General features: G+C 44.4%; 6 protein-coding genes across 8 annotated transcripts; all 6 read right to left on the reverse strand.

Moving 5' to 3' along the window:
- Window positions 1–481: 481 nt before the first annotated feature.
- Window positions 482–14030, reverse strand: cers2b (ceramide synthase 2b). Of its 2 annotated transcripts, none has more exons than XM_084026675.1 (11): window positions 13598–14030; window positions 6783–6956; window positions 5978–6095; window positions 5768–5886; window positions 3805–3862; window positions 3596–3646; window positions 2668–2760; window positions 2069–2197; window positions 1614–1720; window positions 1376–1529; window positions 482–1050 (listed from the first exon to the last, which is right to left on the reverse strand). In XM_084026675.1, exons 2-11 carry the CDS (start codon window positions 6953–6955, stop codon window positions 901–903), a joined length of 1152 nt encoding a protein of 383 aa, XP_083882801.1. In that variant the 5' UTR covers window position 6956; window positions 13598–14030; the 3' UTR covers window positions 482–900. The 2 variants fall into 2 exon arrangements, with proteins under 2 accessions (XP_083882801.1, XP_083882802.1); XM_084026676.1 differs by lacking the exon at window positions 13598–14030 and adding an exon at window positions 8327–8345.
- Window positions 14031–16264: 2234 nt separating this feature from the next.
- On the reverse strand, window positions 16265–40552 carry celf3b (cugbp, Elav-like family member 3b). The gene is made up of 16 exons (XM_084026174.1): window positions 40388–40552; window positions 40111–40139; window positions 39314–39556; window positions 37833–37915; window positions 23296–23344; window positions 22839–22967; window positions 22678–22757; window positions 22173–22328; window positions 21591–21735; window positions 21147–21290; window positions 20510–20572; window positions 19695–19799; window positions 19425–19568; window positions 19087–19252; window positions 18651–18749; window positions 16265–16732 (listed from the first exon to the last, which is right to left on the reverse strand). Exons 3-14 carry the CDS (start codon window positions 39456–39458, stop codon window positions 19125–19127), a joined length of 1371 nt encoding a protein of 456 aa, XP_083882300.1. The 5' UTR covers window positions 39459–39556; window positions 40111–40139; window positions 40388–40552; the 3' UTR covers window positions 16265–16732; window positions 18651–18749; window positions 19087–19124.
- Window positions 40553–42864: 2312 nt separating this feature from the next.
- adamtsl4 (ADAMTS-like 4) lies at window positions 42865–75572 on the reverse strand. Its single transcript, XM_084026023.1, has 17 exons — window positions 75211–75572; window positions 73673–73736; window positions 70125–70708; window positions 68793–69453; window positions 57955–58054; window positions 51545–51684; window positions 50936–51140; window positions 50336–50520; window positions 48803–48944; window positions 48017–48274; window positions 47697–47826; window positions 47003–47207; window positions 46258–46431; window positions 45992–46171; window positions 45430–45609; window positions 45169–45316; window positions 42865–45091 (listed from the first exon to the last, which is right to left on the reverse strand). The coding sequence occupies exons 1-17, from the start codon at window positions 75231–75233 to the stop codon at window positions 44961–44963; spliced, it is 3510 nt and encodes a 1169-aa protein (XP_083882149.1). The 5' UTR covers window positions 75234–75572; the 3' UTR covers window positions 42865–44960.
- A 19943-nt stretch (window positions 75573–95515) lies between these two features.
- On the reverse strand, window positions 95516–112419 carry tars2 (threonyl-tRNA synthetase 2, mitochondrial). 2 transcript variants are annotated; one of them, XM_084026170.1, is made up of 18 exons: window positions 112225–112419; window positions 106458–106633; window positions 106257–106371; window positions 105470–105591; window positions 105006–105114; window positions 104219–104283; window positions 104038–104116; window positions 103255–103401; window positions 103052–103150; window positions 101335–101504; window positions 100879–101041; window positions 100228–100365; window positions 99681–99758; window positions 98738–98838; window positions 96324–96425; window positions 96155–96227; window positions 95898–96012; window positions 95516–95785 (listed from the first exon to the last, which is right to left on the reverse strand). In XM_084026170.1, exons 1-18 carry the CDS (start codon window positions 112285–112287, stop codon window positions 95643–95645), a joined length of 2058 nt encoding a protein of 685 aa, XP_083882296.1. In that variant the 5' UTR covers window positions 112288–112419; the 3' UTR covers window positions 95516–95642. The 2 variants fall into 2 exon arrangements, with proteins under 2 accessions (XP_083882296.1, XP_083882295.1); XM_084026169.1 differs by lacking the exon at window positions 112225–112419 and adding an exon at window positions 107391–107742.
- rprd2b (regulation of nuclear pre-mRNA domain containing 2b) lies at window positions 109638–123368 on the reverse strand. Its single transcript, XM_084026168.1, has 10 exons — window positions 123159–123368; window positions 117291–117420; window positions 116928–117184; window positions 116772–116824; window positions 116553–116679; window positions 116033–116208; window positions 115373–115658; window positions 114998–115246; window positions 114453–114620; window positions 109638–114312 (listed from the first exon to the last, which is right to left on the reverse strand). Exons 1-10 carry the CDS (start codon window positions 123352–123354, stop codon window positions 112304–112306), a joined length of 3651 nt encoding a protein of 1216 aa, XP_083882294.1. The 5' UTR covers window positions 123355–123368; the 3' UTR covers window positions 109638–112303.
- A 167-nt stretch (window positions 123369–123535) lies between these two features.
- prpf3 (PRP3 pre-mRNA processing factor 3 homolog (yeast)) lies at window positions 123536–130105 on the reverse strand. The gene is made up of 17 exons (XM_084027649.1): window positions 130023–130105; window positions 129374–129527; window positions 128527–128657; window positions 128086–128253; window positions 127912–127998; window positions 127542–127798; window positions 127297–127415; window positions 127020–127207; window positions 126723–126889; window positions 126481–126563; window positions 126006–126149; window positions 125820–125919; window positions 125590–125703; window positions 125383–125501; window positions 124536–124613; window positions 124396–124451; window positions 123536–124297 (listed from the first exon to the last, which is right to left on the reverse strand). Exons 2-17 carry the CDS (start codon window positions 129516–129518, stop codon window positions 124148–124150), a joined length of 2106 nt encoding a protein of 701 aa, XP_083883775.1. The 5' UTR covers window positions 129519–129527; window positions 130023–130105; the 3' UTR covers window positions 123536–124147.
- Window positions 130106–133471: the final 3366 nt, after the last annotated feature.

Genomic DNA, 133471 nt, shown 5'->3' on the forward strand with positions numbered 1-133471 from the left:
GCACTTGTTTACGGGTGTTTCTAACAGCTCTAACGAAGGCTTGAGAATGATAAATGTCGCAGGTCGAACATCTCTTTTGGAAGAAGGAATTGTACATTACGAGCTATGCTGGGTTTAGAATAGAAGAGAAATGAAAACAAGAGTTTCCTATGATCTACAGAACTGATGCCACATGTACTCCTTAAACCGTAGAAGGCAAACTCATTTATCAATGGCGCAGGCCGCACTGGAGAGCGGAGACACGCAGTCCTCCCGCCAGCTAGTACAGTATATAAGAGACACTGTATGTTTGTGCAAAGACATTGCAATAGCTGAACACTTACGTAATTGCATAGACAGTTTAAATCAATCAATCAAATCAGGGAATAAAATGCCCTATTGAATCACTTTCACTCTCTCTTGTTCTTCTATGAGAAAACAAAAAAGGTGCAATGAAATAAAGCAACACAAGATCAAAGCAGAAAGCTTTTTTAAAAAATGGCATTTTAACAGCCATCCGCTGGCTCTAAGGCACATAGAACAAGGAAAGCTAAAGTAGAAGCAGCATCACTCCCCCCCCCCGTCCATTTTCTCCCCTGTCTCTTTGAAATCTTGGGACCGACATCACATACTGACAATGATACATGTTCTTTAATGGCAGAGCAAAACAAGCCAAGCCACTAAATATGGTGTAAATCATCGGCTGGATGCCCCTTTAAGTATGAATGATCGTGTGTGAGTGTGTTTTTGTGTTGTGCAAAAGTAAAAGTGTCAAATTTCCTCGGGATGCCTGCTGTTCTTGTTTTTAAGAATCCCCCACAATCCCTTCTTCTTTCTCTCTCTTCTCATCCCTCCCTCCTGCTCCCCTACTGAGGAATATGAGTCCTTCTCACATCCGTTCGTCCCGACACTTGTTTGCTTTCACTCTGTCTTGCTGTGATTGTTGTTGTGGACCGCGTGACCGTTCTGCACCGGTCCATTTGTCTTCATGGCCTGTTCCTCCTCCTCCTGCTCGTCCTCTTCTGATTCATCCGTCTCATCTTTGTCGCTCCTTTCGTCGTCCACTTTTTCCTGAAAAAAAAGAAAAGAAGAAACATGAAACACTTCATTAGTCAATGTTCTAACTGTACTGCAGCTCTGGCCGGTGTCCGTATGAGCTTAAACTACCCGGTTGCATGCTTGAAAATATGTGCGTGCGTGTGCACGTGCATTGCATCTGGTTGTGCACAAGAGATCCATAAAATGACATTGATTTAATATTCCTATGTTTTTATTCTTATGTTGCATGTATTTAGAGTTTTTAATAGCATGTAATCTGTTAAAATTCAATCACTTAAAAAACAGACTAAATTGATGAATAAACAGAATATTGCATTCAATTTCTACGTTCCCTTACATTGTGGGTGAGGAAGCGGATTGCTATGCGTACGATAAGGACAGCCCAGAAGATATGTAGACACTGCAGAGTCATCAAAAGTCCGTTGAAAAAGTAGTAGCCAAAGAAAGGCTCATAGATGGTCACTGGGTAAACCCAGGTACAGTAAATAATCCTGCAACAGAGGTGATAGAAAGACAAGGTCACTTCAATGACACGCAGGTGCATATTACAACAACACACGAAACAATGTGTGTACCAGAAGGGGAAGATGAACAGCCGAGTGATGATGAAGATTGCAGCAAATACGATGAAGATGTAGTTGCAGGCATTTCGCCACCCAGCATAGTTGAACATCTTTGCAGACTGTCAGGGGAGGAAGAGAGAAAAGGTGATTGATAGGAAAGTTGGAGATAAATGGAAAGTGTATTTGTTTGAATAATTCAAATGAAAGTCGGTTTGCCTCTATTCAACTCGAGATGACCAAAATGTGTTGTTGTTTCCTCCACATGGTGGCAGTGTGTTATTAGTCTGTCCGTTAGTCTTAGTTTGTTGCACTCAGGTATGAACAAAACTGCAGCATGTTGCAGCTTTTTTTCTTTGTGTAGGGATAACGGACATCAACGTAAAATACGATGCGATGATAAATATTTATACTGGCCCTGTTCGCTTTTGTGCTACTCAAAACACTGTGAATTTATGAATGAAATTTACCTCGAGGAAGTAATCGGAGGAGTCGTGGACCAGCATGATGAGAGTTCCAGCACGGATGTAGTTAACACACCATGAGAAGCTGATGAGGAGGATGGTCGCCACATGGTGAACGATTTGCTCCTTGAAGTCCTAAAGAGAAGGCAGAAGGAGACACGGGTGTTACGTTGAGAAAAGGGAAATGTTGGGAATATATATCTGTGTGTCTGATTTAAGTGTGTGTGTGTGTGTGTGTGTGTGAATAGGTAAACCCAGCTTATGAGGCATCTAAGTTAAAATAATATGGAACATTTTCCCTCTTTTGCAAGATTTACCCCCACTGCACTCAGCTGAGCAAAGTCCAAACACTCACACACACACACACGTGTAACAACAGTCGAATGTCTAGCCACAGTCCATGCCAGGTGTCAAGCTCATCTGATAGTAAGAACAGACTTTGTCTTCCTGTTGCGTTGAGTAAATCATGAGGTAATAACATATACAAGTGGAACACTACTGTTTTGCATATTGTTACAGTTATTTGTGTGTACATTTTCTTTCCGTCCCAATGAAAGTCGTGTTTTATACCAGCTGAACTGAGGAGTAGAGAAACATTGACTCACTTTGCGTTTGACATCAGAAGCCACGCTGAAGAGCAGAGAGCTGTAGAAACCCAGCTCGATCATGTAGTACCAATACTGAGACGGCAGGAGAGTCTGAGGGAGAACAACCAGAGCTTCACTTCCAACATCCACACGCCAATGTGGGCAAATTATCATCACAATTACTGATTCATTTTATGTTCATTATTGTCCTGTTCAATCGATTCATTGTTTGGTTGAGAGAAAAAAAAAGAGAAAAATTCCTGTTACAAGGTCTTTGAGCTCAGGTTTGTATTGTACGAGAGTCCAAAAGTAAAATATACGTTTGTTACCACCTGTTTTTGACATTTTTTACTAAAAAAAAAATTAGATGATGAATCAATTAACAAAACAAGTTAACTTGTAATTTAAGCTGTATTTAGAACTCTGCAATAGGAGGGTGTCTTGTGATCTGGGTGCCAGGGTTTCATCAAAACGAATGCATGTATGAAAATGACACGGTTATACCAGTTGAAGAATAGAGTGGTGCAAGGATGAGTCTTTAATACCAGAAATGAGTTTGCAGTTTTGCATTTCTGTTCGCCCATTTCAAAATCAATGGTGTTTTTTTTCAAGTAGGTTTTTGGTTGGCTGTCGAAATAACGTGCGTTAATAACACGAACTGAAGAGTCTCGTCAGGCCAACTTGTTCACATGTGTATGCTCGCACTCATGTGACCGCCATTTATCGTCATGAGCTTTTTATTTCTGCCGACTGCAATCATGCTTCAAAAATCATAAAACTGTGTGTTCATTGTTTTTTTAACCAACAACTACATAAAAACAAGTTTGGTAAGCAAGAGTAAACATTCATCCAAGAAGACTTTTTGTGAGTGAACTGAATTCATTGCTTTTCAAGTCTGCACATGCTCTTGCACATGCACTGTAAATAGTCAGTCCTGGAGACCTACCAGTACAGGGAACCCTTGCCACATTTCCTTCAGGTCATACAGCCAGGGTTTCTGGAAGGAGAGATGCGATGGTGAAGAGGTGAGGTTATCACAGTCAAAGAGACAGAATACTGTGACAACTGTCATGTTACAATGGCAGGGCAGGTGACGAAAGAGAGCGTGTGAACATAAAGAGAAGGGGGGGGGGGAGTTAACATGGCGGTACTCACATCAATGAGGGCGGCCAGGCCAGCAATGAAAGCAAGAAGGTAAAAGGTAAATCTCCAACTGCAAGAGAACACACACACACATACAAACACACTTTCTACTCAGTCAATGGGGAAAAGACAATAGACATATTTTCTACCAGCAGACACATAAACACATCACAAACAAACACACACACACACACACACACACACACACACACACACACACACACACACACACACACACACACACACACACACACTCTCCCACAGTCACAGACACACAAGAGTGTGAGTCGGAAAGAAATGCCAGGCTGAATGGACAGCCTGGAAAAATCTGGTGAACTGCACTGAGAATGTCAAATCAGGACACACACGGTCAAACACGTGCCGACACACAATGAGCGCTGTCAGACAGCTTCCTCCCTATGAATCCTGTCACAGAGACGGTGAGGGCTCATTCCCACTACAGCCTCTAGTACCAATGTCAATACGGGATCTCACACAGCAGCGGTGACAAACAGACAGAGAAACACAAGAACGGAGAAGGGAAGACGCCGAGTGTGAGAGGTAAACCCGTGGGGCAAAGTGAGGGTAACAGAGAGCCTGTTGTGTGTGCACAAACAACAGATTGATTCAGAGGTGAAACGTCGTAACACGCACGGCAGAAGATACACATCGCCGGGGAGCGACAAGCAGTCACATGCATGTGTGCACATATCCACATGGGCATCATTCACAGAACATCCATCTGCTTAAATAACACACACATATATAAACCACAGAGACAGAGACATACACACACCAGTCTGATTCATCTTCTTGCAGATTAAAGAGTCACTTCACCAAAATAACAAAAAACAAAGCTTTGATTTGAGTCATACAGGGTTTGAGTTTTTTTCTCTAAGATTTTTGGCTCCACTACAAAGTGAAAGCAAGTTGAATTTCATTGGTTGCACTCATTTTGCTTAAAATTTATTTTTACACAATTCCTCAACGACAGCGTCCCCATTGATGTGGACAACACAGAACACTGTCGACACTTTGTATAGGCTGACAAAAACCATCTCAGCTGAGGGATGCCTGCTTGTTGTGGAAGTGTCCATGTTGGGGCTGTTATAGAGAAATGTATGTACTTGTGACACATGTTAAAGGAATCGGATACATTCATATTTCTCAAAGCCTGTGAGTCATATGAACTCAGAAACATCACTGCAGATACCTTTTAATGTCCAGTATGAACAGGAGACATTATTACAGCAAGCTCATGGCCCTTAATGGGCACCTGATTATTGTTTAAAGATTTGGAAAAATGCAAATGCATCTAGAACACGTTTTACTGGGACTACTTCTTTAATGCCAGTGGAAACTGCTCACAATGAGGTCTATGTCTTTTGTTATTTGGGCAAAGTGACCCTTTAAGTTGTGTGAAAATAGATTTTCAGGGTCTTTCGACATACATGAGCAATGACCATGACAATGAGTCTAATAGTAACGACAGTCACATCACTACAGAGAAGTTATACATTGAACACAACACATAAAGTGGAATAATGCATCAACAGATTGTATATGAAAGTCAACATGCATATCACTGAACATGTGCCTGTTAGTCAGTCAGTCCTACTGATGCTGATGTATGAAGCTATCTGCTGCTATCGAGCCTTGTTTTATCAGGTGATCATTCTGCTGTTTAACTCAATTAATGTTCACACATAAACCAACGGTGGTGATGGACCTCTGTTGCCAAGGCCCGGTGCCAATGTGTATGGTTGTGTTCGTGTGTGGTATGGGAGCAGCAGAGTGGCATTGTAATGTGTGCATGTTAAAAATAGAGGGCTACTTTTGCCCTCAGAAATGCCTTCATATAGCCAGAGGATCGCTGGAGGATTGGCAGCTGTTTCAACCTGCTCCAGAGCTCCATAGACATATGTGCGTATATATATATATGTTTAAAAAAGAGAGAGAGTGTGTGTAAGTTCACCTGGCCTCTCGAAACTTTTTGAGCAAACTTGGTCTGTCCCGGTTCCTTCGCCTCCTGAACCATCGCTGCACTTGTCTTTCTGAATAGTCAGACTGCTTGCAGAGACTTGCTATTGAGGTCTGAGAACAGTACAAAGAGGTCAGACATGAGGGTTTCATTTCACACACACAGCGCTGCTATTGATGGTTGCGGCTGTGTAGGAACATGTACCTGTGTGGGGTTTTTAGTAATGTTACAGTAGTAGGACTCCAGTGTGGGGTTGTGGGAGACTTTGAGCCGCACGGTCTCTTTCACCCCGAGCAGAGAAGCCAGGGGTGTAGCCACCGTCCTGCAACCGCAAAAAGGATGTCGAGGTTAAAAAAAGATGACATTTAAGTTCAGGACAGTACACGGTGCAATCATGGAAACACTTTTAATCTGTCATTTTAATCATTAGAGGTGAGGATGAGGAAAAGTGATTAATACTAAAACTACATTGCACAACAGAGGCCTCAATGCAATGTGTCACGTGATAACCCAAAGAGCAACAAATACAATTTATGTTTATATATATATATGTTTGTTTGTCTTCTCACATTTATTAAGTTCTCAGTTAGCCCACTTTATAAACGACCACTGTGTGATTGGTGGGAGTTCAGAATACTGAGGAAGAGAGCTTCTTGGCATTAGCGATTAAACACAGGTTGATGTTGTAATGATTGTTTACTGGAAACAGCAACATTGTACTTGATTGACGTACAACATGAGTCACTTGAGAGAACGATGGTTTACTTATTATAAAGAAGAAGCATTAAATAATCACTGAGCTGAAATCTATCTTCCCGGAGTAAAATGTAGTTAGAGGTCAGAGGATGAGATAACTGATGGGCAGATGAAAGGAGAAAGAACAGGAAGAGAAGCAATCAAGGGAAAAAGCCAAGAGACTAGACAGATGAAGAGGGGGAAAATGTTTGAATTAATAATAACCAAAGACTTCGACAGATATCCGGCAAGACAGTGTGAAAAATGAACTGACCTTTCAAAGATTTGACGGATAATGAGGAATAGAAGCGCAATGGGCAGCGCCACCCACAGATCTTGGGCTTTAGCGTATACTCGTCCATCGCGGTCCTCCAGGTCAGCCCAGCCCAGACCCTCTGGAAACCACAGCCGCTCCTGCCAGAACCACTCGCTCAGCCCCGACAGCATCCTGCAACACACACAACATCTATGGGCTTATTCGGCTGTAAAGTTCCAAGACCCAAGATATACATGTTCTCGAGGCAGAATCCACACCCTGATAAATATGGTTCCACCTAACAAGCAGTCTAAAGGGACTTGCTTGAGGGGCGTTAAAGGCAGAGGCTACACATGCCTGGCTGTGTAAAGGGGGAGCCAACTGTGATTGGTAAAGTTTGCTACCATGTAATAAAGAGAAATAGATGATGACACCAAAGTTTCCCTCTCAGTGGAAGCTTGCCTGTAGGTTTTTCCTAATGCATATAACAGGACACAAGCAGCACGCTGGGAGCTCGGCTCAGGAGGCCCACGCCAGGGAAGAGAAATCAGACCAACAACTGGGCTTCGTGCTTTCAACACCAGAGCTTTCCTGATCAGTTGACGGCAGCTGCCAGAGTTATTTTTTAATTCAGTACAGAGATTCTGCTGCTCAGTTCAGGGAGTGGCAGAGAAAGAGAGTAAAAGGGGCGGCGATGAGGGAGAACCAACGGCTGAGAGATGTGAGTCATGATTTATCCATATGTGCATAGCGATGGAGGCGCCCCCACATGCTCCATCTCTGGAGTCCCCTTGTAGATATACAGTATCTCCCCTTCCACCCACTGCAGCTGTAAATGCCAGAGCCTGTAACCGCTTCACTTCCACTCCCATCCCCACCCTGTTGCTCCCTGCCAGTAATCAAGAAGGATTCCCTCTTTGGCCCGGAGAGCCATGTGTAATGGTCTCCCCCTCTCCCTTGACTGTCTTTAAAATATGCAGCTGAAATTAGCCTTGGATGTAAAGGTCTAGTATGGTTTGGCGTAAGAGAAGCAGTGTGATTTAATAACTTTGACGAGGACTTTTAAACTAAGTACCAGTGTGCTTCATGCATAAAGATTCACACAAATTATTAACTTTACTTTGAGCGATAAAGACAAAATCCTTTGTCCTTTTAACTAAAGTTAAGGGCTGCAACATTGCACTTCATAATCATATAATCTACTGATTATTTCCTTGATTAAGTGTCAAAAGATAGCAAAGTTGCCCATAAAAATGTCCTGGGTGCAAAGTATTCAGTTTACTATCACAGAAGATGTAAACACCTACGTTTTCACCTAATAATGTTGAGCTTTACAGAAGCTGCAAAATGTTAAAGGTATCTTAACACTGCAGACACATAAGAACTTAGCTTAAATGCACAAGTTTAAAATTGGCAACGTTTTCATTGAAATCTGACCAAAGAATAAGTCAGATCAGATTCAGAAATCTGATCAGATATTGCATGCCACCTTTTGGTTTTCGGACACATTTTGGATAGTACCAAAAAAGTATTGAAGCCCCATTTTTTGTCAATGTTCTTACCTTTGTTTGTCCCAGATACGTTATTTAATACAACCTATTCAAACCTGCTCCTGGAGTTTTACACTGATACGCTACCCTTTATTAAGTTAATGCTACACATTTCTTCTCGGACACTGTCCATAAGACAGCACCATGCTCAAATTTCTTGGTTATTTTCCACATCATCTCATGTTAGTCATGGCCCGTTTCCTGTTGCAACAGCACGGCTGGCCTCTCTCTCTCTCTCTCTCTCTCCCCCCTTCGTACAGGCGGTGGTGGGTTGGGAAGGATGACATATTTTTCCCAGTTATTTTGCCAACTCTTCCACTTTAGTAGCACTGGAGTGTTCTGACAGAATGTACGAGCTCTGCTGAACAGCATTATTGTGTGTGTGTGTTTGTGTGTGCACGCGCACATCTGGCTCCATAAGAGGCAGCGTAATCTAACAAACAACAGATAGCTAAATGAGCTGCGAAGCCAAGTACAAATGGTTCAAAGGACAAAAGTGCTGAGGAGTGCAGACAATTAGACTGGGTTGAATTTACTGTGTATGAATTAAATGACCTCCCTTAAAAACAACCAACCATAAAATGTTAATAATTGTAATCATGCTCAACACACAAGCATGCAGACATCCAAAAACAAACAATCAAGAAGGTAATACAAGGACAAGTCCTGTACATTTCGCACCGCTGCCGTGTGGAGGCGATTTAGGATTTGAGAGGATATTTTTAGGGTTTCCAGTGAATTCAACATGTTAAAGCTCTTTCCCCCTCAGTTTTCCTTACAACACATTCCATTGGCCCACAGGATCATATGACCAGACTCTGACCATTTCAAAGGTCCAATAAAAATAAAGGATGCCTCTGGCAGGGGAGGGAGAACGGAAGTTGTCTCACTGTCTCATCTCTCTTGCTCACTATGAATCTACATTACGAGGATGTGGTGATTGTAAACACTGATCCAGCTCCAGGCTGGCAGAGCACAGCTCCAGATGTTAAACATGTGTTTCCTCTCGGCTCCACCTGAAACCCCGGTTCACAAACTCATAATGCAGATTCTCGAAGAATGGATGAAATAAAAGGAGAAAGACCCTAAACAGAGCAGACGGGAACCAGGTACGGAGTCCAGAAAGGTTTCCATCATGTAAACACACTGCCACTACGAGAGAGCGCTCCAGCTTTCACGCTCCACAGAGGGGTCCAATCCAGAACTTTGTTTATCTGAATGAGGGGCGAATGAGTCGGCAAGAGGAACATAAGTCATGAGACATTAGCAATGACTCACTCTTAACAAGCCATCTATGTGTGCATAACTACCCATTTACTGATATCCATCCATTCTTAAGCTGCTCACTGACAGCTGACTAATGCAAACCACAACTTTTAAAACTGACTAGGAGACAGGCAGCGTGGGCAGCGTACACATGAGCAGCTCATACTAGGTTTTAAATACTCTAGGGACAGAATGTCGAGTTCTGACTGAAATATGTCTGTAGCCCCAGATAACATCTGTCAGGTGCTGAGAGTTGGCATTAAAAGCTTGTTCAGAATCTTGTTTACTTATTTATTTTATTAGATATTTCCTAAATATAATTATTGGTTTGCGTCTTATTGAGGTAAAGTTCTTGAATGTTATTTTTAAGGGAAGTTAAACACCAAGTTTAGCCTATTTTGGTAAGTAGTATTTTTTTTGTTGGGCTAAAAACATTTTATTGTCCCAAACAGTGAGGTAATGAAAAAAAGTACAATTTGGTATCAGTGCCAAAACTATGGTATATTAACACCAGTATAGTAAGATTTGAAATGATACCCAGCTTTACATCAAACATGTTGGGCTGATAGTGGTTTCATCTGTAGTAATTATCCGTCGTCCATTGCTGATTAGTGCAGGATTTTACTGCAATAGCCACAATAAAACAGGCTGTAAACCGGTGATAGCACATTTCACTGATAACTCAAGATTCTTTTGTAATTTGACTCAAATATTGTTGTAGAAATAATGTAATGGGTCACCTTTACTAACAGAGCTAATCACCTTTAAAGCATTTAATTTAAATAATATTTAGTGTTGCCTTGCAGCTAAAAGGATTAATCAATTAAACAATTGACAAATATTCAGCAACTATTTTGACATTTAACGTATTTTTTCAATGTTTTAAAGCAAATATTCCCTTTTTCCACCTTCTCAAATGTGAATATATAAGGGAACTTTTGTTTGTTGGATTTCTTAATGCACATTTTTAAGTTCTCCCTGACATTTTAAGGACTAAATGTGAAAATGCTTTTATCAATTACTAATGACAGTAATTGTTAGTTGCAGCATGTCTTCAAGTATTTAACGTTAAAGGGATAGTTTGGAATTTTAGACATAAGACCTATTTTCCAACTCAGCCGGTGTGTTCGAGATGTCTGGAGACGTTTTCAAGAAATGTAATTCAGTTCTTCTAGTTGCCGAGTTCGCTTGTGCTATGGCTAGCGCAAGTCAATCGTTCTAGTTAGCATGGCATTAAAAACACTCATACCGACTCCACAGTGCACCCGAGGCAAATCAATTATAACACTAGACTGTCGATGTACATATCCATGTTGATAGAATAATATTTTTTTTTTAAAACTAACCTTGCATCGCATGAATCATCCATTTTTTGAGGGACTAGTTTCTCAGCAGCAGCGGAATTTTACTTTGCTCCGTCGGACTCAAAACTCTAAGACGCGCTGCTCGGAATCCAGCCGGTAAATACACACAACCTCTGCTCCGTCCGGTTCTCCGGACGGAGCAGAGGTTCGGGTTCGCGGTGCGTAATCGTGGGTTTTCAGGGCCGTGGGCTGCCCGGTGTTTGAGTGAGCTCCGAGGGCTTTTCAGACAGCCTTGGGGGCTTAAGGGCCGACAAATCGGCGGTGTTCAGGTGTGTATTTACCGGCTGGATTCCGAGCAGCGTGTCTTAGAGTTTTGAGTCCGACGGAGCAAAGTAAAATTCCGCTGCTGCTGAGAAACTAGTCCCTCAAAAAATTGATGATTCATGCGATGCAAGGTTAGTTTTGTTTCAAATATTATTCTATCAACACACATATTATGTACATCGACAGTCTAGTGTTTTAATTGATTTGCCTCGGGTGCACTGCGGAGTCAGTATGAGTGTTTTTAATGCCATGCTAACTAGAACGATTGACTTGCGCTAGCCATAGCACAAGCGAACTCGGCCACTAAGAAGAACTGAATGAAATTTCTTGAAAACGTCTCCAGACGTCTCGAACACACCGGCTGAGTTGGAAAATAGGTCTTATGTCCAAAATTCCGAACTATCCCTTTAAAAAAGTTCAGCCCTGATGAGAGTAAAATGTTTGATGGAAAACACTGGATATATCATGTAATTGACTGGTATAGCTGAGGCTATGATCAACACATTAATATCAAACTGTAGATTATAGGAAGGTATTTGTATTAAAGTATGTCAACCTTCTATGCAGACAGCCTTCATTTTGCAGATGACAGTAATAACGATGACATCCTGTCAGTTCAGGAGGCTGGCATGCTCTCTGTATTTGGTTCATCAGCAGTAACCCAAGTCATGCCTTGGAGATTTTGAAGGTTCTGAGAGTGAGTCGGATACATCCTTCACATTTTAGACATTCCTCTGGATCTTGGTCTGAAAACAGTCCAGTAAAATTTGTAAAACTTAAAAAAAAAAAAAAGATACAGTGGTTATAAGAACACAGAGATGGCAGGAAATGATACCGTAATTGTGGTGATCCATTTCATCACTGTTACTCAATCTTCCATATTACAGATCACAAGTCGTTTTCAATACATTTGACACTGATCATGAATTATTCATGGAGAGATTCAATCAGTCGGCAGACTGATTTGTGAATAGGTCTGTCCAGGGGGGTGTGAGGGTAATATTGTCATGTTGATTCTCTGAGATCCTGACGGGATTCAGGCCCATTAGCCCTTTGTGTGAGTACAGTTACCTTGTTTAGAAGGCCCCTGGGTATGTGTGAGGCTATTCTTTCTGTTGGCTCGGGACTCCAAATGGTCAAGTTTCCTGTTAACCGAATTATTGATTGGTCTGTGAACGGAGTCGAAGAAGTCGAAGTTGTAATCATTGACAGGTGACTGTTAAACCAAACACTAAAGCATATCAAAGGGGTTTTTAACCTCCTCACTAGACCGTCAGGGTTTTGTGGGGCTAACATAATATTTGACCTGGATTCTGATCTTTTGTCAATAAGAGGGTTTCTCTAATCGGACATTGGTAACAGATAGTAAGTAGTAGTCTGGGGAACAATCACTTTCATTGTTGTGTCTGTGACATTTTGACCATAACATAAAAATGTGCAATTTGCATCCTGTAACAGACAGCAGCAAATACTCACATCAGAACAGTAGTAACAATCAAATGATCAATTGCTTAATGGATAACTGCAGTGGTCAATCAATGATTTAAAATATTTATGAACACATTTTGTCTGAATCGACTTGATTAACTGACCATATGCTTCAGCACTACTGTGAGGCGTTCATGGACTTCTTCAACCAATGATTAACATGATGTTTGACCTGGATGCAAAGCTCATTCACACGTATTTGGCTATTGTCATGTCTCCGATTTGCATTCATTTAAGTATGAATGACAAACTCCTGGTGGCATAAGCAAATCCAATCTGGATGAAGACAATACAGGGGCCGAGTTTAAAGCGACATGGATGCTTGGCCTCGTGTTATTTTAAAAGCTCGGGTTTTTCTCTCACTGTGTTCACACTAGCATACATGTGGCTATCACACCTTAGTGGGAAAGCTAAGTGAAGACCACAATGGTGGCAGCAGGAGGAGGGAGGGGGGTCCCAAAATAAAACGCTGTAATTAAAAGATAGATATAATAAGTGCTATCATCCAAACATGTATCTGTAGTGGTGTCCTCGGCTCGTAGCTGTGCAGCGTTAGTTACGGTGATAATGTGACATGATCCGCTGCTAGTTAGCAAACTTTAGAAACCGACCCAGCACGGGCCGGGCGCCAGGCTGCCCCGGGTCTTCACGGTATACAACGGAAGGTAAACGGTTATTACTCTGCTTCCAAATACAAACACCAACACGCAGACATTGGTGTGTTTTGTCGTGACCCCCGTAAAGCGCGTTTCTTCTATTTAATCCCCCAACGAATGCGTAATGACGTATTTGAGCGAAGCGAGGATGGGGACGGAGCGTGAGCCCACCGTTAACCGTCTCTCACGCGCACACACACGAATAACGTCTACGCTCTGTGACATGGAAGTGAAGCGGTACTTACTTTGGCGTTTTCCCCCGTAGTTGCAGCTTGGAAGACGCCTCGCAGTTGGAAAATACTTCTTTATGTATCCTCACAAAGTCGCCCCGGGTCACCGCCTAGCTAGTTCGCTAAATAACACACCTAACGGTCCTGTTGAGTAAGGAGTCCGCTGCTAGAGCTCGGAAGGGCGCAGTGTCCAAGTTTACTACCCGCGCTGGTTTTTACATCTTTCCATGGCGTACAAAGTTAGTTTCCCCCTTAAAAGAACAGCGCGGATGGGGGTACACACAGAAAAGCCTCCACTGATGGGAGAATGTCTGATGTGCTGCAACGTGACCTGCAATTTGTCTCCCAACAATGTTTTCCTTCCGTCGTGTCCCAGCTCTCTTTTTTTGCCCCCAACTCGTACGTGTTCGCGGGAGTCGCCGGGGTCTGTGTGGGTGTCTGGCCGGGAGAGGCGGAGGACGGGCCGGCACGAGAGCGGAGAGAAAGAAGCAGACGGAGGGGGAGGAGGAGTGAGGGGATAACGGCGAGGGAGGGACGCAGATGACGTCCGAGCACACGAGAGCGTTTGGCTGATACATACATCCATGTCTCACACACCCACACGCACACACACGCGAGCACACACACATCCGCATTTTGTTTCTGCTTGGACAAGTTTGTACCCCTCTCTTTGGTATAATTGAGAACTGGATTAATGTGTAGTATAGTCCCTGTAGTATGATTAGAGAGGTTCATTTTCTCTAATTATATATTTTCATAGCTGATAAAAAAAATACTTTTTCTCAGGTCTGGCCTTGTTGCCCCGGTTTTATGGTAGCTGACCTTTAACCTCCCTTTTTTCTTTAGGTATTACCTACATTTGTGATGATGACATGACCTCAGATTATCTCCTGGCTGGAGAACAGCGTTGGTGAGTAAATAAACAGGTCATTCAGTGGCATGAATCAAACCTTAAAAAAACAAGCAAGGTTTGAACTTTTTGAATAAACAAACAAAAGCAATGCCAAATGATCGCCTTACAGGGAAGTGGGTTCATTGCAGTTGCCCTTCTTTCAGTTGCAGCAGTAATCCTTATGACCCACCATGAACGCAAAAAAAAAGATGCATGTTTGGCGTTACCTGCTGATTGTACAGCATGACTTTGGTCTGACTTAAATCTCCCCCGGAAACGATCCTAAAGATAGTGGCCAAAAGTCAGTGACGGCTCAAGAATTAAGAACATATTAACCAACAGTTGTCTGTTATGAACAGTTTGTCGTTAAACTAGGTTTCCTTGCAAACTGCCCCATAACTGCCTCATAAAACACCTTCATCAAGGTAAAGAAAAAGGTTCTGGATCTTTAAAATATGAAGATGCTTCACACTGATGGCCAAGTGATGAACATGAACATGAACATGAACAACAGGACTATGTGATTTAATTCTTTAACTGGGTTCCTTAGGGCTGAAATATGGTAGGATGTGGTCATCAGGCTCATTTGTATATTAGTTGCACTTGCATATGTTCTTTCTCTTTTTGTATATCTAACTGAGATCTGCTCATCAAGTGAAAACAAATGTGTTAAATTTACATTTACATTTAGGGCATTTAGCAAACGTCTTGTCCAAAGCAACTAAATAAGTAACATATCCGATAAAGTAAGAGCGAAAAAATAGAAACAAGTCTTAGATCCTCCTCTAGAAGCAGCTGTTCAGCAAGGAAAACCCTCATCCCAGAGGGAGGAGAGTGTACTGAAGGCATGTTCTCAAAGATAAAAAATAATCCAGCATTTAATTCTGCTGATAAATAAGTCGCCCCCTCCCATAAACATATAGAGGAGATAACTAAACGAATAGAGGAGATAACAAACTTGGCACATCAGTTTATTGTGGGTGAAAACACTGTCTCTCATCCTCTGCTCACATGCTCTCTACTGACGCCACCTTCTGGTGAGAAGATGTATGTGCGTGCTCATTTATTGTTTGCGTTGAATCATTCAATTCAAGATTCTTGCGAAAATAATCATTCAAAAAATTCTCTTTCACACATGTCATCACATACACACGTAACAAATCACATTAGGACATCTAGTATGATACTTTTTATTTTAACTTAAAAAGAGAGTGGATCAAAAACAGGATTCAATAAATTAGAAATAAATATAATTGCTGTAATAATTAATACATACATTATAATTACTCGATTGCAAGAGTCTGACAGAAACAGGCCCTCAAAAGGTTTTTCTCTAGAAAATTCTAAAATCAAAATATTGCAACCCACTCAAACCCCTTCTCCCAATAAACAAAATAATTGATAAATTAGTAAATAAATAAAAAATAGCTCAGATATTAAAACCTCCCGAATAAAAGTGCAATCCCCCCTCCCCCAAGTTTCACCTAAAATCTAAGTAGAAATTTAAAATAGGTTAGTGATTTCCCATTTTACAATTTGGAATGTAATATCCCTTTATGAGGATGATGATGTTACTAGTGGTAATAATAATAATAATAATAATAATAACAATGATAATAATAATAATAATAATGTCGCTGTGTCCTGTTCAGTGTTATATCTAAAGTAGTATTATTTTTGCATTTTTTCTTGTTTTTTAAATGCTGCTCTTTGTAAACTAAATTATTTACAGGTCATTAGGATTTTCTCCAAAGTCTCTCTAACTTACTCATTTAGTCATCTTTTTTGTATTTTCTTTCTTTTTTTTTTATTATGAAACATCAGCCCCTCTATAGTTGTCATGGAATAGACATAGTATAGACATGTTAAAGTCTATTGAAGTGATATATCAGCGTTTTCATCAGTATCTTCCATACATGCTCGGTCTGAGTTGTCTTAACTGTACTAAACACCCTGTTGGCAAACTCCACAGACCGTGGTCAAACCCAAGTCTTGGCTGTATGGGTAAGATTACTGACTCGTGAGAACTGTGTGTATTTTATTGTGAGTGTCTGCAGGTGTGTGTGTGTGTGTGTGTGTTTGTGCACGTTATGTACATTTGTATATCAGCCTTGTACCATCCGAGATTCAGTGTTGAGAGCGCATGTGTATTCGTGTGAGTGTGTGTGGCTGCACTCCCCGGACGCTCAAAGGTAGCAGACGGTCTGAAAGCACTATGAACCCTGGGATTCCACCTCGGCTGGACTCTGAAAGGTCACCTGTGAGGGGAGGGAGAGTCGGGGGGTAGAGGTGTATAAACAAGGAGGGAGGGACAGAGAAGGAGGGATGATATGTTAGAGAGCAAAGTTATAAATACACTGGAGCTCCATGTTTCTGTCTGATCTGTACATCTTGTCAAACATGCTCCTCCCGTCAAACAAAAAGCTCGGCACGACTTGAACTGCTTTCGTACGTATGTCTGGCAGGGAACTGCACCCTAGGATGCTCCTAGCTTGTCATGGTTTCAGTTTCATCTCAGTGTGTTAAAACAAGAAGGCATCATTCACAGTTGTAAAGCTCTGTCTTTCAACAGCTATAAATCATGGTGCTTTAACACATACACACACAGTGTCTGGGTCATGCAACTCAATACAGTGAGAAACCGTTATTCGTGGCCTTGTGTGGTTGGAAGTGTGTGTGTGTATGTGTGTGAGCGTGTTTTTGTAAACCTCCATGTGTTTATGTGTGTGACCTTATGAGCGTGTGCTGCACTCATGTGCCTCGATCATTGGCAAGCAAACACTACTACCGACATGCATCACTCTCTGGCATTTGCAGTATAGAAATTCTGGGTGATCATTTTTATCTGACGGCTGTAGGAAACATAGTGCAAGGTATCCACATGGATTTGTTATGTAAAAGTTTGTCTAGAAATAGAAACTGAATCCTTTATTTATAACGTGTGCTGCCATGTGACAGTGCGTCCACACGCAGCAGCTACACATTCTCTCCTCTTTGGTAAAGGTTGGGGTTTGTGAAAAGATTAAATTTACCTGAAATCTACAGATATTCTCTGTTCACTCTTTGTTATATTTCTCCCAGAATTCCTATAGTTGAAGGCTGTTCTCCAATAAGCAAGAGGCACTTGTTTTTCCACCATAACGACCACATACCCTTTACCTCAAAACACGAGCTAGAGGGATAGAAAAAAGGAGGTTGGGAAGAGGAGAAGCGAATAAAGAATTTGACAGGGGGGGGGGACAAGTAGGAGGGGGAAACTGGACCGGATGAGGAGGAGAGGGAGTGGTGAAGAGGAGAGGGAGCAAACACCACAGAGGCAGTGATATAAGATGTAAAAGAGACCAAGAAAGAGAAACAAAGGAGCAAAAGACTGAAGTGCCACATCAAACAGTGTAACAAATCAGAATCCAGGAAGATAAACGCAGCCTATCAGAGTACAGTTCAACAAAATGCATGCTTGCCCAAAATTGTGTGATATTGTCATCAACTCAGATTGCGGTTATTTTCCAGCCTAACCTGTATGGCGCATGGGGGCCAATTTGTAGCCATATTTAAACTGCTGTGTACTGTGCTGCTGCCATTCTTGTATGTTGCATAAGATCATACTAGCATGTTCGTTTTTTTCCTCCCCATCAAAATAATTTCAAAATGTGCAGTACATGTCTAGTGCTGTTCTACATTTCTCCACCAGTCCACTATGGAAACCTCTGGAAAACCTCTTTACAGACACCAGTACAACAAGGATGATTCACTCCTGCATTACACACTAACAGTGTAACACAGACACATTAGCCAAACAATTTGTTCAAATAATAATGACACCAAACAGAACACTACAGAAACTGATCAAAAACAAAGCTGCAAAAAAAATAACAAGCATTGCTGTAGAATTTATCAAATGACTAATCAATGATTAAGTGTATCAAATATCCAATTAAATCAATTGATTCTGAGTACAGTCCTGGCTATTGACAGTTATTGATCAGTATGTGCACAGGTCAATACAAAATAAAGTCACAATGCACCAAACACAGTCTGTGGTCACTACAGCAACAGGACATGCAGGTCAACGCATGGCTGGTTGCTCGAGGTGACAGAACAAAAATTGCCAAGGGCAACCAACACAGGCAATCAATCGCCACAGCAACCCAAACACAGGCCAACCAATCAACTTACAACAATGCGAGAGGAAGGGGGGGTCAGGGCTTTATCGGTCACTAGGCAACCTTTGCCATAGCGATGGGGTCCTCATGAATTATGATTGGACGGAAGAATCTTGGGTGAGGTAAGTTGCCGTTTCAGGAAAAGATCAAAACAGCAGGAAAGAAAATAAATAAGATTGTGAAAGAAAATAAAAAGGAAAACAATATTTTAGTATTTTCACTTTTCCTGAGTTGTTGTCATAAGAGTAACCCAACGTATATTCACTAATACTCATGTTAAGCATTTTCTTTTTTTAACTATCAATTAGCATTGCAGTGTCATAGCTAACACTACTGTCACCACTTTTTCCTTTCTCTCTAACCTAACTTCATCATCCTGCTCCCCCAACACACAACACCTCCCTTCTCTTCATGTCTTGTCACTCACCACTTCCTCACCACCACCTCACCTCTCTTTATTTTCTTCTTCCTCCTCTCAGTTGTTGTTTCAGTACGGGCGGTTGGCATCTTTGGGCCTTTTCAGTTGCACTTTCAGTCTTTTCATGCCGATCTGGAAGCCGTTCATGGCCTGGATGGCGGCCTGAGCACTGGCTGGGTTGTCAAAACTCACAAATCCTGGAAGAGAGATAAAAAGAGAAGTTGTTATTTTAATGGATCTCTTCTACATCGTGCCTTTGTCTCAACCTCATATCTTGCGCACCACAAAGTCACCCCGTCTTTTTCACTTGTCCTTTCCTCTCCCTGCTCTCCCCTGTCCCTCCCTCTTTCTCCCCCATCAATGTCTCACCGAAGCATTTGCTCTGGTTGGTGGCCCGGTCAACAAACACCTTAGCTGAGATGACATTGCCAAAGGGCAGGAACATCTGCAGCATCTCAGAGTCACTGAACTCCTGAGGCAAGTGGTAAATGAAGATGTTACAGCCCTCCGGACCTGAAACACACAAACAAGCAGAGGGTGATAAATGATCTCAGGCTGTAACAACAGTGTGATAAACAACTTTAAATAACATCCTTGGAGAGAGGGGTGTGGCCCCAGACAGACAGGAAGTCACATCACCTTCTCTCTGCTGCTGTTGCTGGGGCTGCTGGTGTTGCTGGGCAACCAGTGTTGGCTGCTGGGGGAACGGCTGCCCAACCAATCCGTAGGCAGCAGGATACGCCGCTATTGGGAGAGACAGTAACAAAATCTGATTGGGTAAAAACAACAGGTGGCAACATGGCAGTGTCCAATAGGATCATTTTGTTTGAGCTGAAACGTCTCCCGCTGAAGGTGAAAACTATTAAATGTAACACTTGAATGGAGCAAGACACAACAACAGTGACATTGTTGGTCTGTGTCTGGTACGCACACATTACAGTCCCCATTTACCATGTATGTAAGTATGAATCATGTATTCGGATGGTGTAAAGGTATCATTAGCTGTATTACCAGCCATTAATGTATGTCTCGTGTGACACTGAAATCAGATAAATCATAAAAAAATTAATTCAACCAATCGCCCTTGAAACACTTCCATCCTTGAGACGATGGCGGTCAAACTGAAAGCAGACACCTGGCCTTCCTTGTTCCCTATTTACATGCATCCTGATTTAATCTACTGCATGAGCTGCCTGCCGAGCTGCACATGAGGATTTATTTCCCATTACACAATTGAACGTGGATTATGTATGTAAGGTTAATGCGTAATTAATTAACATCCCCAAATATATCTCATTATTGAACCAGAAGTGATGTTTAAAGCAATATAGGTGCATTTACATTGGGAAATGTCGTACATTTTCCTTCTCTCGATATACCATCCTGATCCACAGAGAGAGAGAATCACTCAACAAGCTTTATTTATTTTCACCTGTCGGTACACTTACACCAACCTGTGTAGTGCTGCATGCCTGCATACGCCTGTTGTAGTGGGTCAAGGGCTGCTGGACTCTGAGCTGGAGAGACAGAAAAATAGACAAATAAGTGAGAATGAAAAAAATTGCAAGCAAAGCGAAAATAAATCTCAGATTTCCTTTATTTTAATGAGTCAATAGTCTATACATCTACATACTTCTCCGATTGTATTAAATTACCTTCATATTTTGTGTTATATTATAATATATTTGGTGTTTCATACAAATAAAACACCAAATAAACTCAACACACATACTGACTTCAAAACGTTTGAACAGCCCATGACAATGCATGTCATTACATTTACTACTCTGTTGGCTGTTTTGCTTAAAGCCAGAAAGATTAAGATTCTCAATAAAAGGATCCCTTCAAGCCTTTCACAGGACCTGGGACCCCCTTCTGGACTGTCTTCACAGCCCCACTGTCACTCCAACAGTGTTGCCTGAGTAAAACATGTTGGAGAGAATTCTTTACTCGTGTGTTGTTTATTTATTTATATGTTTATGTATTTTTTTTCTTTCAGTGACCTTGATCAACTGATTTAGATTGTTGAATTGTACTGCACTGCCTGCTGGAAACCCAATATAAGGACTAAAAAAAGAATCATTTAAAAACCTTGATATGCGTGAACGCCATTGGTGTACAGTGCTTCTGTTGCTTGTCCATTGGTGGCTGTCAGACTGCTGTAACCATTCACTCCTAGTGGTGGAGGGAGAGCTGACACAGGCGTTGCTGCGATGGTTGGTGGAGTGTTTGTACCTACAGATGCAGATCACAATCCAGATAATGAGTTTCCTATATGATTACACCTTCAAAATCCCTTAGTTATGAAATCATCTTAAATAGGCAGAACACTATCACATTAATTACCAAGTGCTATAAACTTCTATTTTTAATGTTGAAGCAATGAATCTGAGGGAAAGGACTCCTCACCCTTGTGCAACAATATAAAGCTGATAACTACATCTCCAACCCACTATATGATACGCAGTACAGCTCCTGTGCATGTGTCTGCTCAGATACAAGTTGAGTATGCATGGCATGTGGGTGTGAGCCTACCCGAGGACGGCGTGAGGGGTGTAATGGGTGTGGCAATGATTCCGTTGGCATTGAGCGCCGCCATCTGCTGCATCTGTACGGCGGCAACTGTTGCCACAGGAGACAAGTACGCTGACTGGGCAACCAGGGCCTGCTGTTGGACAAGCTGTAGACAGGGAAGGAAACAGAGAGAGAGGAAGGCGATGGAGAGAAAGAGGGGAGGGAGGGAGAAAGAAGGAAAGAAGCGAGGGAGAGAAAAAACAAAGGGACAGTTAAATGGATATGGGGAAAAGAGAGGGAGAAACAAAGAGAGGGGAAAAGGCAGAGGAAGGGGCAGGGAGAGGGAGTGATGGAGGAACAGATGAATAGAGATCTAATTACAAGGCCATTATGTCCCGAGTCAGTGGGTTAATGGTTGTGTGTTGCGGGAAAGCTAATGCCAGATGACGTATGTTCTGTTGTCTGGCTAATAACATTAGCTCCAATTAGACCACTGATAGCCTCTTCAAACTTATTACATCCTTTCATAAGCACAGCACTCCCCTTACAAACTTAGCGTGTGTGTGCGAGTGCAGTGAGTGTGTGTGTCCGTGCGCAGCTTGCCTGTGCATTGACGGCCTGTGTGTAGGCATTGTAGGCGGGGAAGTTGAGGGTCATGGGGCTGAAGATGCCGAGCTGGGAGGCCACCTGCTGCATCCTCCTCAGCCCCCGCTCCTTCTCTGTGTCGGCAAACTTCACCACCAGACTAGACGACGCTCCCTGTGCAGCGGAAGACGATGGAGACAGAGTACATTTCAGCTGCAATTCCAAGTAATGTTACATGTTATGTACTTTATGTGTTAATGGGACTGGCCTCCATGTTTATTAATTCATTCATTTTCTCTATCCACTTAATCCTTTTATGATTCACATGGGGCTCAGGCCTATTCCAGCATGCTGATGATGCCCAGGACAGCGCCAAAGAAGACGGATGATTACATTACTTACATTATTACCTACGGAAAATTTAAACGGCCCCTTGTGACTCACACACATGTCTTTGGAAGGCCGTGTGTGATCGCTTTCTGTGTGTATGTTGTATTTGTGTGTTTTCAATCATGCAACTTACAGGCATTGTGCGGCTTCCATGCAAGCTGTTGATGGCAGCCTGGGCTTCAGCGTGTCCTTGGAATTTTACAAAAGCGCACCCTGAAACAAAACAAAGTCAATTACAGCACACAGACTGTATGTAATTGCATTAGATAAGCATACGTCCTGTATGTGTTTTACCTTTGCTGGTGCCGTCTGGTCCTCTCAACACAGTACACTCATCTATGCTGCCAAAGGGATCAAAAAGTCGTCTGACGTCCTCATCACTCTGTTGCTTTCCCAGCATGCCCACGAACAACTTCCTGTCCTCTGAGAGACCAATAATGTGGAAAAAAGCAAAGGAAGAGATAAGGACTCAACTTTATTTCCCCATAACTATTCACACCTACGTTGATCTGACGACAGAAGGAGAGTTGATAGAAATGGAAGCTACAGTTTCTGTCCACCAGGGAGCAGTGTTGACTACAGCGATGGGTAACGAGAGGGGAGTGGAAATAATCTGATTTGAATGTGTGTCTGTGTGTATATGTGAGTGTATCTGGCACCCTGTTGACTACTTTCTATCTGATCCAACGTACCGTCTCTCTGTCACACTGAAATGTGTGTGTGTGTAACTATGAATAGGCGCTTGTCTCACCTCCTCTGCCCTCGCTGTCAGCGGGTTTCACCTGGATTGGCCGATTCATCTGCAGGACAAACAAGACGGGTCAACACAGATGGTCAACATAAACAAGTCACTCTCCATTTGTCTTATCGCAGGACAAGTCTTCAGGACTGAGACCACTTAGCAGTCTCGTGACACTTAATGGTTATTTCATTATATATTTCAGGTATTTATTCTGAAATCCAACAAAGAGGCAAGTGAAGTGAGTAACTAGTAGATGACATTAACACCACACAGTTCACTGGTACCACTGGTACAGTAAATAAAAAATGTATACAATCTGAATTACTCACCTGCAATAAATAGATTTTAAAACAATAAAGAAATAGTGAAATTTGGCACAATTATCAATTATGTTGACTAATTTTGTTCAGAGGCTTTTGAACAAAATGTTAAACATTTTATTACAGCACTGATGATGGTAATGACGGTGTGTGTGTGTGTGTGTGTGTGTGTGTGTGTGTGTTTAGTCACAACAACTGGTGACAGGTGTGTGAACTCCGTAGCTGCTCTGTTTCTGCGTCAAAACACAACATTACCATCTATGATTTCGCTCTCTCTCTCTCTCTCGCTCACACACACACACACACACAGAAACACATACAAACACACACAGAACGGAGGGGGGATTGAGAAGTGACGAGATTAAGAATGCAGGCCAGCTGATCTGGATTACAGAAGAACTACGGATTAGATGAGGGACAAGAGTAGATTGAGATAGAGAGAAGAGGGTGGGGTGGATGGGGAGGGGGGGGGGGGGGTGAGAAGTGTGTGAAGTGAACAGGCGCAGTTAGCTAAAAATAAAAGGATGGGGATCGAGATTCAGGCCTGGGGGACCCCGACTGACTTCGACCGGCTGAAAGGGCAGGTGGAGGCCAAGAGGAGGCCAGGGAGTGAATGGAAAACCTGGGGAAAAAAGCATTACATGAGGAGTGACGTGGGGAGATGGAGAGTGAGTGGGAGGATAAAAGCAAAGCTGCCCCTGAGAGGATGATTCAAAAAGAATAGAAAGAGAAAGAAGGGGAGGAGGGGAGGAGTAGGGTGTGATTCAGTCGTGACTCGCTCCGTCTAAAGGTTGTCACGACTAGATCCATCGCCTTGAGTGCTAATGCAACGCGTGCGAGCATACACATGCTCTGAATGGCATTTCCATGCATATTCTAACGACAAACTCACGGGCTCACACACAGAAATGCACACGCACACACACACGCGCACACACACGCACACACACACACGCACACACACACAGTGCTTAGTCATAGCACTGAGGCAATGAGACAGAGTGTTAATGCCAGAGGGATGTGGTGGGGGAGGAGAAGGGCTGCAGAATGATGGCGTTGAAAAGAGGAAAGAAGCACAAGGAAGGTAGAAAGGAAGAAAAACGGAAGGATCAAGAGGAAGAGAGGTTGGAAGAAGGGAGTGACACTGATACTCACAGCAAAGCCAAAAAGAAAGGAGAAAAAACGAAAGCTTGTGCGGTAGATGCTCCTATTTTCCAATCAGAGCTTTGAAATGCTGCAAAGCCAAATCAACACAACCATCTTACTTTTTTGAATACACATCCTTATCAGACAGGCTCGGATTTAAAGTTCCTCAGTCAGCTGTAGCAAAGTGTAAAATGTACTGATTAATGCCTTGTCTCATTGCCAGTCAAAAAGTGATTTGTAGCAACAGTGGTTGAATTAGATGCATTCTGCATGGATGACAGGGAGGATTAAAACTCAGAGGGAAGAACAGAGGATGAGATGAGGGGACGGGTAGGGACAGAGGAGGAGGAGGAGGAGGGTGGAGGGGAGGGGATGAGGAGGAAGACTGGAGAGAGGTCCCAGTGGGGTGTTAAGGCAATGTAATGAAGCTGGTAATTGAGGAGAGGGCAGAGCAGAGGGAGACAGATCCATACATTTGATTAATCAGCTCTTAGCTGTCACCACAATGCTATTGATCTAAGGCAAGACCATCACACACAGTCAGACACACAAACCCACACAGATGCAAACACATCTGGACTCAGGTTCACATAAACACTCAGTGACCTTGGATTCAAACCAGTCATCTGTCCATCTATCCACCCATCCATCCATCCATCCATCCATCCATCCATCCATCCATCTGTCCATCTATCCATCAATCCATCCTTCCATCCACCCATCCATCCATCCATCCATCCATCCATCCATCCATCCATCCATCCATCCATCAATCCATCAATCCATCCATCCATCCATCCATCCATCCATCCATCCATCCATCCATCCATCCATCCATCCATCAATCCATCAATCCATCCATCCATCCATCCATCCATCCATCCATCCATCCATCCATCCATCAATCCATCCATCCATCCATCCATCCATCCATCCATCCATCCATCAATCCATCCATCCATCCATCCATCCATCCATCCATCCATCATCCATCCATCCATCCATCAATCCATCCATCCATCCATCCATCCATCCATCCATCCATCCATCCATCAATCCATCCATCCACCCATCCATCCATCCATCCATCCATCCATCCATCCATCCATCCATCCATCCATTTATCCATCCATCCATCCATCCATCCATCCATCCATTTATCCATCCATCTGTCCATCCGTCCGTCCATCCATCCATCCATCCATCTATCCGTCCATCCATCCATCCATCCATCTATCCATCCATCCATCAATCCATCCATCCATCCATCCATCCATCCATCCATCCATGCATCCATCCATCCATCCGTCCATCCATCCGACCATAAATCCTTCCACCCATCATATCCGAGTCCTGGTGCTATTACTATCCATCCACACTGCAATCCATCTTGTACTATCAACTCATCGATCAGTCCCGTCTTGTTCATTGATTTCGGCCTGTGTTGTAGAGCAGGCTGATTGTGGCAAGATTTGTGTCCACTAACCCTTTCTCTGTCCTTCTATCCATCCATCACCTCTTCCATTACTTCCTTCATTAGCCCTATTCAAGCTCATCCTTGTGACTGTAGAAAAAACGAGAACCAACTAACAGCTTATCAATCAAGGCTTATCAACCTGCTCCTGAGCATGTGTGTGTGTTTGACCTTTTGATGAATCAAAGCAACCACGTAATGGAGGATGAGAGGGAGAACCAACGGAGATGGAGAAAAAGCCAGATAAACTGAAAACCAGACAGCAGGTGAGAAAGGTGAACGCTGCTGCTACAAACACAACACAATGGCATCGGAAAATTGGCATGGCAACCAGCTCGTTGTCATGGCAATCATATGACGGCACACTGGGTAGGTAAACAAGGATGCTGGTTGCCAAGGGCGACTGCTGTGCTCTTCAGGTAAACAAAGAATGTGTGCTGAAGAGTGCTTTGCTGGCTTCATACTATCCTCAACATCTGTTCCAACCCATATTATGGCTCTTTGAGTTAATGTAACCAGGGAGTCACCATTGAGTAAAACTGTATTAGAGAGAGAAAATGCACAGGACAGAGGATTTATGAGAATAATGTAGAGCAGGATCCAGAGGGAAGACATGAGTGTGATTTGGCTCTGAGCAAGAGAAGGGGAGGGAAGAGGTGAGAGAACTGAATCTATATTGTAGTAGAGCAATTAAAATTCCCTTAAGCCTGAGAGAAAAATGCAAATAAAGTACAGTTCCTGCTAGTCAGTCACACTGTACTCCAGTCTTCCTTTAATCCAACACACACGGACAGCCACACGTTCCTTTCAAGTAAAATCACCCCCTAATTACTCACGTTCCAATTAGGACCTAATTCACAGTAACCATCTGCAAGCACGCCAACGCACAAGGAGCTCGCCCCGTACTGTAGCGAGGTTTAGATCTGTCCTGCTGAATACAAAGCACTGTATCTCCGAGGAAAGGAAATTTGTATGTGAGCGGCGGCGGCGCGGCGATGCATGGGGGCGAGATGTGTGATATATGATTGTGTGTGAGCTTGCATGACCAGTCCCACTCAGTGGAGGCACGTCCGCCGCCACACGCATGACCGAGCCTGCATGCAAACACGGCTCTATTTGCATGCTGTGGTGCCACAACAAATACACACACAGTACATATTCACATATGCACACACACACACACGCTGTATACACTACGCTTTTCCCCACACCCAGAGCACCCGCCCTTTAGTGCACACAGAAACAAACATCCTACAAACATACAGTTAATCTTACTCCCCGCAGTAACGCAGAGAGGATTGTGCCAGGATTAGGGGATATTAAATCCTTGGATTATCCAATCAAATCGTATTCTACCCCCCTCCCCCACGTACGCAAAATCAGTGGAACAAACCATCGTGCCACATCATGAGGGTAGCATGCGCATGTAAATGTGTGTGTGTGTGTGTGTGTGTATGCATTGTTTGGAACATGGATTAAAGCAGTGTTGAATCAATGTTATTATTTCAGCAATTCTCCACAAATGTCCCTGCAAACAGAAACATAATACTGATTACAGTACACCACATGACAGTGTGTGTGTGTGTGTGTGTGTGTGTGTGTGTGTGTGTGTGTCTGTGTGTGTGTGTGTGTGGAGACACACAAACACTCTCCATATCTGTCATCCTCACGCGCACACACACACACACACACACACACACACTCACACACCCTTCCCCCTTCACTCTCCCCCTGGAACACTCCATCCACACAATTTCAGATGTCCATTCTCCAGAGTGCACAAGAAAGGAAAACTATTTTTATCCCTTCTCCACGATCTAGCATTATTTCCTCCCTCTTCCTCTTCCCCCATCCTCAATTCCCCTCTTTCCACTTTCAACTCAATAATCCCTCCATACCCTGCCTGATGACATGGGCATCACTGCTTTTCTCTCTCTCTCTCTCTCTCTCTCTCTCTCTCTCTCTCTCTCTCTCTCTCGCCTACTCATGTCATTCACTTCCTCCTTTCGTGTCACTCCTCTCTCTCTTATTTCTTCCTCATGATTGCTGTAACATGCCTTGCAGGCCTGCAAACTCGTTATCATGAGTATAGTGAACTCTTATATTGATTTGGCAAAATTAATATTGAGCTAAATAGCAGTACTGTTCAGCCCATATTTGTCACTCTTAAAAAATATTATTAAAACTACATTAATGTTTGACATAATTCTGCTTTGATTTTGAACTACACAAAACAGCTGCTTGGATTCCTTAAAAGCCTGCATGTTGATCTGAGCAAAATCATGTAGAACAGATATGAGAAGTTATTGTTTCTGCTCCATCTACAAAATAAAATATCAACGTTTCTGATAAAATAACTTGATGATGATAACTGCTGGTGTTTTCACATGTTTGACGAACAATAATCTTAAGTATGGTACGGATGGTTTATGCCAGCAGGGTCATTTCTTTTCCCTTCATTCAGCTGGAATGCTCTGGTAAGTTCTACAATTTTAACATCGTCATCTAATCTAAATCAACTATTCTGACAATCAATTCATCATTGAAGATGTAATTTTAAGCAGAACTGGACCTGGGCTCTCAGTGGGACAAACCAAATTGGGTTCTGGGAACTTAAATCAAGCAATTAAAAATCCCGATAACAAAAATCACTGCAGCCCTATCTCAAAGTTGTATACTGTAACCCAGTAAAAGACAGAGCGATATCTATAATGATATAGAGCAGAACCATCAGGGATTTATCTACATATCAGCTCTATTGCATGTCTCATCTGTGTGCTGCAGTGTGTTTATATTCCAGTAGAGCTGGCGGGGTATCGCAGCGTGCACCGGACTCCCCGATGACAGCGAGTTCACGGCTCTCATTCACAGCTGGGTGGAAACACTGAGATGCAAGAAACGGAGCGAGTGAGCGGGAAGGCGGAGCGGTCCAGCTCCACTCCACCTCTCTCTTTTGCACCACGTCAGGCTTTGCATCCCCCAGGTTACCAAGCAACCTGGCATCTCGCTCAGCGCCGTTGCCTAGCAACATGGGGGTGGGGGGGGGGTGCAACCATAATACAGGCTCCTGAGCGGCCCATCCCCCCTGCTCTCATCCCTCCTTCCTCTGTCTCTCTCATTCCATTCTTCACACCTGAGAAATCTGTCCTCCTTCTCTTCCACTCAATACTTCATCTGACTGTTAACCCTTCATCCACCTCTCTACATGGATTACCAACATATTCACCTCTCTGTCTGCCTTTATCACTCTCCATAGTAATGGTATCAAACCGTGCATAACGCAGAACTAACTACCCTGTTGATCCCTATAATTTTATGCTGTTTTTTTCGTCAAACCTCAATGAGAACATTCTGCATGCATGCAGTGGAGCACTCACTGAAATTTGATCCTTTGGATTTAGTCCAGCATAATCCAACAGCACTATAGCGGATAACTGTTAGACCTATGCACTTGGACCTTCTTTCTATTTTGGGGAATGTAAGTCCTTTGGGAAATGAGCCGGTGAATTAAAAAGGCTGCTCAAAGCCATACAAATTCATGATTGCAAAAATCTCATATTCGCTGAGATTTAATTCAACACAGCGCCAGTGACACATTTCTGGATGCTCGGATAGTTACAGCGTTAGGCGGGCTCCCGTAAAATGTAGACAAGCCAAATATGCAAAGTACTTGTATGTTCTTATGAAGGCTTAACCAAAAGGAAAAATATGAATAATGTTTCCTACTTGTTTCTATTTAATTAGGGAACAACTCATCAGGCAAACTCAACATTTAAAACTCCGGTTAGATGACAGATATTTGGCTGATCAGCTCCAAGACAGTCTTAAGAGAAATGTTTAACTTGCCCCTTCTGCTGTTTTCTATTAACTCCATATGATTTGACGTTTTTGTGATATTTTCTATCAAGATATTTTTGGAGCATTCAGATTGAATGAATGCACTCAATACACAGGCCTGAGTGTGAATATACCTAAATGTCTGGCTTACCAATTGGAAGTTCTAAATCCACATCTTATTTAATTGTTATAAACCTCACCTAGAAACCTTGAAATACAATAAACCAATACGCAGAAAATCAAAGCAGCATCCACAATACTGAGGCATTCAATATCTCAAAGTGTTCATGAGTATACAAACCTTAAAAGCAAATCCTTTGTGTGCAGCTTAAATTGCTCATTAACAGACAAAAGGTGACAGCGCCACACAAGCCCTGTTATCCCATTCTCCTATCTGCTGTTGTCGGAGGGAGCATTGTGAAGCGCGGTGATTCTACAATAGTGTATTTGGTCTATATAATGTTTCAGCTCTGGTCTGTGGTCAGTGTGAGAAGGCTATTATAGAGACAGCAGGATGGAGTGTGGTTAGAGAGCAGACCTCAGAGCCGAGGTCACACCCCAGGTGCAACTACAACTAACACACATACACACACACACACACACACACACACACACACACACACACACACACACACACACACACACACACACATACACACACACACACACATGCAGACAAACAGCAGTGGCCCCCTCTGACAGATGTCTCTGTTTAAACTGACAGAAGTGCGCCCTGACTCCCTCCCACTCCTCCACCACCAGAGCAGCCCTTTTCTTCCACACACCACCCGCCTGCCCCTTCCTCCACACTCATTATGGCAAACTTTTGTCTTGTTTCCTCCTTCTCTCTAACCCGACCTCCTCTGCTCCTCCCCTGTCTCACCCTACCCCCTCCCTGTCTATACACCCCTATTCATGCCAGACCTCTTCGTGGCACCTCCTCCACTGCTCTTAACCCCCCCTTTCCATTTACACAAATTCACACACTCGTTCACCCCCATTGTATTGGCCCTGCGCCATACGTCCAGCTTAGTACAGATATATAAATATTGCATGCTGAGACAACGAGGCAGGCAAAATCATCCTTGACTTTTTGTATATGTATATTTCAGAGGATTTTTTTACGCAATGATCTGTGCTTGGAACAGGAAATGGAAAGGGTGAATGTTACAGAAACTGATGTAAAGAGTTGCTATATGGTCTGGCACTGGAAGTCAGTGACGTTACTCAATGATCAAAGCCCGACCCAAGATCTGGGCATCTGTTAAGCTTGCTACATTTAAGTGATTTTTTGGCAGACTCTGCTTTCTGGAACTTGGTTTCCATCCCTGATAATCCTTTAAAAAACCCAAATACATAAAGGAAAGACATATCCTTGTGTGCTTACAATAACAAGTCAAATTATTTTACTACTGGACATGCTTTAATGCCTATATTTATCACCTTAAATGTGCATCTTACGGTAAACCATGTGTGAATCCAGGGTTTAAGCGGGCACACAGCTGCCACGTGCTGTGCTTCACTCCGGGTTGGAAGCCAGCTTTAAGTTGCAGGAACAAAGCAGCACATACAGCAGCAGATGCAATAATGATGACAGATAATTGCATCTAAACAGTTCTTTTCAATCTGTGGCTGTGGAAAGTAGGCCCTGCAGATTTTTGTAGCTGGCTGGATTTCCAAAACAGATGGTGTGTGATATGGACTCAACTCAACTTTGGGCTACTTTAGGGCTCAGCATCTGAGAGACACTTGGCAGTGAACAGTCACGTAACCTGGTAATCATGTGTCCACACAAACATAATCAAACTGGCCAGGATACAAATGTTCCTGTGTGTGTGTGTGTGTGTGTGTGTGTGTGTGTGTGTGTGTGTGTGTGTGTGTGTGTGTGTGTGTGTGTGTGTGTGTGGCCTTAGAGAGGCAGGCACTCTCCAGGGTCAGGCTTTTATGAGGCTATGATTAGATTCCCTCTCAATTTTGTGGTGAAATATGAGGCAGGCGCTCTTTCTCTGTCCATGTTACATGCATAAATGCACACACCCATAAAAGTGCACACATACATCACAAGTCCGTAAAGACTTTTGTTTTAAACAAATAAGCTATATCCCCCTTGGTTTAAGCGGTACACTGGCCCATACAAACCCCCCACTGCTCTGCATACTCCCTCTGTTCAATCTCTTGGGCTCCTCCTCTTTCTCACTTCTTACAAACACACACAGACACACACACACACACACACACACACACACACACACACACACACACACACACACACACACACACACACACACACACACACACACACACACACACAGACACGTTTTTTCTACACCTGTCCCTCTACTCCCTTCCCATCCCACACACAGTGAGGATAAAAATAGAGAAACAGCATGGGGGAGGGGGAGCGATACACATCACAAACCCCATCAGGCGGGGAGAGATAGAGGTAGAGGGATGGCAGAGAGGGAAGAGACGGAGAGGAAATGAAAGAGAAAGAGCGAGAGCGAGAGAGAGGGAGAGAGAGAGGGAGCTGGGGTCTGTTCTGAATTGAAAGTGCAGCAGTAAGCAGTGAAGGGGAATAGTAAACAGTGCTGCTGACCACATAAATATGCTAAATTAGCCTACAAAGTCGCCCTAGTGGATAATTGCTCATCATAGCTTTGCCCCATAGGGTGGCTGCCTGCCAGGCATCTTATATTCCACATGGAAACACACTCAGAACACACAAACATGCACATAATACATGTACTGAGTGGATCTGGTAAACATCAAGTACAAGGGCCGGACCATGGACTCCTGAAAAGAGTTCCCTTTCATTCTATTAACACTCTGCACGTACAAAAGGGTTCAAGCTCATTTGAATTTGCGAGCCGAATTTTCATTTTTCGACCTATTGGGCTTTTCTTTAAGAATGAAACAATGCACCGCTAACTGTAAAGCAGCAGCGCCGACATCACTACTGAGCTGCTGCACCTTGAAAGTACCCAGCTGAGTCCATACTGTGCACATAAATGAATATATTTTGAGCCCCGGGGAAATAAATAACAGATTTACTGTCTCTCTCCCTTCAGGCCGGGCTCAATAAAATACAAACAGCTCAAGTCATGTATGCATGATCCAGCAGTAACCCTGGAACTATTCCAATTTATCGACTGAGGAACGCTGTCATACCATATGCATTTAATCAATATCACTACTACAAACTTTTATTATATTTTTCATGTGTGTATCGATTTTCTGCTGTATCAGTCGTTAACTACTTATTCTGGGGCGCTTCTTCTGCCTTTTAAATAATTCATTAGGCATCAAGTGTGTCATAGGAAGTACAATTTGTGTGTGTGTGTGAGTGTGTGTGTGTGTGTGTGTGTGTGTGTGTGTGTGTGTGTGTGTGTGTGTGTGAGAGAGGCTTTGGTTTGACTCTAATCAAAGAAGCGGGAGCAGAGTGCTGCCTGGAGAGCAGTGAAGCATGACAACACACACCTGGTAAGCTGCTTATCACACTTTAATTTCACCTACACTGAGATCTGTGGATGCCAGCGTGACCAAACAGATGTGTGCGAGCGTGTGCATGTGTGTGTATGTAGGAACACTTGTGTTTGAAGTAGAACAAAGATAAAGTCAGTGATAAACGTGCAGAGAGAAGAGAGTGCAGATTAAATGGAGAGAGAGATATCAACGACAGAGAACAAAAGGAAAAGATAAGGGAGGAAATACAGCGGCAGTTGGCTTGGGAGAGATAGAGAGACAGATAGAGAGGGGGAGGAGACGTGAGGTTAAAATCTAAACAGGCCGGCAGTGAAGTGTGGCCGTAGAGAGAGGGAGGAAGGATGGAGGATGAAGCAAGAATGGTTTGGTATCAACAATTACTGTAAATGTTATCAGGAGTTCAAAATATAGTGGTTCCCTTTTTCTAAATTATAGACAAATGGTCAACGATGTACAAACTTGAAATCATTTTTAAGTGGCCGACATATTTTACTACTGCTGTTAAGTTATTAAAAAAACAGCATGTCAAACTAGTTATGATGTAATAATGAGTAATCCAAAGGCGTGATAAATACCCAAGACAAGTCAAAATGTAGATTCTTTAACGAAGTTTCACTTCATCATCCCCTTATCACAGTTCTTTATTTGTTTGTTTTTTTCAGCTCTGAGACCAGCCACCCTACATTTGTTGAGGACAGGCTGTGCCCTGACCTCTGACCTTGGACACACGCTGCTGGCCTACTGCCACCAACCCTCTGTACTAAAAAGACAAAAGTGTATTCCTACGTCTCGGATGTAAATCAACATGGACACAACTGCTTAATGTCTGTTGATGATGATTTATATTGTTTACTTGCCTATTTTTCCTGTTCCCTCACTTAGCAATATTAGTCATGTTCAAGCATCCACGAGGTGAAACCAAAGATTACATTTATAAGAGTATATCTTTACCTCGCTGAATATTTTCCTCATTATTTTCCATGTGGTGCAACCGCAGCATGCAAATGCGAACGGGAAATTCAATTTTCAAGTGCAAATGAGCACTGATAAGTGACAGCTAAACATGAGCTTTTTTGCGTGGATGCATCCCAGGGGGAATCTCTGTACCACATCTCATACACCAGCACATCTGTGTGTTGCAGTGGGACTTGCGAGTGGTTCCACTGTTACATTTCTGCCACTGTGACTAATATAATGTAACTCCCTCCCTCGTCTCGTGCTCCCTCTGTGCTTCTCGTTCCCGCTCTGTGTCCAAATTAAACACAAGGCGCAGGACACTCTGATAAGGCCATCTGTTCATCTCTCTCTCTCTCTCTCTCTTTCTCTCACGCTCACAATCCCTCTATCTTTTCCCTCATTTTCCAATCTTACAGTCGACTGCCTCTGCCGAAGCTAGTGGGGGACATGTGAGGTATAGTTTCTCTCGCTGTTTGTCTCCTTCCTTTCATTCCTCTACTGGCTGGTTGGAACCGTTAAATCAGCGTTAAATCCCATCAGTGAGTGACAGACAGAAGCAGCAAGAGCACTCGGTAGCGTTGGACTTGTCACAAAACCATTAATTGCTTGGCCACGGTGTGAGAAAAAACACATCTGTTGGAGTGTGTGTGATTCTACCGCTCTATTAAAGTTGCATGAGGTGCCTGACGTTCCACCGGCATCCGCAATTAAGAGCAATCCAAAGATTCATGACTACCATGTACGCGCACAGGCACACACGCACACACGCCTCGCACCCACCCCACCCCCCACGGTGAGCCCACGATCCGACTACGAAAATGAGTTTGTGAGAAACTAATCATGCAGCTTAACAAGTGGAGCCGGGGAAGATGGGGAGAAGGGGGAGGAGACGGGTGTGAAACGGTCAAAAGGGTCAACTAATCAAGAGGAGGGGAAATGAGACGAGGGGTAGAGGAACTGGGGGGGGGGGGGGGGGGGGTGCTGGAGAGAGAGAGAGAGAGAGAGAGAGAGAGAAAGAGAGAGAGGGAGGGATTGACGTGGAGAGGAGGACTTAGAAGCAGGGTTACCATAAATGACTATGAAATGAGAATCCGAGGAGGAAGCGTGAGCGTGCAGTGAGGGGGAAAAAACGAGTAAAAGACAGCAGGAAGGGAAATGCAGGGATGAAAGAGGGATACCATGGAGAGATTTTAGAGAGGGAAAGGAGCGGGCGATGAAAGGGTTGGGGGTGGTGAAGAGAACGTTCTGTAACATTCTACTATTCTACTGGTGCAAAGAAACTGGGGGGCGTGAGGGGAGGAGTTGAACAGAGGACAGAGGGGATTTGAGGGGGGGGGGAGATTAAATGAAAAGGGAAAATAAAAAGAGGAATAAGGACGAGATGAAAAAGCAATTCTTTGGGAGAGAAAAAAAAAGGACAACAGCAGGATGTGTGAAAGTGAGAGAGAAATCGTCTGAAGTAATTTCTAAATCCTGTCAAAGAAGGCAATAGACAGGCAGGGAGGCGGATAGAGAAAGGGTTATAGACAGGTAGCGGAAAGTGATAGCAGAGCTAAACCTTTAGAGGGTGTACGGGAGGCCTTCCAGCTAAAAAACAGCCACCAAAATAATGCTTTGCAATTGTAGAAACTAGATTTTCATTTATCCTTCAAAAAAACAAGCAGTAGTCAACATAGCAGAGGAGATGTTGGAATGAGTAGAAAGAAAAACTGTGTACATACATCTTCTATTTACTGTCTTTCATCAACCAATTCACTGAACTCAGATAAATATGGCCTCCATCAATTCATTCCTCATATTCTACACAGGACGTTACTCTGAAGACAGAACATCTGTTTCATATACATCTCAATCGAGGAAAAGTCACATGCGGAAATATCCATCGACAGCCCAAACTTATTGAAGCACGCGACAGCCACACCCTTGATTCAGCACGTCTTCCTCAGTGTTGTGGTGTTTCTGATGTGTTTCGTGCTGGCTCTTCAGTAAATCTGCACCGCTAATGAGTATCCTCCCTGCAAATGTTTCCTGTGTATCCAGAATATTCATCATAACTCTCAAGTCTGGGGGATTTCATCGCAACTATCCGCTCCTCTGTGACAAGCTGGTTATTAATGTCATAAACGGGGAAAGGATAAAGTAAAACCCAGCGGAGGGAGTTAGAGGGATGAGTCAAAGGACAAAGGGCAGCACGAGAGGGAGGAACCAGACACGGCAGACAGTGGAGAGGTGATTTTCGCTGAGAGGTCAGGCTCCTTAGCGGGCCCTAATTGGATTAATGTCATTATTAACATGCTGTGTTTGTACGTGTGAGGAGACTTTCCTCGCGGCATGGAAAAGCATACACGATTAGTATGTATGAATGTATGTATGTGGAGAGTATGTGTCAGAACAGTTCCCCTCCCCCACAGCCTTCTCTTCAGGCTCTCCTCCAACCGTTTTCTCAAAGAGATCTTATCAGCACCCCGGCTTGAAGGAAGGTGGAGGAACTGAAACTCCGATTAGTGGCAGGCTGACAATAATAAGACGGCTCAGAGATGGCGATGGTACATTCACTATTCTGCTATGACTGCTGTGAATCAGAGTTTTAGATAGGAAAATGTCATCTCTACAAAATGTCCTACTTTAACAGCAGTCTCTCTTGGCCGGGTAGCAGCGTACACTACATTCGGTCGAAAGAATAGGACGAAAGAATTTGCGAAATGTTCCAAAACAGTCGCCGTAAAATCGGTTTCAACTGCAGCGGAAACCAGGTCAGAGAGGGAAAAAAAGAGAGAGGGAGTGACGGAGAGGTACAGCCTACGAGACAGACACAGATCTCGCACAGCGGCCCATCCATAATGAACAGTGTCCTACCCCTCCACAGCCGCAGCACACGATCCCTCAACAAGAGAGACCGAGGGAGACTGGGACGAGACAAAGGGGAATGGCCACATTAATTACACACACTCTCTAGGCAGGAGCTATCACCGGAGGCCAACGGAGAGGCCGACACAGAGATGGAGAGACAGGGAGAGATAGAGAAATGGAGATGATTATGCTAACGGGGTACCCTACGTGTCTCCGGTGAGAGGGAGTATTTGTCCTTCACAGCAAGACGCCTGCTGGCTGAGTTATGTCACAGTGTTACTAATGGGAGCTGAACCTCCGACAGCATGCGCACACACTGATCTGATGCCACGCGCGTGTGTGTGTGTATATGTCTGTGCATGTAGGTGGGGGGAGGGGGCTCTTGCGATATGAGTGTATGTGAATGCTTGTGTGTATTGTTGCATAAGTGTGTACTGTTTGGGGATGTGTGTGTGTGTGTGTTTGGGATGTGCACTTACCCCTGGTAGCGTTTTCTGCTCGTGTAGAGCGCTCTGCGCTTTCAGCGCCGACTCTCTCGCACAGTACGTCAGAAACGCACATCCTGTCAGAAAGAGAGGGAGGGTCGGGGGGGAAGAAGGGGAAGGAGTAAAGGTAGAAAGAGTCAGTGAGTAGCTCTAATATTTGTCGTCCTCTATCTCTGTGTCTCACCCCCTAAGAAAACACACACAGCGACATCATCTAAATCATTTAAAAGTCACCTTTTCTGATGCCTTCTCTGAGTACTTGTCCCCTGTTCTGATTGATCACTAGACTCACTGCGAGACAATTAAATAAATATATATATATACATATATATATATTCATGCACTGTTACTAAACTGGACAACACCATGATGATGCACTCTAGTGCAGAGAAGGACACTCCACGGCACGGCACGGCACGAGTCAGCACACATGACAGCACCACCAGACTTGTGTGTGGGGCTAACGGGGCCTTACAGGCTGGGCACAGTCAGGTTCCTGCCCTAAACCAACCACTATGCATGCCTCACGATCACTCCAAATACACTCCCTCTGTTCTCCTATGTGCTGTACCTGTGTCTGTGTGTGTGAGGGAGGGGTAGGTAGCAGAGCTGGCTGGCCAGAGCTGTTTACTACACCTGTCACCAGCACTAAGACAACAAGATTAGCAGCAGGTTAGCATTCTGGCGACATGTCAGACACACTAATGGAGATTCAGAGTAAAGGAGAGAAGAGTTGATGATTAGGATGGGAAAACATTCACACAGCATGTACACACACAGACATACATCTGGAGAATTGAGAATGACTCAACATAATAACGCACACACGCACACACACACACACACACACACACACACACACACACACACACACACACACACACATCTTATGGTCCATCTCATTGCTTTTAAGAGGGGCTTACTGTGGCCGTGGGGATTCTCAAAACAACAGATTCTTTCCCCTGTGTCACCCAGGCTTACGGGCCCATTACACTGATTGGAGCATACAGACTAATCTGGTTCATAACGCACAGAACCCCAAGTCATTGTGTGTGTGTGTGTGTGTGTGTGTGTGTGTGTGTGTGTTTGCTACCATTTATAACCAATCTATTGTGAGAGGGGGCCTTTATTTAAAGCCCTCCAATCATTAACATAATTAGGAGTCTCCCAACTCTATATGCCATATATTATATGACACCTTAATATAGTATTCTTGTAGTGCGTGTCTTTGATTTACAGCGTATGTGTAGTAACCGACTTGGCGTCCCGGTCTTCATGAGCTCACGCTGCAGCGTTAACAGGAGATGGAGACGAGAGGAGGTGTGACAGTTTCCATGGCGACATGTGACTCAGCGCAGGAAGATCCACCCATATATCTGCCTTTCTGTCACACGTCTCACATCTATCTGTCTATCGGTCTATCTATCTGGTTTATTCGATCTATGTTAAGGCTGTGTTTTAATAGCAAGACATACCTTTGTGCATGCCAGTGTATTTGTCCTTAATCACAGTTAGCTCATAGATCTTGCCAAACTGCTCGAAGATAGGCTTGAGGTCCTTTTCTTCCAGATTCCGGGGAATCTGCCCCACGAACAGCTTGATGGCGTCAGCCTCCTTCATCAGGACAGTGGAGACGAGGACCGGGTACTGCAGGGGCTGAGGGGCAAACAGATCAGGAGCAGGTATCCCTGGAGCGGAGCAACCGATGCTGGATGAGTCCTTGGGTCACAGCCGGAGAAATGGACAGGAATACAAAAATTGTCACAATAATAATCCAAAAAATATTTTTCATTGCATATTAATTTGTGAATTAAGGTATGTCTGTTGTATAAAATAATGAATCCATAATGAATGCACTTTATAGACTTTAAAACTCGGATATCACAATTTGTAATATTCCCTCTGGGGCTTATGTTTATATGTAATTTATTACATTTGTTTATAGTGTTATTTGTATTGAGATTTAAAAAAGAAAAAATACAAAAAAATATCATCATAAATTCTTAATGGAATGTCTTTTTTTCAGTATGCTTTTAGGCTATCAAATGCGTGCCCCAATCATATAAATAAATGTAAAAATTATTTGCATGATAAAATGTGAGTATTTATTGCCCAGCCTGATGACAAAGGGCTCCAGTAGCTTCTGGTAAAACAATTATGCAAATGTTAATTAGCCAATCAAAAAAGAATAATGGGAATTTCCCCCTCCCAATTGTATATCATTATAATTGTATATATATATATATATATATATGTCTGTAAGTTTTATTACCTTTTGGTGTAAAACAGCGTTCAGGTTGCCTACAAATAAAAACAGAGAGGAAACAGCGTGATGGGGGTAAATCATTGCAATAGAGCGGTTTCTTTGTTTAGCCAGCTGTAGGTTACAGCGTACACAAGGATGTCATGGGGCTCCCTGGCTCTTTGTCCGATCCCCCTCAATGTACACATACACGCACGCATACGCTCGCGCGCGCGCACGCACGCACATACATCAGAACAAAAACAACACGGGGAAATATACAGGCTACATCCGTCAAGGCTCCTACCGTGTTCAGGTGATGCTTGTGGGCAGATCAGGAATGAATGAGGGATGCTCTCGGTTCGGGTCCCCGTTGTTGTCCTCAGCGCTCTCTCGGTCCCGTCCTCCTTCCTCCCCTCTCTCTCTGGGTACTCTCCGCTCTTTGTGCCTGCCCTACTCTCCTCTCCTCCTCCTCCTTCCTCCTCCTCCTCCTCCTCCTCCTCCTCGGCGAACAGATACTAGAGGCTCGGTCGCTTTTTCACAAAACCCCCGGTGTTCCCGGTCTGGAGTTGGCAGAGTAACGTCGGCGTCCTCGCAGGTGGGTCCAAAAAAACAGACTTGTCACCGACCCCACTGAAATGTCACAGACTGTAAAAGTGGACGCAGCTAGCGAGTTAGTACCACTTTAGCCCACTCTTGATTCCTATTTAATTGCAAATTGATACGAGGCTAACCTGCCGTTAGATTCGGGTAAACATCCAACACTTTACACTTGCTGTGTCTCTCGGGTGTCTCTCAGCCTCGCCGTCCACTAACCGAGGTTTTTACTACTTATTACTCTCGCTGGCTTCTGTGTTTCTTGTTGCGTCTCTCCCGTCCGACGGCTGGATGGCTTTTCACGTCCAATGCCGGTGTCTCCTCTCCTCTCGTTCTCTCCCTCCCCCCTCCTAGCATCAGAGCGGTTGCTAGCGTGTGACGTTGGTACCAGGGACCGTCGACAAGTATGAACGCTCACTCACACGAAAAATAAACCCTAAGAAAGAAAGGTGCCCCCTTACACTCACTTATCGTTACATCGCCGCTTGTTGAAGTTCACATTATACGCCCTGTTTTTATTATATATGTATAAAGGTATTTTAAGTGAGTTTAACAAAAAATCCCGGACCGAAGTTTTGCGCGTGAACTTTTTCTCCACGGTGCCCAGGCGATGCCGTGCGCGGGGCCGCCTATTGTTCTCGCCGCGAGCTCTGGCCTTGGTGCTGAAACGATGCCTCTTGACGTGAAGCCGAAGCGCGCCGCCGACGACGACGAGCACGTAGTCACGACTACTACAGCTGTTCACGCCCGAGACCGAAACGCTCACACCCACTCGCATTAAAAAGAAAAAGTGTGACGGGAGAGAAGGAGAGATAGCTCGGGGTCGGAATTGGCCCACTTTCCAGGCTGCACGCTGGGAAACTGGGCTATTTCACTGAAATGAGCGGCCTAAACGTCCAATGTTAATGCTAAACAAACAGCCAAAAGACAGTTTATCTTGTGGTAAACTATATTTGATGTGTGCGCGAGCGCAGGGTCTGGGAAAGGGGAGATATTGAGTGAAAAGAGAGAGTCATAGGGTTCATGGTAATTTACTCCAAAAGGTCACCATCTGCCTGCCTTGCCTCGTGCCCTCTGTGAGCCAGCATCCCCCGCCACATTCATCCAGCATTTAGGCTACACCCCTCCCACACATACACGCACACACGCGCACTCACACGTATATCTTCACATTAGGGGGGTTTCTTTACAGGAACAGCGCCGACAGAGGAGGCACGGCGGCCCGAGGATGTAAACGGTGTGCGGGCTGCACGTTCAGCCTCCCTGCTCGACGGCACAAACAGCGAAGGCAGGCAGCTGTGAAAAGCAACGAGGCTGAGGAAGCCTAAACTTCACTATACTACACATGGCGGCTACAGATATTTACTGCTCTATGGAACTCCAAAAAAGATCATTTATGGCAATAGCACTGGTCTGGGTCTATGAAAAGCTAAATTCCAAAATTCAACAGCAAAAAAAAAAAGAAAATAATAGAAACACCTTAGATATTTATACAAATAAGGACACGGTTGTTGTTGTTGTTGTTTTTTTTATCCTAGCTGGAGTTCAAATTAACAATTTAATGGTAAGTGTACAGGAGGATTTCAGTATTCTGATCCAAATGTAATAACTTTTAGAGGTGAAGTAATATATTCTTAAAAGTGTTGATGATGCTGTGAAACAGCATTAAGACCCAGATGTTGCAAAATGACACTGACTTGGACTCATGACCTGAGTACCTCTCCTGGAAACGGGGCCGTCACTTGGTACTGCAGCATCCAAACACAGCACTCATATACTGTAACCGCACACTCCTGTTATATATAAGCAAAACTCTAGTGTTAACTTCAGGCATCAAGACATAATCCGACCTTTATGAATTTGGAAAAGAAGGCCTTTTGGTCTGATCCACCATGGGCTTTGAATAATCTGCATAATGAACTTGATTTGGAAGTGCTGCCTTTGTATCAGACATTGAATTGTGTTGTTTGTGAATGCGTTTTCTCCGGGTTCTCCTGCTTCCACCCACTGTCCAAAGCAGGTTAGGTTCACTGATAAAAAGAGACAGTTTCTCTGGAGGTCACTTGGTTCACAAGAAACTAGGCCTGTTCATTTATGTACGAGACTCAACAGCGCCATCGTTTGGAGGAAACTGGCCATATCGCCCTTTATCCCCGGGCAAAAGCAAACATGACACACTACTTCATTTCTATGTTGTTTTATTTAAAATGAAGCTTTGACATAATACTCTTTCCACACTTTCTTTTCTTTTTGTTTTGTTTTTGCTTGATTAAAAAAACGAGTCTGTGTATCAACAATAACAACCTTATAAACTCTGGTGGTAACAAAGAAAATTTGCTACAGCTTCTCAACACAAGAAAATAAATTACATGTTCTTTAGATAATAGATAAATTACTATCCTTTTTTGTTTTTATATAAAAAGTAATTTTTACTACGAGGGATTAGAGACAAGAATGACACATTCAAATTCACAATCACGAAACACATAACCGTAATCACACACACACACACACACACACACACACACACACACACACACACACACACACACACACACACACACACACACACACACACACATCCCAAACTAATGAGTACAATAAAGTCGTTCATTCTCTTGTCAAAATACAAACTAGTTATATGACAGTTAGATGTGAATAAATGCGGTCTACAACAACACTTCTGATGCCTCTACTCAGGTATAAAACACAAGCGCTTACTATGTTCCAAGAAATTATAGACATTAAAACATATCTGACAAATATACAGACTCCTCCCCTTTGAGTGGGCAGGTTGTGATGTGTGTGTGTGTGTGTGTCTTCTTGGGGATGTCGGAGGAGGAAAAAGGAGTAGAAACAGTCGATATGAGAGGAAGAGAGCAGGAAGAGTAGTTACACACACATACAGAGATTGCCACCTCAGAATGCACAAATATTTACTTCCAGGTCAACGCAGCATGATTGCATTTGATCCGTATCATAAACAACAACGTATTAAAAGACTATTGCAAGAAAGCAGCTTTCTCCATCCACATGAGGTTTCCTCATCACGGCTTCGCCTACTCTCACAGGACAGATTCATCTCCTCCCAGAAGGTGACGAACACAGAGACGACAGTGAGGTGAGCAAACAGGGAGGAAATAAAAGATGTAAAAGATCTCTCACTTTTACACGGTTTTCTGAGCAGCACCGGGTATTTATGTTGTGGATGTGCGTGCTTTAGTGAGCACAAAGATGTTTAATACCTTCACACCATCATCATGCTGCCGTGATCATGAAATGCCAAATGAGGTCAGCGAGGAGTGAACCGATTCACATCTCCAGAATTGTGCGTCATCCAGTTCATGGTTTGAGGCGATATTCTATGCTTTTTCTTATTGTGAATAAATCCCTATGACAGAGAGTCCAACTGTTGGTTTTTAGTGTTTATGTAACAAGTAAATGTAACAGACATGTTTATGTGGAAGGACTGTACAGAACCTATGCTGCTTGTTAATTATCCTTCTTGTTTGGGAAGAATAATTTTCCCGCTCTGATATATATATATATTTGGTCACTAACTGCCATGGTCACCCCCACTCCTTTGGTTCATCTGTCCAAATACTGAACGGAACAATAAGAGGACGATTGAGGAAATATTTTTGGCGAACAGAAAAAGACATACGATGTGTTAATGAAATCCTTCTAGCTCAGCTGGGGGTCTGCGGCGTACAGAAACACAGTCGATCTATTCCAGTAGATCTTCAGCACACGTTGTACTTCAGCATACACAGTGTATTTAGCACATCATTGTAATTATTTGCTCAGAGCTTTCCTTTTCATAATTAGTGGTTTGGCATGTCTGATTAAATCTATTTTAAGATCCTGTAGATTCAAATTGAATCTTAATTGAAAAAAGAGGCTAAAACACGGCTGCGTTCTCAGTGAACACCTTTCCGTTATAATCTCTCCGCCTCAGAAAAATCCTCCAAGAGTTGAAATCACAACAAATGCGTCGGTCGGCCCCGTGTGACACGTTACGAACCAGTCAAAGCTAACGTACGAAGTAAACAGATGAGATCTCACAGGAATATGTGATTCTATAACGCAAATTAATCATACAGAGAACTGCAGCGTGATGCCTGAAAAATCAGGAGAAAATGAACGTTATCTGACGGCCACCACAAGGATTATGTCCACTCTGGGCTTTCCGTTCCTACAGACTTCTTATTTCAGGGGTATTCAGTCCTCTTTTGACATAATCCTTGACTTCTTGCACACCTGGGCGGTCTGCGATCTGCTGGTCAGTGCCTCTTAGCACGCTGAGCACTCTGGGTACACGAGGCACAGCAGGCTGTCTTGTAGTAGGAATAGACGCACATCCTGGCCTGGACCACCACCATACAGTTGTGACGTAAGTCCCGGCAGTTTTCATCTGTGAGAGAAAGAGAGGTTGGTGGCAAGGAAGAAAAAAACACGTGAATACACAACACAACACACACACACACACACCTGGGACTTTTGGACTGCAGGGTATCGTGTTGCAGATTTGCTCTTGTTCAGGTTTGGGGCTTAAATCACAGTCATGGCTGTGCTGTTTGTCCGGTGTGAGACACCGTACCTCCCTCATTTGTAAGCCTTTCCCACAAGAACGTGAGCACTGTGGACAAAAAGACAGTGTAAATGATACGGTTAGAAATGAAAAATAAATATTGATTCGTCTGTCCCAACACGTTATTGTCAGATGGCCCTCCCTCTCCCGTCGCCTCTCACCGCGCTCCACTCCGTTGTGAACCACTGTGAACGACACTCTCCCATCTCACACTGTTGGACCGGGGCAGGTTTGTCCAGATGAGCACACGCGCTGACCGGCGCCACAGTAAATTCATTCCCCATCTTCTGGACGCAGATGATGTCCCGTCGCTGAGTTCCATTCCCACATAGGACATTACACTGGGGAAAGGAGTATGTTAGCCATGTTTAGTGCTTCATCTATCGTTGACATGTGAATCACCTCTTACTTCAAAACAAACAGACAAAACCTTCACATGCAAAAAAAACCCTCAAAAGAATTCAAGATGTCAAAGAAGAACACATAAAGAGGTCATGGGTCAATACAAATGTCTAGAATTAAAGAAACTTAAAGGAACATTAGATTGCCTGCACACTCAGCACTAACATTACTGACAATGCAATGACTGTCAGGCATTCAATTAACTTGTATAAATGTCTTTCTACTAGAAATTTAAAAGAGAAACAAACCAAAAAGCAAAAAAAACACACTGTCCTTCAGATGTATGTTTCTTTCATTCGGTGTCTCAGTCATCCTTCCTACCTGAGTCCAGGGGCTGCTGTACCACATGGTTGTTGGCACACAGGGACCCCCGTTGCAGGCCTTCATCTCTGCCGGTTTGTCCCCAACACAGTCCCCTCCTCCCCCGCCCTCTCTGACCCCTCCTCGAGTCAGGCACACCACCTCCCTCCTCTGCACCCCGGGGCCACACTGCGCCGAGCACTGAGGGACACAGTAGAAGATCATGTTGAGGATCACTGTCAGGGGCTGTGGTTACTTCCCTCCTTCTGTGAACGTGTGTCGCTCACCGTGCTGGACCAGTCAGTGAAGTACCAGTTGGTCACGCAGGGGCCCATGTTGCACTCCTCGCTGCCTTGTGGGCGAACCCCGGAGCTGCACTCCTTTTCGTTCACCACGCTGCCTTGGTCGCTGAGGCAGCGCACACTCCTCGTCCTCCTGCCGACCCCACAGTCCACAGAGCACTGGGACGGACGGAGAGGAACAAGTTCAAACACATGGAAGAAACCACATACAGCCAATCATTCCCATAACCTGGATTAGAATCTGGAGTTGATCACTAGTGGACAGAAAAGGTTGACAGTTGATTATGAGTCAATTCAGCCTTTATCTGTTCCCAAAGGAAAACAGAAATGAACATAAAGCACATCAAAACATGATATAAATACAAATGAGAATGAGGAACAAGAGAAAACAATGAAGTTATGAATGAAAATTGCGTGTATGTAAACTATAAAAAGTAGTTTGGAACTGTGTGCTGTTCTCATGATTAATACCTGTTATTGTTGTTCTATTTACCCAACATGTGTAAGAGATGAATTGAAAAACATAACTTAACCACAATCTTAAAACAAATATTTACGCCCAGTGTGTGCAGCAGTCTTAAATAGTTGTGTGCTGACCTAATGAATGAACACACAAGCACTCTCGCTTTCCGTCTGTTCCGTTTGCAGATTCCGAGCTGCCTGGTTTTCCCGTCTACGCGCTCCCATTAGCAGATACATTTCCCAGTCGCACACTGGCACATTGACCTACCGTGCCCCAGTCGGAGCCGACCTCCCAGTGGGAGCAGAGGCCGCGCTGACACGCCTGCGTGGACTCGGGTGGGGTGAGGTTGGCGCAGCGCTGCGGGTGAACCATGGTGGAGCGGTTCCCAAAGCTCTGCCTGCACTGGAGCTGCCTCTGCTGCAGCCCAGGGCCACAGGACACGCTGCACTCCGACCACGAGCTGGTCTCCCAGCTGAGGGAGGGGTGGAGAGAGGGGGACATGTTGGAGCTGCATTTACAGGAACACAACGCATACTCCCACGGCTTCAGATACACACTACTTCATTTATTTATCAGAGCACCGGCAATGACCTAAACTCCAAAAATGTTGGGGTATGTTTTGGCATTCCGTCAAGCCATCACACCACTCTTACTTTTGGCACGGCACAAACTAAAGGCAGGGCTCACAACTTACCCATGTTTTTATTTCAATTATTCATGCCTATTACTTGAGAAAATGTGCACTGCAAAAAACACCTCCATCTTATCAAGCCTGTAACTGAAAATTCTACCCAGAAATCTGACAGCTCAGTGACATAAAATCAACCTGCCCTAAAAAAATATTCCTCCCACCATGGCAGATCTCACCAGCTTCTGAAAAGAATGTATTTATTCACTCCCTAAAGAGCTGAATATAAAATAATAAACAGTATATGATGTGTATAACGGCCTGTTTCCTCACAATGGTGGGCATGGATGTGTGTTACAAGGCAGCTCCTCGGGAACGGGCCTGGCTGCAGAGTCACACTTCCTCTCCGGGACGTCTTCGTCTGTGTGGCGGTTTATACACAGAATGACTCTGTTCTGTGAACCTACAGAGACAAGAAGATGGATAGATGCAGACCGTGAGAAAGTCATCATGTTCTTGTACTTGCACCTATGCACCACAGGGGGGAGACATCACTTTATCCAACATAAGTAAATCATTTTAAGCATAGAGCATTGAATTAAAAAATAATAATTTAAAAAAACGTAACGTAACAGGCATTTATGATGTCGGACCTTTGCCACAGGATGCAGAGCACTCTGTGAGTCCTCCTCTCCTCCACACAAATGGTGGCTGAGTGTCTGGTGGAAGGTCGGTGCGAGGGGGGATCCGAGCATTCCTGTTGGGTGCAGATCCTCGGGGTCGTGACCTCTCAGGTGTCCATCGGTCCAAGGAGGGGGGAGAAAACACAGAAGTAGAGGAGGAGGAGGGGAAAGAAGGGGCCGAAAGAGGAGGAGCAGGTGGAGGGTCTTCTACCGACAGAGTGAGAGCACCTGGGAGAGAAGGAAACATAGATCGACATGAAGACAAATTAGAAAAGGACAGGAAAGGTGGGGGAGAGAGGTAAACATTGGGAAACAGACGAGGAGAAAAGAGCGATAAAGAGTAGGGAAAGAGGCAAAACACGAATGTTGAAATATTGAGAATAAGAGGAAGGCAGTGAGTCAGACGCTAATGATGTCATAATGAGGTCAGGGTCTCATGACAGCGAACATGTGGACCAGATAACCTCCCATCTAGGTCATACACAAACTCACAAACACATTTGCACAATAATCCCTCCCACTTGGCCCACAACCGCACCCATCGTAATCCATAAAGACGTCAATCACTGTTGCCTTGAGTCATTTGGAAATAAAGAATCTCAAGATGTTTGGTTTAGGGCTCAAATCTGCAAGTGACAAGACTCAACAATGTGCTGAACATGACATGCTGAATAAAACATGCAGAATGCACAGCTGTCAACATGTTAGTCAGACAGTAGAAGGAGGAATCAGAAGGCTGAAGTGGGATGGACGTACTGCGAAGGGGTGCCCTTCCTGGCTCTCGCTCTCTCGGCCTCTCTCTGGGTGCCTCCCTCTCTCTCTCCCTCTCTACCTCCTTCTTCTCCACGGGGATGTAAAACTCATAGTCGATGCCTGGATTCTCCTTGTGAAAAATGATCTGGAGTAAAACAGAGAGAGAGAACAATGGAGCTAGAGGTAAACAAAGTAGTCAATGACAGGAGAAACCCTAAAACAGCTCAAGGGAGCCAAATAACAGCCAGTATGGCAGAGAACCAGTGACACCCTCAGGGATGCCTCATCAGCATGTATGCCTGTCACTATGTGCCCCCCCCCCCACCCCATTATGAAACCCTGCCAACCATCTTAGAAGACTTAACATACCCAAGGTCATCTAAATTTAATCAGCTGGAGTCCCATGGCAACATTTTTTGGATCTGCTATTTTCTGCCAGAGATGTCGATGTAATTCAGGCAGACTTCCATGCTGCACTTTAGTCCAGAGAGACATAGCTCAATAACTATCAAATGGACTGACATAATTCTTTTCTTTTCCTTATAAGATGATGATGAGAAACAGTCATTTACCAAACCAGTCAAATCTGTTCTGTGTCTTTGTGTTGTAATTGAAAAACACAATAAAAACATTAGTCATTGGCAGATTGCAGATTACACAAACAAAAATGTTTATTTTGAGCTTTAGATGAAAACAAAATATTTTTTAGTTTAGACGTTCAGTCTTTATACGAAGCTAACTAACGGCTAGCAGTTAAGATGCTGACCCTGAACCACGACGTCCCTGGTTTACCGGACCTCTCATCTACTGCTCAACATACTGATGTCATAGCAAGATATAATTCAGTAATTGTGTGTTGAGTAAATTCTGGGTTTGCTTGGTCTGTAATTTGTGCTATACTGGCCTATACTGGTCTTAAAACAGCCAATACACACTTTTAAATTGGATTTTTTTCATAATTGTTAATGTCCCACCAGAGGCAAACCTTTACAGATAACAGATTTGTCTTTCTAGTTTTTTGTATTTTTTTTTAATCAACCCAACGGTTTCATTTCTAGCACTTAATGAGCAACGCGACCTCACAGAGCCACTGGCATGGTTGTATACTTTGCAAATAAAGCCTAAACATGCAGGTGATTCCAGCGCAGCTCAAACTCTGGCATGGTTGCTTGCTATTTCAACCCCTCCTCCCCTATAGCTTCTGGATGCAAAGCTGCAGATGAGTTATGTTCTTTCATAAGATCTTAGCCTGAGGACAGAGTTGTTATTATTAAGCCCGGGATAGTCTGATGTGGCTCAGGCTAAGCTGCAGTCTAGCTGTCTTTATCCCACCATCATGCTGAAATAACGCAGTCTATCTGGAAGATCTTGACACACAGCAGGAGAGCGAAGCCTCGGGCTTATGACAATGTGATAGAGATGTGAAAAGCTCCATGTATACACGTGTCTATGTGTGTGTGTGTAGTTCTTATCATTCGGCTTAACGTTGCCATGCCCGAGCTCATGTTTGCTAACGGGGTTCAAAGATGTACTCACATATAGCTGTAGCTGCGTGGTGGTTGGTCCCGGAGCCCCGAGGGACTCGCCTTTCTCCACGTCTCCCTCCGACTGTGCTCGAGGTCGGGTGTAGGTAAAGGTCGTCCCTCCAGCCTGGTATTCCCCAGGAGGGTCCACAGCCCAACGGCCGTTCACCACTGAAGCCCCCGTGCCACTCCTCATAGCTGGAGGGGGGGGGGGGGGGGGGGGGGGGGGGTAATGGAGCGAGATTTAGTTTTCTTTCCTTACTTTGCAGCTCGCCTACACAGTGGTGAACGCTTAGGGAAACCCCATTAACTCCAACACACTCTTAGACACACAAACACGTCTCATTACCCAACAGGGTAAAACACTCACACATACACACGTCACTGATTCCTTATGGGCTCTAACAATACAAGCTTTAACTACTTGGAGTCTGAGGCCACACAATTTACAGTCTCGGTCCGAGCCAGCACTCCCGGGCCAAATCTCATTCCCAAATCTGCTTTTCCCTTGCCAACGTCTCAGTTTCGCTGGAGCTGCATCCAGTAGGCCTGTTATGTAAGAAATCCTGAACTGTGTGTACGCATGGTTTCACTTGTGTCTATGAGCGCTTACCCAGGTAATTGGGGCTGGCTCGCCTCTCGGTGATGTTAATGAACGTGGCTCCGGGCGGGATGTCCAGGATCTTGTGATAACCGAGGGGAACTGTGACATTTTGGAAGCTTCCCGTCACCTTTCGGCAGGAGCTGTCCCGTCCACCACACACTCCACACTTGTCAACCACCGAGCCGGAGCCCAGCACCCCATCACAGCCCTCGGTCTGGCAGGGAAGGAAGGTGAAAAGATGTCAGACAATGAGGACGTGGGGAAAGGTGTGGCAGGGGAACAAGAGAGATATGTGAGGAGGGGAGGGGGACAGAGCTGGTTGACGTTTCACATCCTTCACCAGTGTTTACTTCACGATTGTTTGTGTTAATTGGCAACTGTTGCTAGCCAGATTCATGCCAGAAACAGAAGTATGGAATAAGGGCAAAATTATGGAGTGCAAATGAGAGAAAGAGGGAAGGAGAGCAGAGAGCAGAGGGAAAAAAATACAGGAGAAACTCTGAATCTGAATGCCATCAGGCTGTGACGAAGAGATCTGGACTTGGTCAACTCCGGCTAGACAGGATGTACTTTTGGTTCTGACCCCCGAGGCCAAGATCTCTCCACATATGCACTCACCAGACAGCGTCCCTCGACACACACGTCGTTGGTGCCCACGTTGAGGCAGGGGGTCCCGTCTCTGACGCGCTCGGCCTGGCGGACGTAGAAGCGATAGCCGGCGGGCCTGCAGGTCAGCTCGCACTGTTTGTCTGCGCCAGCTGCAACACAGACACAAAAGAAAGGGGGATTATGACACAACGTATGGTTTTGTGTGTGTGTGTGTGTGTGTGTGTGTGAGCTTCTGAATGAGCCTGTGAAGCTTCTTCCTGAGTCTGTCTGGCGTGGAGGAGACCCAGCTGGGCCATGAATGTCTTTCCATGTGGCTCTCCTGACTGTCAGACAGCAGCAGAACGATTAGCTATTTCCCCCACTGCTCGCTTGTGCGAATGCATTCACCGCCGCACCTTCCCAGGAGCTAGGTACCCAGAGGAGAGGTGTACATATGCCGGAGCCTAAGGTTTTATTTATGGGAGGAACCCAACAGGCGAACACAGCAGGGAGAGATGTACTTGGGGGGAAAAGGACAGAAGGGAAGAACAGGAGCAAAAGGAGACAGCTTCAAGGTAAGGGAGGAAATTGAAGTCCTTCGGTCCGGAGAGACAGGCACGGGTGGAGAATACAGAGGGAAAGGGGCGGGGCACAAGCAAAACATATGGAGGAAGTAAGAAGCGCGTCTGTGTTATGAATTACAATGAGCAGGTTGAAAGAAAGTTCAACATCTCGTCCTTCAATCTGATGTCTGCAGTCGTTACACCATGTGAGTCAATCTGAAGCCACTTTCAATTCATTTTATGTTTATGTAATGATGACCCTAAAATCTCAGAATGACCTGTCGAGCAGTATTATGTATATATGTTATTATTATAAGGTAGGAGCAGTTTTGACAAGATATAGATAGAATGTAGGAATAAACCTCGATATCGCTCTGATTCTACTACGGCAATTTTCATACTTTCCCCCTCCAACAATATCATAAAGGAACATTTCCACATAGGTGTAACACTTAACAAAAAAGTATATTTCCCAACATTCCTTTAAAGAAGAGAGAACGAGATAAAGAGATAGGAGAAAGGATGATGAGGACAGGAAGGACCAATGAGGGGCTCCACTTATCATTCTCTTTGAGCTTAGAGATTGGAGGTCCGACAGGGGTTAAAGGCCCCGGGCAGAGATGGTGTGTGTGTGTGTGTGTGTGTGTGTGTGTGTGTGTGTGTGTGTGTGTGTGTGTGTGTGTGTGTGTGTGTGTGTGTGGAATAGAGCTATAAAGATGAGCTCATATCCTGATTAAGGGGTCAGAGATTTAGTTGCAGATCGGAGGGAGGAGATTCTGCCTCCAGGAGTTCAGGGGTTAAAGGACAAACTCTGTGTTCCTAAATATATGACTTCTTGCTGGGGTGTCATATTTCCAAATTAGGACAGAAATGCGCCTCCTATTGAACTCTTTGAAAAGATGAACAGCATTACATCTTGTGGTCAAACTGTCTACATATTACTTATATTCTTCTGCCCTTGAGGGTGATTTGAAAAGTAGGGTTTCTCTCCAAGAACGCTTCTTTGGTGAAATACTTTTGACATTTCAAAGTATTGTGGTTCTGATATTCAACTAATGCCACTTCATTTTCATACAATAACACTGAGGATGGTTTCTCCATGGGAAGATCTCCTCTCCCACTCAATAAGTCACCATCATCAAGCAATCCAAAGCCCCTACCAGACTCAAAGATGTTCACCAGAGACAGAGAAGAACAAAGACTAAAGGTCAAATACCAGCTTTCGCCATGTGTGTCCAAGAGGGAATGCAGAAAGCAAGTATTAGTATGTCGAGAACTGAAAGTAACCCCATATGCTTTCAAAGAGTCTCTACATTGAAGCGGAACAACACTTTGCCAGGCATAATACAAGTCATCACAACTAAACAGCAAACCTCGAGGCAGAGGAGAAGGACGGCTCAATCTGGACTGTTTAGGTGGCGTTTGTTGGCTTCCATCTGGCATCCAATAGAAGAATAAGAGGCTATGGAAGGTTACACTGAGACTGTGGAGAACGGCTCAGGAAGTCATAGACGTGAATCAGGGGTTTATTTTCCACAACTGTGTAGGGAAGTTATGGTGAATAACTAGGAACATTAACTGGCTTATAAATATAAAGATATGTAGTAGTGGTCCGTCAGAATGGGTAAACAAGGACTCTACCATATGGATTCAGTGGTGCAGTATACAAGCAATATACTTAGTTTACTTTGTTGCCTGGGGGGGGGCGGGGGGTATGTAATATTGTAAAATGTTTCTAAAGTATGATGTTTGATCATTAACATAAAGTTATGGCATCAGCATGAGTGGAACATATCTAGTGGCAATGAGAGATAGAAGGGGAATGAAAGAGTGCTGTCTTATTGTCTCTGATTTAAACAACTTCTATCATTTATTTTCTGTATATTATTACTCCGACCTTTAACCGCTTCCAGTAATCTGCATCTCTCTGATGGTATACTTTGTCAGAGAAGGAATTTGGTGTTTTAAAGTATTTGATATTACAATGTGGGATGAAAAACACTGCTCTTTTTATGAGCTCCTTTTACACTGCCTTTTCATCACGGGAGTATCACGTCTTTTTTCCGCCCTGTCGTCAGTGTAAACGCTCGCAGAGACGGAAAGGGGTGTCAGAATGTTACGGAGGTCGTCACAGGGCTGCATCAGAGGCCAGACGAGGCTTCGTGAACGGAGCGAGCCGTGACGTGGTGAAGACGTGTTATCAGGGCGAGCTCAAAGCGTAGATGTCGCTTGTACGAAGCCGCCGTTATACACATGTTTATGATTCAACCAACTTCGCTGGTTGAAGAGTCGTGTAAAAGTGTGAGACGAGCAAAAGTTCACCTTTCATTGTTGTTTTGATGCATCGAGCTCATCAGATTTCCAACGATCCTTCAACACGTCAAGTGGTGCGATTGCGACATATTTTTGACTCTCCTTTCCATGAAATCGTCTGTGTAGAAAGGCCTATTGATTCTACTGATTTAAATGAACATGGATGTCAATCTTGATACATCCAAATTACCTTTTGTACACTAATTTGTATGAAAGCATGAGTTACTGTCGACCGACCGCCATCCAAATGAGCCAAACTCTCCTAAACTCTGACCACATTCTTTTCCTACTGTCTGATAATTGCAACGAGACAGAAATACAGTACACATTTAGAAAGAGAAAGGGAGGCAGTGTTCCCACCCTCTCTCCCCCCCTCGTTCTCTCTTTCTGTCCGTCATAGTTATCTTTGAGAGATTAGACTGGAGACAGTGACAGAGAAGAGGGGGAGACGTGTTGCCTCTCTCCGTTTGCTTCCTCCTCCTCTCCCTCCTTCTCCATCTCCTCTTCTTCCTGCCCACAAGTCACATTCTGGTGCTCTCCACCTCCTAATCATCTCTTATATTTCTCTCTATCTTTCATTCATCTCTCGCTACTTCACTCTGCTTCTGTTCCCCCTCTTCGCCTCGATCTCGGGGGCCTCTCGTTCTCTTCCACTGTCTCTCTCCCGCCCTCTCTCTCCCTCTCTGAGCTTAGTGTTCAGACAGTGGAATATATGTTGTCTAAATATACTTCCCCACTATCTCTCCGTCTAAACAAACTCCAACAGGGAGAGAGAAAGAGAGAGGCAGTGGGACAGGAAGAGGGGAGGATGGGTGCTCAGAGAGGGGATGAGGCCTGAAAAAAAGGGAGGGAGGGGGGGGGGGGGGGGATATTCATGTAAAACAACACCTGCACGTGCAGTGCTTACAAAACTAGAGAGGTAGTGGGATTCAGAGCGGATCTTGTGAGGGAGAAACACTACCACTAACATGAATCACCTCTGTGGTTTATAACGCGGTGGCAGCTTTACAGTTTGAATTTCCGGTTCCAAACCTCAGGGCACTTTGGAGTACACACACATACATAACAGGGCTGTCACCTCGGAGCGCAGAAAAGAAACGTCACACAGTGAAGTGTCGTGAGCTGACTGCACGCTTCGACAAGAATACTTATGGGAAATATATGCAGCGCTGTATGAAGGTCCTAAACAGATGAGTGCAGCTGGAGATAAACGGCACACAAACGTCAGTGTTGAAACACGACACGCTCCTCGCAGCCTCCGCCGTGTTGACAGGGAGCTCGATATGAGGTTTGGGATCGGAGTAAACAGTACGATACAGTTTACTTAGCAGAGTGGAAAAGGATGATCACAGAGTATGTGTGACCCAGCAGACGTCATCTGTAAATAGCGTTAACACGCACAGAGCTGCATCTATCCTCTCATCACCAAATGGGACGTCTGCCATTTGTGGCTTCTTTAAACAAAAAGACATCCTCACAGTGATATGACCGCGCTGTCTTTCTCATGCCAGAACCATGATTTAGTTACACATGTACTCCAATAAAGAGGCTGTCTCCGTCTTTCCTCTCCTCAGCAGATCTCAAGGTTTACAATGAGTGAAACGGAGGGCAGCAGATACAGAGAAGAGCTACAGAGCAGCTACATTCAGGATAAATACAGGGATCACACTCTTTCCCGTCACGGACACACAGAGACGTGGGGGTGGTGGGTGAAAGGAAAGCCCCTCGTGTGTGTTTGTGCAGACAGTTAGACTCCAGCTGATACCCCTGCCATGACTCCCGGTGCAGATTTATACAGCACGAGTTATCTAGACCCGCCTGCATCCTCAAAACCGACATGAGTCTGACAAGGCCACAGAATATCAGCACATCCTTCAAGGTGCACTGTATTCACAAACACGTATCATTGCAGGGTCAGAGGAGGACGGCTCAAACTGGGAGAGAGACAACCACCCAAGTAGATCCAGACACTCATTCATATAAACAGGCAATCAAGAATTTCTTTTACAAGATAAAGTTGTATCATGGCTGTCACTTAAATATGTCATGCCATCTGGGGAAATGTTGCATATCACTGAGAAAGACGATTTTGTATTCTAGTCTAATTAAATAATGGATTAATTTATCCTCTGGATTACACAAAAACAGATTTAAGTAATCCATAAAAAGTTTCTGGATTGATTTTACAGAAAATGTTGTGTATCACAAAATGACTCCAGTCTTACATGCATCCTATGGATTCGTAGGAGGAGAACATGGAAACTCCGTCCGCCCAATATTCACTCTCTCCTTGCTGCTCTTGTTCACCACCAGGAAACATTTGCCTCTTTGGCTGCTAAACGTCCAACTTTCTTCACCAGCTACTCACTAACTGTGTCTCTCCGCTGTTTGCTGCTGATCAGATTGAGTAAAGTGATTTTTTTCTGAGCCTTTTCACTTCACTGGTTCGTCACTGTGGGAAAACCTTTCAGCATTTCTTTTTTATCCCGCCATGTTATGTGTAAATAAAACCAAAGCAGTATGGCTGATCTAGCGTGTCCAGCTCTACGCTCTCCGGGTGTGTATGATGAGGAATCTCAGCCAGCTAATACAGTAACCCAGTGGAGAGACAGACACATACACAAGCAAACTTTCACAAACATTTTTCTACGTGCCATCTCCGATCCATTAAGCCAAGCACACACACACTCGCCATGAGTCCGTACTGTAAATACACAGAGGCCTGAACTCATCAGTCCAACACAATGACAAATACTGTTGATATCATCTTGCAGCTGTGTTTCTCTCTTCTCCTCCTCCGATCTCTCGCTCCCCAAAGCCCCTTGTTATAATATTCTCCCCGTTCCTCTTCCCTTTCCCTCAAATTCCTCAAATATCTGTTCAGTGTTTGCTCTCTCCCTCTCTCTCTCTTCTCCCTCCTGCATTGGAAAACAGATAAATAGACACAATCTCCGCTGTGCTGAACTGTTTTACATTTAACACCAAAGTAAACAGACTCACTCGCACTTACGGCACGGGACAAAAAACACACAAAGACACACAAGCACATGCGAGCCACGTTGTCTCCCTTTTGCTCCCCACTGGTCACATGACAAAACACTCGCGTCCCGTCACCTCTCGCCTCCCCCCTCCTCCATCTTTCTGTCTTTATCTCACTGGGTTGGAATCCGTGTGCTTCGTCAGAGCTGGGAGGAGAAGCTTGGCAGGAGAAGGAAGGGAGATGTTGGACAAATGAGAGGAAAATGAGAGGAGGGAGAGTGTTTTGTGCAGAGAATAAAAGCAGATCGAGTTCCAGTCATTCTCTTTTCCTCTTGGCCCGCCACCCTTGACGCTACATGCACCATGGGCCAATGAGAGGAGGGACTGTGGTGGGCTGGGCATGCAGCGAAAGGCCTGCCAGCACACTAATACCAGAGCAACATTTAACTCACTTAATCACACATTTTAATGACGCCCCCCTCTCCCCTCTGCTAGCATTTAAATCTCACAATAAGCCTATTATCACATGGAAGCACTGTGCAGCTAAACCCTAAACTACCATGTGTGTGTCAGCGCGGTCCTCACCCTCGGTGAAAGGTTCCCAGTCGTAGAGGCGACCCATGAACTCCTGGGTGTTAAAGGCTGCACACTGCTCTGCTCTGGAGTCCAACACGCCTGCACACACCTGGAGGACAGAGAGAGAGAGAGGGGGGGGTTAAGTTCAGAGCCACACACTGAACTAATACAAAATCACCCAGCTTTTAAACTGGCGGTTGTTTCTCCCTGGAGGAGGAAGGCTGCAGTGGACTGTTGTGAGGAAAAAGACAAGGGAAAAACAGCTAATAAAGACGGGGAGGATTTGTTGGACATCACAGAGAGAAACAGCAACACTCGATACCTGTACACACAAACACACACACACACACACACACACACACAGTCTCCCTGCTGCTGCTGGCAGTCGGCGAGCGTACAGTATTAGAACCATATGGAAATAATAGATTTTTTTGGAAGAGGCTGCTCACATAAATCCACTGTGGCTTTCAGTGCATGACCACAGAATGTGCGTGTGTGTGTGTGTGTGTGTGTGTGTGTGCGTGTGTGAGCACGTGTCCAGGTTGTGCACGCTCCTTATGGAGCCGTACAGTGGAAAGAGTTTTAGCATGCCTGAACTTCAACGACAGCTGAAACATCAGGCTGACACAACTCTGCTGGTTTACAGTGAACATAACTCATACTGCCTGTGTCACACACACACACACACACATGCACACACACACACACACACACACACACACACACACACACACACACACACACACACACACACACACACACAGTTGTGGAAAGTGTTTACTCATATACTGTACTGCAGTACAATATTGAGGTATTTGTACTGTAGCCTACTTTACCTCTACTTTATAGATATACGTCTAAACAACTATTACATGTATTGCCATGACGTGCATATCATGTTCCCCAAATGAGGAATCCTCTTGAGTTTGGTGACTTTTTGTTGTATATGATATACACCAGCATGTTAGCATCTTCATTGTGAGCATGGCAGCATTAGCATTTAGCTCATCATACAACTGTTTGTTGGTACAGCCCCACAGAACTAACCTGAATTTGTAAGTCAAGAAAATTACTACACATTTAAATGACCTGAGAGGTGTTACCTTCGGACAAAGCCAGGCTTGCTTATCCCCTGACATCCTGGTTTTGTGCTAAGCTAACCAGCTGCTAGCAGTAGCTTCATATTCAACGGACAGATTTCAGTATTCAGTCTGAGTTTATATATATATATATATATATATATAAAGTGTTTTCTTTTTTTGGGGTAAAGGATCTGCAAACTTCCACCACACACATCTTCAGGTATCATTACTGTGAGAGACACAACCATCCTGCCTGGTCCACTGCGTTTACAGCCCTCTGATACACAGCTGGCTAACACACACACACACACACACACACACACTTGCATGCCGCACATAGAGCTCTCAGATTTCCTTGCAACTCTAATCTCTGTCAGCTCCACAATCATCTAGTCTTTCACTCCACTCTTTGTTTGATTTGTTCCTCTTGTCTTTTGTTTTTTGTGGATCTCTCTGCTCACACAGCTGTCACAAACAGCTGGAAAGTTCCTAGTCACTCATCTGGGGAGATGAGAGCAAGGGAGTAGTTTACACACACACACACACACACACACACACAGAGCGACAGTTCCCATGTGAACCAGCCTCTGCGACAAAGTGTAACTAAAAGACTCTCATGGATAAACCGTCAAGCACTCATTGACACTAGCCTTGTAGGAATTCACACGTTCACTGTCTTATGTGTGTGTGCGTGTGTGTGTGCGTGTGCGTGTGTGTGTGTGTGTGTGTGTGCGTGTGTGTGCGTGTGTGTGCGTGTGTGTGTGTGTGTGCGTGTGTGTGCGTGTGTGTGTGCGTGTGTGTGTGTGCGTGTGTGTGCACCCGGAATGCAAGTCGCTGTCACAAGGCACTCATAAGGGTCATCAGTTGTTTCTCTTCTAGTGGAGTGTGAAACCAGCTCATGAAACTTTATGTGGAACTCTCCGCCACAGTTCATTCCGCTGAAACACTGACTTTTCTGTTATTTGTAACATGTTTTAGTTTAGTTCAAGCCTCTTATGTGAGAGTGTGTGTGTTTGAGACATGACCCGGGGGATCGGGGGGTCATGTTTTCAAGTAACTGTGTAAATCAGCCTGAATGTGTGTGTGTGTGTGTGTGAAATGCGGTTGGTAACGGTTGTAAATATTTCTGCAGGACGTAAACACGTTGGGCCCCATTTCAAGCGGGATAGTTGTGTGTGTGTGTGTGCATGTCAGTGTGTGCCTGTGAGACCATAAACAATGAGTGGACCACGACCCCGAACACTGGCACAGTAAAACGAGAGAGAAAGAGCTTCTACAAAAGACTAAAAGGGGGGAATGTAAAATGAAAACTGAGTGTGTGTGTTCATGTGTCGGCGATCGTATGAACGCTATGGGGCGAATGGATTCTCCACCCAAAAGAGCGTTTAGAGTGTGTAAAAACATCGGGAGGCTAATGGACTGAATGGGGGGGGGGGGGGGGGGTGAGAGGAAAAAGTGGAGTTTCATGGTTGTGGAGGAGAATGTGTGTGTGTTTGTAAGGACTGGTGTTCCCTCATTTACTATGAGTGCAGGGTTAAGGGTTTCCCCATAACTGCCAAGGGGAGCATGAAGGAGTGGTGACAGGGGGGGGGGGGGGTGATGGCTTTTACAGAAGTAAAATAATTAAAGAGGGTTGGCCTGTGGAAGATAAGAAGACAATAAAACTCCAATCACAAGTTCATTGCAAAAACAGAGTTAAAATCATTCAATCGTGTAGCAACATTTAAAAGATTCTAGTACTTTCCTTCCAGTGTCAGCTCATTAAACTGTGAATCACCTCGTTCTGTAAGAAGGCCGAGATAACGCTGGATGATTTCTAAGAATATCTCTTTGGACTCCGATTCATGTCTGACACTAGTACCAATACTATTTATACAGCAAATAACTGTAACATGAAAGAACAATTTGTAGTTGACCATGTCGTTGTGTTTTTACACTCTTCTGTGTGCATTTTCTTTCTGGTTAAAACTTGGGGCTTGTTTTTGTAGTTCTGGTTCTGATTCACACTCACACATAGCTACCTGTCAGTCATGATTAAATCCTGCTCTCTGGAGTAATGACCCAGGTCTGCTAACGCTGCCACCGCATCACTGCGATGAAGTCCGACTGTGTGAGGAACACGAGCGGTCGGCCAATCAGAGTGGATGTAAACAAGCCAACAGTTAAACGGATTCAACTAAACCACTTCAGAGGTAAAACCTATAGAAAATGTTGGTCATAACCCTTCGTTAAGCAGGAAGACCACAGTCAAATCAAGAAGTTCAGTCTGGAAACTGTGATGGATGTTTACAATGGACAGTTTAGGAAAAATGCCTTTGTTTACTCTTCTAAATGAATTTAGCTAACCAGGGTGTATTCCAGAAAGCAGGTTCAACAAACTCTGAACTCAACCCTGAACTCTGAGTCGACCAACTCTGAGATGGGCAACTCTGAGTTTTCAGTTTCAGAACAGCGGTTTTGAATTAGTTCAGTCAACTCTGAGTATGTAAACTCTGAGTTACGAGCGTGCCTGCCGACTCTATAAAGCCATCATCAATGGAGCTCCAATACTATGATTCACCATGGCAACCGGGAGAGCGTTATTAGATATTACTGAGTGTTTATGTAGAAAACGAGCTCATCCTGAGAAAGAGGAGCAACGTAACTGCAGTAAAGTAGCGATAGTTGGCGTGGCAGACATTTACTGCCTGACTTAATTCATATAACTGTTTAAAACAGTCGATATGAAAGTGATACTGTTTTATTTTCAGTTCACAAGGTAGCGTGATGTAAAAATAATCATTTTCATAGGTGTAATCCCACAGGCACAAAAAGAATGGAGCTGCAGCTGAAAATTAAGCATACGAATATTGCACAAATACGTAGACTAAGGCATCTGATTTTAATCATATTTCACATATTAAACAGAGTAAATACAAGTGTCTATTTCAACACAGAAATGTCCTTAAACATCTGTTCACAAAAAAATCTAAAGAGCTCTGCAAAGAATCTGGTCGCGATATGAAATGTTGAAAATGTCGGAGACTATTGTTTAGATATGTGATCGGTAGGAAAGGTAATCAAAATCTTCTCCCGACGTAAAGCTGCTAGAATCACTTTAATATCAATTAGGTTGACGAGGAAAAGACGGCACATTTTTCTCAGAGTTGGTTCAGATTCCAGAAAAAGGCAGAGACATGTAGGGAGAAACTCAGGGTTTGTTGAAGCAAACCTGCTAGCGAGCAGGTTAGGTTCACAGAGTATGTTACCATGGTAACTGACTCAGATTTATGCTGAACTGGCTTTGTGAAACAGAAAAAACAGAGTTTCCCAGATCTCAGTGTTAACTCAGGGTTTTCACTGAAGGTTTTTCTCTGAAATGGGCCCCTGGGGGTTAAAATGGGTTATATTGGTTATAATGGTTTCGTTTATAGTTTTTGATTTTTCCTGGGAAGTTAAAACTAAGACCCAAGACATAAAAACTGGCTACTGACACCGAGTGAAGGATGGAGAGACAGACAGATAGACGGAGAGCAGGTGAAAGACAAGTGAACACAGCTGAGGAGAGACAGTCGGTGTTTTTGTACGGGAGCTGTGAAAGTTACAGATGTGTTTTACTAGCGGGGGGGGGGGGGCAATAATGAGGAGCATGTGAAGGAGGAGGGGGGGGGGGGGGGTTACTGCCTGAGGGTTAAAAGCTTTGTTCTGTGCACACACAAAAATGCCACACACACACACACCGACCTGATCACACACACACACACACACACACACACACACACACACACACACACACACACACACACACACACACCGACCTGATCACACACACACACACACACACACCGACCTGATCACACACACACACACACACACACACACACACACACACAACACACACACACACACACACACACACACACACTCACACACACACACTCGCGTGAAAAACAAACACCAGCCCAAGAAAGACTAATGAGTTTGGAGGAACAGGTCAGGAGGAAAGCGGGAACCTTTCACCACATGTGTGTTTCCAGGGAAAGCCCGCTGGCCACATCGCCTCGACACCACATACAGGTTACGGCTGGCCGGTCATTCCTCAAGCATTACTGCAACATTACACAGACAAAACAACTGATCGCCGGCCCCCGCCGCCGTAAATCAACATGCTCCACACGCCACCACTAATCGCCGAATGCATGCACACAAATCCATGACATATGTTAAGACGTGTGTGTGTGTGTGCGTTTGTCCTCAGTGATTAACATTCTCCGGCTAATCTTGTGACCAAGGCGGCGCGGCGGCGCTTTGCAGGACACCACCCGACTCTCGGCCTTGACCCTGAGGGCCCCCCCCCCCAGAGGAAACACTGCTCATCCATCAGCGACTGAAGGAGGCCCCGTGCTGCACAAGACGGGCGGCAAGAAAGGATGCTGTTGTTCTCAGGGGAAAATTCAGCTGGAGCCTCAAAACAACTCGACTGTTCTGCTCAACAACAGAACCAAAGGAGAAAAGAAAACTCTAGATGAATCCTGCAAACGCATGATCAATAAATGAAACCAGAACTTTCCTCAAACACACTAAGATGACATTCTTTCCATATTCCCTTTCCAGCTCCGTAGAGCTCGAAAACCCACTTATTTATACAAACCAGTGCAGTGATCATTTATTCATTTATCTTCATTTATCAAATATTTTCCTAAAACCCCATTGGTGTGTGTGAGAGAGAGGTAGGGCATGTGGACTTCATTCCCAGGGCTCTTTTTTATTATGAACAGTTCCAAAAGTCTGCACTGAACTATGTAAATTTGAAAAGAGCCTTTATTGTAAACAGCGATGCTGCTTCCTCTGACGGGAAGCTTCTTGATCCAAAGTGGTCTGAACAGTCGGACTCTCTCTGAATTAAAAGTGCTGCAGAACTCGGTGTGCTCCGTCCTCTGCCCATGTCTCGGTTGCTGCTCGGAGTAAATCTTTGGTGTGATTGTATTACAATCTCTCCTGATTTTGTGGCATGTCTTATGTTATCTGTCTAATGTTCCTTACTTATCATCAGGACTCCAATGAAGAAGAGATGATGTGATTTGAAGGAACAGTACAATGCTTTCTTGCAGACAGTTAGCTGAGAAGCCGGTAGCTGGTTAGTCAGTAGAACACCTGAACACAAAGACTGGACTGGAAACTGAAGAGTAAAAATGACTTTACAGGCATTTCTGGTTCAGGCTATTTCCTGCAGTCACTGTCTTTACGTTTCAGTGTTTGTTCCAATTAAACAAACAAGATATGAGACGTTAATTAGTAAGCTTTACAGGGGCTGGTTGATGCATTTCGTTGACTGAGTCAGGCTAGCTGAACCCCCCCCCCCCCCCCCCCCCCCATGTTTCCAGGGTGGATTTAGCTTCACATTGACATCAATCTCTTGATCCAACTCAAGCAAACAATCACGTTTATCAAAATGTCAATAGATTCCCTTTAAATCGAGATGACATTAAAAGAGAGATAAAGGTAAGAAATGGCAGACGCCATGGGGAGTAGGTGAGGGAGCAGAAAGGCATAAAGGAACATGAAAGAGGGAAACACACAGGAGCCGATATGAACAGACCTTTACAAGCGGAGGTACCTGGTTTCTGTAGACAGGCAGGTAGTTCTGCTTGTTAAAGTACCAACGCATAGGAAAGCACAGATCTGTGTAAATGAATCAATGTGGTTGGTGGTTTGCGTGCGTGCTCCAGTCCAACAAACAAACATCTGGGCCTGTTTATCACTTCATGAGAACAAGAGCAAGCGTGGCTGGATCTGCACACGGTGATTAGAGCTGACGAACGTGGCTCCGTGCTGATAGTCCTAATAATATACTTCCTGTGTAGCGACGCCTGTGTGATGACAGACGCTGTGACCAGATCATCCGACTCTGCCTGAAGCGTAGGTACAACACCAACTCCTCAGGTTTCAGCTGCCGGAGCGAGATCGAAGACATTTTCATGTGCGTTTAAAGTATTGGTTGTTTGTTTTTTTAAAGGTAGTATGTCTGCTCAGGAGGGTAGATTTGGTGTCAGACGTGGAGGAATGGGAACTATGAAGTCAGAGGCTCTTCAACGATGTGAATGAGATATACTACATTCATATTTGTTTAAATCCATCTAGAAAATAGCAGATTGACAAGCTTATAATTAGGTTTAGTTTCCCTGATACGTGTCATATTTATATTGTTTACAATAAATAAATAATATCACCTGAACTATTCAGGTAAAGCCTCTCATGGTCTTTAACGCTCTGCGCCTCACGTTTTTGCTGCGATGCCCTGAACACCTCAAGTTGAACAAACTTCTCCCCAGAGCCGAAGAGCCCAACGTCATGCGTTTCCCCCCATTGTCCAATCAGTTGACTGGGATGTTGGGCCTATAGAGGCAGGTGGATGCCTGGAGCTGTGTGTGGCTGTATAACTCTACCAACCATAGTTCCCATGATTTGAGCAGAAAACGGAAAGCCTGGAGGCAAATAAGTGCAGGACTTGATATTTCAGGTACGTTGTTTCATTCATTCAAATGGTCAAAGCTGCAAAATGTGAGCGTCTATCAGGGCTCTCAGATCGATCGATCAGTCACTGATTGGAAATGTTGAGTTTGCTGGGATCAGTTTTATGGAGCCATGTGAAGAACTGTCACCTATACAAACGTGTGATCTCCGCTTGGTGCTCCAGAGGTTTGCACTGTGAGTGATTGTTGGCAAATATTGACTCTGCAGAGGAGAGAAAGAGGAGCGACGGAGAAGGAATGCTTAGAGAATCTCCATAATCAAAGACTTGAGAAAGGAAAGGACAGGAAGCGGGGTTCTTTCTGTGAAATGTCTGCTTCAAGCTGGTATGTCTCTTGTTTTTTTCTTTTTTCCTTTCAGCTTCTTCTCGAATTCCACCTTTTCCTCCCCTCTCTCTCTCTCTCTCTCTCTCTCTCTCTCTCTCTCTCTCTCTCCCTCTCTCTCTCTCTCCAACAGAATAACCTCTCCTCTTGTTACACTTGATCGCTCACACAAGCACACACCCTTTTCCACGAATCCCTCTCTTCCTCGGACACAAACTTCCTCTCGTCTTCCCACAGAATCTTTTTCTCTCCATCTCTCTCCATTTGTTGCTGCCTCCCTTTTACTCCCATCTCCTCCACTTACATCCTTCCACACACACACACACACACACACACACACACACACACACACACACACACACACACACACACACACACACACACACACCTAAACATTCAGCCTCACCAGCCTTCCTCTCCCCACCTCGTCTCCCCTCTTGCCCTTACGTTTGCCCTCCCACTACTGTGTGCAGATTCTTCTAAAAACAGTGCTCTCTTTCACTACTACTTAGCTGCGAACGCACACATCACACACTCCCTCTTCCCCTTTTGCCCTTCTCTTTTCCTCTGTTCCCTCTCTTGGTTCCCCACTTGCTTCTACGCAACAGTAAAAACACACACACACATACACACAGCCAATCACACTTGCGGTGGGCCTCAGACGCGCTGTGTTATGACTAACACACCTAATAGATAATAGGATGTGTCACACTGAGTCTGGCTCACTCCCTCAATCACACACACACACACACATACAGTATATAGACACAGTACATACAAGCCTGGGCAAAGTCCCTGCATTCATCAGCACCCTAAACCTTCCTCTAAACAATGATAATGCATAAACAAATGTGGCCCCCGCAGGGGCAAACAGGGCTAAAGCTGGGGCTAACGCTGGGTAAATATGTAACACTATGAGTCAGGCCCAACCGTCACAGGACTGCTATTAGCGCTGCTGGCACACACACACACACACACACACACACACACACACACACACACACACACACACACACAGGGCCAGTATCCTGCCAGCTGCTAAATGGGGTTTAACATGGGGACTATCACACACAGCTGGGCACAGACGGGAAGGGAGAAAGAGAGGGAGATGAAAGAGGGCGAGAGAGGCTGCCAAATTATCTTAAGAGAGAAAAGTCAAGAGCCCACGAGTGCCAACCTGGGCCCCACATTCAAGTGTCCACTTCCACTCGGGGAGAGTCCGTGGTGGAAACAACGTGCCAGAGGGAAAATGCACCAGTGTGTAGGCGTGTGGTATTTAAGGTGAATCTAATCCTCTCACTTCAGATAGACCTGTTACAAGATGCCTCTCTGAGTATTTTTGTCACCACGATCAAACCTTGAGAGGGAGTCTGGATCGGTTTCCTTCTGTTTATTCCATTCGTCTGTTCCTCCGTCCATGTGCGATGTTTCACACATGGTTGACCGATTTACGTGAAATTTAAGCATGAACGATACTTTCTCACCGCTGCTTTTCTAAATAGCGTTCGGATGAGTCATCATTTTTGTTGATGTTTTTATCCTTGAATCGAGGTCTGTATTGATTAAATTATCAATATGATTTTCTGTCCTATGATTTGATCCGGATCACAATGGACTGGCAGAAATGTTGATAATGTGTGTTGTCCATAAAAGTACCAACCTATGGCTACTTTCAGGACCATCTTACACACACATTTCAGAGGCCACCAACAGCAGGTATAATTATTCTGCCTCACTTCTAAACTAATATTGATGTGATTGAAAAAGATGGTGGATGGTTGTGTTAAGGTCTGCCGATCATTTGAAGCAACCGTTGCAAAAAGGTGGAAAGTGTGATACTTTGTGAAATGTGTGAAATATGTCACATGTGCCGAAAAATGTCTATCACCTGCTTTTTATGCTTTCAAATATTCCACCATACAAATAGATACTCAATATTAAGATAATTCAATTCAAGAATGTTGGGAACCTGATCTCCAGGAGAAACGTCTGATCACTGAAAACTATTTATCCACTTTATTCTCTCTCAATCTCACATTTAATTGAGTCAAAACAAGCGTGGGATTCCTGAGTGAAACCTGAGTCACCGAGGTCGAGGTCAGTTTCTCACCTGTGTGTCTGCTTCAACCTGCCTGTCTGTGTGTCTGATACAACCAGCCTGTCTGTGTGTCTGATACAACCTGCCTGTCTGTGTGTCTGATACAACCAGCCTGTCTGTGTGTCTGATACAACCAGCCTGTCTGTGTGTCTGATACAACCAGCCTGTCTGTGTGTCTGATAATACCTGCCTGTCTGTGTGTCTGATACAACCTGCCTGTCTGTGTGTCTGATACAACCTGCCTGTCTGTGTGTCTGATACAACCTGCCTGTCTGTGTGTCTGATACAACCAGCCTGTCTGTGTGTCCGATACAACCAGCCTGTCTGTGTGTCCGATACAACCAGCCTGTCTGTGTGTCTGATACAACCTGCCTGTCTGTGTGTCTGATACAACCTGCCTGTCTGTGTGTCTGATACAACACACACACACACACCGTTGGCACTCATTTCTACTCACACGTATGTGCAATCAGTCGCAAAGACACGCGTATAGTTTCACTAGAACACACGCCTTGGAGCTGCGGGGGCAGTTGCAGTCAGTTTCCATCCGATTGCTCAAAGACAACCAGCTAGTGTCTGAGCTGGGGAGTGATCTACCTATCAAATACACTCTGCTGACCTTCAACTTCACGCCCGCCTAACTGCCCCTTTCAACACACGGCACGCATAGAAACTGAGCACGAGTGCCGGCTGAATAGATAAAGAGGTGAGCGTGGGCCGAACATGAGGAGCCCGTGTGAAAGCGAAACTACTGGGATTATTACAAAGGTGTGAAGCCATTGGAGTAAGTGGAATATGTATTTTCTTTCTGGGGGTTCTGGGTGAAGTTCTTACCTGCGAGAAGCACCTGCGGTACTCTTTCTCCGGGCCGGAGCATCTGGGGACCGGAGGAGCTGCTCCTCCTCCGTCCCTGCCCGAGTCCCCTCCCAGGCGTGGGATGTGGGGCTGCTGCAGTGGGTAGATGTTGCCGGCGGGTGGGACGTGGGGGCTGAAGCCCGGGTGGAGCTCCCCGTCGCTGGGCATGGGGCTGGAGCGGTGGAGAGAATGGGTAAAAGGTGATGCGACAGCGGGGGAGTTTGGGCGGGAGAGAGGAGGGATGGGAGGAGGCGGAGCGGTGACGGAGTGCCAATCGAAGCGGTGGCGGTTGGGCAGGTGAGATGGTGATGAGGAGCGTGAGAAGGGGTGAGAGGGTGGGACTCGCTCTCTCGCCCTCGCCTGCTGCCTATTGGTTTGTCGTTCATGGCGTTGGTTGCTGGTCGTGGTGGTTGTCGTGGGAACCTCCTCAGCGGCAGGCACCTCGGTGCTCTCCTCCTCCTCCTCACGCCTCCCTGCCTTCCTGTCTTCTCCATCACTCCCCGTCTCCTCTTCCTCTTTCCTGTCGTTTTGTGCCTCGGTGCCGTTAACGGTGTGGCGAGCCTGCCGGTTGGGACGATGCAGAGGCAGAGAGAACGGCACCCTGCCGTACCCGAACTGACCCGGACGGATGGCCGAAGACCTGCGGGTCAAAAAGAAAGAGACAAAAAAAAGAGACAAAGTATTTGGAGAGGAAGATTTACAGATGGAGAGAAAGAGCCAGAGGCCGGGACAGAGAAGGAAACAGGAAGACAGGATACAGATACAATCATAATCATAACCGACAGTGAGACAGCAGGCTGTTGTGAGCGGGCAGACTAATGCAGTTTGTGTGACAAAAGACAGAAGTAATGATGTAATAATGCAACAGATAGCAGAAGTAGGCAGAACTCCAACTCCCAGCACTCAAATCACCATAACAAACCGGCTCTGAGGCCTGAACTACGTCAGCTCTTTAACTAACGGCACCTGAATGAATCCTGTACATCAACACGGTACTCTGAGGAATCTTTTATTTTGGTGACGATTTGTATTTCAGTCACCATGGTTACTGTGTTATGGTTATGGAACTGTGAGACTAAACACACATCTCCTCATCCCGTTTGTTGAAAATGATTGTGTTTGGAGGCTGAGTGATACTGGATTTTAGAGGTTGATACCGATACCACAAACATCTGATTATGACTCACTGGCCGGTCATTTTAAGGAATCCAGTGTGACCAGAATACATATTAAGTGGAAGATTTTACAGATGAAAAATGAATATCTGTGAGAAGTTAGGCTTGAATTGGTTAGTTCGGTCGTATTACACACCTCCTAGAGGGCAAACCCTCCCGATTCGGGGAGATCGACCTTCTGCTCCCGCCTCCTGCAGCCCTCGCTGCTCCGGGATTGGTCGGCCTCCTGATGGTGCGTGCTGGCTGGTTGTAGCTGTGTGAAGGGGCGTGGTAGGGTGAGCGGTACACAGACACATGGTCTTGATTGGATGGGGAGAATTCTGGCTGGTAAAAAGGAGGGTTTGGATTGGCCTGTCCCGGCACAGAAGCTCCTCCTCCTGCGGCGTTAGTATTCCGATACAGAGGCAATCCTTGGTTGTGATCGGTGGAGATCGATGGGGCGTGGTAAGGTTGGTGTTGCCCGGGGTAATGGGGAGGGTAGTAGGGATGCACAGGTGAGAGGACGGGACCTCCGATGCCCCCAGGCAAATAACCTGCCCAGTTAGGTGGGGAGTGGGAGAGGGGAGGAGTGTGGGGAGGTGGGGGAGGTAAGCACGTCCTGCTCCTCTGGGAGACGCCCACGCCACAGGTCTGAGAGCAGCCGGACCACTCCCCCCAGACAGACCACACGCCCTCCACAGGCTCCGTGTCAAACACCTGTCTGGACCGTCTGCCTGCCACCTGGCACACACACACACACACACACACACAGATTAATTATCTATTGAAACTCTACAATCCATTAAATCCATTTTTCACTATTGTTACATTGACTAATTGTTTAAGCTCTAATAATGATTATTTTCATTATCAATTAATATTGATTATCTTTCGACTATCTTTATGTTTCATCCATCGTTAAGTGATTAATTGATAGCATGTCAGCAAATAGCAAAAAGTTCACAAGATCACAAGTTTCCATGGTAACCTCCTCAATGTTGTTGTTTAGTCAGCCGACAGTCTAAACCCACATCTTCTCAGTTTATAAGCATATAAAACAAAAAAAGAAATTAGTTAAATGACTGATCAGTTATCAAAATAGTCACACAAAAAATGTCCAACAACAAAAAAATCGACCCCAGAATCATCATGCCCAACAATGACATGCTGATTTTAAACAAAAGCTCATCTGTTCATGAGGTAACCTGTCCATCATCATCATCATCATCATCATCACACCATCACCACCTTTCAGCACTGAGCAGCAGCAGCGTCTGTGAGGCCACTAAACCGTTGGTAGCCTTTGGTTTAATCCAGCAGCATAATCGATTTTGTGAAAATCTGATTCAAAAGTCAATCCCAGTATTGTATATCATAAAATGTTACAGCTGTATAACAATAGAGGTTTTTGGCTAATTAATATGGTACTTGAATTGAAAGTGGTCTGACTGACTGTAACCTTAACTCTTCTAAAAAAGAAGAAAAAAGTTAAAACTGCGAGCCTTGGCAATATTTTAAAGAAGTACTTGACTTGTGTTGCCATTGCAAAATCAAAACTCTCTGGAGGGACTTATTTCTTCATAGTCCACTGATGAGCTGCAGTCTCGTGAGTTTCCTTCCTCCGAGGCCAAAATATAAATCCTGAACTTTTCATAGTTCCCTCTTAGCCTGAGGGAACTATGAAAAGTTCATAGAGGAGACTCGTCACCTGCCAGCAGCTTCTGAGCAGATGGATCATTCATGGCCTTTGTTGTCATATGAACGCGCTGCAGACACCACAAGATTGATATATATATATATATGTGTGTGTGTGTGTGTGTGTGTGTGTTGGTGCCGGGTCAGGCTTTGATGTCTTCTTCTGTGGTTTAAAATAAATGTTTCTCTTCTCATGTCATAACTGAAGCGTTGGCTTGGTTGGCAGCAGGGCAAACATGAGAGCTGAACAAAACTTTCCATTCAGAAAGACCCGAAACACACTTTGAGTGTGTTCATTTGTGTGCACATGGTCAGAAACATTCACGTGATGATCCTGCTGTCCAAACTGGCGGTCTGCGGTGCGAGAGGACAGGTGTAAGAGGCCTGCTGGTGTGTTTGTTTGGACGCCGCAGGCTCCGATGGCGTATTATCCAGATTAAAAGGAGCCGCCTCTGTCTGAGGTTCAAATGGCAGGAGGGTGGGAGAAAGTAAGGAGAAAGGAGTGAGGGAGGTGAGGGGAGGTCGAGGCAGACAGGCTAATGACGGTGTGTGTCGGTGGTGTGTCGGTGGTGTGTGTGCTTCTGCAGGGGAGGTGTGGTCTGCTGTAATGAGTGACATCAAACACACAGCTGCCACATAACTGGGACCATTAATGAGCGGCGTGCAGTGACCCAACAGCAGCCACCGCTGACCTCTGGAGCTACTGGTTAAACTCCTGCGACACTGTACGGCCCGGCCTGAACTCTGCCTCGCCTTGTTATTACACTTTTTAAACACATTACCTTCCACCGTGAGCTCTCTCCAACTGTGGGTCGCCTTAACGGCAGCGGTGCACTTGTTTAAAACAAACCTGACATGTGTATGTTGAACTCTTACTCCGCCGTGAGGAGATCCAGACCTGAACCAGGTTTCCGGCAGAAGAGATGGGCAACACAACTCACAGTCCTTCTTTTTTCAGTATTCAGAACCGATGTTTCAACCAAAGTGAAGGATTGAGTGTTTATGTTTAGGTTGATGAACTTGTATCTTAAACCTGCAGCAACAGATGTATGCCACTTAGGGACATGTCAACACTTTTTTTTTGCAACTTGCAAAGTGGCTTATTTACCAACCCAACAGTTAAGAAGGAAAGGCATGTTGTTTTAAGGCCAACAGTCTCTTTCTTTTAGCTCTTTTTTGGTCTCCGCCAACTCAGGGACACATCTGGCTTTTTAGCTGCTAAACGCTCCGCCGTGTTCACAAGCTAGTCATGAACAGTGAGCAGGTGGACGGTTGGGTTCTTCAAGCTTTTTCTCTCTCTCGCTCTGTAAAGTGAGAGTTGCGAATGATCATTCTCTGAAACTTCTCCGCAACTTTCACATTATTTCATCCATTTTTATTATAACTATAGCAACAATAGCCGCTTTAAGCCAGATACACATTTAGAATAGATTGTCAGAAAAATGCATTGACACAGCTGCTGATTTTGCAAAGAGTAGCTCACGAAACGACGCTGTTATCTATGACATAAATGAGTTCCAAAGTTCAGCCGAAGCTGATATGAGGCTTCAGCTGTCTGAGTTAGTCAAATCAAATAGATATCTTCTTACTACAAAATATGCTCCTTGGGTTTTCATAGACGTGTTTCCTCGCTGAGCTGCAGTGGAGGGACACTAACACTAACACAGAATGGAAAGCGTTTGGGATACCCACTTCATTTGACTGACTTGCTTTTTTGCAAAGTAGACTATGGATTTTTTTCCGATCGGGCTCCCCCCCCAACTCTTTGTGCTTTATACAAAAGGTGAAAATGACATAATAATAATAAAAAAGATGAAAAAGAAAGAGATCTCTTCGTAGCCAGTATGAACGCGTGCAGCGTCCAATAGCACGTTCAATGTGCATACGAGCCAGTCAGGATAGCTTTAAGACACAAAAAGAATGTGCATCCATCCCCTAATTGTCACCTTTCACCCCTCTGTCATGATGCCGTTGTGTGTGCATCTCACTCGTAATGAGCCGGCGACTCACCTTCCTCTTGGCTGCCTTGGTCACGGAGGTCGCGACACCCACAACGCCCCATAGCACATAGAGCCTGGAGGGATGAAGGACAGAGGGTGTAAGAAGTGGCGGATATACACGATTTAAACATCAGCAGGTTGAATAAGGTCTTTTAGAAAAGACATAACTGTTCCATGACCTAAACCTCCAGGCAGTATATGTCGTGCAAGCTCACAGAGACGTTCATTGTCCTCTTCCCCAATGGTCATCAGCTTTCTGTCCCTTTTTCAGGAATGTATATTTGGTTTAGAAACAGTGTTAAATGTGTTGGAGTGAACACCCGATCATATGTTCCAATGACTGATCTCTACCTTAGCAACCAATTATGGCACCTTTCCCCCTACAGGTGGTGCAGCGTTACAGCAGGGAGCCGTGAACACACCTTTCCTTTTCCCCTTCAGGCTTCACAGCAAACATCTCAATCAATCCGGGGAAGCCCTCAGAGGTGCTAACACACTAATGGGTTTAACCAGAAAGTATGTTCCCCCTCCACATAACTCTCTCTGGGACTGTACACACCCTGAGGATGTGGCTTACACACACACACACACACACACACACACACACACACACACACACACACACACACAGTTTATATTAGAGGTCTGTGTTCAAAGGATGTGGTTTATGCTGTGGGATGGTGTTGGATGTTCGGGTTATTGTCTTTAAGCGTCTATAAAATTGACTTTATAAAAGTACTTTAGGACATATGACACACTAGAACGGTTCAAAGCTGTTGAGTCTTTGAAGCCTTATACTTCTCTTCAAGGTGGAAAGATTCAGATACATGTGCTTGTTTCACAGTAGCCACAACAACCTCTATAAAATTGCCGAGACAAGTGCGTTGGAAACAAGTGGAATTCCACCTCTTCATCTGCCAAGTAAATAACCAGAACACGATACTAAACAACTTGCTCAGATGGACAACTCGGGCTGACCACGAGAACCAAACCATCACCACAACCACTAGTCCGCAGGCCACATGTACTCGGGTAATTGGTGCCTTCTTCCCAGTGTGGTGCACCGCCGTGGTCTCTGGAAGCTCTCCCCACATCAGACTGCATAACTCTCCCGAAAAACACAGACAAAGGTCCCGCACAGTCCGACACAACAGCTCCGCTGAGGCCGAAGTAACGACCCCCTACCCGGGTCCACGTTTCCCTGGCCGCTACAGTGGCACATTGTAGAATAAACTCAGAGCCGCGGGGACGGAGGGAGAGAGAGGGAGAGAGATATTCAACAGGGGGGGAAACTCACAAAAATCCGCCCTGAGGAGAAAGACTGAAAAAACTGAAACCCAGAAGCCTTCGGGTATACATTCCTATCGCATATGCGGCGCGGCGCGCAACAAGAAGGCGTCGTGCGTAAAAGCCCAAACTTCGCCACAAACTTCGCCACAAAAAAACCCAACTTTTTAATCTCTTCCACGCTGAAAGGAGGATACACCCCCTACCCGTGTGGAGTTGTGTACCAGCGGACTGAGAGGCGGCAGGTTGTAGAACTTTTACCTGAATAGTAAACCGAGCCGCATGCTCCTCCAAGAGTCCGCAGCTCCGCGAAGAATCCCGCTGCTGATGGTCAGTCCAGGTTTGGGGATCGGTTAGTGGTCCGTTCCGGTCCGTGTAGTCCTGAAAGAAATGTGGTGAAGTCCTGTGAGGGCTTCTTCAAGCTCTCTCTCTCTCTCTCTCTCTCTCTCTCTCTCTCTCTCTCTCTCTCTCTCTCTCTCTCTGTCTCTCTGTCCCTTTCCTCCTGTCACAGTCACTCCCCGTGATTTTAGAGTGGGAAGGGTTCTGTTTTTCTCTCTCTCTTGCAGTCCGTTCACTCGACAACTTTTTTTGGGGTCCTTATTATAAACTGGTGTGACGCCTGGCAGCCCGGGGGGGGGGGGGGGTGGACGACAGGAGACACAAAATGGACAGATTACACAACTCTCCCTCTCTCACGTATAAAGCATACACTCCCACTGCCTCTCTCTCTCTCTCTCTCTCTCTCTCTCTCTCTCTCTCTCTCTCTCTCTCTCTCTCTCTCTCTCTCTCACACACACACTCACACACCTCTACGGGCCCTGACTAAGCCATAATGACTCTCAGAGCAGCTTTCCCAGTTGCACAATCCACCATAAGAATGCTACATTGTACCAGCAGCCACACTGATCAGTAGTTATGATCTCCTCACTGTCGGAAACAGGCCTGAGCTGCGTAGCAGCGAAGTACAAAGCTGTGTGGTCTACCATTGTTGCCAATGCAAACACTAATTGTTCTGTAACAAAGTGGAAAATTAATGTGGAGAGTGGAACATTTATTTTTGATGTTTTGCATGGATTAAATATGGCCGTTGACCATGGCAGCATGTATTTCCCTGCTAGACAGTTTAGAACGCTACAAACATGGCTGTGTTCTCATAACTGTTTAATCACATAAGTGCTGGAAAACAAGACACGGTCCACGAGATAAGTGCACCCAAGAGACATGCCGCTTCTGAGTAAGAGTGTGTGTGTGTGTGTGTGTGTGTGTGTGTGTGTGTGTGTGTGTGTGTGTGTGTGTGTGCATGGGGGTGTGAACTGTGGGCTCTGAAGCAGATGTTAAACTGCCCGATGCCAACTTGTTTATACTATATGTATTTGGTTGTGAGCCACTGACCTTCTCCGTCAGTCGAAAACAGAAAACCAAACACAACCCACAGGGGACAGGAAAGAACGTCTTGAAAATATATTGTCGAAACCAAAACACTTCCACAACGTACAAATAACCGGTATCCTTCCTCCATCCAAAACTGATGAATGAATGGAAAGCGATTCTCTCTGCATTCATTGCACATGTGATGATTAACGAGTGTCATACAATAAGAAGGAGTGGTTGTTTCATTTGAAAAGTTTAAGTTTGCTAACTCTGACTCCAGAATGGGGGAAAGAAGTCAGACTATTTATTCTTTCTTTTGACTCCTCTAATATGTCAACCATAATAAGTCATTAATACATTTTGTTGTTAACATGAAAGGGGCTTTGTTGTTTTGTTTCAAATGCATGTGCTGCTTTCTGGATCTGGTTTCTATGAATCACTGGTGGCTTTTAAGACCACCAGTGAAATGACCGCTGAGATGATCAGTGAACACAAGAGAGGATTAGGAGGAGGGAACAGAGATCAGTGCATGAGAATAAAAGTCAGATGAAATATGGATCGATGAGGAAAGTGATACTAATGTGGTACTAAAACCCTGTTTACTACTGAGGGATCAGAGTCCAACTCATCAACAGAACATTTCCCACCCTGCCGCCTCAGAGAGGAGAGGCGGTGGAAGCGTGAGAGAGGCGGTGAGTGGAAGCGAGGGCGGCTCCGCGGTGCGTTATGGTGGAACACGTACTTACACACCCAGGGGTGTGGGTGTCCCCGGGCCAGCCTGCTGCTGCTTTTCTTGGACAGGCATCCGACAACATGGACCCGGCGGCCACGGTGATGGAGATCAGAGACTTCAAAGCCGGCCGCGAGGCGACAACAGGCGATTTCAACCACATTACAGAGAGGGCTTAAGATCTGATCTGCCCAAATCAAGAAGTGAATGTTAGAGAATACCAGGATTGATGAGGGGGGATTCCAGGCCAGTGTCGGGTATGGGTGTGTGTGTTTGTTTTGTACGTGAAAAGTGAAATTAATATCTCTGTACTTCTAAGCAGCATGTCTATCAGTAACTGCAATTAGCCAGAGGTCATTGCCATGGCCACCGCTGGCCCGTGACCACTTACAGCCCTCTTGCCCCCCCCCTCCCTCCCTATCTCTCTTTCTCTGGATCCCAGAGAAGCAATAACATACGTGCCGACATGCAACACCAACCGCAGAATCCCGATTAGCAAAATGTCTGTATCAAGTAGTCACCACAACATGCAGTGTGTGTGTGTGTGTGTGCATGTGTGTGTGTCCGGGAGGTCCGTGTGCAGCAGCAGATCTGTTTTGCTTCTCGGATGGCTGATTTGAATAATAGTACTGCAGATCAGAGTAGCAGGGCCCCGTGGGAGTGATACATCACTCTAAAAACCCCTTGCATGCACACACACCCTGCCTTCAGAAAACACACACACACCCCGGCCCCGGGCCCAGTAAGCCTTTTAACTGTTAAAGTTAATGAGGCCTCAAGGCTTCTTCAGACCAGCAGAGGGTCGGGACACCTCTGTAAAGACAGCCACGAGACAGAATGACCTGAAAGGGAACTGTGTAGGATTTACAAATGGACAATAAAATTCAGGATGATATATGTATTGAATATTGAATTGGTGTGTTTTTTAACCCTCTGAGACCCATTGTGGCGTATACGCTACAAATAATCATGTTTTCTTTAGAGCGTCATAACTCCGTAATGGTTTACGCTAGAAAGATGCGGGTTATTTCCTCTTAAACTAGAGAAACGGGGCTAAACAACGGTACCCTGTCCATGTGAGCGATTTATTTCTGACAACAAAGCGAATGCGTAAAGTTGTAAAGATGTGACTAGATGTCTCCTCGTTTCCGCGGCGCATTTCTTCGTTTTGTTTATGTATATCGATCATTGTTTTTATCCGCCATCTTGCTCGTGACGTATAGAGTCACGTTTATGCATCGGACATTCGTATTGGCTCCCGTAGCGGCTTTTACAGCCAATCGGAAAGCCTGATTTACGCTTGGCCGTGAGTCGTTGTGTTTGCCCAAACGGGAGACACGAAGGAGTTCAAAGCAGAGAAAAGAACGGTAAAAAAGTGACTGTAGTGATAGAGAAAGTTAAATACATAAATGGCACAGAAGAAGTACACTATATACACACATATTTAGGGCAGGGAGAGGAAAGGACGATTGCTGGCAAAACAAAACGCCCATGGACACTACTAAAAAGAATATCCATATTTCATAGACAAAAGCAGCTAGAAGCTTCAAATAACTTCTAGAACAATCCAAACAAGTGTGCTAAATTTTCTATGTTGAGCTTTTCTTTCGTTATAATGGTTTACAGTGTTTTTTTTAATAAAATGTGTAAATATTTAAGGTGCGTTTTTATTTATTTTTAATTTATGGGCTAAAATCCCCTATTATAGTGTATATAAGTATTTATTGAATGATACACACAGTTAGCTGAGGCTGTGCTGATTCTGGGGATGTGTATAACTTGATGATACTCTAAAAAATGACAATTTTATAGGCAATACACAAAAGTATGACAAGACGGAAAGTTCTCTATGTGGGTCTCAGAGGGTTAATTGGCTTAGAATGAGCCCTTTATATCTGCATATGGAGGTGACCCACTTCACGAGGTCCGCCATGCTGTTATTACAGTAACCTAGAATGGACAAACCACAAGCTGGCTCTAGAGGACGCTGCCATGCAGGTATGATGATCAGTCTGTCTGTCAGTCCACCACTGAGGTCCAGACTTAACACCTACCGGATGGACTGGCCCAGACACCCCAAACCAGCATCAAAGACTAGAGGCAACTAAAGACGACTGTTGGCCAAAAAGTTGCTCTTTAGCATACTGTGAAGACTACAACCAGACCCTCCTCCCAGCAGGTGGCGGGGGTCTGTATCAATTTAAAAAAGGGAAACCAGAAGACATTTGTTTCACCGCTGGGCTCCACCGCCGGTTCAACATACTCAGTTGGCCAGAAAGGCGCCATGACATGTCATTTTGTAAAAAACATTCATGGCCTTTCCCCACAGCGTCGCCAGCAAGTTGACATTTTAGTTTTTTCATGAATTGTGTGACAACTATTTTGTGTTGTGATGAAGTTGGGTACAGACATTCATGGTGCCCAGAGGATGGATCCCAATGACTTCCATGTATTCTCCTCCAGCAAAGTGTTAAATTATCCAGCAAAACAGCTCAACATCTGCTGGATGAATCGGGGCAAATATAGACAGTGGCCAGTTTGGTTGGACTCTTAGAAACAAGCTGCATGTAGGAGAGTGTGAAGGGAATTCAGCCTTTCATATCACATTCCAACATGAAGTGGATTAACAACCCAGAACACCTTTCTCCAAGTAGGTTCACAAAGACACGAACATGCATCTTTGCAGAAGTTTAACTCCAGGGTCAGCCTGGAGAAACCATTGTGCATCACACATGCATTGACTAACTGATGATCCAGTAGCATTGGGGTTGCGTCCAGATGGAAGCAAAACAAAGAATAAGAAGATGAAAGCACAAGAAGATCTCTAAATTTAGGTTGAAAAGGGTTTTCCTTTACAGTTCTTTCTTGGTTGGTGCTGCCTGGCTTCGTAAACGTGGCAGCTGGCTGCAGCACCAACCTCACAAGTACGTTCCCACTCGCCTTCGTGGATGTCTACGCACTTTACCTGTGCATGTTGTGTATGTTCCAGGCTCAAGGCACAAGCATCATGGAGGTGACAGATATTTATTTGTGTGAAAGATGGAGATTGCCGCGGACTGACCGCGGTGAAGGCTGCTCACGGAGTGTCCCGACCCAACAGTGCAGCCTCAGCGGCCTCGAGTGGAGGCGAGGGAGAGAGGGGGAGAGAGAGAGTGACAGACGGGGACACAAAAGGAGTGAAAAGAAAGGCAGCAGCAGAAAGGGCATGAAAGGGAATGTGAGAGAAAGAGGTAATGGCAGATTAGACGGGGACTGAGCGAGAGTGAAGGAGACTGAAAGAGAGAGAGCGCAGGAAGGGGGAGCGATTTGTCTGCTTCAGATGGAGTCAATATTTGCTCCATTCCACCAATCCTGTGCCAGGCTCCGGATCAAAGCAGGGCGTGTGTGCTCTGAGAAGGGTGCAGAGAGCCAGTAGTACAGTCCGTTTTTTACTAAAAGCATTGCAGTTCTTTGAACTAGAAGCACTGGGCGTCGATGGAGCTCAGGTAGGAAGTTCGTTATGAGGGAGAATAAAAAGGTTTAAAAGGGGCAAAAGAAGGCGATGCAGGGATTGACGGGCGTAGCGCTCTAATGAGGAGTTACAGTCGTCAGTGGCGAGACGAGGAAACGAGAGGGAGAGAGAGAGGTCAGCTTGGACCCTAATTGGCTGACGAAACTGCTGAAATAACCTTGTTCCAATTATTCACACAAAGAGCAATTGTTGCCCATTCAGAGAAGCCACTGGGCCACATATGTACACATAACAACAACAAACAACAGGATCTATGTCTGTGTGAACGGGCATGTAAGATATGGCTTGGCCATGTTTGGCCCCGGGACACGCCGGCCCTCAACAGGTTTGGAAAGCAGGACGTCGCTGGCATGAAGTGTGGGTTTAAGACTGGTCGTTAAAGACCAATCAGACATATAGTCATATCAGCTGTGTTGTATCAGCCTGAAGATCAATTAACTGCTGCTGATAGTCAATTCCTGTCATTTTGAAGAGATTCCAGTCGACGATGACAAATCTGACAGCCGTCAGTAATATAGTGTCATTTCTTTTGGATCTCTGTGCGATAAAAGTTCCGTTGGCTTAAATGTGTCTGAATGGAACGAGAGCACCAGGCACAAATTAGGAAATTATTTCTTTTGGCAGGTGCACAGCAACTGGAAAGATTGAAAGCTATTTTAATGCTTTTAATACTGCTACTACCGTTAATAATAATAATCACCATAATCAGAATCATTTCAGAAAGGGGGAAGCTGGAAAGCTACACTGATTTGTTGAGACAAGACTTGACTGTCATCTCAAAGGACCCCAAGTCAGCTGAAAAGTTATTACACTTCAGCCTGAGGGGGTCCTGTTCACATCTTAAAATACCGCTCCTCTTTCTAAATATTAATTTATTTAAGAAGACAAACTATCAATCCTCAAAAATGATTTCTACCTTTTTATTTTTACATTAATTGCTGATGCCTCATCCTTGTTAAATGTTTTGTATTGTTTGTTTTCTTTTATGTACTGTATTGTTTTTATGGACCTTCCTGTGTCTTGAATAATATATAATATATGTATGTATACTAACCGTGTGCAGATAGACCCTCTGTGGCCAGGCACGAATGGACCATGGGACCCAACCAACTGTTGTGTGAAGGGGCCCGAATCTTTACACAACAGAGACGCAATAGTGGGTAATAATGCAGGACTCTGACAGAGGCCCCTATCAGTCCAGTTGATACTGTGTCTGAATAGTGCATATTCCCACACAAATTAGCATTTCATTAAATAACTGAATAACAAATGAAACAAGGTGAGATCGGGGCGTGCGGAGCGGCGCGGTATTTGGGGCCCTGCAGCAGTGGACTGGCTCTGGAATGTAATCCAACCTCAGTAGAAACAATTCTCTCTAAATATTATCTGAGGTCTGAACGCTGGGTGAAACATAGAAGATTTAAAAAAGCAAAGAAAAAAATTAATCTCTCTCAATGTGTATACATAAAAATATTGTTTAAAGAAATAGTTCAACATTTTGGGAAACAGGCTTATTTGCTTTCATGGCAGAAGTCCGATGAGAAGATGGACGCCTCTCGTGTGTCCGTAATAACCCGAGAACTCGCCGTGAAACCGGTTATTTTTACGCCACACTTTTTGGCTGGATGGATCAAAAGGAGATGTGTCTCGTCTTCGGAGCTTCAGAGATGCAGCTGGTCAAGTTTATCTCTTTTGGAGAGAGCCACGCTTGCTGTTTTCCCAATGTTTCCAGTCTCTGTGTGGAGTTAAGTTAACCAGCTGCTGGCTGTGGATTTATTGCACAGATATGAGAGTCGTAGCGATCCATCTAAATCTCAGCAAGAAAGCCAATAAGCATAAGACCATCAGACAGTTTGGTTGGGCTGGTTTTCTGTCAAATAGCTTAACTCTCTGCCAAATATTATGTCCAAAATACTGTAAATAAATAATGACACATCGGTACACAGAAACAGTGATGGAATAGCTGCTTTTCGTCGTAAACACCAGCAACATTTCAAACCTTAGCCACATCCACGTCGAGGCCTTGGCTGTGTCCTCCAGCCCCTCCTCCCCTCCTCCAGCCTTATATGTACTGACCGGCCGGTCTGACCCCGGTCTTTCCCGGGGCCAAGTTTCAGTTACGCTGCCCTCCACCTGCAAGAATCCTGAAAACAACCTGAGGTCAAAGTCTGAGGTCAGCGTCTCCTCCTCTTACTCCCAAAGGCCTCACTGGTCTCTGCACAACATACCGAGAGCAGGAAGGGGAGGGAAGGTTTATCCAACGTGCTCTGGAGTAGTAGATCATGAGGGCTGAGTTTCTGGATCAACACCTTCCATACGGCTTTACCTACAGCTATAGCTTATTTGGAAAAGAAACAATTATTTTATCCATTAGACAATTAATATTATCTTTAATAACTTCTGGTTTGCAAATAATGTAATCCAACCATTTCTTCTCCATGATTGTGCAGTCATAAATGACCTTCCAGCAAATACCACAACATTTGAATCCAAAATGTTGTGTAAGTGAAGGAACTCCTCCAGCAAACGGTCGTCAACCTCCAGTTGTTAACTTGTGTCTGGAAGTCTCTGCGCCTGGATGTCTGTCCCGGTTCTCTATCTGTCCCAGGTTCTCTATCTGTCCCAGGTTCTCTATCTGTCTGTCCCACGTTCTGTATCTGTCCCAGGTTCTCAATCTGTCCCAGGTTCTGTATCTGTCCCAGGTTCTCAATCTGTCCCAGGTTCTCAATCTGTCCCAGGTTCTCTATCTGTCTGTTCTCTATCTGTCCCAGGTTCTGTATCTGTCCCAGGTTCTGTATCTGTCTGTCCCAGGTTCTGTATCTGTCCCAGGTTCCGTATCTGTCCCAGGTTCTCTGTCTGTCCCATGTTCTCTATCTGTCCCAGGTTCTATATCTGTCCCAGGTTCTCGGTCTGTTCCAGGTTCTCAATCTGTCCCAGGTTCTGTATCTGTCCCAGGTTCTGTATCTGTCCCAGGTTCTCTGTCTGTCCCAGGTTCTCTGTCTGTCCCAGGTTCTGTATCTGTCCCAGGTTCTCTGTCTGTCCCAGGTTCTCAATCTGTCCCAGGTTCTGTATCTGTCCCAGGTTCTCTATCTTTCCCGGTTCTCTATCTGTCCCAGGTTCTGTATCTGTCCCAGGTTCTCTATCTGTCTGTCCCAGGTTCTGTATCTGTCCCGGGTTCTGTATCTGTCCCAGGTTCTCTATCTTTCCCGGTTCTCTATCTGTCCCAGGTTCTGTATCTGTCCCAGGTTCTCTTTCTGTCTGTCCCAGGTTCTGTATCTGTCCCAGGTTCTCTGTCTGTCCCAGGTTCTCTATCTGTCCCAGGTTCTGTATCTGTCCCAGGTTCTCTGTCTGTTCCAGGTTCTCAATCTGTCCCAGGTTCTGTATCTGTCCCAGGTTCTCTATCTGTCCCGGTTCTCTATCTGTCCCAGGTTGTGTATCTGTCCCAGGTTCTCTGTCTGTTCCAGGTTCTCAATCTGTCCCAGGTTCTGTATCTGTCCCAGGTTCTCTATCTGTCCCGGTTCTCTATCTGTCCCAGGTTCTGTATCTGTCGCAGGTTCTTTGTCTGTCCCAGGTTCTCTGTCTGTCCCGGTTCTCTATCTGTCCCAGGTTCTCTATCTGTCACAGGTTCTGTATCTGTCCCAGGTTCTGTATCTGTCTGTCCCAGGTTCTGTATCTGTCCCAGGTTCTGTATCTGTCCCAGGTTCTCTGTCTGTCCCATGTTCTCTATCTGTCCCAGGTTCTATATCTGTCCCAGGTTCTCGGTCTGTTCCAGGTTCTCAATCTGTCCCAGGTTCTGTATCTGTCCCAGGTTCTGTATCTGTCCCAGGTTCTCTGTCTGTCCCAGGTTCTCTGTCTGTCCCAGGTTCTGTATCTGTCCCAGGTTCTCTGTCTGTCCCAGGTTCTCAATCTGTCCCAGGTTCTGTATCTGTCCCAGGTTCTCTATCTTTCCCGGTTCTCTATCTGTCCCAGGTTCTGTATCTGTCCCAGGTTCTCTATCTGTCTGTCCCAGGTTCTGTATCTGTCCCGGGTTCTGTATCTGTCCCAGGTTCTCTATCTTTCCCGGTTCTCTATCTGTCCCAGGTTCTGTATCTGTCCCAGGTTCTCTTTCTGTCTGTCCCAGGTTCTGTATCTGTCCCAGGTTCTGTATCTGTCCCAGGTTCTCTGTCTGTCCCAGGTTCTCTATCTGTCCCAGGTTCTGTATCTGTCCCAGGTTCTCTGTCTGTTCCAGGTTCTCAATCTGTCCCAAGTTCGGTATCTGTCCCAGGTTCTCTATCTGTCCCGGTTCTCTATCTGTCCCAGGTTCTGTATCTGTCCCAGGTTCTCTGTCTGTCCCAGGTTCTCTATCTGTCCCAGGTTCTGTATCTGTCCCAGGTTCTCTGTCTGTTCCAGGTTCTCAATCTGTCCCAGGTTCTGTATCTGTCCCAGGTTCTCTGTCTGTCCCAGGTTCTCTATCTGTCCCAGGTTGTGTATCTGTCCCAGGTTCTCTGTCTGTTCCAGGTTCTCAATCTGTCCCAGGTTCTGTATCTGTCCCAGGTTCTCTGTCTGTCCCAGGTTCTCTATCTGTCCCAGGTTCTGTATCTGTCCCAGGTTCTCGGTCTGTTCCAGGTTCTCAATCTGTCCCAGGTTCTGTATCTGTCCCAGGTTCTGTATCTGTCCCAGGTTCTCTGTCTGTCCCAGGTTCTCTATCTGTCCCAGGTTGTGTATCTGTCCCAGGTTCTCTGTCTGTTCCAGGTTCTCAATCTGTCCCAGGTTCTGTATCTGTCCCAGGTTCTCTATCTGTCCCGGTTCTCTATCTGTCCAGGTTCTGTATCTGTCCCAGGTTCTTTGTCTGTCCCAGGTTCTCTGTCTGTCCCAGTTCTCTATCTGTCCCAGGTTCTCTATCTGTCCCAGGTTCTGTATCTGTCCCAGGTTCTCTATCTTTCCCGGTTCTCTATCTGTCCCAGGTTCTGTATCTGTCCCAGGTTCTCTATCTGTCTGTCCCAGGTTCTGTATCTGTCCGAGGTTCTGTATCTGTCCCAGGTTCTCTGTCTGTCCCAGGTTCTCTATCTGTCCCAGGTTCTGTATCTGTCCCAGGTTCTCTGTCTGTCCCAGGTTCTCAATCTGTCCCAGGTTCTGTATCTGTCCCAGGTTCTTTGTCTGTCCCAGGTTCTCTGTCTGTCCCGGTTCTCTATCTGTCCCAGGTTCTCTATCTGTCCCAGGTTCTGTATCTGTCCCAGGTTCTCTGTCTGTCCCAGGTTCACTATCTGTCCCAGGTTCTGTATCTCTCCCAGGTTCTCCGTCTTTCCCAGGTTCTCTATCTGTCCAAGGTTCTCTATCTGTCTGTCCCAGGTTCTGTATCTGTCCCAGGTTCTCAATCTGTCCCAGGTTCTCTATCTGTCTGTCCCAGGTTATCTGTCTGTCCCAGGTTCTCTATCTGTCTGTCCCAGGTTCTTTGTCTGTCCCAGTTTCTCTATCTGTCCCAGGTTCTCTATCTGTCCCAGGTTCTCTGTCTGTCCCAGGTTCTCTATCTTGTCTGTCCCAGGTTCTCTGTCTGTCCCAGGTTCTGTATCTGTCCCAGGTTATCTGTCTGTCCCAGGTTCTGTATCTGTCCCAGGTTCTCTGTCTGTCCCAAGTTCTCTATCTGTCCCAGGTTCTATATCTGTCCCAGGTTCTCGGTCTGTTCCAGGTTCTCAATCTGTCCCAGGTTCTGTATCTGTCCCAGGTTCTGTATCTGTCCCAGGTTCTCTGTCTGTCCCAGGTTCTCTGTCTGTCCCAGGTTCTGTATCTGTCCCAGGTTCTCTGTCTGTCCCAGGTTCTCAATCTGTCCCAGGTTCTGTATCTGTCCCAGGTTCTCTATCTTTCCCGGTTCTCTATCTGTCCCAGGTTCTGTATCTGTCCCAGGTTCTCTATCTGTCTGTCCCAGGTTCTGTATCTGTCCCGGGTTCTGTATCTGTCCCAGGTTCTCTATCTTTCCCGGTTCTCTATCTGTCCCAGGTTCTGTATCTGTCCCAGGTTCTCTTTCTGTCTGTCCCAGGTTCTGTATCTGTCCCAGGTTCTGTATCTGTCCCAGGTTCTCTGTCTGTCCCAGGTTCTCTATCTGTCCCAGGTTCTGTATCTGTCCCAGGTTCTCTGTCTGTTCCAGGTTCTCAATCTGTCCCAAGTTCTGTATCTGTCCCAGGTTCTCTATCTGTCCCGGTTCTCTATCTGTCCCAGGTTCTGTATCTGTCCCAGGTTCTCTGTCTGTCCCAGGTTCTCTATCTGTCCCAGGTTCTGTATCTGTCCCAGGTTCTCTGTCTGTTCCAGGTTCTCAATCTGTCCCAGGTTCTGTATCTGTCCCAGGTTCTCTGTCTGTCCCAGGTTCTCTATCTGTCCCAGGTTGTGCATCTGTCCCAGGTTCTCTGTCTGTTCCAGGTTCTCAATCTGTCCCAGGTTCTGTATCTGTCCCAGGTTCTCTGTCTGTCCCAGGTTCTCTATCTGTCCCAGGTTCTGTATCTGTCCCAGGTTCTCGGTCTGTTCCAGGTTCTCAATCTGTCCCAGGTTCTGTATCTGTCCCAGGTTCTGTATCTGTCCCAGGTTCTCTGTCTGTCCCAGGTTCTCTATCTGTCCCAGGTTGTGTATCTGTCCCAGGTTCTCTGTCTGTTCCAGGTTCTCAATCTGTCCCAGGTTCTGTATCTGTCCCAGGTTCTCTATCTGTCCCGGTTCTCTATCTGTCCAGGTTCTGTATCTGTCCCAGCTTCTTTGTCTGTCCCAGGTTCTCTGTCTGTCCCAGTTCTCTATCTGTCCCAGGTTCTCTATCTGTCCCAGGTTCTGTATCTGTCCCAGGTTCTCTATCTTTCCCGGTTCTCTATCTGTCCCAGGTTCTGTATCTGTCCCAGGTTCTCTATCTGTCTGTCCCAGGTTCTGTATCTGTCCGAGGTTCTGTATCTGTCCCAGGTTCTCTGTCTGTCCCAGGTTCTCTATCTGTCCCAGGTTCTGTATCTGTCCCAGGTTCTCTGTCTGTCCCAGGTTCTCAATCTGTCCCAGGTTCTGTATCTGTCCCAGGTTCTTTGTCTGTCCCAGGTTCTCTGTCTGTCCCGGTTCTCTATCTGTCCCAGGTTCTCTATCTGTCCCAGGTTCTGTATCTGTCCCAGGTTCTCTGTCTCTCCCAGGTTCACTATCTGTCCCAGGTTCTGTATCTCTCCCAGGTTCTCCGTCTTTCCCAGGTTCTCTATCTGTCCAAGGTTCTCTATCTGTCTGTCCCAGGTTCTGTATCTGTCCCAGGTTCTCAATCTGTCCCAGGTTCTCTATCTGTCTGTCCCAGGTTATCTGTCTGTCCCAGGTTCTCTATCTGTCTGTCCCAGGTTCTTTGTCTGTCCCAGTTTCTCTATCTGTCCCAGGTTCTCTATCTGTCCCAGGTTCTCTGTCTGTCCCAGGTTCTCTATCTTGTCTGTCCCAGGTTCTCTGTCTGTCCCAGGTTCTGTATCTGTCCCAGGTTATCTGTCTGTCCCAGGTTCTCTGTCTGTCCCAGGTTATCTATCTGTCCCAGGTTCTGTATCTGTCCCAGGTTCTCTGTCTGTTCCAGGTTCTCAATCTGTCCCAAGTTCTGTATCTTTCCCGGTTCTCTATCTGTCCCAGGTTCTGTATCTGTCCCAGGTTCTTTGTCTGTCCCAGGTTCTCTGTCTGTCCCGGTTCTCTATCTGTCCCAGGTTCTGTATCTGTCCCAGGTTCTGTATCTGTCCCAGGTTCTCTGTCTGTCCCGGTTCTCTATCTGTCCCAGGTTCTGTATCTGTCCCAGGTTCTCTATCTGTCCCAGGTTCTCTGTCTGTTCCAGGTTCTCAATCTGTCCCAGGTTCTGTATCTGTCCCAGGTTCTGTATCTGTCCCAGGTTCTCTGTCTGTCCCAGGTTCTCTATCTGTCCCAGGTTGTGTATCTGTCCCAGGTTCTCTGTCTGTTCCAGGTTCTCAATCTGTCCCAGGTTCTGTATCTGTCCCAGGTTCTCTGTCTGTCCCAGGTTCTCTATCTGTCCCAGGTTCTGTATCTGTCCCAGGTTCTCGGTCTGTTCCAGGTTCTCAATCTGTCCCAGGTTCTGTATCTGTCCCAGGTTCTCTGTCTGTCCCAGGTTCTCTATCTGTCCCAGGTTGTGTATCTGTCCCAGGTTCTCTGTCTGTTCCAGGTTCTCAATCTGTCCCAGGTTCTGTATCTGTCCCAGGTTCTCTATCTGTCCCGGTTCTCTATCTGTCCCAGGTTCTGTATCTGTCCCAGGTTCTCTATCTGTCTGTCCCAGGTTCTGTATCTGTCCCGGGTTCTGTATCTGTCCCAGGTTCTCTATCTTTCCCGGTTCTCTATCTGTCCCAGGTTCTGTATCTGTCCCAGGTTCTCTTTCTGTCTGTCCCAGGTTCTGTATCTGTCCCAGGTTCTGTATCTGTCCCAGGTTCTCTGTCTGTCCCAGGTTCTCTATCTGTCCCAGGTTCTGTATCTGTCCCAGGTTCTCTGTCTGTTCCAGGTTCTCAATCTGTCCCAAGTTCTGTATCTGTCCCAGGTTCTCTATCTGTCCCGGTTCTCTATCTGTCCCAGGTTCTGTATCTGTCCCAGGTTCTCTGTCTGTCCCAGGTTCTCTATCTGTCCCAGGTTCTGTATCTGTCCCAGGTTCTCTGTCTGTTCCAGGTTCTCAATCTGTCCCAGGTTCTGTATCTGTCCCAGGTTCTCTGTCTGTCCCAGGTTCTCTATATGTCCCAGGTTGTGCATCTGTCCCAGGTTCTCTGTCTGTTCCAGGTTCTCAATCTGTCCCAGGTTCTGTATCTGTCCCAGGTTCTCTGTCTGTCCCAGGTTCTCTATCTGTCCCAGGTTCTGTATCTGTCCCAGGTTCTCGGTCTGTTCCAGGTTCTCAATCTGTCCCAGGTTCTGTATCTGTCCCAGGTTCTGTATCTGTCCCAGGTTCTCTGTCTGTCCCAGGTTCTCTATCTGTCCCAGGTTGTGTATCTGTCCCAGGTTCTCTGTCTGTTCCAGGTTCTCAATCTGTCCCAGGTTCTGTATCTGTCCCAGGTTCTCTATCTGTCCCGGTTCTCTATCTGTCCAGGTTCTGTATCTGTCCCAGCTTCTTTGTCTGTCCCAGGTTCTCTGTCTGTCCCAGTTCTCTATCTGTCCCAGGTTCTCTATCTTTCCCAGGTTCTGTATCTGTCCCAGGTTCTCTATCTTTCCCGGTTCTCTATCTGTCCCAGGTTCTGTATCTGTCCCAGGTTCTCTATCTGTCTGTCCCAGGTTCTGTATCTGTCCGAGGTTCTGTATCTGTCCCAGGTTCTCTGTCTGTCCCAGGTTCTCTATCTGTCCCAGGTTCTGTATCTGTCCCAGGTTCTCTGTCTGTCCCAGGTTCTCAATCTGTCCCAGGTTCTGTATCTGTCCCAGGTTCTTTGTCTGTCCCAGGTTCTCTGTCTGTCCCGGTTCTCTATCTGTCCCAGGTTCTCTATCTGTCCCAGGTTCTGTATCTGTCCCAGGTTCTCTGTCTCTCCCAGGTTCACTATCTGTCCCAGGTTCTGTATCTCTCCCAGGTTCTCCGTCTTTCCCAGGTTCTCTATCTGTCCAAGGTTCTCTATCTGTCTGTCCCAGGTTCTGTATCTGTCCCAGGTTCTCAATCTGTCCCAGGTTCTCTATCTGTCTGTCCCAGGTTATCTGTCTGTCCCAGGTTCTCTATCTGTCTGTCCCAGGTTCTTTGTCTGTCCCAGTTTCTCTATCTGTCCCAGGTTCTCTATCTGTCCCAGGTTCTCTGTCTGTCCCAGGTTCTCTATCTTGTCTGTCCCAGGTTCTCCGTCTTTCCCAGGTTCTCTATCTGTCCCAGGTTCTCTATCTGTCTGTCCCAGGTTCTGTATCTGTCCCAGGTTCTCAATCTGTCCCAGGTTCTCTATCTGTCTGTCCCAGGTTATCTGTCTGTCCCAGGTTCTCTATCTGTCTGTCCCAGGTTCTTTGTCTGTCCCAGTTTCTCTATCTGTCCCAGGTTCTCTATCTGTCCCAGGTTCTCTGTCTGTCCCAGGTTCTCTATCTTGTCTGTCCCAGGTTCTCTTTCTGTCCCAGGTTCTGTATCTGTCCCAGGTTATCTGTCTGTCCCAGGTTCTCTGTCTGTCCCAGGTTATCTATCTGTCCCAGGTTCTGTATCTGTCCCAGGTTCTCTGTCTGTTCCAGGTTCTCAATCTGTCCCAAGTTCTGTATCTTTCCCGGTTCTCTATCTGTCCCAGGTTCTGTATCTGTCCTAGGTTCTTTGTCTGTCCCAGGTTCTCTGTCTGTCCCGGTTCTCTATCTGTCCCAGGTTCTGTATCTGTCCCAGGTTCTGTATCTGTCCCAGGTTCTCTGTCTGTCCCGGTTCTCTATCTGTCCCAGGTTCTGTATCTGTCCCAGGTTCTCTATCTGTCCCAGGTTCTGTATCTGTCTGTCCCAGGTTCTGTATCTGTCCCAGGTTCTCTATCTGTCCCAGGTTCTCTATCTGTCCCAGGTTCTGTATCTCTCCCAGGTTCTCCGTCTTTCCCAGGTTCTCTATCTGTCCCAGGTTCTCTATCTGTCTGTCCCAGGTTCTGTATCTGTCCCAGGTTCTTTGTCTGTCCCAGGTTCTCTATCTGTCTGTCCCAGGTTCTCTGTCTGTCCCAGGTTCTCTATCTTGTCTGTCCCAGGTTCTCTGTCTGTCCCAGGTTCTTTGTATGTCCCAGGTTCTCTGTCTGTCCCAGGTTCTCTGTCTGTCCCAGGTTCTCTATCTTGTCTGTCCCAGGTTCTCTATCTGTCCCAGGTTATTTGTCTGTCCCAGGTTCTCTATCTGTCTGTCCCAGGTTCTCTATCTGTCCCAGGTTCTTTGTCTGTCCCAGGTTCTCTATCTGTTCCAGGTTCTTTGTCTGTCCCAGGTTCTTTGTCTGTCCCAGGTTCTCTATCTGTCCCAGGTTCTCTGCCTGTCCCAGGTTCTCTGTCTGTCCCAGGTCTGTTTCTTGAGTCCGCTTGTTCAGACTCAAACAACACAAGTGTGGGATATCAAGAGAGCTGGCGTCTTCCACATGGGTTGGCACAAAGTCATGCAAGCAAATTCAAAACTGCTGCTCGCCTTCTTCTTCTCCTTCTCCTTCTCCTTCTCCTTCTTCTCCTTCTCCTTCTCCTTCTTCTCCTCCTCCTCCTCCAAAATGTAAGGATTTACTGCGAGTTGCCGTGAGAGGAGAAGGGCAACTGTAAATATTTGTGAATTTAGAGAGAGCTTGGTTTATTCTCCTCGCTTACTAAACTGGCCTGAGAGTCAACACGACCTTTGACCTTCCCCTGAACCCATAAACTCCTCCCTCCTGAGAGCGATTCAACAGGTTGGCTAGAACAATAAACCAAATGCCTCTTTTCACACAGACTTTCTTTCTCCGTCTGCACTCTCTTCTCTCTAGGTATCCCGCTCTGATGAGAGCAGGATAGGAAATCAGGTCAGCAGTGTGTGGAGCATAGCAGACATACTTGGGAGCAGACTGAGGCCAGGCTGAGACTGTACTCTACTGTGCAGCGCTGTGGACTATCTATGTGTCTTTGTGAGCGTGACGTCCCCGGCCTGGCTCGGTCACCACGCAGCGGCACGCAGGAGCATCCATACCTTAGAACTGATCTAAAGCCAAGTGCAAGCACACGCCTGGATCAAAGAGGCGTGAACTGCACATTGGTGGATTTAAGTGGCGACCGTCTGACGGGTGGAGAGAGCAGCCAGAACAAATAAGGAGCAACATACCCCAAAAAAACTCTTTGTATAAACTGAGAGTTGGGACGAAGCGGAGCAGAGGGACTGGACCCAGAACAGCGAGGAGGGGGAGGGAAAGGAGAGACTGAGGGGGAGTTGGCGTGAGGGAATGGGAGTCGAGCCTCTTAGGCCAGGCAGTGCGGGTGGGCTGAGGTTTTGGGGTTTAGGGGGAAAGCTTTCTGACAACTTTCTTCCACTATTTTACATTTAAAAAAGAATGTTGGAGCTTGATGTTGCTCGGCGCTGTAAACCTTCCCCAACCAGCAGCACTGAGCTGTGGTTGTATGTGTGATCGGGCTGCTGTCATACATCTGCATGGAAACCAAGTCACCCAGCACACCTGTGGAACCGACCCACTGTTCCACTAATGCTCTCTCAGGTGGCCATCAAGGCCGACAAAGACATGGAGCCTGCATATCAGAGGGAGAGGGAGCCACCTATACGTACAAATCAGTGTGTGTGTTCAGAAGAGGTCAGTTGAGGGTCTTGACCACCAGGTCCCTATCACTGTCTGGCTCCGGGCCCCACAGACCTCCTGCTATTGTTTTCAGTGGCTTCATGTTTAAGGCGGCATTGGCAGCGATCACATCTGTCTCTCTGCTTGCACACTCTTTCTTGCCCCTACTCTAAAAACACACACACAATGCCTGATCTCACACACACACACACACACACACACACACACACACACACACACACACACACACACACACAGAGGGGTTATTTATAACGGGTGGGAGGGGAAGGCAGCCCGGCCTCACAGATCCTATTTTGGGAGGTTGAGCCTTCAATCAGTCAGGCTGACAGTTTCTCCGTGATAGCAGGAGAACAATACAGAGCAGCCTGTTTATCTTCCTCCGGCCAGCCTGTCAGGCTCGGCCTCCCCGCCTGGCTCACAGTCATCCCGCCTCCATCCAGGAAAACCGGACGTCCAGCACAACACTCGCCTCAAAGTCTGTCACTTTACAACCACTGGGTGACTGCAATGCTTCTCTATGAGGAGATATTCATACGAAATATGCAAATAACAAGCTTAAAAAAGGTATAACAAGCATAAAAAAAACGTGCCGACTGCCTTTATTGTCCTTTTCCTTCTTATTCTGGACGTTGAATCACTGCATTGTCCTCCCCACCACTGCTTCCTCTCTTCAGCTGGCTGAAACTTTAAACACTGAGTGCATTCAAACAGCAAAAGACAAATGTTATAGATTATACCTTAAAAAACATCCTTTTATAAAGAATTCAAAATGTCAACTAATAGTTGATTGACGTTAATCTTCTTTGTTTTAGTGATGAATATGTCTAACAAATGCCAAACGTTTACTGGTTTCTGCTTCTCAAATGACCCGTTGATGCTTTTCTTTGTCATGAATGATGGTGAACTTGTTTGGACAAAACACACAGTCATTATTTTTGTCTTACATGTATTAAGTCAAACAATTAATGAAGAAAACTTGATTATGAAAAATAATTCACAATCCAACCAATGCCATCAGACTCAAATTCAAAATGTTGATAAATGTTGATTGGTGCAAGGAAGTAGTGACATCAGCGAAAAGAGGACAATTAAAAAGTTAAAGAGAAATTTCTCATGTGATATAAAAAGTTTGGCATTAGATGTGCTCATGTAGAAGTCTCATATAAAGCTGAGTGAGAAAAGACCTTTTCAGGGAGATGGACAGCTCTGCAGGGTTTCCCATGAAGACTTGCTCTTATCTTACACTACGTAGATAATCATCTCTGCCTCCCTGAATTAATTATCTTTATTGTCCCATTGGAGTAAAAGCTTCCCCCCTTTACTGCCCCACAGCAGCTTTCTTTTATGGTAATCCCCTTTAGTTAAAAATAATTTCCTATGAACTCTGAGCGACTCCTTCAGTTGAATGAAGGTTTTCTTTGTGTGTGTGTGTGTGTGTGTGTGTGCATAAACCACAGACAGAGGTAGATAGGGGAGCAGTGGGTAAGTGAGGAGAGTGAGAGATACTGATATGGTTATCTATTCAGTAAATATTTCAGTGTTTACCGAGTCTAATGGTCTGTGTCATCACAACGCTGGCTGGTAGCTGCGTACCCATGTTCTCATTCATCAGCAGGGAGTACTATAAATACTAGCATGGTATCGAGAATAAATCAGTGAGAAGGAACTTGTGTGTAGTCGTATTACAAAAACATATTTTCTTTCTTACCCCCTCTTATAGCCATATTTGGCTCTGCCTGCATGTTTGTTATGAATATTTTTTTAATTTAAATATCTTGGTGGATAAACATTACAATTTGGGGTCAGACATTTAAGTACCCTCAGGAAAAATTGTAACAACCGCCTCTGATTTTTTATCTGATGTTATCATCAGGTCAACTTTTTAATTTCTCCAATACTTGAGGACAAAATACCTGCAAAATTAATGACATTCCCATCAGCCTAAAGCCAAACATATCTTACATGAGTGTTTTATTTGGGTGAACTCAACCTTTAACGGCATACTGTTTAGCTCAGGTCTTCTAGATTCCCTCACTTACTGCATTACCAGCAGCGACAGCCAGCACAGAGATGGAGGATGTGGTAGCATTTCTTAATGAATAAACCCCCCTCTTGAGAGTGCATGAGAACATGTTATGACTATATGGGTTGGAAACATGGAAGTCCTTGAGTTCAAGCTCGTTTCAGTGGACTTTGTCTGACCCCGAGTGGAGGGTTCTTCGTGAATTCGCCTCACCTTTCCCTCTCTAAACAGCCTCCGGAAGAACTTCACACACAATCCACTCGCACCTGTTTCACGAGCAGCTTTGTTAAAGCGACTGCTTTTGTCCAGTCAGCTCCGTTTATTCTCTCGGAGCAGACGCCTCCCACTCGCCCTCTGTGTCACTGTTGTGACTGATGTCTTTTCCATCCTGCTGGCCTCTCTCAATTAAAAAGGAAAAACGTCCAATCTCTTTGACCTTTACCTTGACTCGGCTGTTTCCACTAAACACTCATGAAAACACACAGCCGCCACACGGCCGCTCTCTCTCCTATTTTAGTCAAATCCCCCTCCGTGTCCTCCCGTTCTTCCACTCTTTTAAAGGTATGCCTGCTTTCTGTTCCGACATGACACACACTTACGTAAGTGGGACGTTTGGATATTTAACGGCTTTCAGCAAACAAATTGCAACGGAGTAATGCTGATATTAGACCGATAGTGATCTTAAAATAGCCTTAAATCTCTTCTCTGTACTTTTGAAGACAGATTGATCAGCGGATGCCATTAACACAAATAAATGGATGTTTTATATACTTTTATTAAAAATGTTAGCAGCTATTTATTCAAGACAAAGTTAAAGTATAACAGCTTGAGCGTGTACAACAAACATTACATCAGTGACTCATCGTTTCCAGGACCTTCACTTCAGAACTCGTCTCGGTTGCTCCTGGTGTCCCGTAGCTGTGTGAGGGATGTCAGCACCTCCTCGGTCGGCCTCCTCCCCAGCTGTTTACCCCCTCTGCTCCTCACACTCACTGTTCCACTCTCACTCTCCTTATCCCCCACCACTGGACACAAATACAATGTTCAATAGTCAGTTATGGTCAGTAGCATGAACAGGGAGTTTCAGGCTTTAGTATATCACGTAGCCACAGATTTCATCCTATTATTCATCTTTACCAAATATGTAGTTGTACTGGGCCAGCTGAGCCGAGCGAATCTTCTTATTCAAGGTTGTGCCCTGGTCATCATTCAAGTCAGCCATGAAGCCAGCTTCACGGAGTTGCCGGACCACCTTAACAGGAGAGAGGCACTCCTTTAAGACCGTATCGGTACTGCTCTTCTCACATTTACAAGCACATTAGGAATGACAGAAAGAACACCAGTCAGAGAGAAAGTGCTGCTCACGGACCAGAAGGAAATCATCATAGACTGACCTGTTTGCTGTATGACTCACTGTTGCCCCCTACAGGAAGCACTATGACCTGCGCTGGGGACAACCACAGGGGCCTAGGTGTGGTAAAAAGAGAGGTTAGGGTGCAGTCAGCTACTGTAACATTACTGCCTATTGAAATAGACTCTACTTGAATAGTAATGTCTTCTCACCATTTCCCTCCAAAGTTTTCTGCCAGTATAGCGATCATTCTCTCCAGTGATCCCAGCACTGCTCTGTGGATCATCACCGGCCGGTGCAGCTGTCCGTCCCGGCTGAGAAAGGTAGAGAAAAAAAATAACGTTCTCATTAGAGTGAGGGTTGGGTCATATGGGAGGTTGGCACTTTGTCAACAACAAATTAGGTGCAGAGACTCCCAGATTTTGCCAATGTTTATTCTGTAGCAGCCCTACTTTAATATCTAAGATTATTAGGCTATTGTGCAGTGTTGCAACTCAACAACCTAAACTGTTTTAGACCAATTTTTTTTTTTTTTGCATCAATCTGATAGTGTTTGCTGGATTAACCAAAAACATCACTGTTTGGTCATTTAATGTGTAAATGGATGACTATAAAAGTTACTATTGTCATGATAAATATCAATGTATCGTCAATGTAAAATAACATACACTGTGACAAACACCCCAAAAGAGTAGATGACGCAGGAATAAGGAGACCACAAGGGAAGTAGGGCGATTAATAAGAGGCCAAAAGAGGTTTTAAAACATATAAATAACTCATCTTTCATGATTCAAATGAATCCCTATTAAATTAGACTTCTGTCACTTTAATTTGAGCACTTACAGCATATCATACACTCAACAAAAATATAAACGCAACACTTTTGTTTTTGCTCCCATTTTTCATGAGATGGACTTAAAGATCTAAAATTCATTCCAGATACACAATATTACCATTTCTCTCAAACATTGTTCACAAATCTGTCTAAATGTGTGATAGTGAGCACTTCTGCTTTGCTGAGATAATCCATCCCACCTCACAGGTGTGCCACATCAAGATGCTGATCTGACATCATGATTAGTGCACAGGTGTGCCTTAGACTGTCCACAATAAAAGGCCACCCTGAAATGTGCAGTTTTTTGCTTTATTGGGGGTCTGGGGACTCAGAACCAGTCAGTATCTGGTGTGACCACCATTTGCCTCATGCAGTGCAACACATCTTCTTCGCATAGAGTTTATCAGATTGTCAATTGTGGCCTGTGGAATGTTGGTCCACTCCTCTTCAATGGCTGTGCGAAGTTGCTGGATATTAGTGGGAACTGGTACACGCTGTCGTATACGCCGGTCAAGCACATCCCAAACATGCTCAATGGGTGACATGTCCGGTGAGTATGCTGGCCATGCAAGAACTGGGACATTTTCAGCTTCCAAGAATTGTGTACAGATCCTTGCAACATGGGGCCGTGCATTATCTTGCTGAAACATGAGGTGATGTTCATGGATGTATGGCACAACAATGGGCCTCAGGATCTCATCACGGTATCTCTGTGCATTCAAAATGCCATCAATAAAATGCACCTGTGTTCTTCGTCCATAACAGATGCCTGCCCATACCATAACCCCACCACCACCATGGGCCACTCGATCCACAACATTGACATCAGCAAAGCGCTCACCCACACGACGCCACACACGCTGTCTGCCATCTGCCCTGAACAATGTAAACCGAGATTCATCCGTGAAGAGAACACCTCTCCAACGTGCCAGACGCCATCGAATGTGAGCATTTGCCCACTCAAGTCTGTTACGGCGACGAGCTGGAGTCAGGTCAAGACCCCGATGAGGACGACGAGCATGCAGTTGAGCTTCCCTGAGACGGTTTCTGACAGTTTGTGCAGAAATTGTTTGGTTATGCAAACCAATTGTTTCAGCAGCTGTCTGAGTGGCTGGTCTCAGACGATCTTGGAGGTGAACCTGCTGGATGTGGAGGTCCTGGGCTGGTGTGGTTACACGTGGTCTGCGGTTGTGAGGCCGGTTGGATGTACTGCCATATTCTCTGAAACGCCTTTGGAGACGGCTTATGGTGGAGAAATGAACATTCAATGCACGAGCAACAGATCTGGTTGACATTCCTGCTGTCAGCATGCCAATTGCACGCTCCCTCAATGCTTGTGGCATCTGTGGCATTTTGCTGTGAGACAAAACTGCACATTTCAGAGTGGCCTTTTATTGTGGGCAGTATAAGGTACACCTGTGCACTAATCATGATGTCAGATCAGCATCTTGATGTGGCACACCTGTGAGGTGGGATGGATTATCTCAGCAAAGCAGAAGTGCTCACTATCACACATTTAGACAGATTTGTGAACAATGTTTGAGAGAAATGGTAATATTGTGTATCTGGAATGAATTTTAGATCTTTAAGTCCATCTCATGAAAAATGGGAGCAAAAACAAAAGTGTTGCGTTTATATTTTTGTTGAGTGTATATACACAACAAGCATGTGGATTCTCCACACGGAGAACAATATGCAGCAAATGTTGCCAGTGTGCAGATATAAATCCTGACAGATGTAGGAATGTTTAGGAGATCGCAAGCCAAATGCAGAAATGTGTGACTGACTCACCCGACATACTGAAGGTCAAATCTGATCGGCAACTGGAAGTCCAACTGGATTGTGGCACACTGGTGTAGTCGGCCAATAGCATCTTTGATCTGGATGTCAATCTAGGAAGAAGAAACATGTAAGAGAGCGTTCGCTTCAGGCTTCACTGTTATTCTGGTGCTGCGGTGGACAAACAGAATGATAACAAATGGCTTTCTGAGAGAAGCTGAATTAGTTCATTGTGGCTGACACGCCCCAGCAGGATGGCTGCGAGGACTATTTGTTTGTTCCATGGAGCGTGTTGTGTGTGTCTAACCCTGACCTCACCTACCTCCACTCTCTGTGCCTCCATCATGTCTGCCTGAAGCCGACTTCCTCCCGATGCTTACCGACTTCTTGCCCAAGTAAAAGTGAAAATCCAAATCTTTCTCAAGTTAAGCCACTTTCTGTTTTACCAAAACACAAGTACCTATACATTTTCTATGAACAACCAATTTCTTTGATATGCGTGTGGTCGTGGACAGCGTGAACGGTATAATTGAATTCTCAAAAATGTCTCTCTGCAGAGATAGGACAACAAAGACGTCTGTGTCGCTCTCTAATCTGTGACCAAACAGCAACAAACCGATTCCAGAAGAATCCGTTAAAGATGGACGATAAGATTGAAGGAAAGTTTGATGAAGACTGTTAAATATCAGCTACAGCTAGCAGCAGGCTAGCTTAGCATAAAAACCCAACATGTTTTGGCTGTTGTTGATTCATCCCCAGAGGGAAATTAAAACACCCCAGCAGCCGGACACATTTAAATACAAGACAATGAAACAAACACACATTCAAAGTTAAATTAAAGAGTGTGTTCCAAATGATTCAATGTTATGGATGTTAGCAGATCCCATCATAAACAATATTTAGACTTATGTGTGTAAATCAGTGTCCTTTACTGCATGTTGCCCGTCCCACTGACCTTTGGTCCGTAGAAGGCTCCGTCTCCGGGGTTCAACTCCCAACGTTCACCAAAGTGCTGCAGACTCCTCTCTAACTGCTGCTCACACACACACACACAAGACACAAGACACAACACACACACACAAGACACAACACACACACACACACAACACACAAGACACACACACAAGACACACACAAGACACACACACAAGACACACACAAGACACACACACACACACACACACACACACACAGTAAGTATTAATGTGTGTGTGGGAGCTGTGGGACTTTGGAAGCATAATGTAATTGAATCAACTTAAACTGCCACTGCGCCCATTGAAAGGTGTGGGGATTTAGAGATAAACATCCACCCAGCCCTCTATTGGAAAGTACCTTTCATATAGCTGACTGTGGATAGCATTCCACCATGTCATTTCATCTAAAGATTGTTTTTCTATGGCTGTGATTAGTTCAGATCCCGATGCATACACATTTGAGCAGCTGGGCGGTCGAGGAGAACAAATGATTTTGGCTTGCCACCATATGATAAAGTGTGTGTTTACCTGCTCAGCATTATCCCATTGTTCAGGCTCCCCGAGGCATGGCGTAGGACGTGTAGACAGGAGGCAGTGGAAGGAAAACCCAAACACTTGATACACACATCTCACAAAGTCCAAACAAGCCACAATCTCTTCTTCCAGCTGGAAAGAACGTTGAAGACAAGTGCAACAAGAGGACAACGTAAACAATGAGACTGAGACGGGGGAGTCAATTCCAAACCTCGTGAGTAAAGAACAATTAATCTGTCAATGCATTTGATATGAAGCCTCCGTAGATTGAATACGTATTTCAGACACTAACAGCCTGACAGTTACCCTTTGAATTAACGGGATGACAACAGAAGGTCTGCAGGAGTGCAATCACGAGAACGTTTCAGAGGTGTAGGGGATCAGGATTACACACTGGTCTGCCACAGTGATGCACATATGGAGGTGTAATGTTGAGCGGGACAAAGACCTTCATTCATCCAAGCCTCGACCTCCTGGAATGTCTCGGGAGTTATTTGGACAGCCCATCTAATAACTGTAACACGGTCCCATGTGTCCCATTCAGTTCCTACCCCACCTACAGCACCTTGAGAAATATGCAGCAGCCTAGAAAAGGAAGGTCTGGCACCAATACACCTGCAGCATGTTCATATAAGTCATGTGTACCTGCTCAGGTGTGCAAAAGATGTGAGCGTCGTCCTGGCAGAACCTTCGGACACGAGTGAGTCCTCCCAGCGCTCCGGAGAGCTCATTGCGATGCAGCGCCCCGAAGTCGGCCCATCGCAGAGGAAGCTCCCTCCACGAGCGAACCCGCTGCTCAAACATGAGACTAAACACGAGACACGAGTGAGGCTTAATCTCTATAAAGACACGCGAGGACAGGAATGTGTGTGTGGATTAATTTGAGTTTTAGATCTTCAAAGTGAGGGCATTTTTGTAACGGACCATCAAAGGCCTGTTTGAGGGTTCAGACTTGGATTTGAGGTTCAGGTTACAATTAGGTTTAGTTATCAGGCATTTAGTTAAGATGGTTAAAGTGAGGTCCTGGGGATGCATTATGCCGATGATGCATTATGACCTGACAAAGATAGAAGTGCAAGGTGTGTGTGTGTGTGTGTTTACCAGTGAGCGGGACAGTTCATGGGTTTGAGAGCGTAGGTCTGAGAGCCCTCTGATGTCACAGTGAACATGTTGTCGCTGTAGTGCTCCCAGTGGCCCGACCGCTCCCACAATGCAGTGCTGTACAGAGTCGGGGTCACGACCTCGCTGAATCCTCGCCTTCGGTATTCACTCTGCAATACGTCAGGAAGGAAGGATGTGTGCGACAGTGAGTGCAGACAGTCACAACAGTGCACCAACTGAAGACTAACAAGAGCAATATCCTGACGGCTGATATGAACATCTATATCCCCGGGACACAATCAGCACAGGATCCTTTAATGTCATGTTAATGTACATGTTTGTGTGTGGGATGTTAACATGGAGAAAATTAAAAATGTTTACCCAATGAAGGAGACATTCTGAAAGAAGCTACATTTTCTAAAAACAACTCATAGTTGGAGTTTACATAATGGAATTAAGACGTGTGGGGTATTTCAGTGTTGGTTTCATAAGCAGTGTTATAACATTTCAGTTCTTTTTTAGTGGCTGAACTGCAGATTCAATGACACAGAAGATTCAGGTGAAATTATGACTGTAAGGTTTCTTTTTTGTATTCTGGTATTTTATGAAAATATCATCAAAATACAGACTATTGGGTTATACAATATACCATAGCATGCAGCATAAGAGTTTACTGCATTTGCCACAAGACAGAAAGATATGGTTTGAGCTTTGGAGTATTGGAGGGAAACACTGTCTGACAATGAAATGAAAGATGGAGGGACTCATTAGAAGGCATTACTGCCTCACTCGCCGCCACGACTCTGGGGAAGGCGACTCGAATCCAGTCAGCACAAACCCTCATGTGTCTCCGAGGCAGCGTCAACATTGTTTTATTTCAGGACGTAGACGAGTCCCAAATAGTCGTGTCTATATCAGAATTGGCCTCGCAAAACTAGGGCTGATTTAAAGGTGCCATGTTGTATAAAGTGAGATTTTCATGTCATTATCATAAAGCAGATCTACGTGCTTTATAAATGTGAATGTTAAGCAAAACTCTCAATCCATGGAGAAATGAACACAGCCCATCTTCAGAAACAGGAACTTTAAATGAGCCATCAGGATTTTTAATTATACAACATAGATAGCATTTCATGGTTTTAAATGTAAAAATTATAATTGTGTCCCAGTTTACTTCATGTCAGGTGATGCACTGCACCCGCAAATAAACGTGGACCCAAGCTGTTGCCCAGCAACACAAATCTGTTGAAATGCACTTAAACGGAGCGTTTCTGACAGAGGGTCAATATGCAGGTATAAAGTATGAGAAAAAGTCTTTTAACATTAAAGCATGTCAACATGTTCTCGTAGGAAATACCAGTATGAACCTGGAAATGAGCACAATATGTCTTGTTTTTTTATGTTTGGAGTCATTTTCAATAATGAAATGCTGATTTTTATAAATTTGGTAAGAAATGTCAACATTAACATCAGCATTTATTTCATCAAAGTGCAGTAATATTATTTAGCTTACTCTGAAGTCAGGCTGTGATCTGTAGCATGTAAATATTAATGGGACAGATCTAAAACAGAAAGCTTGGAAGTGAAAATATGACTCCCAAGAAATTCTGTTCATATAGTTCTCTTCTAAAACTCTCTTATATAAATATAGTCTGCAGTCAGGTTATGGTAGGTTGAATACACAGAGTCAGTGATTGTGAAGGAAGTGTATGTTCACCTTTATGAATTCAGTCAGGGTGTTGTAGATGAACGCTCCTTTAGGCAAGAAAAAGCAGCTGCCTGGACTCACGTCATTAAAGAAGAACAGCTCCTGGTCCTACGCACAACATGAACACATGACCACATACACTTACAACCATTTGCTTGCGTTTTCAGTCTATCTTATTTTATGCACCTGTGCTAATTTAGATTTTCTCGTACCGTCCCGATGCGTCTGTGGTCCCTCCTCCTCGCCTCCTCCTGCTCCTTCTCCCACTCCTCCTTGTCCTTCTCTCCTGGAAAGGCAACACCTAAGAGACGCATCAAACCTGAGGACTCCGTCTGATTGGCCAGGGTCACGGGCGACAGCTGGGATGTTATGGAAACGCAGTGAGGACAGGTTTGGGGAGAAGAGCAGAGAGAGAGAATAATCAGAGAACAAAGAGAAAGGGAGAGCGAGGGTCAGCCTGAAGAGGAAGGTTGAAGTGATGAGAGTGACAGCACGTGTGATGAATGGCAGTGTGTTTGGAAGGAAACAGGAAACTGGCTTCTGGAACAAAACATTCTGCTGCTAATGTTTCCAGCCTGACTGCCAATCCCAGTCTGCCCAGTGGCAGCCCAGTAGGGAAACTCCTCCCTCTTCCTGGATCAATAAAGACCAGGAAAATTCCATTTACTCTGCATGTGTCCCACAGGACGGACAGCGCCAACTGGGTCCAAATAAAACAGATTTCTACAGACCAGATGAGCTAAATATTCACCTATCACCTTTTAATTATTCTGCTTCAAATGAAAATCCTTCCGAGTATTGTTTTTATTTAATAAATGTATATTATATTATTAAAGCAGCAAAAAAGAGGTAGAGCTGTGACTGTGATTAGCTTTTCAAGGCAGTGGCCATCAATTCATAAGATGAAATTGGCCAAGATGAAAAGAAGAGAACTGAAGGGTACATAAAACCAACGACGTGCAAGCAGAGGACAGGACAATCACACAAACACACACCTGGAGGGTTTTGAAAATCTTGAGGAGGCCAGTGTGTGGGAGGAGGGGGCCGTTGCAGACCGCGATGCTGTCTCCACACCTGAGTCACACACAAACGATGAAAGAGATTTCATTTTTGGTTTACAAGATGCTGCAGGCAAGTGGTGTGTGTGTGTGTGTGTGTGTGTGTGTGTATAAATACCTATACACTGTGATGGTTGGGCCGTTCATCTGTTCCTCAACAAGCCGCAGTCTCAGTTCATTGTTCTATAAGAAGTTCAACCCACAAAACACACAGAAAATCAATACATCTTATTTCAATATGGATAGCAGGACAGCCGGAAGGCCTGACCTCCGTAAGTAAACACTGGGACAGTAGAACATATCACAGGTTTGACACATCTACAACAGTGAGTGATATCACTGCTACTCATGTTATCAAAGGCATCATATAGAAACACTCAGTCACACAAGCTGCGACAGGTGCAGAGCAATCTAGCCTGAAAGAGTGATGACCTGCAACTACATACGGCATCAGAGACCTTTTTTAGTCCCACTAGTTAGTTATAAACAGTATTGTTGCCGGGTAGAAAAAAAATCCTGTTTTCCTATGTGTGAGTATTCCTGATCTATTTTTCCTATTCATATTTTAATCTACAATACTGTTTACAAAATAATTATGTTTGTCTGATCAAAAAGTATAATGAGTAATCTCAATCTGTTTGGAAGCGCAACATTCACTTCATCCTGCTGTGGCCTGCCTGCTCTCCCTTTGCCCGGGTCAGGCTGTGAGGTCTGTGAGCCTCGGTACGCAGAAAGGTGCGACAAAGTGACTTTAGAATGATTACGGCTGCAAATCTTAGTAAAGTACTCGTGTTTTGGGCATCAAACTCGCATTGTGTCGATATGCTTGTGGTCCAGACACGGGGTTAGTACGGTACAATGAGTCAAACTGTCTTGATAACGTTGTTATAACTGGTATATCTGACCTGGAAGAGCTCCCGGACCTCTTCTGTATTCAGCTCCAGTCCGTACAGAGGAAGCTTGAGGGCGGCGGCCTGTTTACATCTCTCCTCCACATCACTCAGAGACAAGGCACTGAGTATGGTGAGGAAAGAAAACAGGTCATTAGAGCTGCACAGATTAGATTCTAAAAAGCACTGCTGATTAGACACACAAAGCACAAAGGAAAATTATAATAATGTTAACACGGGTGGTATAAACGTAAAGAAGCCATTTAAGGCAGAGGAAGGAAGCCGAAAATCATTAAAGAAATACTCTATTTTTTGCGTAGGTCAATAATTCCCAGGGCACTCTACAAGTGCAAGGTCAGATGATGATTTGATAGATTCTGCAGCCTACACGGCGGTAAAAACCAGACACACCTGATCACCGTTCCACAGCAGACTGTAGCTGCAGGCGTGTATCAGAGATGCTAACAGGAATATCTCACCTGTCGTTCAGTAGATGGTCACAGTAAAGCCCGAGCTCCGACGCTCCTTCTCTGCATACTTCTGCACCAAATACCTGCTCCAATACTCCACCCAGGACGCACGCTCCAGTCCGCCATGTTGCCTAAGACCAGGAAAGTGGTACAGAGCAGGTATAGAGATAACTATGTATGTGACAGGGACAGCGCACAGCTTCTGATTTGTACCAGAGCTATAAGCTCAGTTACATCTTCAGTCCCGGGGTAGGAAACTGAGAATCTGTTTAGAAACAAGACAGTTCGCCTTCATTCTACAAGAACATCAACAACATTTCCAGCCAGTGTTTGCGCTAATTTGGTCCTTTAACGAACATCAAAACATCTAAAGAACAGCTAGTGAAATTATCTAATGCTAATGAAATGTACTTCAGTGCCTAATGAACCATCTCCTTTGGCCTAAGAATCACAGAACCATCCTTGGATAATTTATTACAGCAATATTGAAAAGAAAAATGTATTAATAATAACTGTTTCCCCTCACTATCATATTTTCTTTTTGTAAGTTTCTTGGTGGCATTTTTTTTGCCTTTTACTGACTTATGTTTCATTCTACAGATACCTCCTTCCATGACCTCAGGATGTTTTCCACCAAAGTCACAGGAGGAGGACTAGAAGAAGAAAGAATCACATAATCTTTCAGGATATTAACCTGAAAGATTAGCTTCACCTTAAAGGTAATGTGTCAAAGAAGGCCCACACAACATAGGTGTATTACAAACAAATTGTGAGAGCACAAAAACAACGTGATTACCTGTCGACCCTCATCTGAGTCAAATCCCAATAGTTGTAGGTGGCAGTCTGCCTCCAGGGGCCGTCCAAGCTCCCACAACTCCCCGTTCACCTTACTGACCAATGCTCCTTTCACACTGCAAGGAGAGAAGCCACCACCCCGATGTGTCACTCAGGTGAGACTACAAGAACAAGAGCACACGTTTCTGTACAATGTATTTACCGGACACTCTGAGCAACAGAGAGGGGTGTGGTGACACCAGCCGTTCCCTTTACTGTCCGGCCGTCAGACAGTCGGATACTGAGCCGAGTTTCTGCAGCTTCAACTCTCCTCTTATCGCCTTGTTTTTCCCTGAGGGACTCAAAGACGTGCAGTCGCTCAGATAACGCTGGGCACACCTGCAGACAGACAGGAAAGATGCAGATCAGGATTAAAGGGGTGGAAGGATGAGAGGGAGAGAAGTGCAAAACAATCCAACACATACTAGGGCATCCAAAGTAACCATCAAGTTAAATCACCAGCAGCTTAAAAAACAAAACATCTCGACCTTCATGAAGGATTTACTGCTAGGCTGTTGGATTAGACTGCATGGTTTTGAACTAGGTGTACCCAATTACCTGGTCATAGGGTGTGTATTAACAAAACAATATCAATAGTGTGATGAAATGTCATAAAGTTTCAGTGGGGTCTTTTCCTCAGCAGCATCAGGGTGATGGTGTTGTTAAAACTTAAATTAAATTACTGTTATACCTAAATGCATGAAAAAGTAATAAACCAATTAGTTAATGAGATGCCTTCAATACACCTTAGCTTGAGGATTTTCTTCTCACTAATTCGTCACCAGTAAAACAGTAGTCTGACAACTTTTCTTTCTCTTTTTGGGAAGCACATGTGAGGAAAATGAGAGATAGATAGAGAGAGAATATGTGTGGGAGGGGGTCACTCATATAAAAACACTTTACTCCAGACAAACTACCTGATACTGTATCCAAAACGCAAGTGTCAAACACCGTCCTATATGAAACCTACGATAAAACTACAGATAAATACGGTTTATCAAAACACAAACAAGACCCTGCATCTCTCAACACTGACAGCACTGTTAGCTAACGTTAGCTGCAGTTACTGTACTGCAGTAAATACGAGCTCGCGCACCTTGCTGTATCTCCTGTGCGTGCGAAGCGTCGCACGCGCGGACAGCCGACAGACGGACAGCCGACAGACAGCCAGACGAAACAGCTGCGTCACCGCCATGCTAAACACACGCGCTCATTTCCAAATACACATTAGTGTCAAGTCTTCACTGCGAGCTGCCATAACACCGGAAGGACAGACTGTACGGCAGCAGTGACGTTTAGGGCGTAAAACACGTGACGCTACTATGAAGCGGCGTGCGCGCACCCGCTGTCCACACCAGAGCGCGCGTCACCACGGGAGTTGAGCACATACGGGACATCAGCAACTGTTTCAGGGCTAACAGAGCGACGACACCAGCTGAAGCCACACACATTGAGGTCAGGTACTCGTGACAGGTTTCAAATATGTCGAGATCTTAACGAAACACTGCGCATTCTGGGAGTTTTCTCCCGGTGACGCACAACACAAGCCCACCTATAACACAGGACCACCATCAGCCAGTGATCCACTGGTGCGCAGCCCAAACTATTCCCCAGACTTGAAAGCACGAAGACGGGCAGCGAGGCTCAACAGCAGACTCCACGTTCTGCAGCTGCGCACTTCGCTCCAAGCCGTCTGCTGTAAACTCAGGCTGCGCTCAAAGTCTGTCGGTTTGGTGCACGAAGCATTAGCGTCTCTGATATAAGTCAATCCTTTGAGAAATTGTAACTAATACAGTTAATATTATAACTGTATTTACCCCCCGCCCCCCCAAAAAGGAACCCGTCTTCACCGTAGCTACTGTTCAAATAATGTTTATAATGTAAAGTCTTCATCGCGGTTACTACTGCAATATAGTTTTGAAATAAACTTTACATCTGAATGCCAAATTTAATCATATCTTTTAACAAGTAAGAACTGCCAGGATGACCCATTTACAGTTTGAACAAGTTAATGAGCCACTCGGTCATGTCTGACTATGGACGTGAAAGTATTTAGGTTTTCAGTATTTTCAGAAGGATAAGCCAACAGTATGAATGTAGTTAGTGCAGTGCTGTTGCAGCAGCACATGATTGAGACTTGGATGTGTTCCACCTAGAGACTGAAGAGCTGACGTGACACTGATCTGCCACTTGGGGGAGCTACAGCACTTTAAAACGCATGTAGTCCATCTACTTAAGAAATGCTTGTTATAGTCAACACTAAAATACATTTAAGCATCTAATTGTGTAAATGCTGTGGATCCAGACAGCTCTCAATAAAGGTTTAATCCAGACTGTTTTACTGTGGTTGAACCCAATCATTAATTAACCCTGTGTGGATTTTATGATATGGGACCACCTTAGCATTAATGTTTTAAAAAATATAGTGGATAGCACACAAGTACGCAAGTCAAAGCTGAGTGTGTAAATGAGCCGCATGTTTACAAGCAAGACATCTGATGGCCTTCATCAGATAACTGCCTCAAAATGACTGTGGTTTTGTCTAATTCATCAGTATTTAACATTAGAAGTACCTGACTTGGCTGTAAAATTAACACCATGTCACAATTGTTTCTACTGGAGAATAATGGCACAGGGGCCAAAATGAAGCATTTCCCTTTGAATGTCTGGTCTATCTGAAAATACACTGACGCGACATGAATGCATTAAGCTAATTCATCCTTACGTCATATTAACTGAGCAAAAAAAAAAAGTTATTTACTAATAAGTGTACAGCCGGACTTAGTGTTACTCTGTATATGTTGTGACTGAGGTTTCGGCTGGTCCACTGGAGCTGCGTCATCAAACAAGCTATGCCACAATGTATTCAGTGAGTTCTGTGCACATGGCCCATGTACTGTAATGGTCATGCCTTGGTGTAAAGCTGACATCACTGGTGTCCCAAAGTTATTAAATGGCATTTCTGGAATGTGGCTTTCCAACAACAGTGTGCATCGTTGTGTGCAAATGTTTAGCAACAATTAAAAAAAAGAAAGAAAAAAAGAAACAGTCTTCTCAAGGAGGCAATGAGAGAAAAGGTTGAGATGATGAATTTGAAATAGGAAAAAAATGGCATAGAAAACAGCAAATCACCTCCCATATGAAATAAAGACAGCGCACCGACTGCTTACAGTCAATGGTGCGACCACAAACAAAATGACTGATATACTAAATATGTGAAAACAGCTGCAAGCCGCTCCATAGCACTACAAATTGTAGTCATCCTTATGGATGCTGTAATATTTGCATAAAAACAAAAATATATATATATATATGTAAATATAAATAAAATAATATGAAGATGTATTAAGCTCAATAGAATGAGTGCATGTTTATCACACCAGAAAAGATTGGACACTCAAAGACCAGTGATAAAGCATCATTGATGAGAACAAGAGCACAGTAAGAGCAATTAAACGTACGAAATATACACAGACCATCGGCTTTGTCACATCTTCAGTCAATTTCAAACTCCATATGTCAAAGAGCAAATAAGATATGTTATTTATAGGGAAATCTAAATGCTGAACTTGGTAGGCGCTTAGTAAGCAGTGAAGATTTTCATTAATCTAACTTTCTCGCTGTGCAACGTGAACACACTAAACTGATTTGGTTTCAATGAGTGATCAGATAAAAGACATACAGTGTACAAGGTGGTAACAGACTTGTATAACATTCAGTAAAACACCACAACTCTGACGATGTTCTAACACTGTATGAACAACTAATGCAAACGTGTGTGTGCGTACACGTACACACACGATATGTGGAAACGTTGGCAGGTGCTCAGTGTGTCTTGATGAACTATAAATGAGCACAGGAAACAACACCACAATCCTAGAACAGACAAATGCAGGACACGTGAGGCTTTGAACAGCAACACCCAACATGCACCTCCCACTGCACAAGCAAGCTACATCAGATCAGTGTAGCACAGAGGGAAGCATTACGGCAGTAATTCCTGCACAAGACGATTACTGGATTACTGCCATTGTGCAGACCCTTTTAACCCTTTTTAACCCCCAGAAGCGTTGAGAGGTGCACAAGTGTTTCCTGGACGAAGCCACGTGAGAACAAGGGAAGCACGGGCCTGAGGGCAAAAGCATGAAATTTGCAAAAGAAACAAACACAGAGGAAGGGGCCAAATCAACTGGAGTATTAAAATAAACCATCTTCAAAAAACAATCCTAATTAGCTCAAATGTTTTTTTGCTCCCCCGCCTAATAACATCTGCGGGGGTTCTGCTACAAATGGAAAAACGGCCAATTCTGTCTTGCAGAAAATCTACAGCGCTAAAGATAAAATAAAATAAAAAGGTGTTAAATGTTAATGCATTATGAAAATGGCAGCGGCTATGTAAATATATGAAATCAACTTCTCTGAAAACAGGCAGAAAAATCAGCTGAACAGCGCAAATAAATTACAACAGCGCAATTCAAGTGATAAATAGTGACCAAATAAAATGTCTCCCCCCCAGGTGAATTGAAACTGGATTTTATTCAAGTCAGTACATGTTGAAGCCTAGCAAGAGTGTGGTTCAAAACTGAAATATCTCCCCCCCACTACTGAGTATCTTCATAATTCAGTCTAATTTGAAGCGCGCACAGCAAGACATTTGTGTTGGAAATAAAAAAAATGCATAATTATCTTCACCCTCCTCTTCTGCGTGATGGGGTCAGAAAGGAGGAGAGAGAAAGGTGCGACAGACACTGCAGAGAAATTCTTCTGGAGCTAAAGCTCATCCAAGGCCTCAATCACAGTAAAGACGAGCTGCTAGAGTGACAATCACTGTCCTCATGAACAGAAACAAGAGCTTGAAGAGAAAAAGAAGCCGGGTCATCTCATTTTTTATATTTACAAGCTTAGAAATATACAGTGGGAGAGATGGGAGGGTGGAAAAAGGTCGAGCAACAGGTACTCTGGAGATAGGAATGAGCGTTAACCTCAGCTGCAACACGAATCTCATCACTTCAAATGAGAAATAACATGTTAGGACACACAGCACACACCCATACACTCATGGAAGAGATTACTTTGGAATCTACTTTCATCATGTTTATCAAACATTTCTGCAAGGAATAATTTGGCATTTTGGGAAAGCCAATAGCTTTCTTAACCACAAGTTAGTTGATATATCTGTTAAATATGAAGCTGGGGAAAGGAGACCATTAGTGTAGCTTAATATAAAGAGTGGAAGCAGGTGTGAACAGCCTGGTTCCATCTAAAAGTAAGAAGTAACTGCTCTCTGTGGTCTGGAGTCGTGACTTCCTGAGACACAAACCTCTGTATAATGTGTCATTTTTACATTTCTGTTTTTGTGTAGATTACAACCAACATCATATGTAAATAAATTAACTGTAGAGGTTTGTATTTGACCTTGAGACAGATCCAGGGCAGATGTTCCCCTGTTTCCAGTCTTTATGTTAAGCTAAGCTAAGCGGCTCTGGCTATAGCTTCATATTTAACGCACACATAAGACTGTTATTGATAGTCTCGTTCAGCACTGAAAGCAAATAAGCTAGTTTCCCAAGATGTCAAACTAGTACTTTTAATTTCTTCCCATACCTCTCTTTCACTCTGCTGCTCTCTCAGGTAAAGTACACCAACAATCACACAGGTAAGCAAACTCTAGAATAGTTTCATTTCTGCAAATATCTGCATTTTTTCTTCAGGTTAGAGAAGAGGTTGGAGAAATGAGAAAAAGTGATGGATTGAGGGTTGTTACACAACACTGCACTATGTATGTGATAACCTCATAGCTGCTATGTATAGTGTAAGATGACTGGCTGGCTACCTAGCTGAGGCATGACGATTTAATCAGCTATTTACACACAACCTACGGTAGTTTTAATTCAAGCTAATAAACAGAGTAAAGATATCTGGGCTCATACCAGCAGGGCTAACACACACACTCTGCACTTCAGTGCAGGGCGCTTGCACGTCTCATTCAGCATGTGTTAGACGACTACTTCAGTAGCGAGGGGGGAGGAAGGGTCTCTTCTGCGAATGGAAGGGACCACCTGCGAATGGACCACCGGGCCGCTTGCCACCACGAAATCCCCCCATGTGGCGATCTTGATTAAACTGCTGAGAGGGGGTTCGTCCCCGCAGCAGAGGTCTCTGTGGGATGGGGACTGAGAGCATGGGGGGGCGGGAACTGGGCAAGTTGAGCAGGGGAACGGGGTTAGAGGTTGGGTTGCGGGGCTGAGCTGGGGGACTATTGGGGGGCTTCTGGAGAGAAGGGGCAGCGGACTGAGTCGGGGGGCGAGCAGGGAGAGTGTCGACTGCGGGAGAATTAGGTGTGGAGGGAGAGGGTGTGGAGGATGTGGGAGAGTGGGGTGGGAGAGGTAGATTCAGAGGCTCCTTCACTCTGCCAAGTAAGGGTAGAGGAACACCAGGGGTATTTGGGCGATGGAGAGGTGGAGCATGGCGGTGGACAAAAGGCTCTTTAACTGTGCCAGGACGGGCAAGCATAGGGGGCTCGCCTAGCAACGATCCCATGAGGGGTGGAGGGCCCATTTTGCTTCCTCTGGGCCCTACTCCACTTCGCTCTACACCTTCAGGTCTGACTGGGAGAGGAAGAGAAAGGGGACGGTCAACAGGGACCAACACTCCACCCACCATGACTGCAGAGGGCACGGCATGGTGGGAAGGTGGAGGGGAAGGACGCTGGGGTATGGGAGGTGGAGGAGGTCGAGGGATTGGCGGAGGAGGGCTGAAGAAATGAGATGTAGGAGGAGGATGCTGGTGGAGGAGCGACGGTGGAGGAGTCTGGAGGTTGTCTGTGTGATAGGGCATTTGGAATGGACCTTGGGGAGGAGGATGTGCGTGAGGATGGGACGGAGGAGGGTGGAGGTGTGGGGGGAGGAGGAGATGTGGGGGTGGAGGAGGCATGGAGGGGGTCATGTCATCCGTGCCAATGTTAAGAGGAGAGGGGACAGCATGGGGTGAGGGAGGCTGAGCTTCCATGTATTCCTCCTCTTCATACCACATTGCTCCACCAGGCCGGCCGCCAGCCCCTCCCCCTCGCCGAGAACCTCGGCCAATCACACGGATGCCCTCTACCGTCTTGATGCGCTCTCCAGCGAGTGGGCGGTTTGAGTAGCCTAGAGTTTGGATCGGTGCCCCTTCAGTGCAGGGTGACACTAGTGTCTCAATACGGTGGTACTGGCCCTCCTTCACATCCCCAAGGGGAGACGCTTCACCTTTACCATCTCTTTTTCCACTCAGAGCTCCATCATCCGAGCCACTGCTGGCCTTACGAGAGCCTGCAGAGAGTCTTCTTTCTCCGATCCCTCTGTGGTTTCCCATCATCCTCAACTGGCCGTGTGGTCCATCTTTCTTACCCTTCATATCATTACTGGGGGAAGTGGATACCTGCTTCCTCACATTCATCACTTCATGGTCCTTTAATTTTGCCCCACTCTTTTTTCCTGGTCCATACCGGGAAGAGGAGGAAGAGCCCAGATAGTCCCCGTTGCTGCCACTTCCTGAAGGGGTGATCACAGCATCCCAGGGTTCGCTGCGGTAGGCTGTAGGAGAGAGGTTATGACATCCAGATGACCCTAGAGATTCTGACGCACTCCCAGGTGTGTCCATGATCTCGTCCTGGGTGGGGGTGCCAGCTGCCTCGTCTCTCACTGGAGTCCCATCTACCCCATCTGGACTGACGTCACCTAGAGCGAGACTAAAACCTGGGTTACCCTGCAGAAAACTGTTGATTTTGGATTCTAGACTGGGGGGAGAAACAGAAGGAGCTGAGGGGCGAGGAGGGGGTGGAGGAGGTGGGGAGAGCGGTCTTGCTTTCTCCCAATCTCTGGCTCTCCCAGGTGTGTCTCGTTTGACACTGTTCCCCAGGGTGGGTTTCGGTTTTGGGGTAGTTGGGCTGAGCAGGGTTTTAACTGCTGATGTTTCTGGGGAAGTTCGAGTGGGAGGAGCAGAGGTGGTGTTTGTCACACTTTGCAGGAGTGAGGACAAACCTGCATACAAACAGACATATGGTGGTACAGGGGAGTCAAAGAAAAAGAGATGACATAGGAAATACATAAGCCATTAGTGATTCTTAATAAATACTATATTTCATTGAAAATCTGTAATTTGTGCCGTGTTTGTGTCTCACCTGGCGTGTTTGTTTTAGACAGAGCATTGAGTATGCCTTCAGGTGTGATGTCAACACGTGACAGGATGCTGGCCAGGTGAGGGCTCGAAGAAGTCGCTTTGGAGACTGCTGATTGGCCAGAAGGAGTGGTGGGGGTTCCTGGTGACGGCCGAGGTGATGGGCTAGCTGCTGGGAAATATTCAAAGATGGGTAGGGAGGGGTTTAAAGGGAGGCCCAGAAAGTCCTTGTAAATTAATCAAAAATGTGAAATCTACATTTGCAATGTTACACGTTATACCGATACAAGTACCACGATGTCCTGCCTTTAAATTAGTTAGTACTGCCACTTTAAATGTGTCATTATTTTAATAATAACCCTAACTATCAAAGACACACCACATTAACCCAAGTTTAGTAGACAAATTAAATAAGTTTTTAATTGATAGGTAAACACATTTTAAAGTTCCATATTCTGTCATCCAATATTCTACTATTATACTTCTTTTTTTGAGGTTTTTAGGTTCTGCTCATTATAATGCACATCTTCAGCCAACCCTTGAACACACCTGTATTCTTCATGGCAGATGTGAGTGAGCTGAGAATGGAGCTGATCTTTCCCAGGTCCACCTTCTCCAGATTCACTCCCATTGGGGTTGTTGGGGTGCTTTGAGCAGCAGCAGAGGTGGGGGTCACTGGGGTCGCCGTGGCAGCAGTCGTAGCGTTGGGCTTAGAAGCTTTCGTAGGGGTGGTGGGAGGCTTTGATGCTGCATCTGACTTGGCAACAGCAGGGCACTTCTTTTCCTTCTTGTCATCTGCTAGTAAAAATAATCAAAAGCCGATACATTTTCAAATCTGAATCATAACAACAACTGGGCAGCCCAATATGGAACTATATGGAAAAGACAATTATCAGCCCACTACAACGTTCTGCAGCCACTAACCCCCTGCTGTGGCAGCGTGAGCCTCTTCATCAGACATGTCCATGTCCTCCATGTCTCTGTTGTCACTGGGTATCTCTCCTTCATCCATCGCCTTGCCATCCAGCTCTGGATCCACCTGGGCTCTGCTTGCCCCCAGTCCCATGAAGGGTGAGTCGGAGCCAGTGGGAGAGGGGGCGTCTTCAGAGGGTGAGGGAATGGGGGAGTCCTCTGGTCCAGGTAGAGTGGACTTGAGGGAATCCAATTTCCTTTTTAGACTGGCCACACGGTTGGCAAAGGCGTTGTAAGCCTGAGCAGAGTGGGGAGAGGAGAGGAAACAGAACCAAATGGGAGATAAGAGGAAGATAAAAGGAAAGTCTACATTTAGAGAATGTAATGTACATTTTGGAAAAATTCACCAGTAGTCATTGTTACAAAAGCAAGATAGGAACAATAATAAATAATTTTTTGAATGTTTTATTTTTTCATTATTTGAAATGCCTTTCCATTGTGTCAATTAATCTTCTATTAAATAGAGAAACAGTGACATTTACAAAATTATAACATTTTTAAAAAAGTATAAAATAATGTGGAATCATTTTCAATTCACAAAACACCTTTTTGATTTCTCAAAAGCACCCTCTAAGCAGGGAAAGTGATGATGCCATTTGACCGCACACTTACATTGGCCACAATCTTAACCTCCTTGTACTGCATCTCGTAGAAAATGTCTGCGTTTCCCAAAGCTTCCAGCAGAGGGGGCCCTGTTTTCAACTCTTTCTCCATGAAGCCAACAAACTCCTGCAGCTTCAGACTGCCGTCCTCAAAGTCTTTTGCAAACTTGTTTCCTCCTGCCTTATCTGCAGGCAAAAATGTAGACATTGTCAAAATAAAATACAGTTTTCACAATTTAAGAAAAAAATTGTTTTAAGAACTTTTTCAACACATGGTCATTGCTGATGCTCAACGATTCAGAAAATACAACAATGTTTTGCTTGCTCAGGATAACCTGATTGTGAACAGTTGTTATTGAATCTTCTTTACACTGAAGAAATATCAACAGAAATAATATTGCTACACCTCTTCGTGGTGTGTAAAGGCTTGAGATTTGATAGGACATATCCACATATGGAGACATATCAACACACAGGAACACAGGACAATTAGTGTGTGACGATGCAGAAATAAGTTAGTGACATCTGACCTTTAAGTCTCTTAAGAGCCTCCGTGCTGCAGACGTCCACCCTGAGAGCTGCCAGCTGCTTCTCCCTGAACTCCTCTTCTGCCACGGCACGTTTATATCTCGACAACTGCTCAATGAGGGAGTTGGGCTAGACAAGAAACAGAGTGCAAAGACATAAGTCACAGCAATGCAATGCATAAGGGAAAATAATGCACAACAACTCTCATAAGCCAGACTTACTGTGAACTCTGCTACAATCTTAGACTTTAGGGCAGCTTTGGTGTTGGCTGGGGCTGGAGAATAAAAGTTAGACATGGACATAATAACAAAATTAGATTTGCAACAGTAAGTTAGTTTCATTATAATGTGGTTAAAACTTTCAATAAGTTATTTTACTTTTTCTAATCTTTGAAGTACTAAACTGACCAGTTGCCAGTGGACTCTCCTTTTCTTTCTCTTTTTCCTTTTGTTTCTCCTTTTGTTTCTCCTTTTGTTTCTCCTTTTCCTTTTGTTTCTCCTTTTGCTTCTCTCGCTCCTTTTCCTTTTTGTTTATGCCGGCTTTGAACTGGGCGATGACCTCCTCAGGATACACACTCCTCTCCTCCCAAATTGTAAAAATCCTTTCCACTGATTTGCGGACCTTTCCATCTCTGCTGTCATGCAAAATGAAAGCACAACATCACACATCTCAATACCAGCAGAAAGAGTCAGACTTTTTTTTTCAGCGTCAGACATCTACAAGCCACAAATGCTACGTACCTGATGAACTGAGCAGCATTGGGAAGGACTTCTGCGAAGGATGAACGAAAGACAATGGCGTTCTTTCTTTTGCAGTTCTGTATCACATCGTTGGCAACGTAGAAAAGATTCAAGCGGTGATTGTTGTCAGCTGAAAAATAAGGATAAAGAAGAAAGGATAAGATTCCTGTGGCTAGAAATCTTACAATGTCTAATCTATATCGTCGGCATTGTGTGGCTGATTTAGAGATTCAGGAATTAAACATTCAAATAGCTGACTAAAAGACTTTCAAAAGCAAGAATCATCTTATTGTTGAACATCCACCCTTAAATTGGAAGGGTCTATATCATCATCTGATTTTAGCTCAATACATATATATTGGTATAACATACTGTTTGTTTGCGGTGATTTAAAACCAGTGATGCCATCATAATTATTTTTCAACTGTAAAATGTCCAGTATCAACAGGGCTACAATGTAAAAAATTATAATGCAATAATCAAAACTAATTAAACTACTGTCCGTGAATAGACACGGCTATGATTAAGCAGAAGGCTGAAGACGTTGCCCGTTTTTGTTGATCCAGAAATCTGTTTACATAGTCACCTAACTTTAGTATCAATTAGGCCTGGGTGATTTTTGGGGATTTAATTGATTCATTTGCATTTTTACTTTCCTATGATTTGTGAAATGGCTGAACCGCAAAATTGTGATTTGAAAATGGTTCTAGATTCTGCAGATTTGTTTTGCTTTAAGGGATTCCGTAGTAGCCGACTCTCTCACTTTCCAGAACGCGAGCAAAAGTCAACCACATACAATCACATCCACGCCCCCGACAGACGCACCATAAAAATATCCACAAACTCAAACGTCCTTTTACCAATTAAAGAGAATACTTCCAAAAGTTTGCGCTCTCCGTTTACTGCTCCGAGGCACTATCCTATCTCTCCTCTCTCTTCCCTCTCGTGTCTTCCTGGTGCCGATTTTTCTTTTGTTTTTTTAATTCTTGAACAACTGATTTGTTTACATAGGCCTAGACTAATGTTTTATTGTGTTAGTAAAGAAAAATGTATTTAAATGTTGCCTTGTTCTAGTTTGTTTAGAGAAAAACAGAAAGAAATCGAGGTTTAAATCGAAAATTGTCTATTAGTTTATTAATTAGTCCGAGCCCGAGTATCAATCATACATTTCTATTTCCAAAAGAAATGCAAAACTGTCAAGGACACAATGATCGCTACGGCTACCTAAAATAGATTCAGCATGCTGATTTTACATGGAAGGATTTGTCCATGGTCAGTGAGCAGGATTTTTGGCTAAAAAGAAAAAGGTCTAAATCTCTCCTGTGTCTAAAACATGCAAAATCAATACCTCAGTTCAATCAGTGAATAATATATGCAAATAAACTGTGTGTGTGTGTGTGTGTGTGTGTGTGTGTGTGTGTGTGTGTGTGTGTGTGTGTGTGTGTGTGTGTGTGTGTGTAGCCGTTCAGCTCCGTTAGAGAACAGCAAGTTGTGCAAAAAGTACTGAAACACTGAACAGTTGGACATGTGCATTCAAAAGTTTAGACAAGGTCAACGTAAGTTCACCTGTAAAGGTTATAGTGCATTTTAGGTTCATCCTGAAATTTCGCCTGAAAGCCAAATATCCTAAATTTTTGTGAGTAGTGTATAAAAAGTAGACCAATTGTTGAAAAAAAGAAACGATGCTGTGAAAACTACAGCCCAGATCAAATGTCTAAGCTGTCCTGAAATATGCTGATATGATTAAATTGCTTGAAAATTATTTTCCTGAATTTTACTTTTAAATATCTATATCAGCATTGACCACAAAACAGACTCAATCTGAGGCTTTAAAAGGAAACAAATATTTAAAAAATAGCAATACATTAATAAAAACAGGATTTCTATAACATCAAAATGAATCAAATATTTAAATATTTGCTATAATTAGTCGTTCTGTCTGAAGCAGGAATTACATTATTTTACCAAACAGATTAACAGTAATGCCTCAAACAATGTGACTGACATGGGTTGTACATACAGCTCCTCAAATGTCTATGAATAGCAGATGACAATCCCCTGCTCAAAGCCAACATATTCTCACATACACACACCCACAGCATTAATCACTTTATGAAACAAACATTTCTCAAATAACACCTGTACATCCATTCACCACCCAATGCTCAAACAGCTAAATTCATTTGAAAAGCTTCTAAAGCATAAAAGAGAACATCAAAAGCATTGAAACACATTTGTGACTTGAATGCACCTTACAGAAAATATCAAACAAATATGTCAAACAATATGACATTTTAAGAATGACAACATTAATTATTATTCATGCGAAAAGGCTATAATACCTGCCAAAAGTTTACTCATCATTTGCTCGGACTGCTTAAATGATACATGTTGGAAAAAAATGTGGCTTTGTCCTTATCAAGGAAGGAGCTCTCAGCCAAAATAAACTTTTTCTCACTGAACACTGAACAATATTTTCCTATTTCAAAGTACTGTCTGGCTCCTTTAAGATGTGTTTTTATTGATTCAGACTGAACACAACTAGAAACTACATTCCATGAATCACCTGATACCAAAAATGTATTTGCATAGTAATTATATTGATACATTTTGTAGTCATGAAAAAATATACTTTCCATCTTACATGTTTAATCATACTCCCTTAAAGTAAAGACTCTTGACACCAGCAATATTTCTAAGCATATGGAATGTCTATGATCTTATTTACTAAATATTTCATTGCCAAGAACTGATGATACAGTTACTCGACTTTTGTATCCAAAAAAAAGTATTCTACAATTATCAACAGTGTGTTGGCAGTTGTCCTTGAGGCTACACTATGGGGATTTACAAGCTGCCACGCATCTGAAGAGCTATTTCATCGTCTCTTTGTACTGCAGTATCGTTCACAGGTAACAAAAGCCAAATTCTGAAATTAAAAGATGACAAACCATACTCAAATGAATGTGAACTAGTGGATCTCTGCAGTGTAAGGAAAACAACCGGAAAATCTATTTTGTCCTTTGGAAACTGGTTGGCATGAATTCTCTTTACTCAAAATGCAATTACTCGATGCATTTTAGGGATCTCTTTCAACAAGATGGAACCAAGCGTGTCATAGCCCACAGCCAGCAATAAATGATGATCGCTAGACTGACTCTGGTTAGTTGGCCCTGCTCCCCATCAGAAAACAATGGCTAAGTCGGTGCACAGCAGTTTGCCGTGTGCCATCAGCATACGCTTTTATCATGCGCTGCTCTGTGGGCACTGATGCATACAGAGGAGAAATGTCTGCATCAGTCATTCCCGAAAACTGGATATTCAACGTGTATATGTTTTAAATCCACACATTAAACAAGGTTGGGATTTATCAAAAAGGTATCTATACAAAATGGCTGGTTTACCGATTCAAGATAATATGCGGTGATGTAGAAATTGGCATTAAAATGGTCAGGAACGCTCTTCTTGTGATTTATAAATATGGTCTATTTATAGATATGGTTATTTGTAAAAGGGCGTCCCCAGAAAATAAAGTTACAACAACAATGGTCTGAATTATGGCTTAGCTGAGACACTGATGTTTAAACGTTTTTCAGGGCGCAGCAAAATTCTATCACAAATGCAAACAAAATGTGTTTTCTGAAGTTCTTGCAGCAGCCAACCAGGAAGTGATCTAGAAACTCCATATTTAAGATGTTTTCATAATGTGGATTATTTCTTTGGCTTTTCAACATGTGTACTTTCATTACTTTTCAAGCATATGTTTAACTCTTAAGTTAAACTTAAAGCTAAAACGTCGTAATATGACCATTGATGTTTTTACACACATTGACTAGCCCTAAAAAGTCAAATCTGCATCAAGTAACAAAATGTTATACAATCAAATCTGTACACATGAATACCATCTACCAACTGTATTTCTTTCCAAAAACAGATGGGAAGCTTTCAAAACCCCTGCTACTAAAATAATATTCCCATGACAGTGTCAATAAATCCTAAGAAATTAACACAAAATGATTCAAGAAAAAAAAGTTAACCAATAGACAACATTTTCCAACATTGGGTTTGTGAATTTGACCTATTTTCACTCTAGCAAAAACAATACTAAAGCTCAAAAGATAAATGAAGCCTCCATCAAGCAGTTGCAACTCCCATTATATGTATTCCTGCATTCACCAACATCAACAGCCAAAACACAAAAAGCTGTGGGGTCCTGCTTTCTCCTTGTTCAGTCCACAATCAGCCAAAAGCTGATTAAATCTAATTAATCATTCAATCCGGTTTGATAAACACCAGTCCGCTTAGGACACAATAATTCCACTACAAATACTCACTATCCTTATTTTCTGCAGAATAGTGTTAGGTTAGAGACAGCACATTCCTGTAACCTGTTGTAAAATATATATTATTCATAAGTAAGAAGTCAGATTATTAGAGGTGGATGGAGACATAAGCAAAGCAACAGATAAGATGACATGTGATTTATGATGTGAAGACATAACTGTCTGTCTAGCAGTTCAGTGCCTTAATTTAAATAAACTCTTTCATAGAGCCCACATTTGACTGTGGGATCTTTTATATAATGGAGGTAAGACGCTGTACAACTGCTGTGTAGATTATGGAACGTAATCTTGGCATTACACATACTCCCAAGAGTAAGATGGACCCTCCATCACCATTGGCGGATTTCCATGACTGAATGCAGGATCCACATGCCTCATAATAGAGCTGCTGTAAATGGTAAGATGTACTGGACTGGTACAATGTTGACGGGTATTAATAGTATGCAGACAAACACTGACTTCAAATATGAAGCAGAATAATAATACTCTGAACAGATTTGTTAGTGAGGGGATGAACAATCGTCCAGAGTAACAAATGAGACACTTGCTGCCAGACTCCAGTAGCACTAGATTGTGAGGGCTATCTGGTGACACAGGTCTCCTTGTTGACAAGAAACAATTATCATTTATTTATTTATTTATTTTGTTCCAAGTTTGACAACCAAATAGTAACTCCAACCAAGTTGAATTGCTTGGATGTGTAAACTTGCTGAGTCAACATGTTGATAATAATCATTTTAACAATTACATCTACTCGAGAAGTTTAACTGCAACCGGTGTGGTATTTTAAAATATGCAATAGGATGGTAAGAATACCGTATGAAGCAACGAGAGGAAATATTTTGAGGGTGCTGCTGCAAAGTGCAGCAATAATTTGCAAGGTGCCATTGAAATGTGGATTGTTTTTAACTGCGTTACTCCTGGTGTAGTCAGGCCATCGAACAATAAGGATAGAATATTGTAAGAGTGGACTTTACCTTGTTCAACTGTGTTTTCTACAAAGCCACCGCATGTCATCAACAACCGCTCATGCAAGGCGACGGACCAGCTGCCCAAACTGAAGCTGCACACATTAATACCACAAAACAGCGACCGAATCAGAGCCCATGAGTAACCAAATCTCACAAAACACCTCGTAACCGCCTTTATCACGAGTGTTCATATTCTCCGAGATAAGCAGGCCAGTATTCTCCATGCGGGACTGAACCTAGACCATGAACCCCGGGAGGCCCAACTGTAAACAGTGTTAGTAGTGAGACCGTCACGCTAGCAGTGAAACATTTAGCCTTAGCTTAGCTGCCATTAGCGGCTAATTTTAAGTGACGATTAAACCGCCAGACTTTCAAATATGCAGAAACTTCAAATGTATACATTTACTTTCCCCTTCACCGTCTCTCGATGCACTGATTTCCATTGCACTTAACGCAAAGGAATCGGAAGAAGGTGGATTTTGGTCAAGCTGGTCAGTCAACGCAGATCGCGTTTGTGCTAGTTAGCGTGTTAGCCTCACTGGCGAGCTACTCACATTTTTTGAGCCACTTCATCCAGTGGCGAACGATAAGGCCGTGGTGCTTTTTGTTCTCAATGCACCAGTTTGAAAGTCCCTGTATTGCTTCCATGGTGTTGGATACTCCTTGAAACCGTCGGTCTAAAGACGCTTCCAGGCCAGCGTTGGAGCTGCGGGCTCCGTGGCCGCTTGCAGCCCCTGAACCGGCCGCCATCTTTCAACTAATGTCTGCTGATCGCTCGGTGACGATGCGCGTGAAGAGAACGTAAAGAGGACGAACACGCCCCCGCGGCTCTGCTCCGCGCGCACAACACGCAATAACACAAGTTAAAGTCGATGTGTGCCAAGTTACATTCAATGTCTCAGGGAGAGAAAAAAAAAACCGGACAAGTCAGTTGATTGTTGTTGTTTATTTGAGGTTGTGACTGTAACGTTAGAGAAATGCAGATACAGGCGAGTCAAATATTTGCTCGTTTGTCAAAAAGAAAAAAACAAAATTCATTCGGGAACTTTAAATTCAGTGAAATGTTAGCACATTAGCAGCGCGGTATTTCACTGAATGAAAGGGGCGTTTCTATTTTTTTTAACTGCTTTGACTCAAACAGGGACTGTTATCAGTGGACATGGAAATTTCATCACAAAAGTCTCATCATAACAAAAAGCCTCCGTTAAGTGATTTGTATCACAGTGCAATCTGTCATATTGTATTCAATAATAGACAACACAATAGATGACAGAATAGCCTACTAACAAAGAGATTAACACTGACGCAAGCATACACACACACACACACACACAGACACATACACATACACATCCTACATACACACACACACACACACTCTTGGGAAAAAGAAAACATCCACACGTGTTTATTGTTCCTCTTTTTCCAGTTCAAGTCTCTTGATTAAGTCCGTCTGTCCTCAGTCGAAGGCAACCAGTCGGCGGTGAGGTCCGACTGGCTGTGAGGCTCTGGGTCTTGTAGAAGCAGGCGAAAATAGAGGTTTTCAGTCATCCGGGTTGTCCAACACGCTCTTGCTGAGTGCTAGATCCCAGTAGTGTTCTGTGCCGTGTTTCTTGAAGTGTTCTCTGGCCATGTTCTCTGTAGGGCACTGCTTGAACTTCATGTCCCCAAAGCTACGCTCTTTGGCTGTGCCCTGGAGAAAGAATCATTCCACTTGAGATGAGATCACAAACAAAACCATCCAAATTCATTTGAATATATTGAAGAAATGAAGGACGTGTGAACACTCACATTCCAAATCAACCAGCACTTGTTGTTCCTCTTTGTGTCATCATCACCATCTGGATCTAATTGATCAAGAGGTTAGTATCCCTGAAATATTCACAAATGGAATGACTGCTAGCAAAAAAACATGGTAGAGCCACTCTTACCATCTCTTTTACTGTTGTGTTCCTCCCATTTGATTCTGTGCAACATCAGCTTCTTGAACTTTTTCTGGGATTTAGGGCCTAAAAAAGGAGGGAGATATTCAGATTTGATGTATGACATTGATTATCTCACAGCTTTACTTTCTTAAAAAGGTAGCAGAGAAAATAATTCACTTTAACATCAAACCTCCATAGAAGTACAAATATGCATTTTTTGAACATGACCAGAAATCACAACATCGTGGCATCTTCAGTAGTAGAATTACATGAGTATATTTGTACACTGGGCGATCCAAAACATTACTTTAGCAAGATGCTAAAACCTTGACAAACCTAACATTTCTGTAGGTCAGAGAGGAGAACATTACAGCTTGCAGTCAGCAGCGACCAAGCTGAAGGGACTTGAAATTATTCTCATGATACAGTCGCCTTCTCCCTCTTGCCACCACACACTTGCTGCAAACCTCTTATTTGACACTGGCTTCCATTAGGTCCTCAACAACAAAGGCCACAGTGACATAAAACTCAAAACCCATTCTATTTATTTTACAGCATCAGGGCTCCAATATGTTCTGTCCAACGTGATTACTTCCTCTCAAGGCTCTTTGTACTGTTCTTGCATGACTAGGCCATAGATATCTTTTTTTTTTTTTTTTAAACATCCACGCAGCAAGGTGCAGACCAGTGAGTAGTAAGAATTGCAAGACTACATAAAATGTCCTTAGTACATAAATGTTTCCCTCACAGCAATTTACAGTTTAATTAAAAATCCTATCATGAAAAGTTATTTGTCAGAGAGACTAAATGATTTAACCGCTTTGATTTGGCACTTGTCACCATCATCCCTTACCTCCCTCCACCACAACAAGGTTGACATCTCTGTGCAGGACTACTGTGCCTGTCAGGTACAGCTGGTTGGCATTGGCTTCCACCTTAAACTTCTTAGCAGGATTTTGCAGGTTACGGATCCTATGCAGGGAAGGCATGGTGCTTAAATTAGATACCGCACACACAGAAAGACACACACAGAAACTGCCCTCTTGCCACAAATGCACACCTGTACACTGCAACGTGAACACCATCAGTGAGGTCTTCTTTTAACTTCTTGACCTTCTTCTCTTTCCTCTGCTCCGCTGTGAGCTTGCGGGCTGCATTGGCCTCCTCATGAGCCCTGCAAAGAGATGGACACAATTAGAAAACCACAGATGATCACAGAGTATCATACAATCTGAAATGAAAAAGTAAAAACCAGGAGAGAGTAGACGGTAGGAGGTCAGTGTTACTAACTTCTGTCTTTTGGCCATCTGTGCTCTGACGTGGGCCTCGACCTTCGTGGGGTCCTGAACAGCCTCCGTCCCCAACACTCTCATCAGGTTGGAGATGCGTACTGGAGAAAACAGGAAAGAAAACATAAATGATGGGTTTTATCTTTATTGTAGTTGTATTTAATAATAGGAATATATTTGTGGGTACCTTTGGGTTCTGGGGGAGGCATCAGTCCGAGACGAACCTTCTCTTGAACTTCTTTTTGTCCCTCTCTTCTCGTCTGTCTTCTCAGTTTCTTCTGTTCTTTCTTTGTCAGGTAAACACCCAGAGTTACCGGCTTATCTGTGTCAACTGAAAAAAGAAACATTGATTAAAAATACATTTCAATTTAAAAAATGCATATGTATACACTGAATACAGTTTATAGGCTGTGTAATGGCTTTTAGTCAAGATGTATAATTGTTTTAAAATGATCCATCCTCATATTCTTAAAAGTAACTGTAAAACTATAATAATTAACGCGTATTAACCCGCCAGGTTCATGTCAACTTCAACACAGATTGGGATCTCTGTGAGTGCACGTCTACCTCAAGAAAATCTTGAAGGCAAAGAAAAGTTCACCGTTTTGAACCACATATTTTCGGAGCACTTTTAACAGTGAGCACACTTTCCATCCACTTACCTGGAGGGCTGATTTGGGCAGGATGTTCGACTAGATTGGTCACACCAAAAAGCTCCAAGTCTTCAAATGTTGTGTCGGAAGTTCTTCATAAGATAAGAAGGAAAAACAAGCCAGTTAACTACAGTAAGTTTATTGCACAGACTGTATTAATATTTATTATACAGCTTCACCATGGCAGTGAGAAAGGACAGTTTCAACATTTAACCCCAACCAACATCATTCTAAGTGTAAAAGGTCCTTACATGTCTATGTTGTAGGGCAGGATGTAGGAGTCCCACCACTCAAGTTTGGGCACCTCGCCTTCACCAATCTCTTTCTTAGGGGCAATCAGTGCCAGCTTGGTGGATGCCTGGATTCCTGTCTTCTTTGCTGCCTGGGCAATCTCATTCTGCAACCGTTCCAACTGGGCCTGGTTGAGGTCAAGATCAATGCAGGCGAGACAAAAGTTGTTTTTAACCACTAATTAATGTAATGTCGACTCCAAATAACCACCCTGAGACAACTGTTGACATGTATGACATGTAGGAGGCAAGTCTAACCTTGGTTCTAATTCTCTGAGCGATCTTCTCGAAGCGCCCCTGGTCGTGGAATTTGAAGCCCCTGCGAGGACGCTGAGCCGGAGTTATAAACACACGTTGGTCAAAGTAGGACGTGGACTCCAAGTCCTCCCCAGGCTTCTCCTTCAGCTGCTGACGGAACTGCTCCCTCTTGACAGCACGAATGTTTGCTACATAAATGGAGGGAAATTAATTGAGGAACACCGTGGCAAGGAATTTAGATTGTGCGTGTACAGGTATTGGACCGCTGTATACGTACCTTTAAGTGTGGGCATGCGGTGCGTGAGTTCAACCTCTTTGCCACTAGCATCCACAGTTCTTCCCTTGTCATCCAGAATAAGAGGGGTTGGCTTGTTTATCTCCTTGATTTCGACTTTCCTTTAAAGAGACACACAGAGAAGGCAGTCCATTTTCACACCGACATGTCAACAAATACACATCCACGCCCGCCACATGGTTTTACTCTTTAGATTTTTAAGTCCCGAATATTGCAATATTACTCACGGCGGTGCAATTCCCATGGCGTGAAGATTAGCTAGGGCCACCAGGTTGTGAGGCCCAGTGTTCCCCAGGGCTCCAAGGATACCAGGTTTCATGGCTAGCTGGGACTGGATTCGGGCCTGGAGCTCAGCAGCCTTGCGGGCCTTCTCGATAGCATCATTCATAAAGCTGGCGGCCTGGGAGGGAGCGATAGATGAGGCTCCACCTGCAGCAGCGGATGAGCCAAGAAGCCTCGATACAGGAGGGCTTTCCAGCTGTGACTGTGGTGCAGGAAGGGGAAACCGCTTAAGTCAGTAAGAAATAAGTACAGCGTCATACTGAATGTACTGCCTGAAATTACTGATATTTGTTTTTCATTATATTATGCATTTACTGATGCAGCAGGGGCTGGTGAGGAAAAGCTCAGTTGTTTCTTCCTCTCTTCTATCTGTTTTGTGGCCGCTTCCATCATCTGTTTTATCTAATAATACAGAGAAGATGTTAGTAAACGAATCATAATAAAACACTTATTTAGGGACAATCTTAAGCAAAGGGAAAACAATCATACCTGCATCTTGGTGAGCATGCCAGGGCTCTCAGATGGAGGTCCGGGTATGACCTCAGGCTCCTCCACCTCCTCGAAGCGAGGGACCCGCTTCCTCTTTGGTGCCGTCCCATCTCCTGTCTCTATAGTCTCTCGCACTGCACCCATTTCAGCCTCATCACCAAAAACATCCTGATAGAAACACCAACACGGCATCACCATTAATCTAAACATGACCATGTTTACATGAATTCAAATTAATATATACCTATCTAATATGTTAGAGACACAGTAAGTGAACTCCTTTTCAGAGTAATCAGTCTAAGCAAATATACAGGGAATGTCTGACATTCACACTTTCACTATAGTGAATGTAGATGTGAGCACTGTAACATATGTCCAATAAATGGATTATTTGTACATCTAACTATTGAGGAACATAGTAATGATAACAAGTTTGCTTACCTTGAGGTCTCTCTTGCGGTGCTTTTCTCCTGCTCCTTTGTTGCCACGTACACTGCGGCTTTCCTCTAAAGCTTCAAAAAGACGCTCCACAAAACCTCCAGCAGAGTCATCAAGGAAGGGACGGAGCTGGTCTGAAGTGGAAATGAACATCAAATAATTAACGCAAGTTCAGGACTCCTTTGATCACTGTCTCAATATAAGTCATTTTTTAAGTACTGTAAGTGCCTAACAGTTGAGTCAAGAATGATGTACTAAATCCATTCACTGCCTGTGTACTGTAAAAAAAGAAACAAGGGGAAAGTGACCTTTGTTGTTGCTTAGTACCTGGATCAGTTTGATCAACTGTTACGTATGGTGTTAAATGCAATCTGGAATCTCTTTTAAAAATCACGTTGAATGTTGTCAGTTAATAATTAGTTAACTGAATATTTTATGAATATATACTAGTATTAGTATCCAAGGGTGGTTTGGTCATTACTTATATGTTCTTGATCTAATTAAAAGGCTATTTGATCAACTCTGGAGGAAACCTGCAGCTTATCAATCATCCCAAACACCCAAATCATTTGGAGAACATTAAGAAGGTCAAACATACAATTAAGTGAACCATCACTACAATTTTACCCTTTGGTTGCAAAGCACAAAAATAAAATGTATTTTTCTGTTTACGCATGGCTCCATATTTCTTATAGATTCAAATAATTATGTATATATATATATTATGGATTAGTTTACTGATCAGAAGTTGTGCACAATGAAAAAGAAGCTTTTGCCCCAACTGGATCTTGACTAAATCTTCATGTATGTGGATAAACAACAACATGCCTCAAATAGTCAATACAGTTACCTGCAGTCTTTCTTTTGTCGAGTCCCTTTCCGACACAGTGCAGGGCAGCAGTAACCACCGTGGGCTCCGAGAAACCCAGCACCTTCTTCACGGTTCGCTCGACCCATGGCCTCAACTCCTCAACCTCCCGTTTAGGAAGAGACATCTTCCGATCCTGCAGAACATCATACGATGTACAATCTAACACCAAGCAATATCATTGAGAAACACTCGTGAAACTATGAATCCCCATGAACTCAACAGGAGTTAACGGATCATGATCACAAGCTCCTCCGCGGACTCACTCGTACCCACACACGTACGTACACACATACACAAACGTGCACTTATTCAGTCATAAAACATAAACAGTCCTAAACGTGCTGCTCTTTACAGTTGACATATGGGATGCTAACTGGATTGGACATCTGCTAACGAGGAGCAACACACCAGCGAAAAGCAATTATTGTTCCATCCGCCAAAACTCCCCGGCTAACGTCACATGCTAGTTAACGTTAGCACGTTGCTGTCTGCGAGCTACCAACACCAGCCAATACTCTTCCAATTCAACTTGCAAACCTTTCGATTACGCCTTCATAATTTACCAAACTTGTGTTTTACAAGTCAAGCTAAAAAACGATCAAGTTAAAGAACCGTAAAAGACTCAAACCTGCTAAGTTTTCTGTAAAACTTTCTGTTTGGCCGTTCCGTTCACACGACGTTTCTGATCCAAGACCCGGAAGTGGAAATGGACGCTGCCGCCTCTTCTTCTTCTTCGTGACTTTTCCGCGCAGTCGTTTCGGTTCAAATGTTCGTTGCTGCCACCTAGCTGCACACAGAGGGAAGTGTCTTTCAGGGTAACAATTGTTTGAAAATTGTGATAAAAAAGTGGGGTTTTAGTGAAGAGTGCTATCTTTTAAAGTTTATATTACACAAAAAGAACATTAAAATAAAAGAATGCACATTATGACGAAGGTAGTACTATTCTCTTTTAAGTTAACCAATGCGAAATACAACCATAAAACAAATGAGAGAGAAAGAATCACGTTAATCACTTTGCCTGGCTATTAGTGTAGCCTCAACCTATACATGTATTACAGTACGCCCCCCTGAAATATAGCTAGAGAAGTTTAAGCTAGCATAAAAATGAAAATACTCAAAATTAGTAACAATAGGCTACTTTATAAGGTTTCACTGATGTAGGATGTAACCGCAACTGCATTGTAACAGGAGCATCGGGAGTAGGTTATAAACCTTTGCAAAGTTTCAAAAATATATATCAAGACTGGCCTTACAAACCACAGACTTGTCATGACCCCACCCCCCTGTTAAAAATATGGCACAGTCAGGTGATCTCTGTTTCCTCCCTCTGTAGGCCCAACCCCCTTGTTTTTCTCTATCCTTGTATGATGTGGGTCAACTGAGTGTAGTTGTAGTGTGAACATGAATGCATTCGTGAGCCTGAGGCTACACCAGTCTGCCAGATCCCTCCACCACTCCCTCTCCAACATTCCACATTATAGCATATTATAATTTGCCAGACACGTTCTTTCTGTACAGTCATAACATTCATCAAGGTGTCAGCCTTTGATTAGAGCTACATCCAATCACTCCTTCTGAACCACCCCCCCATCACCAACCCCATCGTATGCTGATTCATCGAGGAGACGTTCCCGATAATTACACATACTCACTGTTTGCAATCATGTTTACATGCAGCCAGATTCATGGGAATAACCAGATTGAGCTTTGACATGGTTTGCAGTCCCCCAATTTGCTATCTGAGAGGATATTTAGTAGTTCAGTTTAATCATCTCTTATTAGCAGAACATGACCATTCTTTTGTTTAATACTGAAATGTGAGCTTTTTTCCACCACCAGAAACCTCTCTGTGTAGAAATACAACTTGGACCGAACTCATACTGTGACCTTTCAGGGGTGTGTGCAAAATCAAACACCATAAGAAATCAGATTAAGGCTAGACTATTAATGTATCCATCTAGTAGTATTTTAAAGCAGCTTTGTAAGAAAAATGGGGGGTCATGATATTGCTGACATTCAGTTGATCACACATTAGTCACGTAGTCATTTGTAGATTTATAAATGATAAAAGCAATTGTTAGTTGTCCCTCTAGTGATGTCTTCAGGTCGATTTTTATGCTTTATCTGCAGTCTAGGAAGTAGAAATGATGTAATTTACCATGGCATCAAATGGAGCAGTCTCGCAAAAAAACCTCACATTTCAAAATCTGGAACCAGAAAACATAGTATGTTTGGTTAATATTTAGTTTCTGTAGATCAATGATTTTTGGTAAAACACCTGGTTAAATATTGACATGACATTTACACAGTGCTGCCTTAATCTGGTTGTAATCAAATGCAGTAAACAACACACCCACATTTCTCCCTTCCTCCACCGTCACCATGACCATCTGTGATCAACCTGAACTCCTAGTTGGCACCTCACGTGTTGTCTGCCTGCCCCCCCCCCCTCTCTCTCTCCAGCCAACTCTATTATGTAATGAGACCTCAGCACATAAAATGAGATAGAAGATGAGACATAAGATATCTCTATACAAGTGCACACAGTAAAAAACTAAAACAAAGCACACACACATACACACACACAGTGACTTCCATTAGCCTGTCCAGCTAAACCAACTGCTACACGGCATCACAGGGCCGCGTGGGGAGAGCTCTCTGAATTGATGTATTATATCATTGGAATGCCGAGCATTTAGTCCAATATCGACATAGCACTAATTGTTGAATCTCAGGCAACCTTTCATTGGCTGAACAATTTCATCCTACTACTACGCACTAAATCACGGTGTGACATCACATGTATTAATGTTCATTGTAGCCACGATGCAATGAATATTACATAAGTGCATAGCTTATTATTTCATTTGAGATTTTCCTATGTTCCTTCACACGGCTGTTTGATTCATCAAGTGTGTGGTTATGGTACATTTCATCATGCTGACCCAGTTTTATTTCGTTGTATCTGACAGGGGCTGTAAATCATCTTGGAATATATAATCTCAGGGGACTCTGCTGTCTCCACTACTTCACACACATGGGCTGCGAGATCCTCGGTGTGTGGATCAGCGTATAAGCCCACGTGCTTACACTGGAGTCATCGTACTAAGAGCGTACGCTTTCATCCCCCCCTTTTATCTGATTCTCACCCCCCTCCAAGTCTGCCTGCTTAACTCACCTTCCCTTTTCCTGCCCTCACTATATTCTATCTGGTGTTTCCCTTTCATTCACTGTGCTTGAATAATTCAGGAGTCGTGTAAGATGGCGTCATCACAAGCAGAACACATTCAGGCCAAAGAAACCGATGGGGGTGTTATCTGCCTGTAGCTCGGGTGTGCCCCAAATATCACACACAATGTCACGAGCTACACGTGCGTCCTTGAGAATGTGGTTCTGCTCTCGTCTTCACCGCGTCCCCTGTTGGTGGCATCGCAGTGATGGGGACCACAGATGGTGGGCAGAGTGGCGTCCTACCACATGCAAGGCCCCTCATCCCTGTGAGCTCCAGAAAGGCAGATATATCTTCGAAGTATCTCTGATTGCCGTCCCAAGGCTGGCCGCTGTGCAATTTTAATGAGCATCGAGGCTGTTTTGGGGACTAGTCTGCACCGAAAGCCCCTCAAGGGCTTTGGGTGAGTAAGAGCAAGTGTGCAAGTGTGTGACCGCGCTCCTAACATGTCTTTGCAACACAAACGTGTACAGTTGTAAAGTCACAGCGTGGCTCATAGTGTGTGTGTGTGTGTGTGTGTGTGTGTGGGGGGGGGGGGGGGGGGGGGGGGGGTAGAATAAGAATAAGTGAAGAAGCACCTCATTGTGTCATTCCCTTCGTCAAGCTCATTGCACAAGTGGCAGAACTGGACAGACACCCTGAAATCATTAACTTGTTAAAACCCATAACAGGACTTGGAACCACAATTAAAACCTTCAGAGGGGATGAACCGGCCGGTAAGTTCATTATGTGCAATCCTATTGATGCACGAACACACACACTCACACGCTCAGTTAATCCAACACATTCTGATTGGATACTCAGAGCAGTGAAACAAACAGAGCACATTCATGATGCAATAACAAACC

Source organism: Eutrigla gurnardus, assembly GCF_963514095.1.
Source record: "Eutrigla gurnardus genome assembly, chromosome: 14".
Lineage (NCBI taxonomy): Eukaryota > Metazoa > Chordata > Actinopteri > Perciformes > Triglidae > Eutrigla > Eutrigla gurnardus.

Coding starts and splice junctions, on each gene's coding strand:
- tars2 (XM_084026169.1), bottom strand. CDS start 107,489: ATGGCGGTGACGCAGCTGTTTCGTCTGGCTGTCTGTCGGCTGTCCGTC. Junction 100,366..100,878: donor TCTTTTGCACACCTGAGCAG/GTACACATGACT, acceptor CGTTCTTTCCAG/CTGGAAGAAGAGATTGTGGC. Junction 96,013..96,154: donor GTGAGTCATACAGCAAACAG/GTCAGTCTATGA, acceptor TCTCCTGTTAAG/GTGGTCCGGCAACTCCGTGA.
- adamtsl4 (XM_084026023.1), bottom strand. CDS start 75,233: ATGCGGCTCGGTTTACTATTCAG. Junction 50,521..50,935: donor AGCCAGCCCCAATTACCTGG/GTAAGCGCTCAT, acceptor CCCCCCCTCCAG/CTATGAGGAGTGGCACGGGG. Junction 47,208..47,696: donor ACACATCCATGCCCACCATT/GTGAGGAAACAG, acceptor CCCCTCCCTCAG/CTGGGAGACCAGCTCGTGGT.
- cers2b (XM_084026675.1), bottom strand. CDS start 6,955: ATGCTGTCGGGGCTGAGCGAGTGGTTCTGGCAGGAGCGGCTGTGGTTT. Junction 6,096..6,782: donor ATCCGTCAAATCTTTGAAAG/GTCAGTTCATTT, acceptor TTGCGGTTGCAG/GACGGTGGCTACACCCCTGG. Junction 2,198..2,667: donor CTTCTGATGTCAAACGCAAA/GTGAGTCAATGT, acceptor CCTTCTCTTTAG/GACTTCAAGGAGCAAATCGT.
- rprd2b (XM_084026168.1), bottom strand. CDS start 123,354: ATGGCGGCCGGTTCAGGGGCTGCAAGCGGCCACGGAGCCCGCAGCTCC. Junction 117,421..123,158: donor GATGAAGTGGCTCAAAAAAT/GTGAGTAGCTCG, acceptor CTTATTTTTCAG/CTGACAACAATCACCGCTTG. Junction 114,313..114,452: donor GTCTAAAACAAACACGCCAG/GTGAGACACAAA, acceptor GTTTGTATGCAG/GTTTGTCCTCACTCCTGCAA.
- celf3b (XM_084026174.1), bottom strand. CDS start 39,458: ATGAAGGAGGCTGACGCCATCAAGCTGTTCGTGGGGCAGATTCCCCGG. Junction 22,758..22,838: donor ACCAGACGGCACCAGCAAAG/GTAAAACACATA, acceptor GTTTTGTTTCAG/GGTGCGCTTTTGTAAAATTC. Junction 20,573..21,146: donor TGGCGTTCACGCATATCAAG/GTTTTTAAATGA, acceptor CTGTCTCTCCAG/CTCAGAGTCCAGCAGCCCTT.
- prpf3 (XM_084027649.1), bottom strand. CDS start 129,518: ATGTCTCTTCCTAAACGGGAGGTTGAGGAGTTGAGGCCATGGGTCGAG. Junction 126,564..126,722: donor CTGCCCTACAACATAGACAT/GTAAGGACCTTT, acceptor TATCTTATGAAG/AACTTCCGACACAACATTTG. Junction 126,150..126,480: donor TGCCCAAATCAGCCCTCCAG/GTAAGTGGATGG, acceptor TTCTTTTTTCAG/TTGACACAGATAAGCCGGTA.